The sequence below is a fragment of the Solea senegalensis genome, linkage group LG15 (genome assembly GCF_019176455.1).
Source record: "Solea senegalensis isolate Sse05_10M linkage group LG15, IFAPA_SoseM_1, whole genome shotgun sequence".
Taxonomy (NCBI): Eukaryota; Metazoa; Chordata; class Actinopteri; order Pleuronectiformes; family Soleidae; genus Solea; species Solea senegalensis.
Window position 1 is genome coordinate 14,856,522 of NC_058035.1, and position 144,179 is coordinate 15,000,700.

General features: G+C 40.3%; 7 protein-coding genes across 17 annotated transcripts in view; 4 read left to right on the top strand and 3 right to left on the bottom strand.

Annotated features, from left to right (window-relative positions):
- Nucleotides 1-2,281: 2,281 nt before the first annotated feature.
- Nucleotides 2,282-22,955, bottom strand: adss2 (adenylosuccinate synthase 2). The gene is made up of 13 exons (XM_044046192.1): nucleotides 22,684-22,955; nucleotides 14,576-14,678; nucleotides 14,059-14,127; nucleotides 13,925-13,975; nucleotides 13,707-13,773; nucleotides 9,790-9,897; nucleotides 9,201-9,282; nucleotides 8,993-9,119; nucleotides 6,091-6,245; nucleotides 4,922-5,046; nucleotides 4,628-4,725; nucleotides 4,024-4,173; nucleotides 2,282-2,808 (listed from the first exon to the last, which is right to left on the bottom strand). Exons 1-13 carry the CDS (start codon nucleotides 22,873-22,875, stop codon nucleotides 2,756-2,758), a joined length of 1,380 nt encoding a protein of 459 aa, XP_043902127.1. The 5' UTR covers nucleotides 22,876-22,955; the 3' UTR covers nucleotides 2,282-2,755.
- A 1,313-nt stretch (nucleotides 22,956-24,268) lies between these two features.
- On the top strand, nucleotides 24,269-27,671 carry LOC122781414 (zinc finger protein 3 homolog). The gene is made up of 2 exons (XM_044045043.1): nucleotides 24,269-25,344; nucleotides 26,352-27,671. Exons 1-2 carry the CDS (start codon nucleotides 25,014-25,016, stop codon nucleotides 27,338-27,340), a joined length of 1,320 nt encoding a protein of 439 aa, XP_043900978.1. The 5' UTR covers nucleotides 24,269-25,013; the 3' UTR covers nucleotides 27,341-27,671.
- Nucleotides 27,672-30,926: 3,255 nt separating this feature from the next.
- Nucleotides 30,927-66,393, top strand: LOC122781996 (equilibrative nucleoside transporter 1-like). 3 transcript variants are annotated; one of them, XM_044046158.1, is made up of 13 exons: nucleotides 30,927-31,023; nucleotides 54,679-54,771; nucleotides 55,336-55,417; nucleotides 55,993-56,174; nucleotides 56,897-57,036; nucleotides 58,088-58,222; nucleotides 59,424-59,521; nucleotides 59,727-59,808; nucleotides 59,980-60,062; nucleotides 60,170-60,278; nucleotides 61,835-61,920; nucleotides 63,333-63,532; nucleotides 64,950-66,393. In XM_044046158.1, the coding sequence occupies exons 2-13, from the start codon at nucleotides 54,743-54,745 to the stop codon at nucleotides 65,059-65,061; spliced, it is 1,338 nt and encodes a 445-aa protein (XP_043902093.1). In that variant the 5' UTR covers nucleotides 30,927-31,023; nucleotides 54,679-54,742; the 3' UTR covers nucleotides 65,062-66,393. The 3 variants fall into 3 exon arrangements, with proteins under 3 accessions (XP_043902093.1, XP_043902091.1, XP_043902092.1); XM_044046156.1 differs by lacking the exon at nucleotides 30,927-31,023 and adding an exon at nucleotides 45,167-45,421; XM_044046157.1 differs by lacking the exon at nucleotides 30,927-31,023 and adding an exon at nucleotides 53,924-54,034.
- A 2,492-nt stretch (nucleotides 66,394-68,885) lies between these two features.
- Nucleotides 68,886-86,034, bottom strand: LOC122781906 (atlastin-2-like). 9 transcript variants are annotated; one of them, XM_044045996.1, is made up of 17 exons: nucleotides 85,931-86,034; nucleotides 84,842-84,883; nucleotides 80,071-80,237; nucleotides 79,430-79,645; nucleotides 75,967-76,101; nucleotides 75,751-75,855; nucleotides 75,613-75,663; nucleotides 75,443-75,499; nucleotides 75,122-75,214; nucleotides 74,786-74,924; nucleotides 74,573-74,700; nucleotides 74,212-74,268; nucleotides 73,854-73,925; nucleotides 73,252-73,683; nucleotides 72,209-72,220; nucleotides 71,437-71,790; nucleotides 71,096-71,159 (listed from the first exon to the last, which is right to left on the bottom strand). In XM_044045996.1, the coding sequence occupies exons 1-16, from the start codon at nucleotides 86,001-86,003 to the stop codon at nucleotides 71,644-71,646; spliced, it is 1,926 nt and encodes a 641-aa protein (XP_043901931.1). In that variant the 5' UTR covers nucleotides 86,004-86,034; the 3' UTR covers nucleotides 71,096-71,159; nucleotides 71,437-71,643. The 9 variants fall into 9 exon arrangements, with proteins under 9 accessions (XP_043901934.1, XP_043901933.1, XP_043901935.1 ...); XM_044045995.1 differs by having other exon boundaries at nucleotides 72,209-72,223; XM_044045994.1 differs by having other exon boundaries at nucleotides 71,437-72,223; nucleotides 75,967-76,098.
- LOC122781907 (amine sulfotransferase-like) lies at nucleotides 85,772-106,043 on the top strand. Its single transcript, XM_044046001.1, has 7 exons — nucleotides 85,772-86,024; nucleotides 103,864-104,022; nucleotides 104,198-104,406; nucleotides 104,499-104,625; nucleotides 105,022-105,116; nucleotides 105,264-105,438; nucleotides 105,568-106,043. The coding sequence occupies exons 2-7, from the start codon at nucleotides 103,869-103,871 to the stop codon at nucleotides 105,684-105,686; spliced, it is 879 nt and encodes a 292-aa protein (XP_043901936.1). The 5' UTR covers nucleotides 85,772-86,024; nucleotides 103,864-103,868; the 3' UTR covers nucleotides 105,687-106,043.
- Nucleotides 106,044-106,656: 613 nt separating this feature from the next.
- On the top strand, nucleotides 106,657-115,446 carry LOC122782031 (amine sulfotransferase-like). Its single transcript, XM_044046212.1, has 7 exons — nucleotides 106,657-106,719; nucleotides 107,856-108,014; nucleotides 113,318-113,526; nucleotides 113,617-113,743; nucleotides 114,186-114,280; nucleotides 114,426-114,600; nucleotides 114,730-115,446. Exons 2-7 carry the CDS (start codon nucleotides 107,861-107,863, stop codon nucleotides 114,846-114,848), a joined length of 879 nt encoding a protein of 292 aa, XP_043902147.1. The 5' UTR covers nucleotides 106,657-106,719; nucleotides 107,856-107,860; the 3' UTR covers nucleotides 114,849-115,446.
- A 27,468-nt stretch (nucleotides 115,447-142,914) lies between these two features.
- The window catches only part of olig3 (oligodendrocyte transcription factor 3), a 1,886-nt gene continuing 621 nt past the window's right edge, over nucleotides 142,915-144,179 (bottom strand). Inside the window, exon 1 of the mRNA XM_044046221.1 lies at nucleotides 142,915-144,179. This exon is cut by the window's right edge and continues 621 nt beyond it. Coding sequence (XP_043902156.1) covers nucleotides 143,666-144,179 — 514 coding nt within the window. The 3' untranslated portion in view covers nucleotides 142,915-143,665.

Consider the following 144,179-nt stretch of genomic DNA (forward strand, 5'->3'; position numbering starts at 1 on the left):
AATGAAAATAGAAATTAGCTGCAGCCCCATTTAAACCAATGATTTAACTGTTGTAACCAGACAAAACGGCTGCCAATTCAGATAACTGGTTGACAATGAGGCACATCTTGAATATTGAGATAAGGCTAATTTTGAGCTAAGTTTGAGCATATAATTCAGCAAACAGAGTCACCATTAAGATAACTTGACAAAAGTTACTCACCATTCTGAACGGGCCACCAATCTGGACCAAGTCGAACACGCCACCCTGGAGCGCCTTGCTGCGTTTTTATACAGGAGTTGATGCACGCGGCCACCTTCTCGGTGTCTGACGTCACGCCGCGGTAGTTTTCTTTTTTTCTCTTCTTTTTTTTAAAGTTCCCTCCTTTTTTGAGGTTTTATCGCGGTTGGTGCATTAACGCCACAAGTTCCCTCTTCCCGGCACAGTTTCAGTAGTTAAGCAGAGACACTTTTTTCACGTCTTTTTTTTTTCGTTCGTGCTCGTGCAGCTTCTCTTCAAAGTAGCAGCGGTCATCAGCTGATTGAAAAACACCTGCGAAGACGAGCAGGTGTGTTGTCTCCACTTTATGCTTCTTCTTCTTCTTCTTTGCGGTTGGCAAACAACGATTTGGTGCATTACCGCCACCATCTGGTATGGAGTGTGGCTCGAAATGTTGATCTAACTGAACTATTACAGTAAAAATAATAAAATAAATAATAATTATATTATATATATGTATATATATATATATATGTATATGTATATATATATTTTATAATTTATATATATATATATATATAATTATTTATTATATTTATTTTATAATTTTCATACTGTACATATATATGTATATATATATATACATATATAGAAATGGCTGTTTGTACTCAATTCGATTGTAAGTCGCTTTGGATAAAAGCGTCTGCTAAATGACATGTAATGTAATAATGTAATGTACATACTACAAAACACACACACAAAAAAAACTATATATATGTATATGTATTCATACACACACATCCTTTATCCTCCCAGTCAACTTTGTGGTTTTAAGGAACTGAAGTAATATCTTGTAACACTCTCTCCAGTTCTTCCGCATCTACCAACTCCAATTCCTCATCAATGTTTTTTTAATCATTACTTCTCTCTCCCTTTGGTATTTCTGACATCGTGTTATAACATGATGAATGGAATCCTCTTGCCCACAGTGATCACATCTGTTTGTATTGTGTTGATGAGAAATAATGTGTTGTTCAATCCTGTATGGCCAAATCTGATGCTCGATATTATATTTTCATCTTTCCTGCTTCTTTCCGTGTGCCTAGCCACTCCCACTTTTCTTTGGATACTGTAAAACCATCCTCCTTTCCTCTCCTCCCATTGTTTTTGCCATCTATTCTTTAGTTTTTGTTTAATGATGCTGTTCATTTCTGTTTTGCTTAATTTTATTGCTAAATCTATATTATGTCCTGTTGCTGCTTTTGCCACATTGTATGCTATTTCGTTCATCATCTGAATTCTATATAATGTTTGTTGTATTTCTATTATGAGGTCTTGTCTGCTTTCAGAATGGCTGGACTGCAGGCTTGTGAGCAGTGTTGGGTAGTAACGCGTTATTAGTTTACGCCGTTAGGCAATGTTGTTACATTAATCAGTAACTAATAATGTAACGCATTGTTTTTTTTTAAATTCAGTAACTCCGTTTCCGTTACTGAACGCTGCATTACTCCGTTCCTTTTGGTGAGGTCTTACAACGGCACACAGTTCTCATAACATTTTAGCGATCAATACATTTTAATTGAATTGGAAAAAAAAGCACTTGTCACCCTCTAGCGTCCCACACGTAATCAAACACGCGCCCTGAAGAGGGCTGGACAGGTCAGGGCACGGCATGATGGCGAACGAGAGGGGAAGATAAGTTTCTCGTGAATAAACAGATGCTACTTTAATGATTAGATTTACTTCTTATCCCAGATTCTGTACATATGCATGGAAAAACAATAAATAAAAACACAAGCACGTGGGAAGATAAGTGTCCATGTTTTCCGTGAACAGCTCTCAGTGGAGGCACCTGCTACAAGAACTTTAAAGGCTAATTTATTTGGTAGAATGACAAGGCAACATTTGTGTGATAAAAGAATAAAAAACCCTGAACAAACACAGAAAAGACACATTTAAAATATTAGGGATCCCTTTATCAAGTCAGGAGTGTGTGTGTGTGTGTGTGTGTGTGTGTTAAACATGAAGCAGGACAATTCCAGAGCAGCTAAAGAATCAAAAGATAAAACCAACAGAAACTGATTCACACCAGATTGGCACAGTGCATTTGAACACAGTATAGATGAACAACAAAAAAAGAAAGAACATTAATTAAGTTCCACCAAGCAAACGCCTGTGGGCAGTTCCTGTGGTCAGTGTGTGTGTGAGTGTGCGTGTCCCTCATGTCCTCTCTCAGTCCTGAGGGCAGCTGGTGTCGCGTGGCTGAAATAAAAGGCTGTGGTATAAACTGGGACAAAGTAAATAGAGACTTGATCGTGGAGGTTGTTACCCTAAAGTTTACAACTGTTAAAAACGCACATGGAGCTGCTCAAGTGAGGAGGTGAGTCTGGTCTAGACACGGTAGAGTCCGACAGGTGCAGAGCGTTAAGAACAGACGTAGTGGTCGTGTCTTTAGTCGGGAGAGTTTAAGACAGGTAGATCAGTAGGCTGAAGGTCGAGGTGAGTCACTGCTGTTCATCCATCCTCTCTGCTTGAGTTTGTCCCTCCTCCCTCTGTCTAGAACCGCTGGATCATGGACTCCCGAGACTTGCCCACTCCGATCCATTTGACTGAGGAAACACAGAAGCAGAGGTGAAGAGACAACACATTTACAAGCAAAGTAACATGTAGATGTACAAAGGTTTTAGGCAGGTGTGGGAAAAATGCTGCAAAGTAAGAATGGTTTATTTTTTAGCATTTATAAAAGCATTGAGCTAACAGAAATCTAAAACAAATCAGTAGTTGGTGTGACCACACTGTGCCTTAAAAACAGGATCAATTCTAAAACCTTGGCACAGTACTGTGTCCTGGGAACATGGGTTTTCATGTTTTAACTGCACTTATGATGGAAGACACTGTGTTGGTCCTGGCTTCTATTTTGTTATACTTGTCAGTGCAGTCAGAAGTCAGAGGATAAACACATGACATTTGGCATGTGACGATATGAACATAAATTCTTGAACAGAATAATTTACCATATATTTGTGGTTATTGTTCACATATTCTTAAATGTTGTTATTAAACACAAACAAGCAGAGCTTGTAACCTACAGACCTCAGTCCACTCTGACATGCAGCCTGGGGTCTCCCCTGCACAGGGTCTCCCCTCAAAAAATGTCCACAAATACAGACTTTCATATCCACAAACTACAGCTATTATTATTACAAAAATTCAAAGTTACCATTATATCATTATGTACATTGACATTAACAAATAAAAGTTACATTGTTACATACAAGGATACATACATACATGTATTATTTTAAAATCTTAAATCAGTTCATTATAAAACATGAGGTCATAAAATGACTAAAAAGATAAATACTGCTCCTTTTGGCAGTTTGTAATAAATCTCTAGCAATAAGTTTTGCGTTAGTTCATTGTCATACGCTCTAGCTGTTATCAGCTCACAGCCATCTGACTGCAATCCATTAGTCACCCTGCAGTCACAGCCAGTGTCACACCAGGGACGACTCCTTCCTTTCTCATTTCTTGCTACACCAACGCTGCCTCACACTGCTGCTGGTAGCAAAGCTTTGCTGCCACCATTCCAGTCTCCACCTTTGTGAGAGCATATTCAAGTCACTCACATAAAATACTAAACACAGCTCTTGTGGTGCTGGCTGAGGTGAGGTGGGAGAGTGTTTCCAATGGTAATTCAGTCAGTGTCAGTGAGGGATTTTATGAGCCAAACAATTACTCACTTAACCGAGAAAACAATCAGGACATTTGTCTTCAGAAGTGGAACAAAATGATCGAAACGTGAAAATAAAGAAATGCTGTACCAGGCACTCCCACGTGCTCCTCGATGAAGCAAACGTATTTCTGGGCGTTTTCAGGCAGCTCCTCGAAGCTTCTAACAGCCGAGGTGTCGCTGTTCCAACCGGGCAGCGTCTCGTACTGGACCTCAACGCGATGCAACACCTCCTGATTGGCTGGTGGCACAGGATCAATAAGAAGACAGGTTATCAATGTGCCTAAACCTTTCAATAAAAAATAACCCCTTAACCCAGAGATCCTCAACTTTTCATTCAACATCAGTTTAGACTCATTGATTCATTGTCTTTCGCTTTATCCTACACACGAGACACGGGGTGAAAGATGGGGTCACACCCTGGACAGTCAGCATGTTTTTGGACAGTTGGAGGAAACCGGAGAACCTGGAGAAAACCCACACTCACACAGGGAGAACATGCAAACTCCAGCAAGGCACAAACCTGGGTCTTTTTGCTGCAAGGCAACCGTGCTAGCCACTATTCTACCATGTGACCCAGCAGTTTATACTCAATTTTTAGAATGAAATGACAGACTTACTGGAGAGAGGGACAACAGAGGGTATTTTCTCTAATGACAGACACCTTTTTTAACCAAAGTTAAAGACTGGCTCACCTGGAAAATGAGGTATAGTTTGGTTGTTGACTTTGTAGGCCACGCCCACTTTGATTTCCGGGCACACATCCAATATGTCGAGTTTGGTGAGTGCTAAACTGAAAGACAAGAGAGGAGGCTTTTCAACAAACCAAAGAGCAGTTTATTGTTCTCCTTTCTAAAGTTGATTTAGATGACATGTCAAAGCCAGAGCAGATAAATGTGTGTGTAATTTAGGAAAGGTTATATTAAAAATCTACCTGGAGTTGACAAATCTTATTAAAAACCACATAAATGACAACACTTTATACTCACGCTGTGAAGCCATTAATCATGTGTGCATATTTGATGAGCACCAGATCCAGCCAACCACATCGTCTCTTCCTGCCTGTGGTGACGCCCACCTCCTTTCCTCGAGTCTGGAGCAGCTCTCCGATCTCCTACAGGCGACAAAGTCAGAGGCACTTCTTAAAGAGGAAGTTCCGATTCTTTTTTTCTTGACTTAAAGTGATGACTGAGTGAATCAACGACAGAATCCAAAAACATTCAGTCAGTCTTTAAACCTTTGCCACTGTGACCAGGTGTCTCAGCAAGATTTATTGACCTTAACAAATCTACTTTACTGTGAGTGGTTAGTGGTAGTGCAGCAAACTCTCCACTGGGTGGTGCTGTCTGAAAACAAAACTACTCGACATGTCAATAGAACAGGTTTTAATCTGAAAGTTGACATGAATAACACAACTGTGCTGACTGTGTAAGGTGTGGATGAACAAATGATTCAGCCAATAGACAGAAAGTTAACTTCTTCCAGAATGTAAACATCGTTTTCATCATTTTTAACAAGAATTTACTGTTACAGGTCTGTAAAATAGTTTGCCTCATGAGAGCACATTAAATGTCTTTTGATTCTCTATCAAATGACATTTGATATGTTTGGCAATTATTTTGAAACTGTAGAGATAAAATTACAAATCAATTTGTGAAAAAAGAATCAGGAGTCATCACTTTAGAGTATATAGTGTACTGTATATAGTTTTCTGATATGTCTTCATCTCGGATGAGTTGTTATAAACATTTTTACTTTAAAAACAGGGCTAAGCTTTAAAGTTTATACAGCATGTTTACATACTGATGGCTGGTTTAAGGGTCCAGTGTGTAACATTTAGGAGCATTTATTGGTAGAAATTTGAATATACCGTTTACAAAAATGTATAATTGCTTTAAAATAGAAATAGTTTGATTTCCTTTTCCTTTAAATAAGCATTTAACGTGTATTTTAGACATGGGTTTCACTTTAAAAAGCTGTCCAGTCCTCAGACAGAGGATGTGTTTCATGCTTACAGCCCAAACAAAGGAGAACGGTGTCCTTTTGATATGCTAAGGCCACCATAGTTCCTAGATGCCTAGTTTGAAGTTTTACCATTAGATGTCACTAATTCCTACACAATGGATCTTTAAATTACTGTGTGCACACGCCCTCTTACGTTGCTCTGCTCTGAGGGGAACGCTCCGATGCCCACTCTGGTGGTGTATGCCTTGACGACGCCGTACACCTCCCCGACGTTTTGAGGCGGCATACCGAGCCCGGTGCAGACCCCGCCCACCGTGCAGTTGGATGACGTCACAAATGGGTACGTACCTGCAATGACATGAGAAGTGAAGACATGTCACACATCGGGAGATTAAACAAATCAGTGCGTCATTACAAAAATGTAAACTCATTTTTGTTTGTTTTTTTACACTTACAACTGCATGTGAGAGCCAGTCAATCAGTCCCTGAGCCCTGACTCAGTGTGGCATACTAATGCAGCTTCATCTGCCATTAGCATTTCCCTTAGGAGTCTCCCTTAGGGTTACTTTGCTCTTGGAGCATGAGTAAAGAGTTTGCCATCCACTGTAGTGTGTATATGAGGATGAGCCGAGACCAAATCAATGGGTGACGTGAAAGTGGATTACCACTTATGGCGTATTTCCACCGACTCTACTCACCTCACCATGGCACGGCACGGCACGGCACCCCCAGGACAGAAATGTTTTCACGCCCCCCCGAATGTTTTCACGCCCCCCCGAATGGAAATACTATTGAGAACCTCATCATTTATTTATCTGTATAAACCACTGTATGAGTTGTCCTGCCCTGCCTTTCACGCCCCCTCGACACCTTGCCCACTATTTAAGAAGTACTGATTTAGGGACAGCACCGCAGATCGCGAGCTGCTTCACAGACCCTGCTGTTCTAGTCTGTGTAGAAAAACTCATCAGGCGGGCCGGCTCTGTGGTAGGAATGAGGCTGGACCCTCTGGTGACAGTGGCAGAGAGAAAAACTGTGGACAAACTGCTGAGCATCCTGGACAATGCCAGCCACCCTCTGCACACTGTCATCAGCAGCCAGAGGAGCCACAGAAGCCTCAGCAACAGGCTGCTCCTCCCAAAGTACAGGACCAACAGGCTGGGGGACTCGTTTGTCCCCCGGGCCATCAAACTGTATAACTCCTCACTGGGGGGGAGGAGGGCAAACAAAACAAACAGTACGAACTAAACAAACATATGTCCATAATCACAACACAGTGAAATGTGCAATAACCACAACAATAACAACATAATAACATGTGCAATAAAACCTTATAGACAGTGCAATAAAACCCTGGGCAATACGGGGTAACTGTAGGTGTGTGTGTACCTGTGTGTGTATGTATGTGCATATATGTGTATGTATGTATGTATATATATATATATATGTGTGTGTATATATATGTATATGAGTATGTATGTATATATGTATATATATGTATGTATATGTATATGTATATATATGTGTGGTGTGTATGTATGTATACATACGTATATATATAGCATGGGTCATTTATGTTTGTATTTTTATATTTTTTATATTCTCTTAGATTTTTATTTTTATTTTAACTTTATTTTTAGCTTATTTTATTCTATTCTATATTTTATGGTGTTTGGTAACTGGGGTGTTTCTCTTTCCAGTCTCCTGAAAAGGGTGACTCTTAACAGTGCTGTGTGCTGATGTTGGAGCTGTTAATTTCCCCAAGGGAACCTCCCAAAGGGATCAATAAAGTCGTCTGTCTGTCTGTCTGTCTGTGGATTAGGAGTCTGTACTCCGGAGGTGTGTGGACAGAAATCAAGCCGAACAGTGCCGAACTGTAGATAAGATAAAACTACTTAACAACCTAAAAACGTGGGTTAATCTCCAACAACTACCAGGAGTCTGGTGTAAAGTCACTAGTCACTTGTTTGTGTGTGTGTGTGTGTAATACGCCATTACACAGTAGCTTATCATAGCCTTGCAGACAAATACCTGTTGCCTGGTTCAAAACCAGAAAGTTAACTCTACCCTCTCTATGAATCTGAGAGCATATTTGACTTAAGGCTATGCTGGTTTGAAGATAACTGGGACTCCTGAAAAGAAACAAGACTGTCTATCTGCCAGAACAAAGGCTCAGTGAAGTTGGAATCGTGTCAGTTGTCTAACAATACATGAGGACATACCCTAGGGTGACAGCAAACCTGGTGCTAAATCACCTCAGAGGTTTTAAAGAAAAGGGTGTGCTTTGGAGAATGTGTTTTAACAACTGAAAAAAAAATGCACATGCAAATCATCCCAACATTCAAAGTGACCGTTGTGCAATAACAGAACAGGTTTGGTGACTGCTACAGACCTATTGTCTTTAATCAAAGTGGCTCTTTCGTAAAACACTGAGGTCCTAAGTGTGCTCTCGAATCTTGATAAGACAGATTTTGCAGACTGTGGGCATATGCTACTGCAAGGAATTCTAATGAAGTACAGCTTCAGCCAGTCAGTAAGTGAGATTGCATTACTATCAGTGTTCAGAACACTGTGACCCCACAACACCAGAGGTTTAACTAATATGATGACTTTAATAATAAACAATGAACCGCAACTCATATTTAATCTGCTCTGTGTCGTCACTGCCCTGAGCCACAATGAGATATAAAAGACAAGTCTGTTACCTCATTAGATGAGAGGAAATGATCTGATTTTCTCTGTCTTTCTGATTGACTGGAGGACAGACGGCTGATTCACTGTGCGTTTGTGCTCATGCACAGACGGCCTGGTGGCGCTTTTGTGTTTTTACTTGTGAGCGTGTACGTCAAGCCTCGATGCAAGAGCACATCAGTAGCATTCGGCAGACTTACCGTCATTCTTAGCCTGAGCTCCAGGTTGCAAAGAGCATCACAAAACTTTAAATGTTTCAGGGTGACATCACTGGATCAGTTTATATGCTCTACACATCGAATTCCATTTATTCTTTTGGTTAGTACAGATCATTTGGCTCAGTGTCACCAGAATCATTGCAAAATGCACAGAATCAACACATGCAAACACAGTAACATACTGACCAAAGTCTATGTCCAGCAGTGCTGCGTTAGCTCCTTCTACCAGGATCTTCTTTGGAGGACCGTGAAGAGCCTCGTACATGTAGTGCACACCATCTCTTACCATGGGCTTAATCCGCTCCACATAGTCCTAAAAAAAAAATCACGCAAACGTCACCATAAATTAGACAAAAATGATGTCATGTATTACACAATACAAATGATATATTACCTTTAATTTAATCAGCTCTCCCTCGATATCAATCTCCAGAGTTGGGTACATAGACTTGTACTGCTGGGCCAATACTTTATACCTGTAACAGTCAACATTGTTCCACTTTAATTTGTTCCTCAAATGAGCTTGTGATCTTAAGGGTTTTGTTTTCACATTTCCAACACATTTGAAAACTGAAGATGAGACAAACTTCATGAATAATTGAACAAGAACAAGAAGCAGATTGTCTGATTTGCATTTGGATGCTCAGTGATGGAAAATACTATGCAAAACTGGCAGTAATGGAAAAAAGTAACTGGCAGTAATGGAAAAAAGTAAGACCAGGAATTCTGTGAAGTAGAACTTTTACAAAGGTTTTTTTAATGACTTATGTTCACTGTTAACACCTGCTGCTCTGAGGTCTTTTGATCAAAATGCAGGAAAGGCTCCTGAGCTCCTTGGTGAAAAGAAATGTTTCCTCAAACGAAGGGAACATGATAAGTACTACGCTGATCACAGACTATAACTAAACCAAACTCATGACACAAAGGTCTTTACAAAGCTTAACCTGACAGTAACCCATAAATCCTGTAGTTATGGAACTGACCTTTCAGAGAACTGAGTGAAGTCAGCCAGTAGGTCACATATTCGGAGGCCACTACGAGCTGCCTTGGCCGAGTACACTGGTCCAATCCCCTTCTTTGTTGTTCCCAGACTGTGCGGGGCCAAGAGAGGAGGGAAGGGGAAAAATAAGAAAACAGAAGCAGCATTAGCAAGCGATCTCAATCTACAACATGGCTGTTCTTCTTTATATAGCTTCAAGGTTCATCTCCCGAATTACTGTGAAAACTTTGGACTATTATAAGCAACCGTATGCAACTTCTTGATGGATGACTGACATTTAACAGGTTTTATGATGTCTCTTTTTTTGCAGCTGAACCTCTGACCTAGCATGATGTAAGAACACTGTGTAGGAACACTGTGATAAGTGTGTTACTTCAAACTGAGATAAGAAAAGATGGCCTTAAACTTGACCAAAACACTGAAGACAAAGTTGTTCGTCACCTCTTTAATGATAGTTATGGTGTATTTCCACAGGCTCTACTCGCCTAGCCTTGCCTCGCCTCGGCACGACACAGCACTGTCCGGGTTGCATCTCCACTACAATAAAAAGTCATCGCCGCACAGAGTCATTGTTTTATACGCGACACACACACACACAAACAAGTGACTAGTGACTTTACACCAGACTCCTGGTAGTTGTTGGAGATGGACCCACATTTTTAGGATTGTTAAGTAGTTTTAACTGATCTACAGTTCCTCATGTCTCATGTCCTCATGTCTCCGGAGTACAGACTCCTACTCCACAGACTACAGCGGCAGGGTCTGTGATGCCACTTGCGATTAGCGGTGCTGTCCCTAAATACACCACACTCCTCAGTTAAATATAGAGATTTCCCTGGTAGTTGTTGGAGATTAACCCACGTTTTTAGGATTGTTAAGTAGTTTTAAGTGATCTACAGTTCGGTGCTGTTCGGCTTGATTTGTGTGTGGGAAGTATCTTACTGTGATGGCACTCTGGCCAGTCAGTGGCCGACAGTCTGACCAATCATCGCATAGTACCTACTCAGCACGCTTTTGGAACCTTGCTGGAGCAGGTACTAAAAATTGTACCTGGTACCAGGTACTATGCTAGTGGAAACGCTACTTAAACCGTGCCGTGGCGAGGTGAGGCAAGTAGAGCCGGTGGAAATACGCCATTAGTGACTCCAACAGCCAGAAATAGGCCTAGTAAGACCAAGAGTAATGCTAAATTGGAGGAGAATATTTAAAAAAGACTTAGAAGTGATCAAAAATCTTTTTTTACAGTGACAACTGGTCCAAAAGAAGTTACATAGTGTTGCTTTAACGTCACCGAAATTGGCATATTTAAAAAAACATGGAAAATCAACCAGAGCTTATAGCTCTTACAGCAAAAACCTTTTACTCCCATACAGAAATTCAACACTTCATCTCTGTATCATTTGGAACTAGACTTTGTTTCCAAAGTATAGTCCCCATATGCACGGCAGAGGAAAAGAGAAGAACAAAAATACCATGTCACGGCAGTTAAGCATTTACATATGACACCCTCAACATGTTCCTCTTATAGCTCAGCCAAGGCAAGACACCGTAGAATCTCCACCCCCGTCATGTGAGGAGCGGAGGGGGAAATAACTGAAGATCTCTGGTTATTTAGTTTCATCATTAGCAGCAGCCTAAATAAAACATGCAGGATCCAATCACCTGCTGAAAGTAAAAGTGCTGCATTCAAATGATTATTTTAGTATTTTGTAGCATTTAAAACCTTTCGACTCCAAGCTCTTTCTTTGGGGAAAATACTATTTTATTTTACCATTTTTGAAAAATTGCGAGATCCTGATGGTTTACGGTATTGTGTCACCTCCTTCAGCTCTTGTACTATCAAACACACAGCTGACTCACTGCTCGCACCGAGGAGGAGACGTCATGTCCCACTGTTTGAAGCGAGTCATTAAAAACAGCCTTTGAATACCATGATGATAAGCTGATTCTGAAGGCACCAAATCAACACGTTTAGAATAAAACCTGGTACAGAATTCACATGTAAAGAATCCATTGAATACACTTATGAAACTAAGAATGCCGGTATGATATTTTTCAAGCACACCTACTGACTGATACAATAACATGTACGTCTAGACAATGTGAGTGTACTCTGCTCTGGCTTCCAGCATTAGAGCTGCAAATCCGCCAGTCTGTCTGACGATCTGCTGAAAGCTTAAAATGATTGTGCCATTAAGGTTCTGTGATGCATTCTCTCTTTTTATACACACACTTACAGTACATAACACATGCACACACAGTTACTGGCTGGGTGTTCTGGGTCTTTGGCTGTCTCTAATGAGTTGTAATGTCCTCTACAGTCCCACATACAGTACATGGTTCTGTTTTTACAAAGTTGTAGGAGTGCGTTGTGAAAACACTACTGAATATCTGGATTTACTGCATGAATCCCTGAGCGTGGGACCTCAGGGATTCATTATTGGTCTGTTGATAAAGCAGAGTCTCTCTGTCTGCTGCTCGATGGCTCACACACTGCACACATGCCTTTCTGACGACCCTGAGGACAGGACAGGACACCCCCAGGCAGAGGACTCCTTACATTACAGCCATAATGATTGTCACAGTGGACAGTGTTTAACATACTTGTAGAGGGTGAGACCACATGTCTATGCTAATTAATAATGTATGTACTATACTTCTGTATATCTTTTCCATCTTAACTTAAAGCTTTACCATAAGATTGTATCATTTATCAAGACCAGAGTTGGGTACATGTCGAGACTGTTCCATTTATAATATTTTTAAAGTATAGTGTACTATTGAATAGGTATGTGTATAAAACCCTCAGTGAATTTGATTTAGACGAACAACTGAATCAAATTTGTTACAAGTGTGTAACTCCAGACATATCGGTCGTGTTCAGACTTGGTATTATCGTCCGGTCTCGGTGTTCTGATCGCATGTGGATAGCATTAAGTACAGCTGTTGACACCTGTCATTAAAACTCATCCTGGGTGTGTCTCCCGTGACCATGTGAGATTGCAAGGACAAAATAATGTGAGTAAGAAGACTGACTGTGCAGGTGTTATCGTCATCAGTGTTTGTGTGTGTCTGTCTGTGTGTTTGTGTGTGTCTGCGCAAATGACAAGGAGAGCAAGAAAGAGAAAAAAAGATGGGAGAAGTTCGAGGGTATCAAAGCTCTACTCGTGCTGCTGTAACATTTTTGTTGGATTTTTTTACACCACAACTTGTAAGAATAAGTCAGCTGAGGAGGCGGGCTCTAACGCGTACCGAGGATGGGCGGTGTTTGTTTTTGCTCAGGAATGTGGACGCATGCGTTCCTAAAACCACCTCCGTGTGTCCGTCTGTAGACACATTCAGGACAGACTGGAAGTGTTCAGACTTGTACTTAGCGCAATATGCATGTGACGGATGTTAATACCAGCTCTCAACTGGGTCATCATCAACTTTAAAATTGTTGTGATTTTAATAAACTGTTTTTGTTTACAAGCAGTTACAGAGCAAAGTTATTGTTTACTTTGAGTCACGTTTCTGTTCACTGGTCTAATGCAATTCCAACACTCACTCCCCTTTTGGCTCAGTCTTTGTCTCGCCCAAACAGCTGAGAGAAATGGCTGCTAACTTCCCCACTAATACACTCACCGACTCGTTTCCGTGTCAGAACAAATGTCAATAACATTTGCTTATCACCCTGCAGCACATGACCATGTAGAAGGCGTCAACAGTAACGCCATGGGCTTTGCTTGTGTGCAAGGCTAAAGAATGTATCCCAGGTTGTATTGGTGATAATTCCTGGATCATCACCAATCCAGATTCCTTTCTGGATTTCAACAAAAAGACAGGGTGTGTGTGCGTGTGTGTGTGCGTGTGTGTGTTGCAGCTGTTTTTTGTTTTTTTTTAAAGCAACAGGTTCCTTACTTCTTGCCTGCTTGCTCTTGTCTCTGCTGTTCCTGAATGCCATCAACCGCTTGGTGGAAGTCAAACACTGCGGAGGAGGGAGAGAGGGGACACACACTCTCACACACCTCAGAGTATGCAGGGCTCACACATTCACATACGCGCACACGCACACACTTTTGCACGTGTCTGTTCAAACATTCACATACAGATTAATAAAAAGACCAGGGAGGACTTACCGATGTGTGCTCTGTCTGAGATGATCAGCCTTTGCTCCCAGCCTTTTAGACCTACACATACAAATGCACTTTGAGTTTTGTGTTGTCTGCTATAAACTGTGTGTGTGTTTTTAAACAAAATGTACATCACTAACTTTTTCCTTTGCGTTCATTCCTTTCTGCCTCTTCAAACAGGCCGGGAAGGTGGATCACAACACCGTTTCCTGTCATGAAAAAAAGATTGCATGCATAAGCTTTATCAGTGGGGGCAATGTTTGCCTTACAGCTCAGAAAATGTTTGTTGTTGTCATATGTGTATGAGTATGTGAGCCTGCAGAAACATGATTACGTATCGACGGATCATACAGCTGAACACATCGATATGTGAAGGCTTATGAGCCAGAGAGAAAGGGTAAGACACCATTAGCTAATGAAATTACTGCAGATGAGTGGATGTGGCAAGGCCTGCAGTCTGGCTCCAAGTCAAGATGATCACATTCACTCACTATAACAAAATATCGTCAAAATGGAGGCTGTAAGAGCGAGCAGTGACGAGTGCAAAGCTTTCAGGGGTCTGGAAGAGTTTATCAGGAAAATAGTAAGACGGCCTTGGCATTGCGAAAATGTGAAAATGTACTTCAGTGTTTTCATGCATCTGTGTACATTACACACCAATGAAGGCAGTAACCTTGGGGTTGATGATGCCGCTGGGGAGGAGGTGAAAGTCGTACTCCACTGAGTCGACGACCACCGTGTGTCCTGCGTTGTTACCGCCCTGTGGTGAAAAGAAACACAGCGAACAATGAGGGGGGAGAGAAGCAGAGGCTCTGCAACTTTGTTTGAATGAGCTGGAAGACGGGCCAAATAGTTTGGCGAGTAGCAACAAGTACATTTACAAACTTGCGGTTGCTTAGAGAGTTTCCAGTGTAAACAAACTGGCTGATGTGTCAGTGAAGCCAAAGTAAAATGGAGAGATGTTACCATGGTTTGAAAATGATACAAATAACCTTTTAAACCTAAGGACAAAAACAACCACAACTCCAAACCTGTCAAACAGTCGGTAAATACCTCATGACCTCCAAACTATAAGCTGTAATCATACATTGCATTATGTAGCTGGAAGAATAATGTGTTACCACTTAGCCAGTGACAAATGATAATTCAATATTTATGTACTTTAATATGTTAATAGTTTCGACTTTTGGTTGAACAAAATAATCTGAAGACTTCCTCTTCAGCCGTGTTTAATAAAAAAAAATGAAATCCTGAAATTCAACACACGTTCAACACATTTGCTCCAGTGTTTTCTTGTTCATAGACGTCAGTGAAGTAAGTTGATCATTTCAAAGGGGCCTGTCCTGTGACCAGGACGTGTTCTTATAGCTTTTTCCCTGTGGATATAAATGAAGCTCACCATGTGCTTTGACCACGTGGGGTTATTCCTGGCCACAGCGGACAGTGGAGAGGGGGAAACAGATGGGAGGGGCAGATGCCTCTCCTTTTAAGATATATTTCCTATGCATACCATCCCCCACATACCCTAACTCAAGTTCTCCTACAGTCTCATGATCAACTTTTTATCACGAGCAAATCAACTTCTGGTAGTCAATCGCACGCTCCTGTACTGTTTGTGCACTGCTGTAGTTATCACTGGGAGGCTGAGGTGAATATTGAATGATGGACGGTAGGTTTGTCTAATACCAGGTCAGGTATGTTTTTAGTTCATGCTCACGATTTACAAAAAAAAGGACCAGATTGAATGCATTTATCCTGGGTCTCAGAGCAGAAGGGTCACATGTTAAAAAAAGAAACGGTGTTCTGAATAGAATTTTGAGGTCAAACAGAGTTTGAGGTCTTAAGTTCAAGCCTTCAAGTTGACAACCACCTGTGCTCTTTAAATATATATGTAGTAAAAAAAACATACTGAAGTTTCACGTCATCTCCAATCGGTGGAATTTGGCAGATATTTCTGTGAAAATAATAAAATATGTACAGTATCATTATCAGCAGCTTTAAACCAGCGACACATAGAGTAAATCAGTATTGGCAGCCAATACATAAAGAGGAATTTAAATAACAGGCAGGAAATAAAACCCAAGTAATTTTATTACTTGTGTCCACAAGAGAGCTGTTCCACTCCACACTAATTCACCAAACACATCACAGCACTACAGGTCAGTATATCTTCATTCAATGATAAACAGTCAACTGATTTCTTCTTTTTTTAAATCATTCCTAGACACGCTTATTGATGAAAGTCAGGACGAAGGTTACAGCTAATAAATGAACAATTGTCCATCATATCACACATGTAAAGGTAAATAAACCTGCGACTGACATGTCAGTACTTCACTTGGTCCACTGGAAAAAATGTCTGGGATGTTCCACTTGTATAACTTCAAAAGGCCTTTGCTGTCATTGTCATATTATTTAAACCCAATTTTGGATCTCCATCAACTTTAATAATCACGCATTGTTTGGCCTTCATATTAAACCCCATAAGAACTTAAAACAGCTGACTCGTGCACAGTAAATATGTGTGTGGTGTTATTATTATGACACAGCCCATCGCAAATACAGTATATCCTGGTCATGAAATACAAAAACACTAGCTCAACTCACTGTGTAAACATTGCAAAGGATTCTTTGAAGGCTTCACCCTCAGATAGGAATTAAGACGTGAATTTGTTGCTTTGCGGCATGGCTTCAAACGTGCAACTTAGAGGTTTTGGGGTCAGGTTTTGACTTGATGAATTATTAAGATCACTGTGCATTAATATGAATTTATAATAGGGACGAGCCAATACGATACTCAGTATCAATCTAATCCTGGTCAAAATCACTGGATATCGGATATAAAATCTGATTCAATCCAAAAATCCTATGTGTTTTCCTTCACTCTGCATGGACTGTTGTAAAAAATGAAAATAAAAATCTGCAACAGCATTTTAGTGGATTCATGTTGTGGGCTGTTTATTTATTCTTTATGGGAGAGTAATATTTATAACACAGTTGGGGAGTTATGTTTTTGAAATAGCTTGAAATTAAATGAAAGATGCAAATCACAAATGAGTTGTTATGTCATAGTTAAAAAGGTCTAAATGGACTGTTCCAGACAGACTTCCAGATATCAGACTGATATCGGTATCTGCAGATACTGGAGTTTGTGATATCAGTATTGTTATCCGACACAAATAAAATGGTATCGTGCTAGGGCTGAACAATTTTTAATCAATATCTTATTACCATATACTTATTATCAACAAGCTCTTTTTTTATTACTTTTATGAACAAAACATATGTTGTATCTTTTCTTAAACATGGTGAAACATGATATGGTAACAGGATACATCACAATTACGACTACTGACTATCATGCCATCTCTCTCCTGTGAGGAGTTTCGCAGCGACACAACCTTCTTTCCCTTGAGGTCCTGGATGTAAGAAACACCAGGCAAGACTGCTGGCATAGCCAATTTTATAAAAAGATCAATGCTATCAGCTCCAGCACTTGAGGGCTCACTCACACATCAACAAGGCCCATGCTAGCGTACAAGGCGTACACACGCTCTAATCTCTGAAGGAGACACTGTGCCAGGACACTGCCTGAGACTGGAATATTATTTATATATGTGGAAACAAAAAAGCTTAGGGGCTCAGGGAAATCTACGTTATGTCCACTTGTTACCAACAGGCACTAAATAATCGGCCTGTGACTCCACTGAATGAATGAACAGGTGTTTTCTCAGGGAGGCTAATGAAGTTTATCAACTGATTATTATCATGTGGATTAATGAATTTGTTCTATGAAACTTGTTTCGTCTGACCAATGAAAACAAATTGGCACAGCTGAGGTGTGAAATTGACTTTAAAATGATTTAACTCATTTCGTACAGTCTCTAGTGCTTCCCGATTATAGTAACATCAAACTTAACCGTTAAGTCTATTATAAGCACAGCATTTCACAAGCATAGCTAATTGCTAGTCATGAGTGCAGCACGTTGCGAGTACAGTGAGTTTTATAAGACTTTTTCTGGAGTTTGAAGACGCAGTGATGAGGTAACAGCTTGATTACTGATTCATAAATTAAAAGATGGACCATTTATCAGTTCATAGCTCATTTAGCAAGTACATTACACCAAATTATCAATTTGCAAATCCCTGTCAATTACAAGTGGGTTGATTTGAATGTAATGTGTGATTCTGTTTATATTCTTTATCTGTTAAAGAGACTCCAGCTTCTGTTCCTGGTCATGAAAGTCTCCCAAACCAGACATCTTTTAACAGAGACTGGATGAACTGGAGCTGAGTCGCGCTCGTGCTTGCTGATCTTCTTCATAGCACTCTCTGGGAGCAGGGAAAGCACCAAGAAACACCTGTTTATGGCTTGCAGTGCTCTCTCTATCTGTTTTTGTTTCTTCTCTCGTTCTCGTTGAAAGCCATCTCCAAAGAGAATATGACAATAAACATCAGTCATTTTTATCCATCGGTGAATTAATCCGTTTTGAAAACTTGAATGTTTTGGTTCACTCTTGGTGTTTTTAGAGCATTGCTCACCCGACTGCAGCACAGTTAGCGTGGGGCTGGTGAGCATATACATCCCTCAGGACTGAGCAGTGACTCAACATGGTGCAAAAAGGGGAAAGAAAATATCAGGTTCAGATTCAGCAGGTGGTCAGAAACACGACTCTGAATGAATTGAAGTCCTTGCTGGATTCCTAATGAAGCAGTTGCTTGCCAACAAATTCGCAATATCAACTTAAAACTTCTATTCCTGCAAAGAAAACTTTTTTTCACACTAGAGCTGCAGCAATTAAATCATTATTTAATCTATTAATAACGGCAACTATTTCAAGTGAGTGGTTTCTCTGTTAGTGTTTGAAGAAGAAGTTTCAGAAACATTTTACAACATTTTCTGTCATTTTATAGATTAACAACTACTCAATTTATGGTGAAGTGTGCAATTCAGTCACATTTACTGGTGAAATTGCATGTTGCAGCTGAATATCACCTCACCCTTTCCTTCCCTTCCAAATGAGCTGGAGTACCTATGTAGTCTTCAGTTTTGGGCTATAGTAAATCCATGGTGGTCCAAAATGGCTACCCAACTCCTGGTTAACAAGTCATACAATCAGGTTGTAGTATAAAGTATAATTACTTTATTTTATACCAGTGTCAAATTGTACTTATACTGACAACCTCATTTGTGGATTAAAGAACATTGCAGTCGCCTGCACAGCTCAATCTTTCTTTGACAAACTGACAAACTGTTCTCAGCTGTTCTTCACGCGTTTGTTTGTCACCAAGACTTAAACTTAAGCCAAAACATCAGGTTACTCTTCTTTTAAGTCACAGTTTGAAGCATTGTAATGTAACCAGTGCTCTACAGGCTGGACTGCCTTCAGCACTGTAGGCCGTTGAGGTCATCATATCATGTGCTTTCAAAACATTTCATCTTCACAGTTCACAGTAAGAATAGAGCAGTGAAAGCCACAAGCCCAGGACAACAACTCATGACACGCAAGACTCTCTGCTCCACCTGTTTTGCAAGTGGAAACCAGAGTGTGAGCAAAATAAAACACCTGGGCTGACAAACAGAGATACAGAGAGGAAGGTCACACTACAATTACAGCTTGATAAGGTACAACAATAACAAGCACAATCAGTTTCTTGTGTAGATAACAACTTACTATCAGCTGGATTGTCTGGACAGACACTCACCTACACAACTCTGTTTGTGGGTCACAAATACACAGCTACTACAGACAACTGGTTTTAATCATTTTAAAGGAATTTCCATGGTAAATGATCATTAAATCCAGATGTTAAACTGATCTTGGCAAGAGGCTACATCTGTTAGACACACTCAGTTATCATGTTTCCCTCCTTCCACCCTCTATGTGCCGACCCCACAAAGCACAATGTTATATATAGTGTTAACTATATGGCAGTATTTAGCCAATATTTATATCTTCACTGTCAATATATAGAAACACATTAATATTTATGGTAAATAATGACATTTTATCACATTTTAGTATTCAATGTAGTTTATATTATGATAGACTATTTCAGTCTTATTATTAATTTATCTAACCTGTGGTCAATATAGATTTCAACGGTTTCATTTATTCATTTATAATCCAGTAATAAGAGTACAAAAAGAGAGAGTAAGAGTACAGTTCTGGGCTGCCAGGTTGTGGATAATCCTCCTCCATCTTTCAGGTCAGAATAAACTCATGTTAATCTTTTTTTTCCTTTGACGCAGTGAAAAAAGACAAGACAAACCACAAAGTTTGTCTATCTCGTACTGTCCTGATAACCCTGTCCTGTCTGTGTCATTCACTTTAAGAGGGACTTTAACTTTTATTGTCTGTGCCAGTAAAATACAGATTAGTTACGGTCCAAGGAAAAAATTATTTGAGTTGGTGAAGATCCAGCCATGGATCAAGATCATTTAAAAACAATTAGAATAATAATACTGTCACCATTGCATGATAGATGAGTGTATTGACATTGTGGGAAACTGATCTGCTTTGGTGGCAGTTTGCACTCCCTGACTGCCGTCTTTAGATGCTTAATTATTATAATTTATGAAATCTAAAGGTTTGCATAATACACATCACAACTTCAAAGAGATCAAAATGATGAAAACAGATGTTAAATATTTTACTGTTGACAAACGACTTGATTATTAATGCTGCTGAATGTAGGACTGACCAATCGAAAACTGCCATTATTTTTAGTTTAAAGGGCTTTACGTAAACTGATATGAAGAAGAGTTTGGAGCCAAAACATCACCTGTGTTCACTGGGTTTGGATGTATGTGCATTTGCACACTTTATGTTTAACTGGTGTCTTAACAGTCAGTCAGTGCCACTGAGTCAGCATCAGAATAACCACAATCCCTGGTAATACATAATCATTGTAGTTCATTAAGGGTAATTCTTAAGCGATATATCACATGAGAGGGAGTGTAGTATGAATATCAGTACAGCTGTGACGTGGCTGTGATATTCAGTACAACAGCACGCCGTTGAGTGTGATATTGCATTTTTATAACAGTTCTAAAAACACTATATTAGAGTTGAAAATTACAAGTTAAAAAAGGTTATGGTAATTTTTTTTATTATTATTATCATCCAACCAGTAATACGGCTCCACTAAACAAAAATAATCCCACAATCGGACCAAGTTGACTGTTGCTTAGCAACACAAACAATGAGCACATCCTGCACACTACATAGGTAATGTCCACTACTGGGATTCATGTACATGTATTTGTATGTTTCCATTAATAGTGCAACCAGGGTGAGAAAAAAAAAGGTTAGTGTTTGAGAGTTTCTTTGGTGGTTTGTATGAATCCGGTGTGTTAACAGCTTGATCTGACAGTTCACTGCTCCATCATTTCCTGCTCTGAGTAGATGGTCACCCTTAACTTTTTTTAATGAACTTTCAGATCTGCAAGACAGAGCACATCCACGTCACATTATAAGTCATCACGCTTATACTAAATCAAGCTTATACTATGTATCTCATATGGTCGGTGCCCACTCACCGCCATGATCTCACTCCCTGATGTCACATAAACACACCTGGAGGTTTGCACGGAAGAACCCTGCTCCTTCTCTTCATCCTCTCCTGACCACCATTCATAATTTAATTTGAATGTTGTTTATTAATTTTATGGTGTACTGTGTAACCCTGTGTGACTGTTGCATCTTGCGAGATATGTTGTCTTGAGAGAGAGGGAGAGGGAAGCTGCCCTGCAATGATTATAATGCACACCTGTGCACAGAGAGTCTCTCGTCCAATCAAATTACTTGATCAGCTTTAACATGACACAAAATGACATGTTAGTAGTATGGTTGTATACGTATAAAATGTATACTATATGTATATAGTTATGTTAGTGCTATCTTACGCGTACACACAGTACACAGTAAAAAACATACCATTTTATTGTCAATGTTATATCCAGGTAAAGGGTTTGTAATGAGAATCGCTCACTTTAGGCAAACAAACAAAATTTGTAATTACGATGATGAATAAAATATAATATTAAGCCTCCCTTATGTCCCACGCATTGTCCATAGTATGTTTAAAGCAGATACTAGTAGTTTCTATGTAATAAACATAATTTGCCTCCATGTTTTTATTTAGTTTCATTGTTACCACACATTAAACCAAACATATACATGTAAACGTCATGACCAGGCTCATACCTTAACTTTATGGAAATGACGTAGTATTCCTGCTCTATTACCTCCGTAATGCCTACTATTATTACTAAAATAATACCTGGGAATTACATTAAAAAAGGAGATTTAATTACCATAACATTACATCCTCATTATGAGATTATCAGCACACGATTTGCTGCTGAACAGTAATGTTAAGTGCTACCGTCGAGGTGACGGTGTGTTTCACGCAGTGGCCACAGTGACCAGGTCAGAAGTGAAGCACCGGGCGCTGCAGGTAGCAAACGTCGCCCTTATATACCTTGTCATGTGCGGACGACAGGAGTATGATTCACCTCGGCATTAAAGGTACGAGAAGCTAAACAGTTAGCAAGAATTCAAGGTGACATTAGCAAAACACAGGGGGGAACCACACGCCGAACGAGAGGGCGGTGAAGTCGACTGTGTGGTTAACTGTCCGCGTCAAACACTGCACGGTGTCTTCGCTGGACGTTACCTGCGCGGTTTCCCGGTTCACTAGCTTAACCGTTAACTAGCTTCAACGGCTGCGAGGACATGACAAGTGAATGCGGCACCAACCTGACATCTGCACACCATATCCGCATCTTGTGCCAGCAGATCCACAACTTTTCCCTTTCCTTCATCGCCCCATTGAGCCCCGAGCACCACGGTTACTTTGTTGCCGACATCCGTTCGCGGTCCCCGCTTTGTCGGGGTTCCGCTGCCGTTCGGGTCCCCGGCGGTCGCTTCCTGACTCCCACTCTCCGACATTTCAGCTGGCTCCTTGCCTCCCTGCCTTCCTGACTACACTTGTGCGCCCTTTCTCTCCCCGCACTGAGACTCAGCACTGACGAGAGATGAGAGGAGCGGAGTGCCGCTGAAGTTAGCTTATGTTTCGACAGTTAAGGGGGAATTGGGAATTGGAAGATCCCCCTTAAATGATGCTCTTATTGACACAGTCATATCTTTTGTTCTTCATGTGAATGACAAATGGAAGTAGATATTTCCAATTCTTATTTTAATATATTCCACATTAAGATATTACAGAGTATATACTCATACAATAGCAGAATAGACATTTGAGGCACACAACAAATAGAGAGAGAGAGAAATGTGGCCCAAAAGAACTGATAGAACCGGAGTTTGTCTGAAGGAATATTTGCCAATTACACTCGATTTAAACCAATTCACAAATTTATAGAAGTAAAACAATCGTGACAAAGCTGTGTTTTTCAACATAGCTAGAGTTATGTTCATTTATTCACTGGGTGCTACATGTGAGGGCACCAGCAGATTTCCTTCTTTGTTGTCTCTTTCGGACCAAAATAAGTGTTTATGGTCCATGTAAACTGAAGGCGATCGCATGGTCATCTGCATAATGAACCAATGCAGAAGTGGGTGGATGACAAAATGTACGTCACACAGACCCTTGCGACCTCTCCACACATGTAGAAAGTATGATCCAGCCCTCACACACTGGACCTTTAATAATAGTACATCTTAGTACTAGTATTATTATTTTTTTACTTTACCATTTGGAAACAGTCTAAATCATTTCAAAAGGACCACATAAAAGCTGCTGCATGTCAGGCCTAAACTAGATGGATCAAACTATTCTTTATAACTGTGAATTTGTGCAGTAAAGACTTCATTTTATCAAACAAAACTTTCACAAAAGCTCCTGTTAACGTTTTCCTTTACCGTCGAACCATAAACTAACTTCAGTATCGGAGTCGAAGGAGCTCACTCCACGGCAACGTTAGACGCGAGGAAGTAACTCACGGCTCGCACATGCGCACAAGTACCTGACATTGGAACGACTGCACAACAACCTCATAGACGTGAGCTGCTGCAGCATTATACCTCAGTTAAATACGTTACTGTTAGTCTCGTCTTTTGGGTCTTGTGTATCGCATGTAGTAAGCTAGTGTAAGATTGTGCGCGTAGATTTGTGGAATTTTAAAAGGCAGGTGAATCATCTTGATCATTACACGATCTTTGCAGACACTACCACTTACTGTGTAGCCGAAAGCTCACAGAGTGACCTGACTCAAGATTAGAACCCTAGATTGGCTATAATAACTGTATTAAAAGAATAACAATAATAATAATAATAACAATAATGATAACATTATATGTGTGTGTCATTGTCTTTGTCGTCATCATCATCGTCAGTAGATTTGACTATTCATTTTGAATATGATCTGAATATTCAAATGTATAAAATGTCACCTGTATAAAAGCACCAACATTGTTTCCTGAAACCCAGGTTTAACACATTTAAATAATTTAAGCATTAACATAACTATATACGTATAGTATACATTTTATACGTATAAAACCATTTATCATTTAAGCTGATGTTTAGTTTACAGAAACAAACCAAATAAAGAGGCAGATATTAACATGAGCAAATGTGCAGTTCTCTTGCATAGAACTTAAAATTGCTCTCAATATATTCCTATCATTCAACCGTGGACATGTTCAGCCGAGTAAAATTAAGTATTTGAAATTGTCATATCTTTTTTCCAACTACTTGCATGAACCACCACGGAATAAACCATATCCTGAACATGGACTGTAAGAACCTGAATTTGGCTCCCTCTCGTGGTGATCATATTTAGAGCACAGAACAATAGATGATGGATTATCTGAGAGCATAATATACAACACTGTTTGTTGAAGCAACATAAAGTAAAGGCTGATGAGTATAACTTTTAAAATGTTTTTTTCTTTTTGTAAATTGTCAAGTGGGTGTAGACAATATAGTTTACTGAGAGCAGTGGGTATGACATGACTTAATATTACACAAATATTATTCTGCTGAATCAGTTTCTTTGTCAGTTTAAAACATACTTACTGAATGTGTTATTGGTTTATTCTGCGGTGTATCCTCCTGAGACAATGGTATGTCCCTCTTCCGCTGTCGTGCATTGCCACTGTTGTGCTGTAGGGGGCAGCGGACTTGCGCCCTGGGGTTTGTTTATTGCTGCTTCCGTAGCTTGTCAGCTAACGCCATAGTAAAAGACGGAAAATCTCCTTCCACAGGTCGGTTGATTTTAAAAATGTCTGCTCCACTGCTTCTGAGAGCTTTTGTGAAGGAGCGACTTTCTGCTGCAGCTGAGGAAATATTTCAGTTCTTTGAAAGAACAATAGAAACATACGAAGAAGACGCTACGAGCTCTAAACAGGAGATTGAGCGACTCACGCGTCTGCTGCAGGAGTTTTCCAACCAAAGAGGTTTGTTGTTATCCAAGCGCATTCTAATCATTATCAACACCATCATCATTGTCATTTTTTAGGGCCTGAGCTCTATAAATACTATAGTTTTTCCATTTCCATTTGTCCCACCAAAGGATCGGGCTTCAACATGCATGAGAATTTATTGAACTTTGGCTAAAATTTCGCATTCTGTTCTACTTTTTCCACCACAAATCATGCCCGAAACCCATATGTCTTAGATGTACTAAAAGTGCATTCATTATGTGTGAGGTCCAGACTATCAAACATTTTCCTGCACTCACATCCTAAACACAACACAAAGTCGGCCATTTTGAATGTTGTGCTATTTTATTTTAACGATTTTTCTTGTCATACTTTCTTCATTTTCTCCCTACAGCAGCCTATTTGACTTCAAAATTGGGTCAGTGTCTACTTAAGTTGTAGACAGTTTTGTCTCTCGTGTTAGATTTTGACATTTCAGTAGGAAAGAGGAAGTGGTCAATAACTGAAAGGATTATTGTCCAAATTACACCACATTGAACATGCTTGTTCCTGACCACAAATACGTTACATTTGGGATTTTTTTTCGTCGGGCTGCAACAGTTACTCGATTCATCTATTGCTAAATTAAACGACCAGACCTCAACCCCATCAAGCACCTTTTGGATGAACTGGAGTGCCTGATCTCATAAATGCTCTACAGAATAAATAGACACAGACACTTCAAAATCTTGAGGAAAGTCTGCAAAGATGTGTAGAAGCTGTTATAGCTGCAAAAAGGGGACTAACTCCATGTTAAAGTCCTGTATATGTGTTTGAATACATCATGTTGGTGTAATGGTCAGGCATACATTGTCCAATTTGAGCCAGACTTGACACATTTGATAACATTTCCATCACACCATGAACACACATGTTAATGTATCCCACCTAGTGAAAATAGTGTCTTAAGTAAATGGCAAAAAACACACAAATAAGAACAAGATTGCAGAAGTTAATTTCTTTGCTTTGGCTTTTTCTTCTAGTCCTCTCTCAGGCATCCACCTGTAAAGAGGAAACTGAGCAGGAGCTGAGCCTCACTGACTATCGCAGAGATCCAGATGATCAAGCCATTAAAGAGGAGGATCAGGAAGTTTGGGTCAGTCAACACGGAATGCAGGCTGAAGAGTTCCAGGATGTCAATCATTCATATCAATCTCATTCAGTTGTGTATGAGACACATGAGCAGGAGGAGGACACAAAACCCAGTTTACTACCTCAGACTCAAAACAGTGAAAGTGAGAAGCAGTTTGGGGACTCACAAGAAACTAAAACTGTACTGATTGTGTTACCCTTTGCGTCATTTCAACCCTCACAATCTCCCATCCAAAATGAGATGGTCCAAGATGGCCCGGAAAATGACGAACCTACTGCCAGTTTTATGTCAAACCAAACAAAGTCAGAACAAGACCAGAGCACAATTATCAACTCCAAAGAATCCTCTGAGAGCTCTCATTTGAATTCACTCCCACCCGGGCACCACTGCCTTCTGTGCCATCAATCATTTTCCTCCAAACATTACTTGATAAATCATGCTCTTCGCATGCATTCAAAGGACGAAGGTTTTGTGTGTGCTGTGTGTGGGAAGGCGTCGGAGTCCACTGAGAGTCTCAACGTGCATCTTAAATCACACGTGAGCTTAAGATGCTGCCATGTATGCGGCAAATACTGCAACAGCGCCAACGCTCTGGCGGAACACATGACCAGCCACACCGGGGTGAAGCTGCACCGCTGCCACGTCTGCGGGAAAGAGTGCGCCCGAAAGGGAGATTTAAAGATACACATGAGGATTCACACGGGCGAGAGGCCGTACTGCTGCTCTCTGTGCAATAAAACTTTCACCCACAGCGGACATCTGAAGAAGCACTTTAGAAGCCACATGGAAGACAGACCGCACCGGTGTGACGTCTGCGGCAAAGGATATCTACAAATTGCACACCTGAAGTATCACTTATCCACTCATACACAGAACTGATTTTCAATCATGCAACAGAGCCTTTTTCTAAAACCTAGAAATGTGACTATCAGTGGAGCAGGAGCACATTCATCAGCTGCTTGTATTTACTCTTCAATTTATAAGCTACAAAGGACGCCTAAATGTGGATTCAAATGGCACCTCATATGTTTTGCTTCTGCAGCATGTTTTGCTTTCTCATTGATTATTTTATTTCTTCTGTGTTCATATATTTTCACTAAGTATATTGTAATTGTTTTACTCATTAGCTTTTTTTGGTCGTTACTGAATCACTTTGAACTGCATTGACCTGTATGATAGTGCCATATAAAATAAAGATGGGTTTATTGATTCTGGTCTGAAAGCAATATGATTTACCAGTAGGTGGCACTGTTGGATCTTTTGTAGAGTATGTTCTCTATCTAGCAAGTCAGTGAGGGCTTTCCCTGCACAAGTTATCATAAAAACAAATCTAACAAATTTATTTGTGTTTTTCTCAATAGCTCATAGCTCAATTCTCAATAGATTATATAAAAATGTCCACTTGGAAGAGTTGCTCCTTCATCTCTAATTTCTTAGGCTTCAGTTCTTTTGTTTTAAAAACATTTTCTCTCCAAGTCAAATTTTAAGTCACTTCACCAGAACTTTACGGCCTTGATGAAGGAATTCCGTGTCCTATAACATAGCCGTAAGGTGACCTCAAAAATCCCACACAGAAGCTCATTTAGAAATCTCTTGTGTTTGGGAAGCTGCTTCGGGCGATTTAGATTCCTCATTGTAAAGCAAAAGAGCTACTTGAGCCTAAAACCAATGCCCTAATCTGATTATGCAGCCACCTCCAAAGACAATCACCTGCGAACACTTCTGGATCCTCTGGGGAAAGTTTCTCACATGTGGGGGCTCACGTCCAGCCATAATCATAGTTTATGACAAAGCAATCACGCGACCATGAAATGATCCAGTCGGTATGCTTTGAACTTAAATGTATAGGCTCCTGCATCCTGACCCAGGCTAATTTTCCAACATTTTTCTGAGAAAATGGTGTAAGAGGTTAATCTTCTCTAGAGTGAAGGGAATTGGGTGGATTTTTTTATGTGGGCGAGACTGTGTTTCTTGGACAGTGTGTGTGTGTGTGCGTCCACTGTGTGGGAAATGTGACATTTTACACATACGAGCTGTTGAAGCTGAAGAATTTCGCTGGCACACGACCTTCATTAGGAATTCCGCTATAGCCCTCGGTTGCATAACTGGGTCTTTGAGTTACTCGCCAAACCTCCCAGTAGGATTTCTTATGCAGGACCACAGCCTGCTTTGAGTATACAGTAAAAGCAAAGCCAGGTGTGGATGGAGGCAGCCCAGAGACGTGTCTATTGCAAAGACGATGGATGGATTGAGGAGGAACAGATCTGACAGGATCATCCTCAGGGGCTGGGTTTGGTGTAGAGGTGGAGGCGGACAGCAAACATCTGCTACGTTTTCAACTGGGAATTGGTGAATGAAGACGCATCTTTGGATGAGCAGGGCGTTTCGAGTTATTTTCATACTGTTTTCATTCATTTCAAACATGTGTCTGTCAATCAGCAGTGTGAACATGATGATCGATTAATGACGAGGATTTCTGTTTCTACTTTGTTGTCCAGAGAAGGTGACACAGAGGATACATTTGGACTTTTAATCAAATGCTCGACCTTTCACACAAACGAGGACCGTGGCTATTAAAAGCCGAGTGAATGACTGACACTACTGTTGCTGTTGGAAGATGTCCAACACATTTTGTATCCTCACACGCGCACACACACACACCCTCTGTGTCACTTGCCCTCTAAGGTGTAACTACCAGTGATGCCTGACTTGTCACCTAACACGTTCTATTGTACAGTGTGATTCACCAAAGATTTCAACCAGGATAATGATTGACAAACAGGATGTAAGGGAACCCCGAGGGAGAAACGCCCATTTACAGTACAGGCCCCAAAGAAATATAATTCATGAAGTGCTTGTCTCTCCACTTCTTTATTATTTTTCAGTGCTCAGCAAAACTCATTTCTGCTGTTTATACAGTTGTCTTCAGACTTTCCTTGGAAATGAAAGAATGAGACCCAATCATTCTGCAACAGAGAGAAAATTGAACTTCTTCTTTATCGAGTTTGTTAATTCCCAGAAACTTCAAAGTGTAATTATGCTAATATTTGTCTGACTCACTTCTCATTAAACTATTGTCGGAGGAGCAGGGCGAGTGTCTCACAAAGTGGATCTTGTTTTATTGTGCTTTGTCCGCAATAGTTGAGGTACAGAAGCGCATTGCATTCACTTAAAAAAAAATGTTTTGGTTTGTTTTTTGGAATAATTATTTCTGTTTTTATGAGTAATTTATTTTTTGGTTTGTTTTTTTTCCGAGTAATTTCTTTTTTGCTGTTTTTCAGATCTGGGTTTAAGACACTGGGAGATAGTTCTGTCTTTAAGTCACATAGATATGGTATTACCATTAGTTTGTTGACTTTACGCAGGCACCTGAGGACTTTGCGGTTGTTCAGAAGGAAAGCCCATTCAGATCTGCTAGACATAGCAATGTTTCTCCAGGGTCAGGATTACCTTATTTGACCCAGTACAGTAGATAGTTGATTTTTTTCAGAGCACTGTCTCTGTTCTCTAGCAAACCCTAGTGTCTTTGCTCACTTTTGAAAGAGAATGAAGTCAATGAAATTGTGTTGAGTGCTGGACTTGAGTACTATAAGTATAACACTACTGATTAAGTGTTAGTTTACGCTCAGTATCTGCTCATAGTGACTTTTTAATGGTTGTGAATTTGCATTTACAGCCCCGGCGATTGAGTTAAAGAGTTGCTGAAAAAGTCAACATAAAACTGAAACCACAATGGCCTTGTTTACACTGCAGCCCAAATAGGGTTTGTAAGCATATTCAGATTGTATCTAGCTTGAGCAATTTCAATCGGAATGTCTCGGTCGGTCAGATAGGATTCCAAAGTGTCTACTGTGTCACTTGTGGTGCGACTCGAAGTCAAACATAAACAGACACAGATTACTGTTGTCAATTTAGTTTATTTTGTTTAGACTACTTGGCCTGTAACTATAGAAATCTATGTGGAAGACTAGACTATGTCAATATGGACAAACAGATCATTTGCATTAATATAATATGAACAATTGGTGCTTACAAATCCGATTTAGGCTGCAGTCTAAACGAGGCCAATGTTTCACTGACTTTTTAGCCTTTCTTTGGCAGGATACAGAGCCTCGTCGTCTGTATTATTTGTTTTATAAGCTCTGCTTTCCCACCACCTTCCCTAATCACTTTCTAATGACCCTCATGCGGGGGCACCACTGCTACCTCACAGACTGTTGGTAGTAGTGGTGTTCCAGAACCAGAGAAGGATTTGCTGTGTGAGAAAAGACTTTTTGACTTGGAAAGCATTGTCCCCTGTCTCTGACCCAGAATTGGGCTCTGGTCTCGGGTGCATAGTCCAAAGTAACCAGCTGGCTTGCTATTTGTGGGAATCTGGGCCAGTCAGAGACCCCCCCTGCCTCTCCCCCTGCAGCTCCCTCTGCGCTAACTGCACGGGTGCGCAGCGCTGATTTTGGGTTTTACTGGCGAATGAAAGGAGAGAGAGGAAAACGAAACCGGGCGAATTCCTACATGGACGTGTTTTGGCTGAAATGTGAAGACATCAGGCCGGCTGCATGAAGGTAAGTCTGCGCTTCTCGTGCGTCATTTAAAAGAAAGTGAAAAGACGTAATGTTCAGACTGACACAAAAACACCTCGCCGCCACCATGTGCATGTTGTTGTCCTGTGCTCAGCTGATGGAGCTCCAGCTGAAACGGTGACAAGGTCAAATGGTCATGGAGTCGCAGTGCGCCGTTTGGTGAGATGAGTAGACCATCACCACCCCCTGCTGCGCACTGCTAGACTGGATCATGCTATCTTTAATAGTGTGATATCAGACTGTATTTAAGTGCGTGAATGCTGCTGCTCTATTGGTCCTTGTATACGTGGAATATCCGCGTGAGAGTAATCCAGCACACAGTGTTGTGATAGCTGTGTGGAGGAAGTTAAAAGCTGACCTCGTTTCTTGGACTCAAGGTTGTTTGCTGGTCTCACACTCACACTGTGTGGACCCTCATAGACATAATACATTACCCAGCCCCTACCCCTAACCTTTAACCTAACCTAAACTAATTCTAACCGTAACCTTAAAACCAGGTCAAGACATGTACACACAAAAACAAACAAACCCACAAGTCTCTGTGAGTCTATAAGGACACTCCACAGCAGGACAGTGTGAAACAGCTCAGGCGACAGACTTAGATAGACATAAAGCATTCTCTAGCCCCTAACCCCTTTCATTTTTTCCAAACACAACAAACACTTTTATTTTGAAATTCTGTGAAATGATGTCATGGATTTTGTTCTTGTGATATCACAATGGAATGCTGTGATGTAAATTAAAAACTTGTGTTGCCCACCACTGCTGAGCAGTTGTGTTTTTCCCAAACAGTTAGACACTGTTTTTTTACACTTGAGCAGCCCTGTCCTTTTTGTCCTGTCCTGTCCTGTCCTGACCAGACTAGACTAGTTATTGTCCCCAGGTCATTTAATGTAGAGACCCCCACTGTTAAACCAATTACTGAAAACCCTGTCAAGCTGTGAAGATTTGCCAACATTTGCACAACCTAACAATTCAGACAATTCTCCACAGTGTTGGTGCATGTGTCTGATATCTCTTGAGGCTGCTTGCTTATCAGTGGCTCGTGCGTCTTTGAGAACGTTGCTATTCTCACAGTGATAAGCTGGGTTGTTGTTGCTGTCCGTTTTCCACCTGCAGTCACCAGAGAGATGTCCACGTTTAGCAGGAGGAGGTTCAAGATGCTGAGCTCAAGGACACAAAGCCGGAGTTGCAAAGTGCTCAAATAGTCGACAGTAACGCAAGAGACTTTTATTTTGTCTTAAATCATTAATTAGTGTTTCCCTGATATCAGACTGATAGTAATAATATAGGATCGGCTCATCCCTAGCTTTTTCCCAGTTGTCTTTCTTTACAAACTATAACTGAGGTAATGTTCAGTGGTTTAGTGCCTTTGCCTCGTAGCCAGATGTACTTTCACGGATTGTGTCTGCGTGCATCACCTGATCGCTAGTGTCCTGAGACAACAGGGCGACTATAATTAGAGAGTGTAAAGAGAATATCAGGCGGACGGGGGGTTTGGAGCAGCATGCTGCAGCGTAATATGATGCGGTGGTGTAAAACCAGCTGACCAAGACTGGATTGTCAAAAGGGTCATTGTGTTTTTACCCAGATGCAAAGTCATGAATACAAACTAGATGAGGAGGTTCACCGAGGGCAACGCAAGAGCAGGCTTTATTTGGTGGAAACCAGTCAATCCTTCTGCTGGTTGTTAAGCCCAGTGTTTCCCCAAACTTTTATATAGGGACTCTTTTTTTAAAGAAGGTAAAGTATTACAACCCCCATTCATATATAGAGAGAGCCAGAGCAGAAGCAGCTCCATCCTCGTGTAACATCTGTCTTTCTGTTAATCACGTGAATGTGCAAAGGTTTGCTTGACAGGGTTCAAACTGAGCAGGTGACTTACAAAGGGCACCGTGGTGGCTCCATACTGATGGCAAGGTCAAAGGTCAACATCACCTGGCCTCTGGGCCAGTGTCGCTCAAAGGATATGTCAACGTCCACAAGATTGGCCCACACACATTTGCACAAACAATATTTATTTGCTGCTGACTTGTCATAATGCCATGGTTTTACCATCAATGTACTCAATTCACCGTTATTTTACACGGAAATCACGTTGAGATTAGAATCTTTGGACTGGGGAAGGTCTGTTCTCATGTTAAGGTTGTTTGTAGTTTGATGTTGGGCGTATGAAAGATGGAATAATAAATAACAATAATAATAATAATAATAAATAATAGGGAGAGTTAGTTGAAAATAACTGAAAAATGTCCTACAGTAAAATACTTTGGTCTTTCAGAAAATGTATTACTCCAGGTCAGGAGTACTTCAAAGGCACTGGAATGTGGTCTTTTTAACTTTAAGTCAATAAGCTTCGTTTTTTGTATTTATTTATCTTATACAAAAACACGTACACATACAACATGGGTTTGTTGAGTTTAGCCTTAGATAACAAATGTCCATGCAGATTTATGTTTGTCACGCTGCTGAGATGAATGCGTTATATTTCACAACAGGCACATGTGGTTTAATTTGTCTGCATGAAAAGTGAAAGAGCAAGAAAGCCATTATTCATCACGCTATGAGCTTGTGAAAGTTATTCATTGTGGATCAGGAAATCTAATAATCAGAAACATATGTTTGCCATTTTAATATTTCAAACGCATCGTACTCAAGTCAACTGACTGCACAAAGAATTTTAGAGCTTTTTAACATGAATACAATCCCCCAGCTAGATTCTGTACTGTGTAGATTTAGTCTTAGATGAATTAAAACTGTGCAGATTATGACTTCTAGTCCTAAAGAAAACCAACCAAATAATTTCTCATCATTCTCTGTGAATGGCCAGTCGATATTCATTCATACATTTTCTGCGGCCTTATCCTCCATATGAGGGTTATGTGGGCCGGATAAGATAAGCTAAGACAAGATAGTCCTTCATTTGTCCTGCAGTGGGGACATTTACATTGTAACAGCAGCTAAGACAGTAAAGATAAATTTCATAAATAATAAATCAATCCAAAATTGTCACTGCAGTGAAAATGGTGGAAGAAAATCAGCAGACCATAGAGCTCTGATTTTTCTACTTCCTTTTGACTGTGGTTAATAAACAAGCAAACATGAATAGCCCATTAACTGCAGTTAGAATCAAACTATAAAGTCTCCTGCAATAAAATCTGACATGCTGCAAGCCCACACATGCTTTTCACTTTAATAATTCACCGTGACCTCCACACGTACTGTAATTTCTGCCTCTTCACATGAAGATCATACGAGTTCCTGATCTGCTGCTAAACATTAACGTTGCACTTGAATAACGGGAAGCATCATTCCCGGTAACTGAATCTGGTCGTGGTTGAATCAGAGATCCAGGTATTTGGAGCATTTGTTTCTGGCCAAGGTTTCATTTGTTGACAAATGTTTGTAGTGATGGATTCAAATTTGACCGCTCACAAGAAGGACATTTCTTTGAAAGGATTTGCTTTTGTTTTGAAATTTTGAAAGTGTGTATGGACTACACATATGGCACTATTCCATTGTACACCTGGAGCTAGAAACAACAAACACAATCTACAGGGCACCAACCTTTTTTTTACCCTGGGATATGACATGTATGTAGGAACACACCAGTGGCAGACACAGCAGACCTTTATTGTAACAATAATAAACACTTGATTGTTGGCGTGGAAGTGTCAAGGCTTGTTTAGGTTCATTACTATGGCTAGAGGACATGGGACAATAAAATGTCTTGAGGTTGTGTTTTTCCAGGTCGGACTGACCTGAGTCTGAATCGGAGGGAAATGTATACATGTTCTTCAGTAATTGTCTCTTTGTGCTGTCATGTACATCTGAGTATTGCGGCTGTAGGCAGACGTTTACACAGTGTTTTTGATGTTTATTATAACATCAATGTGGTGCAACTACATTCTTCTCTGAATGACCACAACCTTACGTCTGCAGGTCGTCAACTAACCTGTTTTTTTGCTGCTGCCTGCGACTCTTCAGCGATAATGAATTATAAGGCTGAGTTGGTTTAAGAGCTTAATTTCTAAAACCACATGCTCCAGCTGCTGCCATTTTCTGCCTCATTTAATGAAGCTACAAAGGAAATTACCTGGGCCATATGTGATGTTCCCCAAATGTATCATCAAACGTGAAATTAACTGTTTAAAAAAAACATTAGTGGTGCGCCTCCTAAATCCCTTTTCACTTTAATAATTCTCTTAAAAAGGGTTCCTTCTATTTAACACCACACATAATAGTTTACTTTTTCCACTCCGCTCACTTGTGGTTATCTTCAAAATTACATCAGTGTTTTTTTTTTGTGTTTGTTTTTTTTAATTCTTGGATGTTTTTCAAAAGCCGTAAAGGGACATTAATGAGTCTCTCTTGACTTGTTGTTGTCAGGCCCTCCCAGTCTGGGACTACTGTAAATTACAAGCTACAAGGTTTTTCCAAACTTGCAAAAAAAACCTCCAGAACCACAAAACATATTCTAAAAATTCCACTTCCCCATCTTCCCCTTAAAACATTTTTTTTACTTTTACTCCCACGTTTCTATGTTTTTCCGTGTACTGCTGCCTCTATTTTTGCTCATTTCAGTATAATTAAAAGACCAGATATTTAATATTCAAACGGGTTAATGTTATATGTATCCGTGTCATCACGTAGGGTTTGGCTGTACAATAATACAATAACTATGTATCACAGTATAGTTTTCTTCAACAGCAATATAACAATACGTTTGAATATAAAACAATATAATGGTCATGACATAAAGTAAAACATTTGACACATTGTTTGTCATTTTTTAAGTTAAAATAATGATTAACTGGTTTCTTCAACTTTCACTCAGGAGTAAAAATCTATTTTTAATCACATGATATTTATCATGATAATGGATCAACTGACTGTACTATTTATATAGCACATTTGAAAAAGTTTGAGAACGACTGATTTAGTGGATTTTAGTGGAAAGCTCTGCTTTACAATGTGAATCTGAGGAAAGACAATGAAACATGAAGCGATTAAAAAAAGCTTAATTCGTCGGATTTGATGCAGAGAGAAGACTTCTTCAGAAGAGCTGCTGTTACAGTAACAGTCACCTTTGACATAATTGATAAGGAAAGAAAAACTGGAAACAGGAGCTTCCTTTAAATCAGACGTTTATCTTCTTTTCCCAATCATTTCTGGGCAGGCTGTACACTTAAAGGGTGCAATGCTAGTTGTGAAGTCCCTAATCACATTCCGAGGTCTGTAGTCAGAAGTCGTCCTTCATCGACATCCTTTCCTCATTCCTTCATCCTTCACTATTAACTATGTTTTTTATTATGTATGAAAGACTTTTCCAACGAGAAACTGAATTTTTCACTCTCCCACATCAAAGTGCATAAATGTAGCTGACCTCATAATAAACACAATTTATCACAAAAATGTGCTTCACAGTGCCTCCAGTGGTCAACATTCCCACAGTGTAACTTTAATCATCTGTGACAGAGGTCACTCAAAGACACATCATGTAAACTAAACACAGGTTATCAGCTAACTTCCCCACAATAGATTAAAGAGAGAACATCCTGTTGCCCACTGTTAGCCTACACTTTGCTGCTCTGTTGATCTAAAATACCAACCACTGTCAGGTTTCCAAATGTAAACTGAGAGTTCACCTTCCATTGTGTTGCATTGTGACCCTGCAGCCATGTTAGGACAACTACAAAAACAACCCCCGACAATAAAGCCGTGTCTGAAATGCAAGCATTTGACTCTGAGAGACATCTTTATGGACAAGAACTCACATGTTGTTTGAAAGTCACATTCATTAGTTACAATTTAGTGTAATTTCACAAATCAGGGGGTTTGTGGTCTGTGGCACGTTTTCACGCACAGCCTTTAACATGCATGTGGCAGATGCTTCTCACTTGATCACATGAGTGTGACACCACAATGTCATCCGCACACAGCTGAGGAATCTGGTAACAGCCACAGGCATGTCTTTCCCTCAGCCTGCACAACACTGGCCACCTTTAAGAAAAGAAAAAAGACCTCTCATTCAGAGCTGTTTTGCAACAGTTTTGTGAAAAGAGCGTAACTAAACCCCTAAACCACTTTTGTTTTCACGTGAAAACCAGTGTATTTGGGTATCACAAGTAATGTATATTGATCCAGGTCCAACAGCGTAATTTAAAGTATTTGAACTGTATCTACTTTCTCTCTGGCCAAACCCCAGTTAATGCATTTGAACTTTGCCATTGGCTGGCATACCCTGCTATGTAACTCATATGCTCTTTTGTCACTAATCATTTCTCTTTTGGAGTCAAGGAGACTAGAGAGCGGAGACAGTCCTCGACATCTAATGACCTTTTAGTATCAGTGCAGCTGCTAATTTTATTGGAAAAAAACCCACTATCGAATTCAAAACCAGCTGTAAATGACAGCTGAAGGCACAGATATTTTGTGTGTGTGTCACCTTTATGTTGTACAGATGACCACGCCCCCTGTGGTGCTCCCTTGCCCCTTTTTCTCCACCCCTGTCACTCACAGCTCCCTGCCCACTTCTTGGCATTTTTCTGAATTGGACACAGGGTTTGCCTCGGAGGGGGTTTAGTTACGCTCCGACGCTGCTTTGCACAACCTTGGTAAGTCCACTCAGGTGCAGCTCATCTGGGGTCAGCGTTATAATAAGTCTACATCTGACATTTTTTTTTTTATTCTTAAAAGAGAAAGTCAGTATAACTTAAAAGGAACCAATATCTTTAAAAATGTCTGGAATGGAATGGAAAAATAAAATCCAAATCAAATATTTAAAAACGTTTAGTATTTTGGTGAAATATAATGAAATGTTGGTTGGTGAGACCTAAACTGTATACTGTATATATGTATGTACATATTTGTCTGTGTCTGTGTGTGTGTGTGTGTGTGTGTGTGCGCGTGCAGACATGTTGGCCTGAGTCCAGTTAGAAAATTAAGCTGATGAGTTTTGGGAAAGAGGGGCAGATGCTATAAGTTTCTTTACTCTTTCTGCTCCATTTCATTCAGAAAATAGTATCCATGTTTATGCTCCTGTTTATTTAAAACCTGAGCTATCCCTTTATGAAATCAGATCTTATACGTCCAAAAATAACTCATGCTCAACACTCTTTGTCTAACTGTGCATACGTTATGACATGTAGAAACAAAATGTATAACACAATTTAGGACACATTTCTGTAAAGCGGATGGCCACTGCACCTTCTGTAGTGTCTAGTCATGCTGATATTTTACCAGAGTAATGAGATGTGTCCTGATATGTCTTTATTTGATTTATATGAAAAAAATATTACAGAAATCATCAGTAAGAAGGTTTATTAGGAACATTGTCCTGTTCATTTTGGATATTCCAGACAACACATTGCCTGTTTTCATTTGAGTTACTCATGCAAAGAAAGTGTGGACCCTTTTCTTGTGATGTAGAAATAAACTTGAGAACAAAATACTTAACATTACTCGCTGTATTATTTTTCACCTTGTTATTAAGTCCTAACCATAATTTCCAAATAAGATCTGATGGCTTTAACAGATGGCCTCCTGCTTCCAGAGAGTCAAGTAAACATAGGGAGCAGGTTGCAAACGTTCAAGGACCAGTGGGCTGGTGTCACTAAGACTAGAAAATAAAACCGGTGCCGTCTCACGCAACAGTCAAACAACTGAGGAATGGCTTTCAAATTGGCAAACAAAATGTGAAATGGACATAAGTACAAAAAACATGACAGTGCTCCAGAGTCTAATGAAAACATAACCTTTCCTTCAGTGACTTCTGCTTGATTATGATAAAACTTGATAAGAAAAAGGAATGTGCCAGGAAGAGAGCTGATAAGGATGATCTTTTTAACAAAGTAACCAGGAGACTACAATCATGGAAAGGAAGATCCATAGATTGTCAAAATAGACACAGGAGCTGAAGTGTTTTAACAGCTGACACTGTCAACATGGAATTCAGATTTCCTGAATTGGTTGAACAGACGACGTTATGTATAGGGGAACATGCTGCACTCGCACAAACATATCTCATTGCACTCTAACGCAAGTAAACTCTCGGCCACACATATTGACTTCAGCTGTATCTGAAGGAATGAGCTGACCTCAACATCTCACATGTGTTTGTGGTGGACGCAGAGTGGACCATGATAAACACCACCTATTAGTAACCACTATGATAGACTATGTAATCACTGAATAGATAAGTGCAACAATTTACTCACAAACATAGCTGTTAAAACCCTTGTGCATAGCTTTTAAATGTCACATGTTAAGTTCACATTGTTGTCATATGAGTTCACACAAGGCTGATTAAACCAATCAGCTCCACACAACTCTCTCTGTGTTTCTTAAGATAGTGGTGTTTAGATCTTGCGTCCCTTGGCGACATTCCCCTGCACACAGAAAGTGATTTGTTTTATGTTGAGACTGAGGCAATCGTGAGATGGATGAAGTTTCAGTTTTTGCTGCTCAAAAAACCTGGTTGTTGTTCGGCAGTTTGGTGAGACAAACGCTACTTGCCCACAACCGCCTAGAGTTCTCAACGGGCCTGAAAACTACAACCCGACCCGTGGGTCTTTAAGTCCGAACCCGACGCAGCCCGACATGCCAGCATGAATTGTCCCCCTCCAATTCACGCTGAGCATCATAAAAGGGATCCAAAAATGACACTACCATGGCTAAAGTGTCGGGGGTTACGCACACAGTGGCGTCAGGTCTGCCCCGGTCCATCAAGCAGGCAGCCAGATTTACTCTTCACCATGTGCGAACAGCAATGATGCACATCAAACAACATATAATTTACAACCTGCAAGAAATGTGTTTTATGAGCGGGAAAAAGGAAGCCCGAGGCCAGACCCGACCCGTCCTCATTTGCACATTTTTCAGGCCCGAACACAGTACACAGTTCGGGCAGTATAATTGCCTCAATGTTAAAAGAAGCTGTTAAACACAAATTTTTATAGAAATCTTGTGGTTAAACAGTAAGAATGTTTACATGCGCAGTTTACTCGAGCTAAGACCTTAGTCTGACTAAGAATCCAGGTACACATGCGGAGGAGAAAATCGATTTATTGGCCAGCGAACAGCGAGATGGATTGTGAGATGGACCGTGCTGTGGTTGTTTCGTACTGTGGGTCTTCTCTGTACCTTTCACTCTGGCTAGCGCCATCGTACCACAGTACTGCAGTTTATACGTCATCTCCTTCTACTTCCGGGTAAAAGAGAGGACATTTCTTCGACTAAGCATATACATGCGCAGTAATTGGACAATAAAACACATTATGCAGGTATGTTAGTCCGACTAAGACTAGCTCTATTTTAATCAGACTAAGGTGTTTTACCGAATTACTGTCTTAGACTGACTAATATCGGGCTTTTGACATGTATGTAAACACACTGAATTAGTTTTGAGATTGTCACAAAGGTAAACATTCATAGAAGTGAACAAATACACCTGTTGTGTAGGGAGAGGTTTAGACTGCAGCAGTTTTCCGCCCACATTAGTTGCGTGTGGACTGGACACCAACTCTCTGGATTAGAACTGTGTTTCATGATATATTCAAGCATAAAACAGATGAATGCAGATAAAACAGGAATGTTTGTTGTCCTCCCCATCACAGGAGATAGGCTGGGTTGTCCTTGTGTAATATTGAAATCAGCATGATTGATGTGATCTCCCATGATCTGTTTCAGTTTCTCACGATAAACATTTCAGCAATAGGATCCTAAATCTGGAATGTTTTTGGCAAAGGCTGCTTTTTATATAAGCTGTAAAGGTTGTTGGGGGTGAAAGGAATGAATTCAAGCAATAAAATGTTGATGTTTTTTGGATGACGATGATGTTGGGACTAAGGCCAATTTAGAAGGTGCTGGAATTAAACTGAAGTGTTAAATCCTATAATGGAACATCTGTAAATGCAGCAGATTTGTGGATCAACCCTCGTGACAGGGATTTCGTAGTAGTGTGTAACCCCTGCAGGCCGCTCACACTCTGTTGGGAATTTGAAGGGGCTCCAAAGGTAAAGATGAGGGTGAGATTTTAGGCTCCCTAGCCTCCCTGAAGAGTTCTCTTTGTTTGCCCATCTCTTCAGTCCAAACTTAATCCTCTAAAATGGAGTCAGGACTCAAATGTTCTTAATCTCATTTGGGATTTACTTCACCTACTCTGTGTCTCCTAGACCATTAAGGGGTTGAAGGGGGGCCATTGAAGGCGGGGGGCATCCATTGGAATTCCTTTTTTTGTCCTCTCAAAGCTTGGGACACACCATCCTGAGAATTGGCTGTGGGGACATTGATGACCTTCCATAGCACTTCCATAATCAGGACTTGTCTTAGCATGTTTCATTCTTCACCTGCTAATTTCCTCTCATGCAGGCACAAAAGGTAGGTGCTGATTGCCCATTTCCTGTTGTTGTTGCAGCGTGTGCAAAGTGGAAATTGAATTGACCTAAAGCAGCGTTGCGGTTGTTTGTCAATCTTTGCCATCGACTGACCTTTGGGGCAATGTGTCCTGGGCTTTTGACTCAGTTTGTGGTAAAGCGGTAGCCATTTCCTGTCCAGTGTTGTGCTCTCCTGCTGAGCTTGACGTGTTTGCGGTTTGACTTCACAAGACGTTCTCGATTTAGACATGTATGATGTTTATTTGCTCATAAACATGTGCTTCTAAAAATGGCATGTGTGGGAACTGTCTGGGGTCAGCAGGAAGTGAAAGAGAGTTGAAAACACAGGTTTTCTATGTGACAATAGAAATGCAACAGAAAGATGACTGAATGTTTCCCTGGGTTCCTCCTCACATACGTGTTACATGGGTACATGGCTTCATGCACAGCTATTGTAGACTTTAAATGAGTCCAATAACAATTTAGAAACATTATCACGTGTTTCTCAGTGTTGGATTCAGACTGTGAACAATGGCTAAACCTGGAAAAAGAGTTTCATACAACCGACTGTGACAGAACAGCATACCACATAAATGTCTGATAAATGTCTACATACAAAAGGGGAAATTACAATAAAAATAAATTCAATTTACTCAAATGTATACGTCGCTTGGCGGTGATGTGACATTTGCTATGTCCACCGTTGTTGGGTGCAGTTTGGCTGACAAAATAAGTGTTTTGATTGGCTGACGCTTGCGCTGTCATTTGTCATATCCTGTGGTCTCTTGGCAAACCAACGTCATCATCTACTCATGGTTGTTTTTTTGGGGAAAAAAGTGGCTCAAAGTAGCTCTTCTGCCATATCCTCTGCCGCCTGACAGCACATAATGTCATCCAGCGTTCTTTCAACGTCAATCACATCATACAAGGCGGAAGTTCTCAAATCAGATCAAATCAAATTAGAATTTGTATAGTACAATTCATGCAAACATGCATTATCTCAATTTACACAGTAAGACAGAGACCATACAATATTATAGAGAGAGGAGAAACCCAACAGCTCATACAATAAGCAAACACTTGGTGTTATTGGAGAGAACAGATATGCAGCCATCTGCCTTGGCCAGTTGTGGTGAAAGCTTGGGGTACACATGGCCTGTTAATGAGGAGAGAATGACCTGATTTAATATGGAACTGTTGTATAGAGAGATACAGAGAAATACAGCGGCACCTACGGAGGTGGAGTCAGATGTACACTGCCAATAAATCGATTTTCTAACTCATATACTGTATACTTAGACTTGGCAAGTTGTCCCATTTCCTGACATAGTCAGACTACGGCCTCAGCTCGAGCACAGCTAAACAGTGCATGTAAACATAATGACTGACCTCTAAAGCTTTTGTACTGGACAATAAATCTGTACCACTGTTTTTGTTCCCTCTAAATGATGTTATTTTATTTACAAAGAAGTTTGTGACTCAAACCCAAAATCTCAACTGACATAGGGCAAACGGCAGAGTACGCCCTGGACAGATCACCAGTCCATCACAGGGCAACATAGAGACAAACAACCATTCACTCTTATTATACACACACCTACGGTCAATTTAGTCCAATTTACCTCGTCACGACTAGTGGAGGGCTCAGTGGAGCTGTGACTCTTGAGTCAGCCTGGCTAGACTGTGATTATTCTTGTTTTCTTCAATTAAAGATGAGTAGTTGGCAATTATGAATAAGATTAATAAGTGGCTACACATGGTCTAAAATGTCTCATTAGAAAAACATTTTAACATTCAAATGGATCATTATTTCAAAAAGAAGGGAATTTGTTTTAATGGCCAATACGTCAACGACACAAGCATCTGCAGCGCTGCAGTTGAGACTCTGTTCAAGTTTGGCTGTTTACTTTTTTTTCATCATGTTTTTCCACATTTCCTTTTTCCGAATTCATTCATTGTTCTGTACAATTGTTGAATGTGTTCCTCTGATAAAAGCGTCTTCTCCTTTCATTCTTAGTCTTGCCTCTACTTCAGAGTTCCACTCTTCCCCCTCTTATTTTCTCCCCCCCCTCTGTCCATGGAAATACTCCGTCAAGGCTTTGCCCTTTTTCACTGACACGCAGCTGACTACTTTCCGTTTTTGGCTACGCAATCTAGTAAACAAATCTGAGACCCCGAGAGTAATGACAGAGCAGCTGACATATTCAGCTACACCAAATAAAGTCACAGATGGAAATGAAGTGTAGTTTTGTGTCTTCACACCAGCAGAAAAACACAGTGGCCCCTCAGTCTACTGTGGCTCTGGCCTCTGCACGTTGGGTTTTTTGGTCAGTGAGGAAGCAGACAGACTAAAACTCCTTCACAGATGATTTGTGCCCTACACCACAGCGGGCTTTTTTTAGACAGGGGTAGACAGGGTGTGGATAACTGTGCACCTACCACGACTTTATGAGCAAACAGTAGAGACAACACTTGGTGTGTCCAGACTCACACACAGTACGAAAACAAGGCCTTGGTATGGCAGCTCAGACAGACTCACATGCTTTGCTTTGATGAAATTATACACTGGTGTCACTTCTCACAGACACTTATGAAAACAAGAGGTGCCCTAAAACTACGGAGAAGAGAAAGTTGTGTAATGTTTACTTTGTTTTTTTCAGACAGGTTTACAGGGCATTTGTATTGTATAATAGCACAAACTTTTTAATTCAGTTACACATCAAGAATTCAGTATTTGTAAAACTGTTGCTTTTTTACGAGCTATACATCTGTCAAGTGTTAAGCCATTTGATTTGCTATGGACTAAATGCCTGCATGGTTACATGTGAATAATGCAGACGTTACTGTATTCATGGGACAATCTGAAAAAAACAACCTTCCTTTAATTCAATCCACACACATAGTTTTATAAATATCCATCCAAGTCATCACACCACATAATTTTATCTTCTTGTTCTTTTAACCGTGTTTCCTATTTTGCTGTTATTTTATCTATCTATCTATGGATATGTGAAAGGATAAATGAGCAGACAGAAAGTCCAAACTACTGTAGCCACTGTTTTCTCTGTCCATATTCACCAATGAGTGTTTTTAAAATATATCAGGCCATTGTGAGTGATGCTCCCAATCATGGAAAATAATGTGATGTAGTGCCATGGATTTGTTTTCTTTGAGTGTATATGATGATCTAAAACTACATAAATCACAAGAGAGATGTATGTGTATATCACTCACAATGACAACTGCATTTAGTTGTGGATAGTTGTTACACATTCAAATATCAATGGGGAGCACATGACATTTGAATGTCTTCCCACTTCTAAATTTGATAACATTTTTCCCCCGCCTCTGTAGAGTACACGCTCGAAGATGCCTTCAGGGACGTCAGACAAATCAAACACTGTCAGACAGTAGTGATGCAATAAATGATACCTGCCATTTTAAGAGAGTAGGGACACTACTTTGATGTGGCCTGCTGAGTGCTGATATGCCTCTTTTTTTGTCTGTAAAAGAAGAAAATGAGTGCACATGGACAGAATTACGTGGTGTATTACGTAGTGGATGTCAGAGAGAAAGGGGGAGACAAGAATATTTGCTTGTGTGAAGAAGTTCTGGACTGTCAGAACAGAACAGAACATCACCTGAACATAACCTCCCTCATCGCATTTGTGACTCGGCTGTGATGTTCACTGACGCTCGTAAAATCGGCTTGCTCGCTCTCGTGTCACAGCACACTTACACATTTCCTTGTCTCTCATATTGACAGGGATACTCTGCCTTTCTCCAAGTATTGGTGGGGGACATTGGTGGGTCTCCACCGTACCGTCCATACACAAACCGACGACCCACGTGTAGTGTCCACACACACGTGAATGTGGGCGGAGTTTAGATCAGCCGCGGCACCGCGAGACGTAGCCGTTACAGCCACACACGCACTACAGCAGAACTGTGAGGACACAGACTTGTCCAGGCTCTTTCAACCTTCACCCACTCTTTCTGTTAAGGTAGGACACGTTTTCTGTCTTAATTTAAACACCGCAAACTAAACACACAGGAGCATCTGTCAAGTTTCTCTGTCCAGACTAACCCGGGAAGACGGATGTGCTTGAATAATGTCAGCGCGGGTAACCCTGGCACATGGCTTTTGCCTCCTCTGTCACCCACATGGCCCGTTGTTGTCCATTTTTAACTTTCAGCCTCGGTGTCTTTTGATTTCTCCTGAGAGATAGAACAGAAAGGACGCGGTCCCGATCTCGTTCTTTGTCACAGGACGAACGGCAACGCGTGTGTCCTCCTTTGTTCACCGTATCTGGTGGAAGTTAAATTTAGCGCCAACGTGAAGAAGCGTGATTCTTCTGCCACTGTTCCGTTACAGGTTTGATCATAGTCACGCTGTTGTCACACATTTGTGTTGGCACAAAATGACATGTGTTTTGCGTAATTTAAAAAAAAGTGTCCCTTCATTACTTGTTTAGCTCCACCAACAGTACAAAACTACAAAATATTATATGTAATGAGAGAAAACGAACAATTTCTCACTATGAAAAGCAAAATGTATTGTCGTTTTTTGCTTAATTTGCATACTTGTATCTCCACAGGATGCTTGATTACTTCCATCAGCAATACACAACTACAAACTATTCACTTACACATACGAGAAATGTAACAAAATGTTCACTTACTAAAGTTAAAAGTATTTGAGTTGCTTTGTTTTATTTCCCCAAAACACCATGAGGGAACAAAGGGCAATTTGTGGTAGGCAATGTTTGAGGAAACTCTGTTTGAATTCCATCAGTTTGTTTTGTCTCGGACAGTCACAGGAACCACAAGCATAAAGATCACCACACACAAATCAAAGGAAAAAGTCCCCAGTGACATACAGTCCCAGAAAGTGTTAGTCTTTATCCTGACTGCATTTAAGCCCAGTGCAGAGTGTGAATGGGTGTGATAGAAAATGAGCTGCATGTAAACCAGGGGTGTCAAACATACAGCCCGGGGGCCAGAACTCGCCCGCCAGAGGGTCCAATCCGGCCCATAGGATGAATTTGTTAAAATTTCACACTACGATTACAATCTAAACGTAATGTCAAATACAATGTTTTTCACTTCCAGATACCAGTGACTAAATGTTTGTGCCTTTATAGATCCAGATGTGATGTGTAAATAATAAGTTCAGGCATGATATTGTTGAAATTGCACTTATATTTCTCAAGAAATGTCATGTTTTGTAAAAATATCCTTCATTAAATGTAAAACAAAGGAGAAAAAACAAAGGAGTTCTTGTTGTTCATAGGTTATTATGCTATTATTTTACTATTTTTACTGGTACGGCCCACTTCAAATTGTCAAATTGTGCTGTATGTGGCCCCTGAACAAAAATGAGTTTGACACCCCTGATGTAAACGATGTGCTGTATGAATGTGGGAGTGAATGGCAAAACTGTAGTGTAAAGCAGCTTATTAATACAAACCATTTACCAACTCTTCTTATTCTGATTTTATATGGTGGTAACAAAGATGGTTAGGGGAAATTTGTTGGAGTAAAAGTTGCTAGAAATATAAATATCAAAATCCCAATACATTAATGCTGTACTTAAGTACGGTAAATTATTTGTACTTTAATTACAAGACTTGGTTGTGGTGAACGTGGGCACCAGAGTTCAGCAGATCACAGAGACATTGTAATATGGTGTCAACTCTGACCAGTTGGTCCACATTGTGTCGTGTTCAACCGTGTGGAACTTGTGTTGAGGACACTCCGGGGCATATGGACATTGAGTCTTTATTTAAAAAAATAAATTGACATTTTCACTATTTTACTTGAAAAATTGTCAAGTATTTATTTAATAACAGAAATAATTGATGGTTCATGTCATTGGCAATTTCAGCTGTAATATCATGTGAATGCCAGCTAGAAGATTTACTGTTAGTGAATGAAATTGTGATTAATATTTGAAAATCTACTTAATTGAAGCACCTGATTAATTGTTACAGGATTCTATTTTTTTCAGCATCTTAAATGTGATCGTTTTCTGATTTCTTTGCTCCACACAACAAAGAAATCAAATGCTTTATTTCAAGTACACCATGGTGGGAAATCATGGGACGTGTTTGTGTGTGTGTGTGTGTGTGTGTGTGCTTCTGCTGCCTTCAGAGAAAGCATGTGCGTGAGTGGCTGTAATGAAATTTGCAGTGGTAGCATGTGGTTAGTTGTTGAATCACAGGACCTGATGGCAGAAAAAGTTGCAGAAAAATGACTTGAAAGCATTTCAAGCTTGTTAGTGATGACTCAAAGCAGAAGTGTGGTGTTAATGGGCAGCTCAGACACTGCTTGTGCCATGTGGCTCACGTGTTTTTCATTTTACCTGTGTGCAGTGAATGTAGTTCACTTTGTTGTGTATACATGAAAGGTTTCTGGTATTGTTTAAAAAGATCTAGTGTGCTATGAGTGAGTCAGGGATTCCTCACATGCCAGTACTGTTTGCCACTCTCCTGACCCTGAAGAAAGATGAGTGTACCAGAGTAGTGGGTTTGTTTCCATTTAACAGCTGACGTGACAGCATCATTGGCCTCCTGCTGAGAGCATATTAGCAACTGTTGTAAAGGAGTAAGTGTCCCCGCCTGATTTTCAAAGCTATCCAGTGCTATGCTCCAATCAAGAGACATGTGTCATTTGTTAGCACCCCTTCAGGCTGATTGAAGCAAGTAACTTGAGTCCTGTCCCTGGTCTAATTCATCAGTGCTGTGCAGTCAGTGGAGTTGCTTCTGTCATGTCATTATTCAGCTCTTCATCTACACCTTTCGAAACAATTACAAACAATGGACAGCAGTGTTTCCTGCTGTCTGACCTGCATGTTGCTGTCATTAGTGCCTGGCGACTGTTTTTTCCTGTTCCCTGCTCTTATTTATACAATGATTACATCCCACGTTTGCAAAGCATGATTACCATATTTTCAGACACACATCTAAAAAAAGGGACATCTTCAGGTTTTGACATCTCTCAAAAACCATCAAGTTTTGTATTTCTATGTAAAATGTAAGGTTATTTGGCAGATATTCCCCGTACGCATTGTTGTAGTAGAGTTGTTGCAATTAATTTGCTCTGTGGAAAACCTTCAGTACGGTGTGCTGTGTTAATGAACCTTATATCCCACAAAAGAGCGGCTGTGAGGTGTTCATATTGTTGACTTTCTCGGTTGAACTGAGAGAGAGAGGAAAAAAACATCGTTTCATAGCTTAACTGCCAGACCAGTGAGTATACAGGACGTTACACCAAGATCAAAGTACATCATCAGATAAGAAGTGATTCATTTGGCACTTTTCCATTGTACAGTGCTTTAGTACCTGCTCTGCGAGGTTCCAAGCGAGTTGAGCTGATACTAAAATGTAATGTTGACAGACTGGTGTTGTATCTTTAGTTCATAGCTACAGTGGTAATGTTGAAGAATATGCAAATCAATGGTGATGTTTTTATTAAAGACGTTCAGCTATAGTTAAAAGGAAAAATACATTTTCAACATGAAAGGAACAAAGAGCCTCGAGTTAAGTATACCACCTTGTTGTTTGTTATTGTTAGTTCATTATTAACCTCTCTATGCCTAAAGCAAGAGAAGGCTTGTACACCGGTGGATTTAGCGAATTACACGTTAGTGAAATTGCACTTTCACAGGAGCCACCAAGAGCTTAACTGCTATAAAGAACTTGGAACTGTGGAGTCATCGGATGCTTGCTGAAAACTGTATGTTAACATTCTCAGAAGTATTAGTATAGTAAACTGAAAAGCCTTGGTCTGTGGACAAAATGTTTCAAGTTTTGATCATCATCAAATGTCAATCGATCATTGGCTGCAGTCTTAAGTAGTCACAAAGTTAAACTGACAACTTTCACAACAAGATGGCAGCTAGATTAGACAAAATTGCTCCTTTTCTTTTTGTCAAGTACAGTATATTTTTTTCACCTTTCATGTCACTAGACGAAACGGATTTGGATGTCACTAAGAGGAGGTTAGTGTCAGGCCGATGCCAAACCTAAGTGTGTGTGTGCGTGTTTGTGTGTGTGTGCGTGTGCGTGTGTGTGCGCCATGCCCACATCAGGCATCTTTGCCAGCTGGCTTGTGACACGTTCGGTTGAGATGGGGGCACTATACCACAATCTGGAACTAGGTGAGGATATTATACTACTTTCTATGAATTACCTTTAACTTTGTGAGGATTAAAAATTAGTAAATTAAAATCCGGTTGCATCAAGATCTGACTATGTCATGATAACAGTGGAAGAGAGAATAAAGGCAATCCCAGTTCTGTGAAAATACTAATCTGTCTTGGGGGTTTTCAGAGCTTGCCAAGTCTGAAATAATAAAGTTGTCCTAAACTGTGAGTTGAATATTGACTTTGGCATTTCGGTAAGTTTTAATGTTGTGCTGAGTTAATAGCTGGCCTTGTTACATTAAAAGTTGGATATGGTGACATTTTCAGATCTCCTCCTGGAAGATGCATAATACTGGGGTTGCGTGTTAACTGAGAATTCTCCGTCATTTAAGGGATTTTATTTCTACCATGATGGAAAAATCTGAAGGCTGTCCATTATTTTGATCTACTGTTCAAATAATTCACACACAACATCGACAATACACACTTGTAGACCACCTGTAGTAGTGGCACCGGCAGCTGTAATCCTCTCTTTTGATGTGTTTAATTATGCTGGAGCGAGCACCAAGTTTAAGTCACTGTGGGGCAGGAGGAAGGTTTGAGTTAATTCAGGGCAGCTGTACAGAAGGTCAGCTGAGTTCACTTAAATTTCTTATTTGTAGTTTGTTCACATATCTTTGCATTGTTCATATTTGCCAAGACATCATGCTTCAGTGTTTTAGAGGACGGACAGCTAAAAAAAAAACCAGAAGTAGTTAATTGGCTGAGATTTTCTATTAACATGTCAAATTTAAAACGGTAGTGTGTAACATTTAAATATAAACATTATTGACATTCAAACTAGAGATGAGCCGATATGATACTCGTTATTGGTCCGATAATGGTCAAAATCACTGGATCAGAGATCGAACAGATATAATACAAGGTCCAATATATCCATAAATCCTATATATTGATGTGCATGCTTCACTATACACATCATCTTAGCTGTTCTGTGGGAGAAGAATATATGTTACACAGTTGGAGAGTTGTCAGTGAAATAGCTGCTGCTGTCAACACACATGCTCCCCCAGGTGGGTCTGCAGAGGCCCTTTTCAGTGTGGCTCTCTAGTGGTCAAACTATGTACTGCAGATGCTTGAACCTCTAGAACCTGACCAAGACACATCAGCGATGGCTCGGCATCTTGGGCTTGCTGACTTATCATTCAGGTTCACGCAGTGTATGCGTAGTGTTGTGGTAAAAATCTGTTTAAGTAAGCACATGCTTGCTGTTTAACATATAGTATTCTATCTGTTGGACCTTTGTCCCATCTCGCATACCTAACCTTACAGACCATTCTCACAGACAGTCGTCTCTCAATCAGGCCCAGTTCATGTGGTATGGCTTAGAGGCACTTTACCTAATTGTGTGTGTGTGTGTGTGTGTGTGTGTGTGTGTGTGTGTGTGCGCGCTACATTACATTACATGTCATTTAGCAGACGCTTTTATCCAAAGCGACTTACAAAAGTGCATTTAAACTTTTGGGTACATATAAGAGCTAGAAGTAAGTAAGAGCTTCAAGTAGAACAAACTATTAAGTGCTAGTCATAAGTGCGATGTACAAGTTTTTTTTTTTGGCGTCTTAGTCGCGCTAGTTAAAGATGGAGTTTTGCTCTTGGGTGATAGTGGTTTTAAACTTCTTTGAGGACAGAAAACAACTGTTGCTTGTCAAACAAACAAATCTGAGGCAAAACATTCATAGCATGTATGTGCATTAAATGTTGTGCAGAAGATATAAAACTGTTATAGATTGAACCTCTGTTGCATTGCTATTGATGAAAATGATATTGACATTGTTATCAAATTACTGCCCAGCCCTACACAGTATAGGTTATTTGCTTGCCAAAATCTGTCAATGAAGAGGATTAAACACAAGCTGCTTTGCAAATGTTAGAAAGTTGTAACTGTCCAAGTTTAGCATGTTTACATCTATGTGGAGTTTTCCTGTTGACAGTCATAACTAGGGATGGGCGAGATGTATTCTCTGAGATAATGTCGTGACTGAAACATGTGCAAGTTGATGTTATTGAGTATTTAAATGACTTTGCAAAAAACCCACACGTGGTCACATGACCACTTGTGGACCTACGTGATCACATGACCCTTCACTAGCATCCTCTTTGTCACACAGGTTAGCCACACATGGGTATGTTAAGAGGGAGAAAACAAGGGGACACCAGCCTCTGCAATTTATTCTTTGAATTATTGTATTATTTGCTCTTGCTTGCACAGTTTAACTTGCAGTGGAGCATCTAAATGTTTTATAAAATGTTTCTACACTGTATTTCATTACTTTGATTTTTGTTTTCCTTTGTGTCCATGCTTTGGAAATACAATTCAATGTATGAGCCAGAGTTAAGGGATTTCAGGCTGTTATGACAAGGGTATCGATATTGTTTTGTATTTTGACAATTAAAGTATATTGACTTATTATCATTGTTGTCAAAATACAAAAAAATATCGATACGCTTGTCATAACTCAGCCTGAAATCCCTTAACTCTGCCTCATACATTGAATTGTATTTCCAAAGCATCAAAAACCTTTGTATTTTTTTCCCACTGTTGTCTTCCTCCCTTCCCTGAGAGAAAACATTGGAATGAAAGTGTGTCACATAACTGACCTGCATGAGAACAAGCAGACCGATAATCCAATCATAGCACTGTCGTGGTATTCAATAACTCCACAGCCTACCCGCTAAAAATGTTTTAAAGGTGACATTCCATTATTGTTTTTCCTTCAGATCCATCATGAGGGTCCATGTATCCACTGAGACAGCCTTGACTTGACTTGTGCTGTTTAGCTTGTTTTGTCGCCAAAATGGTCTGTTGTGTGTTGTTTTTAAGAGACTTTTGTCGAGTTTCTCTGTTTAGGCAAGGTGTCACACAGTCATCTGAGCGCATGTCTTCCATCAGATCCTGAGCAAATGACGCCAGGAAAAAAGGGAGCAATGGTGTGAAAAAAAACAGTGTGGGAATAATTGTAAAATAAAACCGAATAGAGAACTAGAGAAACACTCTGAGCACAAACCTCTGCCAAGGTCACTTAGTGGCAATGAACCACCACAAAACTCGTAACTATTGCTTCTTTGAATGATAACCTAAGTCCCTCCAAACATATCATTAAAAAATTGCCTTCTCCAAGTTATGCTACTTGCATACAAACAATAAGTAGATTTAATTGAAGACTTGTCTTTTTGTTACTCTGTTTTTATAGATTGTCTTTTTTTCCCCGTTTCTTTTTTTTGCCTAGGTTTTCCCTTTTTAATGTTTTGATCTCTAAATTTTAATATTTTTTAATAGCTAATGAATTTTATTTCTGTGAAAGGTGCCATCATATGAAATTGATTATGTTGATGAAGAAAACACGGGTAGGGCTGGGCCACTGATATAATTCTTCAATATAGAAGTACAACAAACGTTCAATGTATATCAATATGAATGCAAACACACATATATATTTTTTTTTATCGAGGTTTTGCCTAAAATCTGTCAGTATTTCTTAGAGCACTGAGAACCAACACAGGCTTCAGTCAACGCCTGGACCAGAGTGAGAGGGAGCCCAGTAATTGCACTGCGGTTCTGGTTCTGAAACAGAACCATGTCCCTCTGCATGCACTCATCATTAGTCATTTGACCCACAAAGAAGACGTGAATAGTTGAGACAGATCTGTTGCATCAGGCAGAGCCAGCTGGAGGCCACAGCAGTCTTTTCAGCTGGGGATTACATGAGGAGAAATAACTTGAGACAGAGTTGGGCAACAGTGTGTGACAGAGCGTGGAGGACATGATTCCTGGGCTGTTTCAGCATCTGAGAAGGTTCACGCTTGATACACTATTAGAATGATGCAGTGCTGGGCGGCATGACCAAACATTTCTGTCATGCTATTTTTCAAAATGTCAACGGCTTCAGAACAGATAAAAGTATAAAAGCCGCACACTGAAAAACAGTGGAGACAAAAACAATTTGAGATGCATCCCATCATTTTTTCTCCTCTGAATTCACACACACACACACACACACACACACACACACACACACACACACATACACACACACACACACACACACACACACACACACACACACACAAATGTTTCGTTCTCAAACGTCATTTCTTCAGGAACAGATTTGACAACTGTGGAGTGGGTGTTGATGTTTATATGTCAGAGAGCAATCGCACATAATAACTAAGGATGTGTAGAAGAGGTTTGATGGACTGTTTTGAGATAAAGGGAAGAGGGGAGGGATGGACGAGCACTGAGATGCAAAGAGGGGCGGGTTCAATGTGCTGTAGACAGTGGTATGTCAACTGACCAAATCTGTGTATGGTATAAATTGAAGCACATAGAGCTTGTTCAGTCTTTCTATCAGTTGGATCTGACCAGAGAAAAGAGGGGCCATTTTTTCCCGCTAGTTGTACTCTACTGCAAGTAAGTTTTTATACGGTCTGTTGTAACCATTGATGGCATTTTTTGTAGAACTGTAAAGACTGTGGCACAAACCTTTGGAAGTCAAGTTGTTAGTATGTCTGCAACCAGTTATTATTTTCATTGTAGATGAATTTTGTTCTCCGTTTGTTGTTTTAAAGAGAAAAGTGGAACCAAGTCAAATTCCTTGTTTGTGTGCACAGACTTGTAATTTCATTATTTGTTTTGTACATAAAACCAGACATTCAGTTTTAAGTCATAGAGGAGCAAAGAAACCTGGAAATATTCACATTTAAAAAACTGAAAGCCAACAACTTGACTTTATTACACAAATTGAATTGTCAATTATTTGCTGAAATTGTTGGAGCCCTTTATTATAAAGTTTGAGTTTTTTTTTTACCACTGTTGATATGCAGCCACCATATCTGATGCTGAATTGGTTCATTGTCATTGTTTTCAGTTCAAATTACATTATGCAGCCAATTATTAAATTGCTGTGTTCAGTCCATACATGACAGTGGTGCTTGAAAATATAATGGTAATGACGTATGATGAGTAGAGAGACAGATGGCAGACGATGATAAAAATGTCTCTTAGGCACAGACATTTGAAGAGTTGAAGACACGTTTGTTATCTGTGTATTTCAGACTCGCTGCTGCCCCCGAACCATCTCTTGACTGAACACGTGTCTTAACCTTACAAACAACAACCATGACGGCCAGCAGCGCACCGCAGGACAAGTAAGAGAATCTGTCTTTTGTTTCAGTGAAGATCTATTTTTGCTAATTCAAGTTTTCACTATCAGCTTTAGGGTGAACACAAGAGTTTTGGATACAAAAAATGCTAGTTGATGCAAAACTGTAAATAGACTTAACATGGAAACCAGGTTGAATTCTCAGCATTTGTGAACACCCTGTGCGTCTGAATCACCTGAGCGGTCAGAGGAAATTCTCCGGAAAACACAGATTTTAAAACAAAATAAAAATGTAAACCTACAGTGACTCCATACATCCTGTAGCACTTAGACCTAGAGTAAAAGCAAAGCTTTGTCGTGTGGCCAAGATGAATAAGAGATAGAATCATCAGTCTCTTAACAATGTATCTTTTAAATATACTCATGTATAGTCAGATTAAATGAGTGACCTTCCATATTCATACAAATGATAGAATATTCATGCCCATCTCTAGTTTTGGATAAATTGATAAATAGTTTATTGATTACATATAGTTGAACACATATTTCAACTATTTCAGCTTATTTGATGTCCTTTTGTGAGCATTCTTTTTCTTCTTTTCTTTCCCAGATACAATGCAGTATGGATCATTTTCTTCATCCTGGGTCTGGGAACCCTCTTACCATGGAATTTCTTCATGACTGCAACAATGGTAAACAAAGTTGTAATCCTCTGGAATGAGCCCTGTTGGTGGTCCTGTGGTCCACTCCATTTAACTTAAAAAAAAAAAAAAAAAAACAAGCAAACAAAGATTGTTTATTTACCTTTCCTTTCAAAACCACCTGGTTTCACTCAGGATGGCCGACCTGACCCCATCCAGGTGGATTCCTCTGATCCCTCACCATTCTCTTTGAGTCTTAAAGGGTTAAACCTCTTAAAAAGTGGATTTCAGTTTAATTTTCCTGGGAGAGATAATGTGGTCCTGCCCTTGGGCTGCAGTCACAACAGCTTGCAGCACTTAACTCAGTTACACAACTCAATACTTTGGTTGTATACCCAAAAGCAAGGCGATCTTACCCTAACCATGCAACATGAAATAATGCGTTTTTAGTTCATTATTTTTGTTTATTTTTTGTCACCTAGCAGAAACAAATACAGCCTAAAGCAGCTATATGACACTAACTTTTTCAATTCATATGAATTCCGTCCCATGTTAGCCGTTTCTGTTGAAACATCATCATGATGATGACGACGATGAAGAAATGTCCACCCCTTTTGTTTCTCCAGTACTTCACCAGCAGACTGAAGGACTCGCCCACCGGTCTCTCGTTCAACGAGACGGCCAACGTGACAGCGATGGGGGGAGACACTCGCAATGTCCTGGAGTCGAAGTTTAACAATGTGATGACCCTGTGTGCCATGGTGCCTCTGCTCATTTTCACCTGCCTCAACTCCTTCATACACCAGAGGTATCCACCCTGTCGTACTCTCGCATGTTCGCACAAAAGTTAAAACTTAATGACCTAGATAGATAGATAGATTGATGTCTCTATCTGTGTGTGTGTGTGTGTGTGTGTGCAACCAATGTTCAGTTTCTCAGAGAAAGAGGAGGGTTTGAAGGTTGACAAGGCAAACTCTTCACCTTATTTTTCATGCTTGTCTTTCATTTCAGTCCCCACGTACACGCCTGCTATAAATGTCATAGTCCTGTTATGTGAAGGTCTTAGAATATGTTTGCTTTAATCAGAGTTGGATTGAGACAGATCTTGGGTGGAACCCGAACACGGCCGTCTCTTCCCCTGCACAAATACACCAAGGAATGCTATTTATGTTCTCTGCTTTACTCTTTCTTTCCTTCATCTCTTTTCTGCCGCTGTCTCTCCCTATAATATATGTACTGTTTCATTTCTGCTGGCCCTTTTTTTTTCTCACAAACATCGCATAAACTTTTCTATTTTTGTTTTTTCTTTGCTTTTTCTGTTGAAATGACATCTAACTTCTCAGAATAAAACCCCTGTTTCTTGTTTCTAGTTCTATATGTTGCAAATAGTTCTGAGCTCTATCTTGCATAGAAACCACATTTACATCGCTTCTTTTTTTTTGTCACATTTCCCCAATTTGCTTCCCATGTTTTATATGTGAATTCTTGGTTATGTGCTTGGATTGGTGACATGGTGTGCGTGTGTCTCAGGATCCCTCAGAAGCTGCGGATCTCTGGCAGCCTGACGGTCATTCTCGTGGTTTTCCTGCTAACGGCTGTGTTCGTCAAAGTGGACATTGAGCCAATGCCCTTCTTTACCCTCACCATGATCAAAATCATCTGCATCAACTGTGAGTTTCACACACACAAAACATCGTCTGCCTGTGATCACGGCAGAAAGTCTTTATATCTTCTTTGAGGGAAAAGTTATAGCTTGTATCAAACGGACACATAACAGCCCTTCGGCTGTTTGAACCTCATCCGCTCTTTTTCTTGTGGTTTTTTTTGTGACAGTGCTGTAATAAGATGGACTTGGGTTTATTAATCGTCCCCCACAAACTTTGATTGTTATTCCTTCGTTGACCGTTTGTTTCTGTAACCAGAGTGAAAAGGGGTCACCTTTAATTACTCTTGTTTTTACTGTGGGTGTGGAAGGATTTCTAAGAAAGTGCAGATGTGACACAGCCTGGCAGCAGACCACATTTACACCAGCGAGGCTAGAGAAGGGGGAACACCTCGCCTTATAATCCATCGACACAGCAACACACATTGCATTCACTAAAAAACAGAAAGGAAACATCTTCTACAGTGATGTTGTGTCAATCAAATGATTTTGATGAATGACTTCCATGCGTCTTCCTCTTTTCTTGTTTTTGTTGTTGATCAAAATCATCTGCATCCACTCTGTGCTGGGAAAATCCCTCTCTCTAGTGAATGCACACACACACACACACACACACACACAGAGTCGGACGACACTGAGCTTCAGAACAGTCTGTAAACTTACTGTGCTTGTTTATTTACAAAGCCTCCACGAGCAGCAGGGATAAGCTCATCCTCCTCCTTGTTCTCTGTTGGGCCGTTCCTGACCCCCACATCTTCATAAGGAACAACCCATCGTGTTTCATTTAGAGAGGAGGACTTTGTGACCTCGAGGCTTTCATATCTGTTCTGGCACATTCCTTTTTGTGGACACTCGTTACCAGATTTCTGAAGCTAATGGATTCCCAAACATGTGTAACACATTTTTATCTACTGGCGGTGCAACAGTTACGGAAAACATTGACTTTGTTCCATGTCGTTTTCAGAAAGGTCGTCAACTTTCTCTTTGAGGTGGTACTGGATATTTAGAGGCTCTTTTTCCTGGTTCCATAACATGTTTTTATTGTTTTCTCTCCCCAGCATTCGGGGCGATTCTTCAGGGCAGCCTGTTCGGTCTGGCAGGGATACTGCCTGCATCCTACACCACACCCATCATGAGTGGACAGGGGCTGGCCGGCACCTTTGCTGCTTTCTCCATGATCTGTGCGCTGGCCAGTACGTCTCACACACACATCACTAGGAAGTCTCCTCTCATAAATACTGTCACGAAATGGTGTACAACACAACAGACTCATTTTAGGATGTAGTATGGGCCAACAGCAACATTTACTGAATTTTTTTCCTCTAAAATGGGGGTGGAGTGGCTCAGTGGTTAAGACCCTACCTTGTGTACCAAAGAATGGTCGCAAGTTCGATTCCACCCCTGGCTAATTGTACTTGATTCCATTGTAAGTCGCTTTGGATAAAAGCGTCTGCTAAATGACATGTAATGTAAAATGAATCAGGAATATGTTTTTTTTTGTGTTAGCTGCTTCAGAAAAATAAGCTGCAAAGTATTAAAAGTATTGTTCTTAAAACCACAGTGTGTAAGTTGTAAATATATCCAAATGTCCTTTATGGTCAAATCAGTTCACACAATGCTGATTAAGCTGACCAGCTCCACATGGCTCTCTGTGTTTCTCAGTATAGTCATGTGTAGATTCAGTCATTTAGCATTGTGCTCGTCAAGTGAGACGGCCGTAAATGCAAAGAAACACCCACAAAAAGTTTTGGAAGTGAATTCTACTGCTGAAAAAACCTGTTTGTCTAGCAGTTTGACGTGACCTCACCCTCCTCTGCGCTGCCTCGGTCAGATCAGATAGTTTTGCTTGGCAGGGCCTGTTTTCAATGGATTATGTAGCATACAAACGATGTTGGGGTGTTTCTGTTGATGAAGACGTAATAAATGCAGTGTGAATTAGAGATGTTAACCTCTTGAATAACTTCATAACCATCTTGTCATTGGGCGTCGACAACAAATGCCACAGTTTGCAAATATTTGAATAAACTTGAGAGGCAGTCCATGTAAGTGCCTGAGAAAACTGATGGTTCAACGTTTAAAAGAGCTAAATATACAGATTGATTTTTTATTTTTTTTAATTAAATCAGCAAAGGGAACATCACTTGCAACTATGTATATAGCAATAGTCAGACGGTGAATAATAATAATTGAAGCCTTTTTACATGCTTCTTGTTTTGATGGATTTGCCTTATTCAACAAGTATGACTTGTGTGTTTTTTTAAGTGTAGTATAATTGGTAGATTAATTGAAACTTTCAGTATTGGTAAAAAGACTGAATTCAACAAGATTAGTTTTTAAAATTGACTGATTGTTTAAATCAACATTAATGATTATATATGTGTTTGGTGTGTGTAGGTGGTTCAGCCTTGCAGGACAGTGCTTTTGGTTACTTCATCACCGCCTGTGTTGCCATTCTCCTGGCCATCTTGTCCTACTTCGTCCTGCCCAGGATGGTAAGACTGTCTCACTGAGTTAAACGACTTTGTTTTATTTATTTTCTTAGTACGTTTGTATTTGTTTTACCACCACTACTGCATTTCACTCTCATTTAGTTTGTGCCGTGCAAACTGTACGATGATGTCTCTGTAGTCTGTGACCTCCTGTCCTTTGTCTCCACGGGCTCAGAGGACTTGCCTCACTGTCGTTGTTTTGTAACAGGAGTTTTTCCAGTACTACATGGACAGTAATGGATCCAGGCCCTCTGCTGACGAGGAAAACAAGATGGACTTACTTAAAAAAGGTAGATTCAGTGTGCTCAAATATTCAGGTTTTACTTAGCAGTGGTCCGTTTGGTTCAGTCCTTCTGACCAGTGAGACCAGTCTAGCATGTGAGAAACCCTAAATAAACGGGAGATATTTGCCTTTATATGGCTACTAAAATAATGGAGAGAACTGTTCGTTTGCTTTTCAGAAACTCCAGCAGAGAAGCGACCTGCGGGTCTGATGGAGGACGAGGCCAAACCCACCATGTCTGTGTTTAACATCTTCAAACAGGTGAAAGGACGGCTTTATCACGTCACTGGTTTTCAGATCATGCCGTTATTACTGTGGATGCAGCCTGCCATCATGAAACTGATGATGATCTTTGATGCTTTAATCAGATCTGGGTGATGGCTCTGTCCGTGTGCTGCATCTTCACCGTCACCATCGGAACATTTCCTGCCGTGACCGCCGATGTCCGGTCCACAGTTGCTAATGGAAGTGCCTGGGGTGAGTATGTATGTCTTTAGGGTTGGGCAGTTTTCCGCAGCACTGTCGCTGTAAAGCCGTGCTCAGGTTGGCATCAAACAGAAAACGGTACAGCTGTGCTCTCACAGCCACACTTCAGGAGCATGTTTTTACTTGACCAAACTCTTTTATTCTAGTAGTAGTAGTAGTAGTAGTAGTAGATGACTATATTATCCCTATGGGACAGTTGGGTGTGCAGCACAATCACAAGGCATTTTGTTACACTTCACTTGAGCTGAAGCTAACGACTATATTCATAATCGATTAATCTGTTGAGTATTTTCTCGATTAATCGAGTAATCGTCTGGTTAGAGAAATATAGATCAGTGTTTGTCAAACCTGGAAATAATGATATTGTCAAATGTCTTGTTTTTGTCCACAAACCAAACATATTGTTTAAATTGTAATGATTTCTTTGTTATATGGAGCAAAGAAACCAGAAAATATTCACATTTAAGAAGCTGAGAAATCATAGAAACTACAAAATATACACTTTTAATATGCAGAAAAATCACAGAAACTAGAAAATATTTACATTGATGAAGCTGAAAAATCACAGAAACTAGCAAATATTCACATGAGAACAACAGACAACATAAGGAACACTCTTTCTACCCACACTAGCGCTCTGCACCATGGGTGTGACTGGGCCAGCTGCATGACTGGCTTATTTTAACTCATTTAGTGCTTTTATGGCTTGTGGAATAAATGTAAATTTGGATCTGTTTTTGGTCTGTGGGGGGTGCAGAAATGACGTCTAGATGACAGCAGTCCCTCCCTCCATGTCACTCATACACACACGCATGCACACAATGACAATGGACCCATCCTCAGACTCGCAATTAATGAGCATGACAACGTTAAACGTGTGCGTAAAAGCAGCTGAACACTGTGAGGAAACCACAGATTCTGTGTGTGTGTGTGGTGATGATGCAGTGAAGGATAATGTTGGAGCAGGGAACAGTCACACAGTGTGTGTGTTTTTATATCACTTTTCAATTTTTATTTATTTAGTCCACATTGGCCAGACCTAGTGAGCCAATAATTTAGACACATGAGAGGGAAAACATTCAGGGGGAAAAGTGCCACATTTTTATCCCCTTTACAAACATTTGTCATCCACAAAGCCTTTTTTATTTTCTTCTTTTTTCCCCCCAATGTGAAGATTGTTGACAGGGAGAATATTTAATCCTCACCCTAGAAAGATGGGCTTGGAAAAATAAACGTTTCAAAGCTTTAATTTCACACGTTTGCCTGATTTGGATTTAAGTTCCCACACGGAGCACAGATTCTATTCTGGGGTTTGGTTTCACACGACCTGGAGTCACAGAATGAAAATTTCAAAGCAGCGAGAGACGTAGTACATCAGGATGTTTTGATATGAATCAAGATCACAGCTGGAATCCTTACAAACAGCTGTGAACCCAAACTGACAGTAGCTTCCGTTCCTCACACTCTGCGCTCCACCTTTCATACCCACAGTGGCGATGGTCGCTAACAGCAGCACGTTTTGTTGTGCTCCATTTTTGTTTTTACAGATATGTACTTCATCCCCGTGTCATGTTTCCTCCTCTTCAATGTGATGGACTGGGCTGGCAGGAGTTTGACGGCCGTCTGTATGTGGGTCAGTTAAACGCACGATACATTGTCTATCAACATGCTCAGTAGGACTAAACTATGTAGTGTGTGTATGTGTATATACGTATATGTGTATATGTATGTGTATGTATGTATGTATGTATGTATGTATATATGTATGTATGTATATATATATATGTGTGTGTGTGTATATATATGTATGTGTATATGTGTATGTGTGTGTTTGTGTGTGTATATATCCAATTTGATCCAACTTTATTTATAAAGCACTTTAAAAACAACAGCTGAAACAAAGTGCTGTACATCAGAGATAAATAAAACAAATAAAATATAAAAACATAAGAACTAATAGACCTAAAAGCAAATAATAAAACAATAAAATACTGTAGAAAGTATAAGAACACAACACAATTAGGTCAGCATTTGTTACTGTGCCGCTGCAGGTGTAGATGGATTGACTTCTCAGCTGTGATACAGGATGAGGAACATCTTCTCAGATTGAACATTGGACATTATTAATGATCAAAATAGACATATTTCCTTGAATTATCAGTCATCGTTAACTCAGCCGTCCTCAAAACCTTATCCAGGAATGCAGAAAAGCCACAAACATGTCTAATTTCACCGTAATCCACAGCAAATGGTCCAATTGAGTGGCTCCGTACAAAGTGAGTACAGTGAGTTTAAAGTGGTCTGACCTGCACTGGAATGCAGCATTTTGGGGCCAAATTGAGGCAGATGGCAGGAGAGTCAGCTGCTCCGGGATCATGCAAGCTTATTTATCTTTGGATAACAGGAACCTGACTGTCGGGCACACACGCTCACATACACTCCACTGTAACTGGCTGGTTCAGACCCAAAAAAAGCCACAGATTTGTCAATAAATACAGTGAGTCATAATGTTTAGATGCATGTTAACTGCAGTATCTCTCATTGCAGTTGTTTAACAAGGTCTCTTATTTCTCTGCCCACCAAGTACTTGGGGTTGCTAAATGGGGATAAATATCTTCTCCACAATGTTCATCATACATGTCGATATCGTGTTAACTATCAATTTTGGATGTATTGTGCAGCCTTACTCATTTATACAGCTCAGTTGTCTCGCACAAGGCAGTTCCCACACAGAACTCTTCTGTATGTTTCAGCGCCAAATTATCCCGATTAGTCGATTTAATCGTTTCAATGATCGACGACAAGTCATCTATCAAAATACTTACTTGTTGCAGCCCTGTAGATTCATTTAAAATGATTATATTTGCCACTCATGTAATCTCTAACAGTTTAAAAAATGATGCATATTTCAAACCACAGATGAATTTGTGGCAATTTATTCGAATAAATAACATGAATCAAATAAATAGACCTTAGTTTCACAGATCAGCCCCCCCTGACGTTTTTCATTCTCTTCTCTTTGTTTCTCTCCGTCTCTCTCTGCAGCCGGGCAAAGACAGTATGTGGCTTCCCGTCCTGGTGGTTCTGCGCGTCATCTTCATCCCCCTCTTCATGCTGTGTAACGTCATGCCTCGTCACTACCTCCCTGTGCTGTTTGGCCACGACGCCTGGTACATCATCTTCATGATCTTCTTCTCCTTCTCCAACGGATACCTGGCCAGCCTCTGCATGTGTTTTGGACCCAAGTAAATGACACACACACACGCACACACGCACACGCAGAGTTTCTCGCCTCTAAACAAAACACTCGCCTCATAAAATGTACACCTGCTTCAGTCAAATTTCAAAATCATCTCACTGTAAGTCACTCACTCTCCCACACCAAAGTCCATAAAGAAAAGCAGTGATTTTACGTGGCACACAGGAGTTGTGAATCCACTGCTGCATCCATCTGTACGTTCACCTGTGTTATTTTGTGACTGGTGAATCTGAACAAGGGATTTTAAAACAACAAAGTGACACCAATGTATCAAACACAGCAGCAGTAGAACAGCATCTCCTGTGTTCCTGAAAGCTACAAATGCTGATTATTTTCTCCATGGCCATTGGACGTGGGAAAATGTTCTTAAGATAATGATAGAATTTTTTAGGCTAAAATGTTTCATATTTTCCTTTTTCCCTGCTGGCAGACTTGTTCTTAATGAGTGAGTGTCTGCTGTTCCCATGCTCAAACAGTCCTAAATAAATCTTTAGAAAAGTATTTAGAGTTGCAGCTAACGATTATTTTAATAATCGAGTAATCGTTTGGTCCATAAAATGTCAGAAAATAACGAAAAATATTGATCAGTGTTTGTCAAATGTGGAAATTATGACATTCTCAAATGTCTTGTTTTTGTCCACAAACCAAAACAAATACCAAAAAATTATTTATTGAGGGGAAAAAAAGCAGAATGTGTATATATATGTATGTATATATATGTATATATATATGTATGTATATATATATGTGTGTGTATATATATATATATATATATATATATATATATATATATTCACATCATATACAGTTTTTTCCTCCTTCCTTCTTTCGCCCCCCTCCCCATACAGTGAGTACAAACTGGAAAAGTCACTAATACATTTGCAAGGAGGTCAAAATTATTCAGTTTTTAATTATTTCTTTGTTACGTAGAGCAAAGAAACCAGAAAAGATTCACATTTAAGAAGCTGAAACAATCAGAGATCTTGTTTTAATCATGAAAAAAGCTTCAAATGAAATGAAATTAAGAATCGAGTAATCGTTTCAGCTCTAGTAATTTATTATATTTTGGTTAGTTATGTGTAAATCTTGTCCAGACAGCATCCAGTAAACAGCAGGAACAGGTGTGATTGAGCATGCAGGCCTATGTCAGGCAGTTGTTTAGAGCTGCACAAATCAAATGTGCAGCATTTCAATACTGGACGACCGTGTTCGTGAGAAGTCGAGATTATGTGCAGAGCAGGAATGTAAAGGGTGAAAAGAAAACACTGAGAAACTATTTGACCAATGGCATTTGATCATATTTAAAAGTTGGACACGTTTCATAATGTCAAGGGACACGCAGTTGATCTTCAATACAGACATCATTTAATTAAATGACTAACCCCTTTGTTGTGTCTCAACAGGAAGGTGGCTCAGCATGAAGCAGAGACAGCAGGAGCCATCATGGCCTTCTTCCTGTCCCTGGGTTTGGCGCTGGGCGCTGCAGTGTCCTTTGCTTTCCGGGCCATAATCTAAACCCTGCAGCAGAAGTAGAGTAGACCACGTCTCGCCCTCCAGGGAGAAACCTGTCAACATCTGGACTAACTGTGCAACAACTCTCTGACTGAGCGGAGGCAGCGTGGCCGAAGACCAGAGAAGCTCGGCCTGTGGCTGTGGAGATTCGTCTGGTCTGGTCTCATCACCACGGCAACAAAATGAGCTGAAAATGTTACTGAATGTTTTTGTTTTTATTTCCTGTAAACACAACAGCTTGTGTCTTTTTTTTTTATTAATGCTACTGATCAAATAGATTGTTTTTCTCTGAGTTCAAACCAAATGTGTAAAAAAAGTAAAAAGTAGTGGAGTGGTCTCCTCGTGGAGAAAGTCTTTTAGTGTATTTCAAATTGTGCCAGATATCAGACTCCTGCCAAGCCATGAGGCCCGAACAGTGACTGTAGACGAGCATGAGCACCGTCACAGAATCCTCATTCATACATAAAAACGTTCTTTTGCACACAATCATAGTCAAAATAAAAGGGTTGGATTGTATCGCGGTGGTTAAACACGTCATTAGTCTTAAACACATTTGTACATGTGAGGCTCTGTGACGCAGGTGTTGGGCTCGTCTGCGGTCGACTGTTATAAATTGAACTCCCTCTTTTAAGCGTGAGCAGTGCAATGCCACGGCTTCTAACTCCATTTAAACCAAATGACACAAAAGACGTGTGGGAAAACCGAGGAACTTTGCAGGGAGGTCCAAAAAAACCGCTTTGCTCCCTCCCGACTCTTTCAGTATTAACGCAGAGCATCTGAAAACATCCTGCATAACAAGTCGATCAGAATCTCAGTGAGTGTTAAGAATGCACTGAATCTAAAGGCGAGGTTGAAACAAATAATCTGGGCCACTTAACTCGATGGTAACCTTCTCTGTATATAATTCTTATTTTTGTTAGCGATTGTTTGTAGGCTTTCCTGTTGTTTTTAAGTGAAGTTTCTTTCATTTGAAGAAGAAAAAACCCCTGTTATTTTAAACGGAGGTCACATTATTCAGGCCTTGTTTCTTTTGTTACTGCATCTTCCTGATGAAATACAGTTATGACTTTAAATGTAAACCTACTCTCATGTAGGATAATATTTGTACCAGAAGTAGTTTTGTTTTAATACAAAATGAATGAGGAGATTAGATTCCCCATCAGCCTGTTCTTTTTGTGTTTTTGTGGCCTTTTGATGCTTTTTTTATTGAAAGTTCATAACAGCCTGTTTGTTTACAAGCACAATGTTTGTCTGCTCTTCCATATTTGAAGTTACATGTTAAGAAAATGTTTCTCATGTTGCAGCTTAAGAAAAAAATAAACCCGTATTTTTAAACATCTGGCTCCTCCTGTTGGTCATTGTTGGAAATGCACTGGTGGTGAGGGTGAGAGGAGTGAGCTAAAACATCTGGAAACAGCAGCAGCAGATGTTACAATGCAGCTTTACTCTGTTCTGACTGAAACTGAAAATGTATCACTGGTTAAACTTAACATTTCACCCATTTATCTGTTTTTATTTATTTTCCCAGACCTTTTACTCATAAAACTCGACAGAAACACAGTATAGGGCTGTGTACGTGTTTTATTTTCTATGAAGGAACTTTGACGTCGGCTTTTTGTCAATTTAATATACTGTTTTTCAATCCCAACTTCCTCTGTTGTAGGAATGTGACATGTAAAGAATCGCAGATCCACTGTTTGATCATCGAATAACACATTTGCTTCTGTAAATTAGAAAAAAGGGTGAAGTGGCACTTTAATTAGTTAACACACACACACACCACACGGCACGGGTTAGGTTGCATCTCCACTACAAAAAAGTACTTACTTAACGTGGGCGGGGTCATCATTGCATGGCTGAGTGAAACTGCGGTGACTTCCTGTTATACGCGAGACACATACACACACACACGAGTCACAAGTGACTTTACACCAGACTTCTGTAGTTGTTGGAGATTAACCCACGTTTTTAGGATTGTTAAGTAGTTTATCTACAATTCGGCACTGTTCGGCTTGATTTCTGTCCACACGTCTCCGGAGTACAGCCTCCTACTCCACAGACTACAGCGGTCTATGATGCCGCTCGCGATCAGCGGCGCTGTCCCTAAATACACCACTCCACCTTAAAAGACTCCTGTTAAATATAGAAGTTTCCCTGGTAGTTGTTGGAGATTAACACGCGTTTTTAGGAGTGTTAAGTAGTTTTAAGTGACCTACAGTTCGGCGCTGTTCGGCTTGATTTCTATGTGGGACGTCTCTTCCTGTGACGGGACTCTGGCCAGTCAGCGGCCGGCAGCCTGACCAATCATCGCATAGTACTTACTTGAGCACGCTTGGAACCTCGCCTATGCCAGTGGTAACGCTACTTAAACCGTGGCGTGGCGAGTAGAGCCGGTGGACATGCTCCAATAGAGAAAAACAAACTTTCACTCTCACATTCACACCTACGGCAAATTTAGAGTGACCAATTTAACTAATCCCCATATTGCATGTTTTTGGACTGTGGGAGGAAGCTGGAGAAAAACCAGGCACACACGGGGAGAACATGCAAACTCCATGCAGAAAGAACCTTGTTCCAACTGGGGCTCGAACCTGGGTCTTCTTGCTGTTATAAGCACATTTTTGTTTATGTTCACAGTAGAAATATATTTTCATTGCTGTTTGTTTCAGATTCTGGAATTCTTTTCTTTGCATTTAACACGTAGAGATGGCTGGATGATGTAGGGAAAGGTCAAAGCCAAATAAAGTCAACTTCACATCTGTCTTCACGGTCATATTGTGCTGCTTCACTTAAAATAAGAGGATGCTCTCTTACCTTGATGCAGCGCTGTTCGTGAAAATTGACAGCAAAGACAGATGAAGAATGTACAGCCTAAGTTACATGTTATAGCAGTGGAGCCCAAGTCAGCTCAGCCTCCCCTGAGCAGAGATTCCAACCAGTTATCATGTAATGAACACATGAGCATACACACGCTGTGAGTGAGTGCTTGGGTCAGAATGACTTATTAGTCCTCGTTATTTCTGCTAATATCACAAACAATTTCCTGGCAGCCAAACTCACTGAAACCTCCTATTGGTAAACACAGTGATTTGGGAAAGGTCATTGTACCCTTAAACATTGGCACTGTTCACTGACAACAGTTTAGTTTGTTTCCTCTAATAGTCTCACAGTTCAACTAATGTTCAAAACACTGACGCCAGAATTCTGTTCTTCAGAGCACATATGTCGCTGGTTCCAAGACCTCTGACCTTTCCCTGACATCATTTTCTTACTACATATCCCCCCTCTCATGTGGATTTATTCCCACATACAAAAAGTTACAGGCTTATACACTCAGGACTGTCATGTGATAATGACATCATTGTGATACTGTAGTAAGGTCACTGAAATCCATGACATTCGTGCTGATCAGGCTTCTCAGTGTGAACACTTTTCTCTAAACTATTTACTATTTACAGTAAAGTATTCTCATAAAATGCTACAATTAATCAATAGTTTTTATTCTCACTGGTAAAGTCAGTGCTTACAGTTTTACACATAGCTTTTCTTTATTAGAATAATAACAAAGCAGATTCATCATAATTTCCTGCAGTCAAAATGTTCAAGACTGATGAGAAATGAGACTCCTTCTGTTTCCTGTGTGATTCTTGCAGTTAGAATGTGCTCAGTGTTTGTCAGAGACAGGAGAATGTGTGTTAAAAAAATAATGACCAAAAATATAACATAAAATGTAATAACTAACCTCATCAGTTGCTTCTTGTGCCTCTCTAAACAGATCACAACGGAGCCACAAGAGTTGTTTTAATGATTTATTCTTAAGGTAAACATTTTTATTGAAAAATAAATTACCAGAGATCCTTAAAAGTCAGACACACACATCGTCTCTAACCCACTCGACACAGTCAGTTTACTCAGAATCCAAATACGTTTCCATAAACATCAAACCTTTACAGCAGCAACTTACCCTTCTCTAAAAACCAAACCAAACCAACCGCCTGTTAAATTGATCCACTATAAAACATATACAAAGTTCATTTAAATATTGAATCCAACATACATGCCTGATTGTAATCTGTGAACACTGAAAAGAGAAGTGGACGTATGAGACGGCAGCCTGAGGTTAGAGATCCATGTAAAAGACTGATGCAGATGTTAACCGTGCTCATTTAAATCATCCGTAAAGACAAAAAAGAAAATGTGGATGGATTCATCTGCCGGCAGTTAAAGGAATAGTTCAACATTTGGGGGAAACAGGTTTTTACTGACAGCTAAAATCTGTCGCTAAATACAAAGCTATAGCCAGCAGTCAGTTAGCTTAGCACTGCAGAGAGCAGGAGATGAGTGGGTGAGTGTGAATCTCAGCAGAGCAGCTGTAGCTTCATATTCATCCTTCAGAAAGATCAGTTACCATCTCATTTATCTGTCGCCTACATCAATATTTTCCAAAATGTCAAAAATATTCCTTTAAAAAGGAGTTTGATCGAAAAACAAACAAACATTGCTCCTTCCACAAAGGCAAGAATCAAATTTGCAGCTTGCACGTCTTAATATGAGAGTGGATCTGATGGAAGGCAGTGGAGAAGAGAAAATGGCTCCAGGTGAAAACCCTCCCTGAATATGTGAGTATAGTTGGGCTCTAAAAGCTCTTTAGAAAACACTCTAAAAGCTCTTAACTCGCTTAACACTACAACACAGCAGCATGCAGAGGGCACCAAAGGCACCATTTAAAACACGTCAGTCCTTAAATAAAGAGCTAAAGCTCCCCACAAAACTCATCAGTATTATATTCACTACGTATTAAAGGGTGAGGCTGGATGAATACAGAGGTTCTGTCGGGAAGCAACTGGAGCCCAGTCTGATCATACACATGTAATCTGGTTAACACGGCTTTAAAATTTAGTGTCAAAAACTGAACGAATGAAGAGTGAACTGTTGCCGTTTGTCTGAGGAAAAATAACAGTTTACAGTTTTACTTTATTTCCAGCCTCATGTGTTCATTTCAGATTTGTAGGAGACAGATTGATTTATCAGGACGGGACACACTGGAAGTTTAACAGCTTTAAAAAAACACAAAAACAAATCACTAACCAAAGATAATCTGCTTTCACTTCAGTGTAAATCAATAAAATCTACTTCCTGATGATAATAATGATGATGATGATAATAACCTCACCATTAGATGTGTTTAGTCACGTGTGCTTTGTTGGACGCGTTACTTGACAGGCTGAAGAGAGACACGAGTGAAGCTCTGAACTGTGACACACAATGATTACGTCCACAGAAATGTTTTACCTTGCACTGTTGATAACAGCTGTGTCCGTTTTTCCCTGAATTACAGCTCAATCACAGAGTGAGTGCAGTCTAGCAACAGCAAGTGTGTGTGTGTGTGTTCTTGTATGGGTAGTGTTGTGAGGACCAAAAAAACCTACAAACCACGGGGAGCGAGGACATTTTGGCTGGTCCTCACGTTCTGTCACTGCTTAAAGGGTCTTTTTGAAGGTTAAGACTTGGTTTTATGGTTATAATAAGGTTTAGGTTAAGGGGCTAGGGAATGCATTAGGTCTACGAGTGTCCTCACTACGAAACGAGACACAAACGTGCGTGTGTCAACCTGCAGGGTGCATTACATCTATAACAGCGTGGCACACAGACGACAACCTTTGTTCAGGTCCTGTTTTGGCAAAAGACGCCGCTGGCTTCTCCTCTGTGACCTCTCATTGATGTGCAGCTCCTGCTCTCAGGCACTGGGGGGCGGTGAAGAGCAGAATGAGCAGTGAGCCTTACCGGGTCAAGTTGCTCATGTCGAAACGGGGTCAGTGAAGTCATGATGGATGTTTGTGTGAGGGGGACAAACAGTAGAGGATCGGCTTTGGTGTTGAACTAGTTCCAGAGTTCTAGGACTGAACCATTGAGCAAGTGGACAGCGAGGAGGGGGAAGGAGTTGATGAACATGATGAGGAGGATGAAGGAGATGAAGATAGTCAGTGAGTCTTTAGCTTGGTGTGCTGCGGGCCCTGTTCTGTCAAGCTGGCTTTGATTGAGTTAACCACTGTCTGTCTGACGTTGTCTTCCATATAATGTTCGCTTAGTGGCTTCAAAACCTGCAGCAGAGGACAGCGGAGAGGACAGAGGACAGGGGAGATGGAGAGAGGATTTTTGTGTGAGAACAGATCAAGTGAATTCGGTCACAAAACTGTTCATGAAGAAGGAAAAAGAAACTGAAAGAAAAGGGTTGTTAATAAATAAAAATCAATGCAACAAAAAGTGGTGTCGTCCAACATGCTGATAATTGACACACAAAACCAGTCACAACACAACTGAACAAAACCTCTTTAACTGAAAAAAACCCACATTCATCAGAATAATTGGATTTAAAACCGTGTGGGCAAGCTCCACATCCGTGATGATCCTGAGAAGATTGGGAGCCTGTCAGCACTCAGAGGATTATCTGTGTCCACATCCAGAGGTCAAAACGTAAGAATCCAGCATCACCGCTCTTACAAATAAAAGTACTATAAAAGAAGCTAGCAAACTGCAGAGGTTTCAAACGTAAGACAGTCTGTGAATCCGCCAGTCAACAAGCAGCTAGTTAGCCTTCTTGTAGTTATTGTTGTTGTTGTTGAGAAGAGTTAACGCTCTGAGTCCCAGTGTTGTTCCTGATGGGAACGAAGGAAGGAGAGAGGCGGGCCATGGCAGGCGGCTCATGACCGGCTCCAAAAGTTTGGAAAACACCTGAGAAGAGTGGGAAGGACCGCGATAGTTACACAAGGAACAAGACAGACAGACAGACAGAGAGAGAGAGAGAGAGAAACAGACAGACATTTGAAAGTTTGAGCAGAGGACAAAGGGATATGAGACAGATCCAGATGTTCAGGGAGAGTAAAAGAGAAATAAAGAAGATTTAGATGCCAGTAAAGCTGAAGACATAAAATAGATGTTGTGAATAATGGGACATGTGTTTACATGACAATTACTAAAATCATTTAACACCTACATGTTGTGATTGAGTGAGTGCGAGTGGGATCTTGACGTACATAAATAAAAAGAATACTGCCGTGGTGGTAGGAGGAGGACTAACGGAGAGGAAATCAGACAGGATGGATGAGAACAGCAGGAAGAAGTTCAGAGAAACAGGAAGTTGCACTCTCACCTTGCTAAGCATCTGCTGTAAAGCATGGGAGGGTGGAGAGAAACAAAAGCAGAGGAAGGAGGGGAAACATCAGAGAGAAGAAAAGAGGAGTTTGTTACCCCTGAAGAAACTCCAGAAACAAAAACACAAATGCTATTCACACACTGGCTTTGTGTTTGAGTTTCAGTGTGAAGGCAGCGCTGACGTGTGAAAGGAAATGAGTGTTGTTTTGATTCGGTGAGATGGATGATGGGATGCATCAGACAGAAAGATAACGAATACACAAATTCCTGTTTCTCTTCTTTTCCTTACAATTAAAAGCAACAAGTGGAACTTTAAAGGTCAAATGTGTAAAAATGAGTGACATCCAACGATGAGACCACAGTCTGCCACAAACACAGGACTACTCCGTTCACTACTACCTTTCCCGAGCTCGTCTGGGATCTACATGCACCTGGTTAATGTGGGTCACTTTCTCCAGAAATTTAGTTTATAATGACCCAAAACCTGTGTTTGTTCGTACACAGGTATTTATGAGACAGCTCACTGCGAGATGCAGTTACTTGTGTCTCCATGCAACTGAGTCTCCCTCATTTACAGTAGACTTGCATGTTATCCCACTGCTGCATCATTTGATACAGTAGGAAATATACATGTGTTCTGCATGTATTCCGTTTTAACATATTATAACAATTCAAACATGAACTTTTACATGCAAATTTCGTACAAAAAGTGACAGCCCTGATGTAGGTGGAGCCATTCTACGCAGAGTAAGCTTCTGCTTCAAAACGCATAATGTATGTTGTGGCAGCTCAAGCATGAAGAAAAGAACATTTAACGCTAAATTACGTATCAAAGGTTTTTTTTAAAGACTATAAAAATCACGAGGATTTTCATTTTAAAGCCATTATACACTTAAACATACATATTGAATTTCTGCCAACAAACCCTCCTAAAAGGTTACACACTGGACCTTTAAATAAAACCTAACTTTCTAAAACAACAACAACACACACATATGTATGTATATAATATACATGTTGTTATATCTTGGACACACCCACCTGTACCCAGAGAGTCTCAGCCACCTCATCTATCATCGTTCCCACCTCCCGAAACTCTCCAGAATACTTCACGTACGCCCAGGCGCAGAGTGACAGCAGTGCGATGCCCATGACCAGGTTAGCTAGGGAGGCTAAGGTGCTCAGACCGATGAAGCCGGTCACGCCGGACACCACGTAGGTGACGAACATGACCGCAAACAGCGTGGCGGGCGTGCGCGCTGCATAGAAGATGTTTTTGCCATCGTTGTGTTTGGAGAAGTTGGTGTAGGCCTCGTCCAACTCGGATTCCAGTTGGTTCTGGTAGCGCTGGCAAAACTCGTCGCCGCCCATTTTCTTCACAGAGCGGAAGTAACGTACAGAGTGTGTGCGGAACTCTTCGTGGCAGCGCTCCAGGTCGGCCGGGGCAATGTATGGCTTATCCCCACCGCAAATCTGAGTAGAAAAGATGGTTTGTTTTAATGGATGTTTTGAAATGATTACATTTACGGGCTTTCTATTATATTTATGATTTCAATTGTTTTGTGCTTAAATTAATCTATTACTATGTGGTGCAAACACATGATGGCACATAACTGATTATGTAAATATAAACATGCCCTCACCTGCTCCATGCTCTTTCCATACATGTCTTTGGCTCCTGCCACTGCAGTCAAGTTGTTGGCTTCTGCTGTCGCCTGAAAAGATAATTAAAATTCACTTATTAACGACCACAGAAGATAAACCTAAAAGTGAGAACACAATTAAACGTCCTGTATGTAGGATTTAGAAGTTCTATTTACATAGAATAGGAATAGTAATATGTGTATTTGTAAGATTATAATTAGATCCTGTCCCGTGGAATTGGCCAGGACGCATTGGGGGTGGGAGGTAGTTGGTTAATTGCATTAACCACCAGTTGCCACTAAATCCTTCACTCTGAATCTGTTACAAAGGTCCTCCAGAGTTAATACAGACACCAACCTGCAGCATGGACTTGGGGTGAGGCAGCTCCTCACCTTGGTAGATCTTTATGTAAGCCTGCAGGAATATAGAACACAGATTATCACACGAGTGCTTCCTGTGCCATGTTGCCGTTTGGTGTGTCCACGAAAAGTAAAAATTTTTGTTTTGCAAGCTTGTGGTCCGTTCATGATTGTGCTTCCGTTTCAAAGTAAATGGAAACCTTTAAGATTACAGTTGTGTATTGCAACGATCAAATGTTCAGTCAATGGTTTTACACTGAATCTTCATCTTCAAAACTAAATGATGTACTTGCCAGACTGGGCAGCAGTTAACCCATCCATATGAAAATCAATGCATTTAAAGTGTAATCCTGCAGGACCTTAAAGTACTCCAGGAGATCTCTGCAGGTGACTTTATTTCCTCCAATCTCCTTCTCTACCAGTCTCTCTGGGTCCAGGAGGAGTGGCACTAGCTTGGCCAGCTCCCTCTTAAAATCATCATCGATGTCTGAAACATAAAACACACACTAGGATTGTCACATCGACCTTGATTATATAATCATTAGTACATGTGTTTATTCACATTATCTCACCTTTCAGCCTGCCATCAAAGTAAGGGTTGGTGGCCACCTTGAGGCCAGGATGTGGCAGCAGGAAGCAGCCGATGCTGGAGAAGCAGGAGTGGATGTGCTTCCTTACATTTTGCAACTCTTCATGTTGGTTCTGTTTTACCTGTGTCAGCAGATGATGAGGAACTCACACACTGCAAGTATATATTTGTGTTTGTCACAGACTGGCGTGACTGTGCATACACATGTTCTACTAAGCATATTTGAACAAGCAATGACATTAGATTTTAAAAACAGGTGTGGTGCCTGGAGGGGTGTGTGTGTGTGGAACTCACTCTTTTCACTCAAAAAAAAACTCACCTGCAGTCTTTTGTCTAGGAAGTTGTTGCCTCCTTTTAGGCCATAGTTATGCTCATAAGGGTAACTCCAGTCACGAATCAGGAACATCAGCGACTGAAACATGAAAAACAATATCAAAACCACACTGAAAATAATGAGACGTTACTTCATGTCAGGGAGGAAGAGCCAAGATTTGATCTGTTAATTTCAGATGTTCTGACATGATCCGGTCCAATAATATTTCACAATTAGATATTAGCTATTTGCTAACAAAACTATTGACAAAACTGTTGGCAGTACATCAGTACATGTTCAATGGTAAAAGGCAGAAGCAGCCAGTACCTGGAAAGGTTTCAGGTAGATCTCTTCCATTGCCAGGCGACCGTATTCTGTGAAAAGCTACAGAGGAGATTCATATTATAATCAGCAAACAGACAATCAGACTGGAAAAGACTTTGCTTCAGCTTTTTTCCTGTGTAGGAAAAATAACCATAATCAAAAATCACACTGACCTGCAGATGTTGTAGGTCATCCTCCTGTATATTCTGGGAGAGATTGTACACCTGAAACAAATTAAGAAAGACATCATGAGTGTAGATGTTTATTTAAGCTCATGCTGTGAACAGGAACAGCATATTTCGAGGCCTCACCTGTACAGAGCTCGTCATTGTGCTGAGGGCAAACACAGTGGCACAGTCCTTTATTGTGGACTGGCTGTCAAACGCTCCCTGAGTGTCAACGAGGAGTACAGCTACCTGTTGGAATGAAATGGAACCATCAGGGTGTTTGCTTTTAAACGTCACAATGAGACCATAAATTTGAGACAACCACATGTAGCTTGTTAGAGGACTACAATATTTGTCAACCTTGCTGCCATCTGGTTTGTCAACCACAAACACTTCGCTCCAGATCTGAATTCCTGTGGTTTCCCTCTCGCAGCCTCCTCTCCAGGTGAAGCCTGTCAGAGGCTCATCGTCACCTCCAATCCACGAGTGATTCTGCTACACAGTGAGAGGGGAGAGAAGAGCGAGACATAAGAGGAGATGAGCATTATGTGAGACGGTACGAGATGAAATTCACTGGAATACAGAGGGCAGGTGAGAAAGGGTAGTAAAAAAATATACAATATTGACATTTCTCACAAGAGCTGTTTTGTCAGATACATTGAGAAGTAAATGTAGTTTGTTCTTTCCTTCACCATTTGTTGTTTGAGAATGTCTCCAAACCCTGTGTGAAATTTCGTCACACAGAGAACTGAGAACTCAGCTTAATGGTGTTAATTAATCAAGTATGATCATCTTGTTGACCACTTAAAACCAGACAAATGAAAGCTTCAGTTAAAACACCTCACAGTGACCTCATCAGAATCCTCAGCTGACAGATGGTACAAGCTTTCGACCACATACAGGAAATGTATAAGCAAGCCACAAAGGCAAATCCCTCATTTGCAAGCAAAAACACAAGCACTGATTCATAGTGTACAAAGTTTGCATGTGCATTTTCCCTGCACAGCTGACCACAGAGTGAGATAATCATTTACCTACAGTCCAGCAATTCTGCACATAAATACAGTGGCTGTGGAAGTTGTAAATTGCACCACATGTCAATAGCATGTGTAGCTCTGGTCAGCCTTGCATGAGCTGTGTGCTCATGTTCATGCAGCACAACAGCTGTGAGACACCACAGGGTCACACCATTCCTCCGTCTATACTCCACGTCTGTGCTAGAGAGCACATTAGATCAGTGTAAGGTGATCCCTCTCTGCATCTGTGTGTCAGGCTACTCCTAGAAGACCCAAAGGACTAGTTGTTGATATCTTTGATGGACAAAGTTGCTAGGTCATGGCCCTGCACAAAAGTGTGTCTGTGTAAAAACAGTGTGGGTATGTATTGTGAAGTGTACAACTTAACGTTACGCAAAGGGCACTAACTACCATATTTGTGTTGTTATCTGCAATTTTACAGCATAGTTTATAAAATTAAAAGTACTCATTATTATGACACTAATAATAATTAAAATAATACATTTCTAACTGCATTGGTTCTATTTCCGATTATTCACACTGATAGCAGAGTTATTGAAGTGGATACTATTTAGCCCTTTCAGGGTTCCCACTCTTTTCTTGAAATCCTTTTCTACAGTTGTACCTTGCATGTTATTCAAAATCCAATTTCATCCTGCAGCGCAAAAAGCTCAATATAAAACAATGTCATTCAAATAAAAACATTCCTCAAAAAAAAAAGTTCCTCAGGTATTGTAGCTTCTTCACACTCTACTGCATGTTTTCCAGTGTTTTAATTAGAGCTTCCAGCTCTTCCCTATTCTCTGCCACACTTCTACAAAATGAATTTGATTTAGTCACTCATGTGAAGTCCAGTTTTTATTCTGCTCGACCACTGAAAGAAATTCCAAGAAATTCATCCAGCCAGTAACTGTAAACAAAATTTTGGAACTCTGCTTTATGGTTTTGATTGAACTTTGTCATGCTGAGGCAGTGCGCCATGCTGCATTGAGGAGAACCCGTAGGAGTTTTATCAAACATTGCTATTGCACTTTCAGCTTCTATCACCATGATCACAGGGTCAAGGGAGCTCATGTGCCCCACAGCTGGGTCTTCCCTGCAGAGGACTTCCCTGCATATTTTTTTTGCAGGTCACAGCGAGGAAGGAGACACATTCTTTCTTGAGCACCTGCATGTTCACTGGAGTTTCCTGGAGCTTTTCAGATGCCTTCTCTAAAAGCCTGCTTTGGGGCAAATCCGGTGTCCAGCTGTTTGAGTGGCACATGGACTGATTTGTTTTGGAGGTCCAGTTTTAGCAGCTGGACAGGTGTTTTCTCTTGCAGTTTTTCCCAGAATATTCTTTGCTTGTGCATGACCCATAAACTCTATGCATTCATCAAAATATACAACATAGCACTGTGCTATTCTTATATCTTTGACCCATTGCTCTTTGAAATAAGGATCTAGTCCAAAACATATAAGGTACGCTGATTTTGTTGCACCACATGAAATCAGTTTGGCAAGCTCTGTGTCTGGGAACATTTGACTAAAATATCTGAGAAATCAGAGCTAGAGAATGAGTAGTGTGCCTTGGACATCTTGATTGCCTCTCCTGTGTCTTTTGAAGGACTCCTCCTCATGAAAGCTGTCATTGTTTAATTTAATTGTCCAGCAGTCTATGGTCTTGCCCGCATGCATGACTCTTGAGAGCTGAGACACCCATGTCACTTATATCCAAAGACTGCCTGCAATACTTGCAATATTCCCTATGCACATCTCCTGATACCTCTCCTAGCCAGTCCCTGAACTGTGGGTCTTCTTTCCACTCAGTTTTGAATTTGGACTGTCTTCCTGACATTGTCACTTACTCCTGTAAACACAGATTTGAAACTCTCTACTACTGCCCATACTGACTGTTCACACAGCAAATTAATGTTCATACCTTAGCTTTTTCATATCTTTTATATTCTATGTATTATACATACTGTACACGCCGCATCGCACTTTACTGCTTCTTTCACACCTTTGGTTAGATGCTAATTTGCATTTTATTGTTCCAGTACAGTCATTTTAAGTTACTCTAGTACTCAAATAAAAAAACAAAACAAAACAAGATCGATGGCCAATATCTCTCGCTATCACCACAGTATCGTAACAAACCTAAAATATATTTAACAAACATTGTTTGCTAGCTATCTTTTTAGTCTGGCTTTTCTGTAGTGTCGTTTACTATTAGAAATGTATGGTTTATACTTCTATTCCATCTATTTAGTATATACCTTAATTTGCTCTGCTGTATCCATATTTAATTTTTTTTTATAAAAAAAAAATGACATTTTATAATATATAGATATATTATACATGGATTTTATTGTTTTACTATCCAATTAAATTTGTTTATTTATCATCATTGTATTAGTTTTTATCTTTTATTCTCACATTATTCTAACTGCTCATATTTTATTGGTTGGTGTGCATTGGTATAAGTATAATATGAGTTTATTTCCTATGATGTTCTGTTGTTTAATCAAGTCCTTTAGTCAAGCCCTTCGAATTGCATTTCATTTGTTTAAAAGTTGTAAAATAAAGTAGAATTGACTGATTGATTCACACAAGGATTCATTCAAATGCTAACAACATTAAGTATAAGAACTGCCAGCAGTTCAAATTAACATGTAATACTTTTCAATACATTTCTAATTTCAAGGATGCCTTAACTCATGTTTTCCATGACTGGAAAATCATTTTCCAGGTTTTCCAGCAAGCGTGGGAACCCTGCCATTCCCTTATATATCTGAGGTGCATTTTGTAACCACTCATTATCTCACCTGATTGTGCATGTACCGCAGCATGAAGTCCAACAGGAAGGACTTGCCCTTGCGGAAGGCTCCGGCCACAGACACGACCACTACATTCAGGTCCTTCACGTGATCTTGCAGCAGGATCTTCTCCAGCGCTGCAGCATCAAGCTCAAAGCTGTGCTCATCTTCATTGGCAAGGACAATCTGGATGGGATGGGCTTTTTGTTCCTCCTCTGTCACAGCCTAAAGACATGAGTTTTCAATCAGGATTGTCCATGGCAACTTTGCTGACAAGGCAGGTTTCTTAGAGGAGACAGGAACTGAAAATAACAGCAGCCAAGTCTCAGACAGAAGAGCAAGAAAAACACATTCTGTCTGAATGTGAGATGTAGCAGAACAAAGCTAGAAATCAATATACAGATTCAATATAAATAATGATATAATGCTTTAACTTTACTTTTTTATCGCATTTACAAATTTATCGCATAAATACTTCCAACAACTGATCTTGTTCATACCAAATTATTCTTACTTCTTTATTTCTTTTAGAACTGAATCATTGATTTCTAAGCAAAAATGCAAAAAGGTTGTCTAAACTAAGTTTATGTCTGGTTAAAAACACATGTGTTGACAGAACAACAGTGACAAAAAGCACATCAACACTTTACCTCATCTTCATGAATCCCTTCGTCTGGTGAGGGGGTGAGGCTGGCATTTTTGCTTAATTTTGAGGCCATGGTCCTGGGAAGCAATTCATCCTCCAGTTCTTCTGTCTTGGCTAAAGGAGGCTTCTGCTTCTGTTGGAAAATGGGGACATCTTCCACACCACTCAAGCCTTTGAATAAGAAAAACAAAGCAAGAGAGAGAAAGATAGAATTACACTTGGTTAGATAACGACATACTGCATGTGCAGACTATGGGTGTGAAGTGAGAGAAGAGAGAAGAATGCGAAGGCAGGACTATGTGGCATGATTCATTCCAAGTTTGTTTCTGTGAGAGATAGAAAATATCTAGAATTGAAGATTAAGTGAAGTGTCTTATATGGGTCAAATTCCATATCTTTCCACCAGTCTGTACTGCTCTCCACTCTGTTCTGCCCATCTGGGTCAAGCTTGAAAATAGCCTTGTTCTCAAAATCACAAAAGGGAAATAAATGACACGAGGACGTCACAAAGACAGCGTTCTCTCTTCACTAATGTGGATGTTTCTGTGGATCTTAAAACTTAACCATTCCCCTGAACCCCTTCCTCATGTCACTCAGTAGATTGATATGACTTTATTGCAACTAAATTGGACTTTAAACTGTAGGTCTGTGTGAAATCATACTAAATTGAATTTCTCAAAGTCAGACTAACACAACCAAAAAATATGATTGGGAGTTGAGCTACTACTACCTTCAGTGCACCCAGTCCAACTCAAGCTGGCCTGAGTGCACCGCACATGCACCCAGTTCCCAATCCCCAGCTAATACCCAGAAATAAACTGGTACACAGAAGACAAACGCAACAAAAAAAATGGTGAAATTCAGCCCATTAAATTTTTTTTAACCGATAAGGAGATTTAATGCTCTGCTGCTGAGAGTATTCTGGCTGGGAACATCACAACCTGGTATTGAAGCTGCTCAACTAAGCAGTTAAAATCTCCCTTTACAGGTAATAGAAAGGGCTGGTGCCATCTAAAAATGACACTCCCTAACATATAAACTCCACCATTTACCTCACACTGAACAGGTAAGACAACAAGTATTAAGCATTGCTCATTCAAATATTTAAGTGATTAGGCATTCAGCTGCAGTAAGTAGTGATACCTGCGTCTCATGACATTCACCACTGCCTAAGTAATTAATGAGAAACATGTTGTTTGGCTAATAACAAAGCTAATACCAAGTCGCCGGTTGAGCTTGCGGCTGTGATGTTAGACCCCGCACTTAAAATAGGTGGAATAATTGGGAAGCCCTAACAGGTAAAACTGTTCAGGTTTCACAAGCCCATTTAACAGGTAAGATAACATCTGTTACCACTTGTCAACTCAAATATTTCACAACTCTCACAAACTGATCTGAGTCAATGGGAAACACAGAGGTTGGCAGAATGTGGCTAATATAACAGAGTGCTCACATACACAGCCTTCTACATTCACAGGTTAAAATCCATCAAATGTGGTGATGCATTGCTCCAGTCAAGTGGTTATACTACAATTTATTCTGATGCAACCTTCATTCAACTTTATTTTCATTTTCTAAAATCAAAATCCTGCCAAACTGCAGTGGTCTTTAAATGTCATCTGACCAACACATTATGGTCCACAACACACAGACTTTGGGTTGGTCTGAATCATGCATTCCTATGAGGGAGAAGAACCAACAAACTGACATTAACACATCAGTGTAGGTGCAACTACAGTGTGTTGAATCACAAATGCAGCATATTCATGGGAGGAATGCAATGGATGGAATGAAAGGATTTTCACAATCAAATTACATTTTGTGCCTTTGGCAAATGTGAAACATAATGAGAGTCAGGTGGTTCTTCCAATCACCCAAGTATTTTTTGAAAATCCCTGCACTTTTCCAAACTGTCAAACAATCCCTTCCCTGATTATTATGTGCAACAAACAAACTGGCATGCCAGATGGATTTTGGAATGGATTGTTGAAAAAACAGGGCACTTACTTCGTATTCTTGCTAAAGCGGGCAACTACTGTACCGCAGTAACATTCAAAGGTCAGCCTGGATTTGCTACAAATTTCATAACAGATAGCCATGCTGTACTACTGTGTGAGGGGCTGCTGTGAGCACAGGGCAGTTACAGTAATTGGCACTGCAAACAAATTAGCTCTGCATATTTCCTCAATCGGTGGCAGTGTTGTTCCCAACAAAACCAAAGCAGCACTTGACAGAATGAAGTGGCACAGACTGCAGCCATAGGAGACACACAAAGACATTATTCTACTGGGACTGCAAGGAGTCTGTGCTGCAGTAGAACATGCATGTGTGTCTGTGTAAAAACGCCAACATGGAAGGATGCATAACAGACAGTGAAAAACCATATGCTTTGTACACATGTGCACTCACTATTACACTCACACTTCATGAAAAAGTGGCTGAAGCCTCCTACAAAGACCTGAGATTTTAGCAATCTTATAAGTTTACTGCAAGCCACACCATGTGACACGGATGAAATAAACTTAGGACATCAAGTTTGATATATGCAGACTGTGAGACAACTGAAGCTACAACGCATGTCAACAACATCTGTGAAGCTGCCAGAGTAAAACGTCACCAGCAAGTGCAACATCAGCGTGCGTTGTCCGTCTATGCCGATAAACGATGAAGCAAAACATGAAGCATCTCTGGCTCATACTACAGTATGAAGTAAGACTACCATTTTGGGGACGTGACCAAAGATACTGCCGCGTTTAGTTATCTTTTGCGTGAGACAGCCCAAAATCACACTGTGTGTAGTCGTCTTGATGCTCTGTCCCACTCAACTTGCAGAGAATGAGGACAAAACTATAATTAGCCACCTTACTTTTTATGTCACGGAGGAACTGAGCACATGTCCATACACAAGCACATGCGTTACCCTGAGAAGAGTGTGTAAAACATCATCATCAAAGTGTCACATGTAAACATAACTGTTTTCAGTATTGCATCTCTTCCAGTTCTGATAGGCACCTATATTTAACTATGCATTGCATAATGGCAAGAACAGTGTATGTCTGTGCAAGCCAACCTTCATTTCAACAGTGCCCCACATCAGCTCTCCCTTCATAGGACTCCTGCACTACTGAGGTCAATTTTGATAAGGCCAAAGTTCACTTTAAATAGCTCTCTAAGAACAAGAGGTTTCTCATTTTAAAAAGGTAATTTACTTGCATTTTCTGTGGCATTAGTGTAGAAATTTAGAAATTCACAAATCCCTGGGACTAAAGTTGCATCACATGCACCTGACAGGGACTGAAAGATAACAAGACTGCAGAGACTGAGTCAATGAAACAGAATTGGGCATCCACTGGAGCTAATTAAGATACAAACACAGTGTCTTCTCTGCACACCAGCACCAAAGGACAACCTGATTCTGCCTCTCTGGACTTTAATCGACAAGGGCAAATGTTGATTTTCTGCCAGCACACCAGTGAGGACAAAGTGCAGATTAAGAGCTGCTGCAGTTAGTGAATTCTGTTGCCACAGAGTCAGGTTGCTTGTATAAAAGTAGACATAAGGATTAAGATGATAAAAAGACTGCATATTAGTGATGAGACCTGGGGCTGGTTGCACCACCTCAAGTGTTTACTAACCTTAGTAACAGCATAAGTGTTTATCAGTCTATCCTAAAATAAAATGGGTTGCACCACTTTCACTAGCAATTGCATAGAGCTAAGTAATTGCTTAATAATTACATCTACTCCATTGGTGGTGTAGGTCTAGCATAACCTAGCTAGCTGCCAGCAGAACAACACCTTCATCTCTTCAAGTTTGAATTTCACTGAGATATTTTGCAGCACCATTTTGTCACGTGAGACATGACAACTTTCCTCTGGGTTCAAAATGTTTACTTAAAAACTTGAAAGTAAATTACAATGTCTGACGCATGGTAAAAAGACTGTGTTGCTTCCACAAAACGAAAATTAAACCATTGCATCAAGTATCTACTGAAGAAATGTCACTGCTGTGGCTGGTAATTATGTTTATGGGATGTTGACGAGGATTTCAATTGACCGTCACTGTTTACATTCTGCTCAGCTTGTTGTCGTCACTTCATGAGACTAGAAAATACTTGCACATTTACTAGCTAAGGGATTGCTTAAGTTGGTCTGGTGTAAACAGCTAGTAATTCCCACAGCTTTAGTAGTTGTTTAGCAATTACTAAATTCAGGATTTAGTCAAGACTTATGCCAAAGTGGCACAAGCCCACCCTGAAGTCTATCCATCTATCTTGTTTAACCTATTGTACACCACCCCTTTTTCAGGGTCCACACATTTGGTTAGTCATCACATAACATTTTAATTATCAAAGCTGTTGCCAATTGCCATAACTTTCAGTAAACTGACTACTCATTTAACTACACATTTTACTAACCATGCTTTGCATTTTAGAGATAGATAAGAGACCTGAAGGATGTTGTGTCCGCATGCTTTTACACACCGACACAGTGTGAGAGGAGGCAGTGGCTCTGATCAGCTCAGGTGGTTAATTATGGAGGGTGATCCATATGGGTATTTCTATGACCAGTGCTGATGATGCTGTGTTTTCTGTAAATTAGGGCAGCTGTTGGCTAATCTATCAAGCACCCCCACCCCGATGTTTGGTCTGTTTTCTTTTTAACTCCATCTGATAAAATATAACAGAAAATGTTAAATCGTTAAAAATAACAAGTGACTGGCAGATACAAGACTGCTTCAGTTAAAATTAATAAATACAATTAAACAACACTTACTGATTTCTCTTTCCAATCTGTGTTGTGTGTCTACACCACAAACTATTAAAAAAAACAATAAAAAAAATGCTTTATTGCACTTTAGTACACATTTTTAAAAAGGTGTAAACTTTCAGATTAATCAAATAATTCTCACACAATACTGATTTGAATTGGGCAACCTATTACCCAATCTACATCTGCACAATTCGACACACACATGCACTATTATAATGTGTCTGGTTATGGAGCTGCTGGGAAAAGTGTGCCAACCGTTTGTGTTCTGTACACTATATTGTAGTTGGTTTGTTGTGTTTTTTGTTTGTTTGTTTGTTTTTACAGTTACGCAGTAACTGACTGCAGCAACTGACACTGTGACGGGGGGACATGAGCAGCAGCCCTGGAAGAACCCCCCAATTCCCGCGCTACTGTAAATGCATCTAGTTCTACGCAGAGGACGAAATTAGTTTCGCAACTACGTTTCAACCGAACAGACTAATAATATGATATTTAAAAATACATTGGCGGGGAGAGGAGATCAACTTGTGTTGTGTGAGGACGGAGAGGCCCCAACAGGAAACATGTGCCTTACAAACGACAATTCAGAGACGTACCAGTTCACTGGTCAATGCAGAGACTTCAGGTGAAAGACCGGCCAGCTGCTGGTCCACTGTGGGCCAGGTGAAAGTGACGGCTCGGACAAATGAGCCGACAGGTGTCGCGGTCGCGTTTTGAAACCGGGTGAAAGGCGGGTTATCTTTCAGCCCGACTTAGACAGAGTAAGCGTGTTTGCACAAAGTGTCCACACACGGAACGCCACGACTTTGACTGTGTGATAACCCCTTTGGTTAATTTGTAAACGACATGGGAAACATTCATGGTGTTCGAAAGGATAATGAACTTAGTATGAACTCACTGTGGAGCCACATGAGGCAGAACACACTGCGGGTGTCCGACTGAAAACACAACACCACACTGACTAACGGAAAAGCGAGAGTTTGCCGAAAACAACGTCGACAGCAACAGAGTCACTGTGTTCTTCAGCCCTTATCTGCTTCGCTTCGCGCGTATAACAAACACATACTTGTCAAAAAAATAACAACAGTTTACCTTCGTCAACCATTCGGTTTTTGTGACTCGGCTTGAAGTGATTTCTGCTCCTCAACCGTCTCACCTCCGCCATCTTGGACGACTGGAATCTAACGTGAGTGACGTCACAGCACCTCCTTTCTTCTCACGCTGAAGTTCACGCTGAAGCGCAGCTGGCTGTACTGCGAAACACACGGTGCAAGTAATGTTTGTTTCTTTTTCTGTTCCTATATGATGTAGGTCAATATCTGTCCTCTGTTGCTGGATTCATACACCCACATAAATATGTATGGCAGGGGTAGGTGTTGTATGTAAACACAAATAATATGTGGCAATTGAAAGTATTGGAGTTTTTAAAAAAGAAAATGCATTACATTCTATCTAGATGATGATGATCATGATAATAATAAATGAAATAATACTACTAGTCATACTTCTACAACTACTATTACTACTAAGCAGTCTTATATAAAGTACCTGCATACTTGGGGAAAAAGTACAAATATTTTAGCAGATAATTACTTTGCTAAAAGTTGAAGTCACCTTTTTATTGCATTACGTAAGTAAAAGTCTTAAAGTATATGACATGTACTGTACATAAGTTTTAGAAGTAAAAGTATTAAACAATTCAGGAGTAATTATTGAGCTCAGTGTCTTTCAACGTGAAGGTTGTGGGTTCAATTCCTGGCTCTGCTAGTCTATATGTGTCCTTGAGCAAGACACTTAACTCCATGCATGCCGAAGCGTGTGAATGGGTGAATGGCAAAACTCTAGTGTAAAGCAGCTCATCAAGACTAGAAAAGCTCTATCTAAATACAGACCATTACCAACTCTTCTTCTTCTGATTTTATTTGGTAGTAATGAGTAACAAAGATAGTTAGAGGAAATAGTAGTGGAGTAAAAGTAAAACCTGCAAGAAATATAAATAACAATGCAAGATACATGAAGTACAGGAACTAAGTATGTGTACGTTTTTACATTACAGCACTACTACTAAGAAATATTAATCGTCAGCATCATCACCATAACGATAATGTTTTGCTGTCTTATTCTCTCAAAAATACTTACTAATAGGAGAGTTGTAGTATTTTATATATGATACTATTTGCTGAATATGAAACATATATTATAAAATCCCAGATGATGAAGCTGATGTCTTCAATAAAGGCATCATGAGGCTGACATTTGTGATTTTGGTGTGATTTTTCTTCTGGTTCCAGAAGTAAATTTAGAGCCCTATACACATAGAGTCAACAGCTTTTTGCCTACTTGCAAGACCATTATAATACTCCACCAATGGGCTCCTGATACAGATTAAAAACATGCAGGTTCCTTGAGTGAGCTCCTCCACCTTCTTCCATACACTATAACAGATGAGGGGAGTGAAGCTCAGCAGAGGAAAAAGGTCAAGGCACACTCAGAGAAGGAGCATGTTCATGTTTGAAGGGATGACAGTTGGAAAATAATTGGTTTTTCAAGTGAGGTGGGGGAATGGAGACCCGCCGCCGTGTTAATCTGTGTCACTGCTCTTCTATTCTTAGCTGGTCCCGTCGGATGGCAGAAATATGAGATACACATGTGATGACAAGGCCTGATAAATTTAGAGAGGGTCAGCAAACAGGAACAGAACCCCCACACCAGCACTGAGGTCCAGACATTTGGACTGTATGTATGTACATAAAGTGTATGTGTGTGTGGTATGGAGGAGCTGTTCCGGATTGCAAAGTATTTCTGGAGGAAGCATTTCCACGTGTCCTCATTCCATTGTCCTCAATAGTTTTCTCTCGCGTCAGAAGTCGTCTCACATTCAACCCCAGTTCACTGGACTTTGTGTGGCAGCCAGATGGATTTCACCTCACTTGCACTGTGCATTTATTTTAGCTCAGGAAATGTTGGAAACTTGGGAGAGGGCTCCCTCTATTGGCCACAACCTAAAAACACATTTACCAAAGAAAAAGCATGTGTATAAATGATTGAAATAATAAAATGCTAAATCCTACAAGAGCTCAAATCTAAATCCTTTTTAGGGTCACTCCACTCACTTATCCAGAAACCAGATAAAAATTGACTGAAGAAATGTTCAAAGTCTAATGTAGTTTTTATCTTTCTGAATTCTAAAAATCAGTTTATATATATATATATATATATATATATATATATATATATATATATATATATATATATATATATATATATATATATATATATATATATATACATATGAACTGATTTTTAGAATTCATATACATATATATGATTGTTCACATTTTAGCATTATACTTTACATCCGTCTGCATTGTCATTATTTTCTTCCCACAGTCCTAAAACATGTAGATTTGGGGTCTAGGCAAACTGGACACTCTAAATTGACCATAAGTGTGAGTGTGAGAATGGTTGTTTTTCTACATGTGTCTCTGCGAGGGTCTGGCCACCTGTCCAGGGTTTTATTCCAGCCTTTCGCTCTATGTCAGCTGAGATTGGCACCGTGTGACCCTCACATGGAGGATAAAGCAGTAGAAGATGAATGAATGAAAACTTTTTATCATTGTATCATAGTCCTCCACATGATGGCAGTGTAGACCAGGTGTAGTTTTGTGCCGCTGGAGGCCGATCTCAGTTCGAATCCACAATAATTACGACATTATTACGACTATGCGACAATTATGCTTTTTCATTATTGTGGCTATTTGTTAAATCTTATGTAAATGTACAGTATGTTTATTTCTCCGTTGCGCTTTCACCTTACCAGGGCCCTAAATATTAATTGTGAAAACTTTCTTTTCTTGACACTGAGGTCTATAAGCTCTATAAGACAATAACTAATTAATTAAATCAACATTTCATCAACACACGAACAAGGTCATAGATTTAGAGAAAGTCTTTCATGCTGACATTGTTACATTCTCTTGTCTTGTCACTGCCATGCATTTGCTTAAACTTTAGTTATATAGAATAGAAGCACTGATTAATTTCTGGTTTGTTTGATGATTATAAACCTAATAGGCTTCTAGGCTTTTTCTTTTGGAAGCTGTCAACTCTGTTGTCAGAATTCACAGATGCTCTAAGTGACAGCATTTCACACAGAATGAAAAAAATCCTGAAAGAAAAGGCCAAAACAACAACCTCCTTCGTCCTGTGGCCTTGGACAGAAGATAGACTTTTAATTTGTTTAGGGCAAATTCATTGCTGCATTACAATGATTGCTTTTTTTCACTATTTGCATTTAATTCATCCCATAAATTAGGTGCTGCATACTATATATCACTTAGCCTTACTTTTAAAGCTTCAAGCAGATGAAGAGTTTAACGTGTATATCAAATACTAAGGATTTATAAAAGTATTTTAATTCTGCTAAATATTTGCATTTTAACATAATAAACATTTTCTACATCAAGGATGTGTGTAGAAGGTGAATTGATTCATTTTTATTGCAATTTTCTTACCATTTAATGTAAATTAAACAACACAACGTGCATTACATTAACAATCAGAAACATAATTAATGATGATGAAGTCATTTATAATACCTGGTCCGGCTGTCTGTGGATCGTTTTGTACAAGCAAAATGCTCCAGTGATGACACAAAAATGCCCTTGAGACTGGACATAGATGTCAACTAAATAATTAATATAGATACACTAATGTTTTTTCAGTGGGAGCTAACACTGACATCATGTGTACTGTCACTGTCTTCATCCAGGATTAACAATTTATCTTCTTCTCCTCCCCCTCTGGGGTTTAACAGCAGCCGACATCTGTGTTAATCTACTTTCTCCTTCTTTAAAACCTTGATTAAAAACACTCTGAACAGAGTGAATAAGATTTTCCTTTGGAGTAAAACATACATGGACTAAAGAGACTAAAGTCATTTTTGGGGATGTTTATTTAAACATTATATTTATTGTAAAATTTCTTATGCAGCATGAACACAATTAGAATAAAGGTGGTAAATGACAAAACAGTTTCTGCATTATTAAGCATAATTACTGTGGTGAAACTTATGTAACAGCAAACTTATCAAGACTTCTTTAATTGCTCAGAGAAGAACTGGAATCCTTCCGCTCGTGCTGAAAGTTGGCACGTCGGAATATTGTTCAGGAAGAAAATAGGTTATATGAATCACACTTTCTTCTGTATTGCCTCCATTATGATGAAAAGAGATCACAAACACTGAATGAAATGTGTCTCTGAAAATCCAAAAACGTTCTAGTGCACTGATGTTGACAAAATGGAGTGGTTAATTGACTTTTAATGCCTATAAGTTTGCTATCAATGGGTCTAAAGCCCATGATACTGTGATCATCACCCAAGTATGTTCCCATTAAATTTAGGTAAGAATCCGTTGATGACATCAATATCAAGAAATCTCTATTTCTTATAATGGGCAAAACTGTAAAAGAAATAAAATGTATGTCTGTCAAAACGCATTGGCTTTGAACAAACAAAAAGATACTGTATGTGTATGTAGGATCTGACATGCTACCAACAAGTCTGGATCTAATGCAGATTATGAATTCCCATTCCCATTCTTACGCAAGCATTCCCATGCTTGCGTAAGAAGGTAAAAGCTATAAGCAGGTAAAGTTCTACACAGATACAGAGAGTCTTCTGGATCCAGTGGATCAATTTCAGGTGCCAACATGTAAAATGCAGGTGACGACTGTTGTAACACGAAGGTGCTGTACACCCTGGACAGGTGGCCAGTCCATCACAGGGACACAGAGACAACCATTCACTCTCACACTCACACCTATGGTCAATTTAAAGTGTCCAGTTTGTCTAATCCCCAAATCTGCATGTTTATGGACTGTGGGACTGTGGAAGGAAACTGGACAACCCAGAGAAAACAGAAAAATGTTTTTGTCAAAAAATTCACAAAATTACATTTCTAAGAACTTTTCTAATTAGAAGAAGTTTATATTAAGTCGAATTTTGATGACGTTAATGTGAAAATAGTTGTAGCTTCAATTATTACAAATATATATAGAGCTGTACAAGGCACATTCTTTCCTTTTGAACTGCAGTGGAGTCCAAGTGTAAACTTTCCACTACTAGAGAAGTTCACGTGGAAGTATTTTTCATCTGATAAACTTAGGCACAGCCTAATCCATCCATCACAAGTCTTTGAACATGTCACTGCGTTGCCTCTACTCACCAACAGATTTACCCCCCATGCTCCAGCAACTCCTCCATACAGTTTGGTCAGGTTGCAGGATCAACAGCATTGTTGCAAGGTTGTCATGGTGTATGATTGTTGAGCATCATGTCACGCGCCCTGTCACAGCTGGGCATCTCTCCGATCCTGCGGCACAGCCCGTGGTCGCCATGACGTTTTCCTTGGCAACCACAAGAGGCTGGCAAAGATGGGGGAGCTGGTGGTGGTGGTTTCAACTCATGTGAGAAGCATCTGCACACTCATATATCTAAAACTCATTTAACTAAAAGCGTTTACACTTACTGAATAATAGCAGTAATACTACAGAACAGTACAGTATTTTACATATAACTACACTGCATAACAGTTGGCACATTTTTTAGTGCCTGCAGCCGCAAGGCATACTAGTCAGAACTCCCTAGAGTTCTCACTAGAATGCATTGCGCTGCAAGCATCTCTTGTAATCCTACTGGCATTTATTCCGCTTCCTCTTATTCTCGCGTCCTCCCGTTTTTCGGCGCGCGATTCCTCTCGCAGGTTTGAGAAAACCCCAACACATGTTATATCAAAACGTGCTGGTGTGCTATGACTTTTCTAAGCGTTTCGAGTAACCATGGCGACTAAAATCGCAAAAAAACTGCAAAGAATTCCCACTCACACATGAATGGGAAACAGAGGGGCTCTCTCTCTTCCTCTCTTTTAAAGGGTGATTCCACCAAAATACCACTCAATCCTTTAATCCTTTACCAGCAAAATTCCTGCACCCGACGACACATGCCGCAAGAACTGCATGCATGCTCGAAATTTTGGCACGGAATTGCCGATCTAGTTTGTAGCTGTTGTTGATATTATTCTGCCACTGTTTGGTCTTTGTGAACGCAAACAGTGTAACATTATTCGTATGTTGTGTCCTTCATGTGTCACATATATCCATGCTGGTGAACAGCCCAGTTTTCTGAGCAGCAGGATTCACTTCTGAAACTTGCAGTCTTAATTAGCATAATGTTGCTGTTGCCTCCGTCTGTCTTAACATAAAACCACCAGGCGACGCAAGGTGGAATGAAGTATATCATAGTCGTTCCCAAAGACTGGGTAGAGACCCACCGGTGAGTTGTGGGAAAGAAAATATTAATGAAAATGTGCAGAAAATGAAGTAGTTATATGTTGATCAAACATTTATCACTCGAAAATGGCTGGTTTATCTATTTAAAAATGATATTTGTTTCAGAAACATTATATTATGCAATACTTGGCTCTTTAAATTGTGAAATGGATCATCATGTTTTTTGTCATCTGAAAAGCGGCTCCCCAAAACATACTGTATGTGATTATGTAATATATCAACCTGTAGATAGTAAGTGTCACATTGTTTACTGTCAAACTTCAGATTTACATTTCACATACAGTTGCATGAACATGTATAGCATCGAAAAGAGTTGGTAAACTAGGACCCAGGCCCCTCCAGGATGGCGGCATCTCCAGGGCCTCGCGCTCTAAGGAGCAGGAAAAAAGCCATGAGAGGAGAGTTTGCTAACACACCAGCAGGGAGTGTCATCACTCTCTCCACACTTCTGCTGTCAGCGCTATTGTTTCAGCGACATTACTCACTCAAAAGGTCCTGGGGGGAGAGACAGGACAGCGAGCGGACTCTACACAGCCTTTAAAGAATGTGGTCCCGACCAGATGAACAGACATAGTAAAGCAATTAAAGCAAACTGAAAAAAACAAATACTGAGATGTGAATTGATGTGATTATCTGAGCACTGTATTATCCCCCCCGAAGTGAAATGTGTGAAAGTAAATTAAGTCTATTAGTAGTTAGTTGGCTCTCACTAATTTATGATCAGTAGGTTGGATAATGTGACATTGTTTACTGTCCAACAGTCAATAACACCACCCAAACAATAAAAAACCTGACTGAAACCTGACTGAGAGTCAACAATGCATTGTTCCAAGGCCGTTTTTTTCATCACTTACTCCAGTTGCCTGCAGCTAAGAGTAAGCTAAGAGAGAGAGAGAGAGAGAGAGAGAGAGAGAGAGAGAGGAAGAGCTGTCTGCTCACGGCAGTACAGCTCCACCACCTTGCCCTCTTTCTGGCTGCAGCTTTGTGCACCATCAAAGGCCCTGAGCAAAGAGACATGAGCCTTAATTGTTGTGCTTTATCAGGGGAATAAAGGCAGGATGGGCATCAATTTAGAACGCCTTTATTAGACTACAAAGTGTGACAGACTGACGGAGAGATAATTGGCAGAGAGGGGAAAGGAAGATGGGACGGAAAAGGAGAAAGACAGAGCAATGCGAAGGAGATAGGGATGTGAATGGAAGTGTGTTTGATCAGGCAGTTATGCAGCAGAGAGGAGCACAAGACTCATAGGACAATGAAGTAACAATAAACCAGATGAGTTCAAGCCATGCAGCCTTTTTTGCATGAAAACATTAACAGTCTCTTCAGTCAGAGTAAAAAACAAAAACAACAGCAAATACACCAAAGAACAAATAAAACAAACAAAAAAATAAAAAAAATTCAGTTTTTAAAATTGTTGCATGCAGTAAGTCTTTTACTGCCTGTTTCTGCAATGTCATCCAACACGTGACGTAACATAAAGTTTCAGTGTTGAGTCAAGCATATGTATGTCAGTATGAACTGTTAGTCAACCTTCTCACATGCCACAGCTTGTTAATGTGACAGGATAATGTTGGCCTTCTTCTGTCACATCTAAAATAATGTGTTTGTCTGATTGTACTGAGGCAAAATGAGGACTGTAAAACTAAAGCTGAGCCTAATTCCCAATCTGTCCTCGGCACAACATGCAAATGACATAATTGTTTGTTTTTTTCCCTGTCCTGTACAGACGTAGGATGGGATCACAGAAAGAAAACTGTCAAATATCGATTTTATTCTTCTCTATTCTGTCCTGCTTCCGAAGATCATGTTTTTATTGTCAGGTTCACTCTCTATGTAACACTGTCATTCCCGCAAATCGCACACACTCATCATTTCTGAGTTCACACACTGATGGTGCAGCCCGAGCCCCCGTTCCTCTCCTCTGCTCTCCATCGCTGACATGAATATATGAGTGTTTTTATGTGCTCACTGAAAAGGCATTGCTGAGTTAAGTGGCCTTGTTGTATTCTGCCTGGGCTCTAACGGCTTCCAGGGGGTGTGTAGATGTGAGGGGTGCTGATAGTGGTGGTGGTGGGGGTGGATGAAGGAGAGGCCTGCAGCACCATGCCTAATCAGGCTTTCTCACCAGGGTCAAGACTTTCTGTCTGGGTCCACGGTGCTCCCTGCCACCGTGGACTCGTCCATTCAGGCGCACAATGTCCCTGTCAGTCCCGACAACACTTCCTGCCTCTGCTGGCTCCAGCCCTTGCAGGGATACACAATATTTCACAGCTCCCAACAATGGCCTGTCTGCCTGCACCCACCATATGGTTACTATGGGCCACAATATTGACACACATCACTAATTATTCAAAGAGCTCAGAGAGTGTGAGAGGGAGCCGAGGAGGAGGCTGAGTGAGGTGTCTGCCTGTCCATTTCCCCTCGGTAATATAACGTCACATTACACTCTGAATAAAATTTGACAATATAAAGCAAAAATTTACTCTTTTTTTTTGCATACTTACTCAGCATATTCCACCAGATCATACATTATAGGTTAAAAAAAACACACAAGACAAGTTTCAACATGATTTGCGTAAGAGGATGTGATTCATATTGACATTGCTCTGTGTGAAGCGGAGGACATCTGGCTGCAGTCTGAGGGCATCTCACTCACCTCTGTCAAACATATGTCTGTAATATTCCCACAGGAGCTTCCTCATGGGACATCAAATAATGTAACACAGTAAAAAGACATGATCTTTGACCACTGCAGATAGAGCTTCCTGTTGCTATAGGGAATTGCACTGGGACAATATTGTCTGTATCATAATAGTTTTTAAACTATAAAATATGTATCTTGATGAGTCCGACCCACTGTATGTCCCGTCCTGTATGTTCCAACAGGCGGTAAAACCCAAATACAATTTAGTTTGCTGCATCCTCTTCCCTAGAAAGTTTGCTAATTATCTGATGTCTGATCTACTGTGAAATTGTTTTCTGATTGTTTAATTGAGCTTCAGTTGCTGTTCCAGTGTGTTATTATGGTTTACCTAATGTTGAATATTATCTTTGAAACACACTACATTAAATCCCTTTTCCCCATCACGGCCTTGGCAGGAGGGAAACTTATTTTGACAATCATCAAACTGAATGTTGTTTTTTCTAATCTTTAAATAAGTCCTTGATCCAGCTGACAATCTCTGCATTTCTCCATTTTGCGGTCATCAAGCAGCATTGTTAAATAATAATGATTATTACTGAAGTGTGCAATAACGAAGGCTTTGCTAAACACTAATGCCAGCTTTAGCACAGAATGTTTTGTAAAACGATGCAATAGATGTGAAATTATTTCAACAAATAAATCAAAACTGCTATTACAAAATTTCTCAAAAATCATCCGATTGACATGATTGTGATATCAACACAAAATATTTACTACAATATAAAGCAATTTTCCAAAAATAGACTTAGAATGACTACAACTCTATATTTTTCCCTTTTACGGTGTTAAAATGAAAGGTGTATTAAATGGTACTGAAGGTGTTGCACTGGGATGGTTTTGTTCTTACTTGACTGACAGAAGCTTCTCTGTTAGTATTGGTGATGCTGTGTCTTCTACGGCACCTCTCCTCTGTGGAGTGCCACAGGGTATGATCCTCAGGCCCCTTCTGTTCTTGCAGTATTTGCTGTTTTTCTATTTCTTGGAAATATGGCATGTCATTCCTTTTTTATGCAGACTGAATGATGCTGCTCTGTCCAACCTCCATTGAAGTATCTCAACAACATCACAGCATGGATGGCTTTAAATTTTCTGAGTTTTAATGACAAGAAGACTGAAAATATACTGTTTTGGCCCAGGCAGTGACTCTGTCAGCCCCCCTGGTGACTTCGGTTCTTGAGCTCCATACAGGAAAACCATGGTTACTAAGCTGGGGGTAATAATGGACTCTGATTAGCTCTGTTAATTAAAAAAATAACACAAGTTAAGGCAAATAGCAAAGGTCAAATTCCTTTTATTGTGCATGCTTTTATTATTATTAGACTTAATTACTGTAAAGATATTCAAGGTGGAGTTGTACAGGCTTCCATCAGCTTGTTCAGAATGTCCCAGCACTACACGATCCATTGTAAGGTGTTATTGTTGTTTATATGTGTCTTTGTGGCCTTGCTCTGCCTTATCTCTTTGACTTGCTTCAGTTGTATACGCTCCATCGCGGCCCCTTTAAGATCAGCTGATCGGCTACGCTAGATCGTCCCAAAAAATGCCTTTGACACAGTGTAAGTTGTGCGTGTCTTACGTTTTATTGTCGCCCTTGGAATGTGAGATGTTCTCTCTTTGTGTTTAATGTTGTTTAAAATTGTCATCCATAACTAAGAATATATACAAAATAAAATGAACACTGTCAGTGTTCTTTGTATTACTTTTATAGATGGAGAATACAGTCAGGATTTAATGTTTCAATATCATCAGTGGAGCCCCATTGAGCTTTGAGAATACACACATTTCACATCACATAGGCTGGTTTAAAAGTCCAACATCTAAGGGGACAAATGATCTTAGATCTCTATTGGTCTCTTGGAGAAATTAACCCCCCCCCCCACCCCCTAATGGGAGCACCTATACATTATACACAGAATTACCTACTATGATTTCTTTTTTTAAATGGTTAAAATCTTATTTCATGTAACAGCAGCTTAAGTAGTGCTTTGATTCACTCAGCTCCTCCCAACCCCTTTTTCCTCTCCCTGTCCCTGTCATTCATGAAGAAACACACAGACACATCTGTACACTCAGACTCGTTACAAACATCACTTTATGAACAGACATGACATCACCTGTTTTGGATTAAAGGGGTGGGGGAAGCCTGATCCAATCACACAGGGCTACAAGAGACGTATCTAGGACTCATTTTAATGCCAGGTGCCTGCGTGTGATCAGATCTCTCAGGAAAAAAGAGGTCCTATTTACAACCTTCTGTCCTCTGTCCCCATCATTCTCATCTCTGGACAACTCCAGCCCACCTCTCACCTCCCCCAGCCCTTGCAGAAGCCCCAGTCTGCCCCTGCCTGGCTGCCCCCTGAGTGGTGGGAATATACTCCTGTGCAACAGGCCATGACAGGCCCATGTTGGGACAGGCCCCTGCGCTTCACTCCACAGAGCAATTGATTGACAGCGCTCACTGAGGGAGGTGGGATTCCTCATCTGTCTGTCAAAATGCCACTGGAGATGAAGATGCGATGCAAGGGTTCGCAGGGACTTGTGACATGGTTCCTCCTCTCTCTCCTCTCCATTCCTCCTCTGCACTTGGGTCCCTTGCAGGTAGGTAAAGTTAGCTTGTTGGCTGAGAGTGAAGGTTGCCACAGGTCCAGATGTTCCCGAGGTTTCTGATCCCTCTCGTGGCTCGCTGTGATGTGCTGTGCCACATCTGTCTGGGCAGAGGTGTGCCATATTGCTTCCCATCTGCCACATAGCACACCCGCTCTCACACACAGAAACAGAGGCACACATGTACAGTGTGCCCAGAAACTGCCCATTTTAACCAGGGCCATAAATAGTGTAATTCATGGGTGTGAAACAGCGGGTTTTTAAGAGCGCTCAGAGGAACGGAGTGGAGCTGGAACCTTTGGCAGCTGATGGACAGATTTTCTGTTCCTGGTAGCCACATGAAACTCTGTGAACTGCATACTGAACACACTGAGACAGTGAGGCAATGAAGACCTTCTGGTGCATGAAAATTACAGTTAAACCATCTTTATCTTTCCCTTTTTCTGAATTTCTCTGTCCTTTTGCATCGTACCATCTGTCTCCTTACGCCCTGCAGCTTGGTCTCAGTCTCACTTTCTGCCTCTCCTCTGTCTTCTTTTTGAGCCAGGGGGGCAGTATGAAAGCGAATGTCACCCCTGTCCCAATGTTACTTAGGGGAAATTGACTCCTTAGCCTCAGTGCTGTCGGCAGCCATATGCTGATGTTTTCATATTCCAGAGAAATGAGTAGAGGGAGTCATAAAGACTGCTAAAGTCAGAATTACAACCCTGGCTATCGGTGATGAGGAGAGGGAGAGGCCCCTTCTGTCACACCACAAGCCCTCAATCCCTCAATCCTGGAAACTATCATGGGTTCTCAAGCACCACATTAACGCTGGATTTTCACTGAAACCTAGACTTCTTTTTTTTTACATTGCTCCATTGGCAGGTGATTCAGCCTTATTCATGGCTCCACTTTCTTATCAAACATTCACAGCGTAGGCCGAGGCACAGTTTAGTTGCTCTGCTGATTGTGGCTTTAGGAGACATCACTGTGCTCCTCTGAACAGACCATGAAGCTATAGGCAACATTTCCAGCTTATCTATATTTCATGCTTTTATTTGCACTCAGCGTTTAATTAGGCAGTTAGCAGCTCGTTAAATTCTGTTGAGAGCAAACTTTTGCCTCGTTGCAAAGTTGTGCTGATGTTGAGCTTTTCCAGGCAAGGATTTTGATTACCTTGCATCTAGAGTGTCATAAGTTATTATTGAGTTATGTCGTCTTTGTGGTTAAGCACCTCATCTTTTCAGGGAGAATATTCTCTTCTCACATTTTTATTCTTCTTATTGAGACAGATGGAGGAATAAATAGCCTCCTTAAACTAACAATTGCAGTAGTTTGAAGGACTTCTAATTTTGTTTAGCTTCATTGCCGTGTAAATGTTTAGATAAGCCGCAAATTTTATATTTACACACCGTACCATACCACCAAAGCATATTCACGCAGAACAGCTTCCTTGTGCGACAACAATTGAAAAGAACTCAGATGAGAACAGCGAGTAAATCCCTTTTTTCCTGATCATTAAAAGAAAGATGTTATAATACTTTATAGAGATGAGAGTAGGTAAAGTTATGGATTCATAAATTTTGCAATTAACAGTAAATTCGCTAAATGATTTCTGACCATTTTTACTAATTATTTAACCGACAACTTCTGGACCTGCCTCATATGTATTTATATTGGTTTTATGTGATTAAAATTACCTGGACTCCTCTCCTGACCTCGGGACAAGTTGTGACTGAGGGTGTGGTTTTCTTTCTTTGCTTCAGGCCACTGTTGTGGAAACAAACCAAACGTCTAACGTGCCGCAAACGTGTTGACCTCTGGTACACAACAGACAGCTCTGCTTCTCTCCACGTCTCTGATTGGAATCATTTTCTGACGTGAAGCCTGTCAGTGGACCTTTAGGTCCCATGTGAGCCAATCAAGGCTGTTATGTAAGTGCAAGGTGTTTGAAAATGGCGGCCGCCGGCCACTCAGTTATGGCTTGTTGCTGATAATCGGTGGCGTGGCGTGGTGCGGCGTGCGGCTGACAGATGCCTGCTCCAGCTGGTATAGGGGGGGTTTATCGCCTGGTTGGAACGCGGGTCCTCACACCCCTCCACTGTGCTGGCCACCGTCGCCGTGTTTAATGAGTCACGAATTGCCTGTTTGTCTTCTGCTCCCTGCTGTTTCTGCGCTCCCCCTTCCAGAACAATCCCTGAAACACATGCTGCTGCGGTCCACAGAGCAGCCAGACAGCCAGGCTCAGCCAAACTGTTGTAAAGAACAAAGTTGTCATTTTTTATCTCTTCCCCTTTTTTTTTTGTCATTTTTTTCCCTTCTTGGGTGTTCATCTAAGAGAGGGATGGGTTGTTCTGTAATAAAGCTGCCTTTTCAGATGCTGTGCCTGACCTCGCCAATATGGCTACCCTGAGAAACCAGTGCCCATTTGAAGCCCCTGACAAACACATAAATGGCTCTATAATTGGGCTGCTTTGTTGTGCGAGGCGCTGGCTCATCTGAAAGTGCCGTTCAACACTTTGTGGTAAACGGAGTTGCATTATGACAACACATGGCAGTTGCTAAAGGAGCAGTGACTGGCACACTGATAAGACATAAGCAGGTGGCCTTGACACAGAAATGGTTTGTTTTAAGTCACCCAAAAAGTAGATGGAGATTTGAAAAGAAAGAAAGTTTCCTGCTACAAATAAGCAGATTCATCTCCGGGCCAGCGACAGAACGGTTCAATTCAACAAGAGAGTTAGGATCTGCCTCGCAGTCCAAGTAAACACACGGAGCTGCTTGGATGGTCATCAAATGGACCATTCACACACACACAGACATGCACAGAAGGGGTGTTTGTAGCCCGTGTTAGGGGATGTTGTTCAAGCTGCAAAGTGTTTTGCCATAATCTCACCTGTTTAATTTGCAAGGTAGGGCAACCAGTTTTGTAACAGGAACAGGTGGCTCAAGCATCTGTTTCAGAAGAAACTAAAGAAGAGTAAGAACTGATAAAAGTGTCAGATTTTTTTGTTGTTTTTGAAATTATTAGTTGTTCAATATTTTGGGAGTAAGTACTGCGATAGAGAAGAAACTTTTCAGACTTCTAACACAGTGTTTTTCAAGGAAGTTTGTTTCCCATTTTTTATCATTTGTTGATCTTACCGGTGTTACCAGACATATGAGAACGTCAGGTCAGTATACATGTGCATGCCCCCACACCCACACACCCACACACCGATACACATATGTGTCTGATGATGAGAAGAAGCTCGTATCTTGGTAGAATCTTGGCAGTATCCAGTTTCAGCCCAGTGCCGTGAAATCCACATTCTGCAGGGCTGCTCTTTGTGGTTGGCTCTGGGTTCTCAGAGTGGCATTCTTCTCATTGTACAGGTCACCGAGACAGAGGCGGTTGGCCTGAAAAGATCCTCGATGGGGGGAAACAATGGCTTAAGGCAGCCCATAAATGTCTCCTGTTCAGCTTCGGCCCATTGACTCTTTGCATCCCTGCCAAGCAGGGCCCTGTCAGACCAGCCCCTTTCTCTAACAGCTTAATTAGCAGAAAGAACAACATTGTCCAAGTCTGTTTTGACGAAAGTAAAAACAAGGGAAGACCCCTTTAAGCTGTTCTCTCTGCCTCTCATTGTCCCAGTGCAGCCTGAATTTGCAGAGCCCTGACTTTTCTGTTCAGCTCACTACAAATAAAACAACATTCCAACCCTATTCCATGAGGAGCATGACGACTGGCTGTGGACCATCAATGGGGGAGTTCTCCTCTCTGATCATTTGGGCCTCAGCTTAAAAAATAAAAAGAAAAGACTTCTGATTTATTACTCTGCTCTAATGCAAGTTTTACAACTTCTACCTTTGACAGTGTGTTTCTGTGTGTTTTCTCTGAATTTATAACTCTTGATATGTGGAGATGATGCAGCCTCTCCACTGCAGAATCCGCCCCCGATTGAAGGCTTTGCTTTAAACTTAATATGATTGTAATGTTTCATGATGATGGTGGTGGCGATGATGATAATGCAGTTTGCATTGTAATTAATGTTAGTTCCTGGTGTCATGAGATGATTGTTCAAGAAGACACCACACTGGTGTCCACCATGCTGGCTTTGAACCTTCTGTTGCCTTTCGATGTCTCACTGACTGATGGACCGTGTCTGTGTGACTGAAAGACTGTCTGTCTTTCAATATGTCCTCCCACTTACATGTTTCAATCAGTTGGTTTGATTTGTTTTGTCGTTCACGTCTTAAGACTTCCTCGTCTCATCTCGCACCATATCCATGTCCAGCTATGGTAAATGTAGTGCTATGGCATCGCTTTGCATTTTTTTTATATCTGCGTGTCCCATCAATCTCCCTGTCTGTTTGTGCCCCATCTTTCCGTATCCCCGCTGTCATTTTTTGTTTCGCTCCTTTTATCTGAGGTTCACATCAAACACTGGCACCAGATTGATTCTCATGTGAACAAGGCTGCAGTAGGGGGCCAGGGACCTCTTCCCTGGGCTTTGAAGCTTCTTCCCATCCCGTTCACAGCTTCTTGGGCCCCCCTGCCCAATCTCACACACAAAAACACACACTCTCGTTCCACTTCCCACTGCCCTGTTCCCTGTAGAAAATTTCAAAACAGACAGATGTTTACCTTTTTGACAGTTTTTCTTTTTATAATCATAAATAATTGGTGAACACTGATCTGACTTGCATATTAGAGCAGGGCCCAGGTGTGCTCGGGTCAGGTTTGGACAATCCAGAGATGATGTGAAGGAGAGGATGTAGGCCAAAATGCAGACAAGGGTAAATGAGGATTTGAGGGACTGGTAGGTGCAGCAGCTCCTCGCTCCAACTCCAGAGTCCACAAATGCATGGCTTGCACTTCTAACTCTTTTCATAAAGGTGGCTTTTGAACTCCTTTATGCACAGAAATAACAGCAGCTCCTCTGCATTTCTACCATTACAGTAGCACACTCCCGAGTCCGGTTTAGGTCTAGGGAGTGTGGCAATACCAAGCTAATCAGCCATCTCAGTTCCAGCTGCCCCTTTTCTAATCTCATCACTCAACTTCATGTTTATCCTTGAATACTTGTTTACAGGGATTAATTGGTACATCTAACTCAAAAAAGTTAGCAGTGCTAAATCAGCTTTCTATCTATTTAGTTTGTCTAATGTTGATTGAAAATCAAATTCTTCTCCATTTAGCCACCTTCTCAAAGAAAAAATTGCCAACCTGACAAGATGAGATTTCAAATCAAAACTAAACAAATTTACCAGACGAGATAACAAATCATGTTACAACCCTAGCCTAGGGAAACCAGGGGTAACGTGTGTGTGTGTACTCTTTCAGTATGGGCTTGATATTTACAACAAAGATAGAACATGGGAAAGTATATACTGTAGGTATATAGGGGGAATGAGTAGCCTTGTTGCTTGTTTTACAGTCTAACAGCTGCAGGGAAATAACTTTCGAAACATAACTTGCCTTACAGGTTTTAGCATTTCCTAACAAACCATCCATCAACTTCTGCTGTAAGTGCACGTATGGCGGCCTATTGAGACGCCACCTATTGAGACAAATTGTGAAAATGTGTTTTTTTATGTTTTTTTTAATGTTTTTTTCATTTCTATCCACATATATCCAAGCTTCTTTCGTATATAACTATTCATTTGATGATCACACACAGAGTAAATTTCGCAGTGTTAAATATGCAGTGTCAAAGTTCAATGACTATTTCAGAGTTATTACAACCTTCTTACACCAAACCTAGTACAGCTTCTAACCCTAAAAACTGCTAGATATTTTCCATATCTCCCAATCCCTCTACCTATCATAGCCGTCAAAGATATCAAAGTGTCCACGGTACCTTTTTATCTAACTAAAATAACATGAATGGTCCACAAAGCCACGTTCCTTTCCTTACAAGAATATTTAATCAAAGGCTTATGGCCCACAGTTAACTACTTCACAATTTACACTGTAACAAGTAATCCTGCACTAATCATTTAAACTAACCCTAAACTAAATTAAATTGACTCAATACTGGCTCCTACGGTGAGATGAATAAATAAATAAATAAATAAAGTCACATTCATCACATTTTGGTGATTTGAGTTTGGAGTTGAGATTCTTTGGCTGGTATCAATGCAGAAGGAGTGAAGTGTTTTGAAAACACGGCGACTGTAACGGCCTGCAATTTGTGTAGCTCCCTTTTAGTTTAGTTCACCAAACTGAACCAAACTGTCATTCATTGTGGAAATGGAGCTAAACAGACATGACAGCATACGAGTTACATGAGCATAGAGATAGACATGTTCACTTATATCAGTCACCATGATAGCTGTCGAAGTATGTGGTCTAGGTTCTGATATGTACCTCTTATTCTAATAAAACTGTTTGATTTCAGCAACCATGGAGTCATTGGATTTAGTCAGCCCTTATCTTTACAAGTACAAAAAGAGGAGCTTTCTGGTCAATGACAAAATGCGACCCAAGGACCTCGATGATCTTCTTGATTTTGAGCTCCGTCCAACTGATGTCTTCCTTGTCACGTACCCCAAGTCAGGTAATTTGCTTTCAAAGATTTTTCCAATTACTTTTTCCAAGAGAAGTATTACAATTCAGTGATGTTTGTATAGTGCCAAGTTACAACCTACATCATCTTAAGGCACTGTACATCAGTGACATGCGGTTTGGGTCTTTTCACATTGTACTCCCTTCTTTATTTTATTTCCATATAGGCACAGTGTGGATGCAACAGATCCTGGTTCAGATTATGGACACTGCTCACCCTGAACAGGCAGAGGGGTTAAACAATAGAGATCGAGTCCCTTGGCTGGAGGAGAGATCTGCAGACAACCCTTTCAGAGACAGACCAGATCCTCGGATGTTTGGCTCACATCTTCCCTTTGAAATGTTGCCCCTGGACATAAAAGCCAAGCAAGTCAAGGTGATTTACACTTTCCAGTTTTGAAACGACAACAAACACCAACTGCAATCAAATTAGACCATGCACACAAATATGTATGTTTTTACTTCCAGGTTGTCTATGTTTGGAGAAACCCAAAGGATATTGTAGTGTCTTCATATCACTTTGCTCATAGTTGGGTCTTGCTAGAGACACCCAAGAGCTTTGAGGATTTCTTTGAGCAATTTCTGGATGGTGATGGTGAGTGATCAGTCATATTTTAGTACCTACATAGTTTTAACATAACAAGTTAAACATGACCACTTGTGATGTCACTTCACTGACAGTGAGTGCAAATACTCAGGGACTCATGAGTGTGTTCTTAGTGGCTCAGTGAACCACTGAACTACACAAAATGTGATTTTAACCATTCAATTAAATCTGTATTAATATTAACACATGGGCCTTCAGATGTGGGAAATGTGTAAAATACAGTTCATTGTCAGTTGAGGAAGTGGTCTTTAATATGTCCTTAGAACATTCTAACATTATAACATTCACACATGCAAAACAATGTAGTCTCTTTCATGACACGAGCAGACACAGGCTAAAAAGCAGCAGTTTTCACTGATTGTCTGATTATTTTATCTTCAACAGTTTACATGGGATCATGGTTTGATCATGTGAAGGAGTACTACGCACAACAGGACCAAGTGAATATCCATTTTGTCCAGTATGAGAACTTGTTGAAGGTCGGAAATCTTTTTTTTTTTTTATTGCATGTTAAGCCAATGATGTGCTGTTTATCAACAAGATTTAATTTGAATTAGTGAATGTTAGTGGTTAAAAGATTTACAAAGGCAGCAAATAATGACATTTAAATGCCCTGCAATTGACAGGACCTCAGAGGCGAAGTTGTGAAGCTTTGTGCTTTCCTTGGAAAAGACCTGACAGATGAAGCGATCGATCGTATTGTTGACATGTCCACCTTCAAAAGCATGAAGAACAACACCACAGCAAACTACAAGGATTTGATTGAAAAAGGCCGCTACAAGAAAGAAACCATGCGTAAAGGTTTGTTTCCACTTGGATTTCAGTCAGGATATTCAACATTTTAGTTTGAAAGGAAATCACATACTTCAAATGTTCTGAAATAAGTCAAAGAATAAGTAGAGATCATTTATTTTCTCTGCGTCTGACCAGGTGTGGCAGGAGATTGGAAGAATCACTTCACAGTGGCCCAGAATGAGCGTTTTGACCGTGTCTTCAAAGAGAAGATGAGCAACGTTCCTATAACCTGCACCTGGGAGATCAGTCAGTAGATTCTCTACAAATTCAGAGGCTGATGTTCATCTCAATAGCTTTGACTGCCAGTCCAGCAAATATTGTATGAATATAATTAAATGTATGGTTTTGGGTTAGTATTAAGCAATCACAAATAATATTCCAAGCAAAAACAAAACATATAAGTCACTACTAGACTGATTTATTTACTTTTTACGTATTACAAGAATGTTTTAAAAGATATTTTAAAGGTTACACAATGGTTTCTTTTTGTTTGTGTATTTCTTGAGACTTTGCAATTTGCCTCTACCGCTGCTGTGACATTCACATATCATTGATGGGAGTAGAGAATCTCAAAAATGGCCATGGCAATAACATTAAACTGTAAAACAACACATGAAATGTTTGCCAGTAAATTGTGTGTGTGTGTCCTCTTTCCAAAAAAAAATATCAAAAGTCCAAATATATAAATGTTTGAATAATTTTGGAGAGGAACAATGCCAAAATAACAAACCAAAACTCTTTTTAAACCTAATCTTTAATCAGGGTAAGGAGGGTTTTTGTAGTCCAGGCCCCATCTCATCAACCACTCATGGTGAGCCAATCTCCTTCAAATGAACCATTCATAGTGTGACACCTGGTTGCTGACGTCCACCTGAGAGACTGAGAGACTGACAGTCACACGGTCACACCCACGCACCCACACACCACACTCTCAAAGGAGGAGAGAAACTACAAATAAAAGTTGCCAAACAAACCCAGAACAGCAACTCAAAATAAACAATGATGGTTGTATTATATGTATGTTATTATATGTAAAAAGATGCTAGCCTCTTATTTTATTTCCTGGTTTAAGCCTGGGGTGGGCACATAATACATATATGTATATGTGTATATATATGTAGGTAGTGATGTGCCTTATGGGCTGTTAGGCCACTCCCCCAGGACAGTGCAGGTGTATATACGCTTCCTCATTCTGTCCTGTGCACATGTTTCCTTATCTCCGCCTCCTAACATCAGGCAGACAGTTCTGAGGAAGGTGGAAGATACACACCAAAGCTGGTTAACAAGGTAAAGGAAAATTTCCTTCCTTCTTGGTGGAGGGTCCTCTCCTTGGTGAAAGAGTATTTAAACGCTCTCTACTCTGTTTGCCTCTCTGTTCTGGCCATGCAGGGGTCAGTATGGGCTTGATATTTACAACAAAGATAGAACATGGGAAAGTATATACTGTAGGTATATAGGGGGAATGAGTAGCCTTGTTGCTTGTTTTACAGTCTAACAGCTGCAGGGGAATAACTTTCGAAATATAACTTGCCTTACAGGTTTTAGCATTTCCTAACAAACCATCAACTTCTACTGTAAGTGCACGTATTGCGGCCTCTGAGAAAGCGCCACCTATTGAGAGCAAATTGTGAAAATATGTTTTTTATGTTGTTTTTTTATGTTTTTTTCATTTCTATCCACATATATCCAAGCTTATTTCGCATGTAACTATTCATTTGATGTTCACACACAGAGTAAATTTCGCAGTGTTAAATATGCAGTGTCAAAGTTCAATGACTATTTCAGAGTTATTACAACCTTTTTACACCAAACCTAGTACAGCTTCTAACCCTAAAAACTGCTAGATATTTTCCATATCTCCCAATCCCTCTACCTATCATAGCCGTCAAAGATATCAAAGTGTCCACGGTACCTTTTTATCTAACTAAAATAACATGAATGGTCCACAATTAACTACTTTAACTGTTCACAATTTACACTGTAACAAGTAATCCTGCACTAATCATTTAAACTAACCCTAAATTAAATTAAATTGACTCAATACTGGCTCCTACGGTGAGATGAATAAATAAATAAATAAATAAATAAATCTTATTTTCAGTCACATTCATCACATTTTGGTGATTTGAGTTTTGGAGTTGAGATTCTTTGGCTGGTATCAATGCAGAAGGAGTGAAGTGTTTTGAAAACACGGCGACTGTAACGGCCTGCAATTTGTGTAGCTCCCTTTTAGTTTAGTTCACCAAACTGAACCAAACTGTCATTCATTGTGGAAATGGAGCTAAACAGACATGACAGCATACGAGTTACATGAGCATAGAGATAGACATGTTCACTTATATCAGTCACCATGATAGCTGTCGAAGTATGTGGTCTAGGTTCTGATATGTACCTCTTATTCTAATAAAACTGTTTGATTTCAGCAACCATGGAGTCATTGGATTTAGTCAGCCCTTATCTTTACAAGTACAAAAAGAGGAGCTTTCTGGTCAATGACAAAATGCGACCCAAGGACCTCGATGATCTTCTTGATTTTGAGCTCCGTCCAACTGATGTCTTCCTTGTCACGTACCCCAAGTCAGGTAATTTGCTTACAAAATTTTCCAATGACTTTTTCCAAGAGAAGTATTACAATTCAGTGATGTTTGTATAGTGCCAAGTTACAACCTACATTATCTTAAGGCACTGTACATCAGTGACATGCGGTCAGGGGAGGCAGTGCCTCACCTGTCGTCATGACAAGTAAAATACTAACAATGACAACTAAGAGAAAATCAACTAGACTGTTCTATAAATTTGTTTTCTATATGATTTCAACATATCTATGGTCAAAATCGATGAATTTACGCATTTCCTGTTCCTGCCTCTCTTTATATTGCGTGTTTGATTACACATTTACTACACATGCTGACGTTCCACAGTCTGTCTAATATTTTTAATGAATGCGTGTGACCTATTTAGTCTTTCAGATCGGCCGTAAATGCAAAATGAAAAAGCACAGGGTGCGGCAGAAGGTACCATGCCGCACTGATGGGGGCAGTGTTGAGCACCATAGGCACAATGGGTAATAGGTGCATGGAGATATTCTTGGAGAAGGATAGGCGCATAGACTTCATATACAAATAAAGACCATACACGATTTTCAGCCAAAAAAAACCCATTTAAATTTAAAATAATTTCATATCATTTTATAATTTTAAATATTCTTTAGTTTTTCTTGCTATCGTATTGTTGAACAGTATGGAATTGATTAAAACTTAATTAGAAGCTTTTAAAACAACTAAGTGTTTCAATTAAGGTCAACATTGTTATATTAGCTTCTGTTATATGAATTATATTCAAATATTTGTACATCTGACTCCAGAGGAGACTGGTGAGTCAGTGCCTCACCAGTCATGAACCTCACCGCACGTCACCACCGCACAAAATAAGACACAACGCTTTACAATATTATAGAGAGCAGCGAAACCCAAAAATTCACATAATGAGCAAACACTAGGCATCGGTAGAGAGGAAAAAAAACTCCCCTTTAACAGAAGAAGAATTCTCTGACAGAACCACACTAACAATGCGCAACCGGTTGGAGTGAAAAGAAAAATGGGGGACAGAGGTGGGGGAGATAATGAGAAAGAGGGAGGCAGAGACAAAAGAGACCAGGAGCCGATATATAACAGCTGTATCAAGTTAAAGGTTTAGACAGGACAACTCTGAATCAGTTCTGAATCCGTTCAGGTGACTACAATGTCATTTAGCATTAATCATAGCATAATAAACTAAATCTGGATCCTGCAGCCTGAAATATGAGGACACAGAGAGGGAAGAACAAGGTTAATGACTAATAATAAAGTCATATTCATACCATGAGTGTGAGGGAGTGAGTGTGAGTGCATCACAGAGTTTCCCCAGCAGCAGCAGCATAACTAAGAGAGGGTTCATGTTTCCCTGAGCCAGCTCTAACTAGCTTTATCAAAAAGGAAGGTTTTAAGTCTAAGTCTTTAAATAAAGAGAAAGTGTTTGCCTCCCCAACCAACACTGGGAGCTGGTTCCACAGGAGAGGAGTCTGGTAACTGAAGGCTCTGCCTCTCATTCTCTTCTTATAGACTCTGGGAACCACAAGTAACCCTGCATTTTGGGACCAAAGTGATTTGTTGGGAATGTACAGTAACTAGCATCACTGTTTAAAGTAACATCTCGTTTCAGTCACAGATAAGTCTGTATTTCAGCACAATATTAACTGTGAATGTAAATGCATTCAATGAAGTTGTCCCTCCCCCAGCTCTAAAAAAATCTCCCCATCAGGATGTATAACAGCACAATTGACCAACTGAATAAAGTACTTTGCTGAGATTCTCAGGTTCTGAATTCTCTTTGTTTGTCTTTTCCTTATCTTTTAAATAATAGTTCCACTGTGAAGACACAACAAACTGGAATAAAGATGATTGTGATTTGCTTTAACTTGCTGCAGCAACTTTAGTCTTTTGAGCTCAGCGGATATATGTGGAGACCTCATGATTTAGGATATTTACAGAGTAACGCAACATAAATAATAACAATTCAATTCAATTCAATTCAATTCAATTCAATTCAATTCAATTCAATTCAATTCAATTTTATTTGTATAGCGCCAAATCATAACATACATTATCTCAATGCACTGTACATAGACAACATCAAGGAGAGCAGGTGAGAGGGGTGGAGTGGCTCAGTGGTTAAGACCCTACCTTGTGTACCAAAGACATCGTGGTCGCAAGTTCGAATCCACCCCTGGCTAATTGTACTTGATTCCATTGTAAGTCGCTTTGGATAAAAGCGTCTGCTAAATGACATGTAATGTAATGTAATGTAATGAGAGCAGAAAAACCCAACAGTTCACACAATGAGCAAGCACTAGGCATCAGTGGAGAGAAAAAACTCCCTCTTAACAGGAAGAAATCTCTGACAGAACCAGGCTCAGAGATGTGCGGTCATCTGCCTCGACCGGTCGGGGTGAAAGGAAAATGGGGGACAGCGGAGAGGTGGGGGACAGAAAGGGGGAAGAGAAAGGACAAGATGGAGATGAGGTAGAGACAGAAGAGAGAGTTAGACCAGGAGCAGATACAAAACAACTGTATCAGGTCACAAGTTTATACAGTCAAGGATATTGACTTTTAATTATAGCACAATAATAATGGTGATGATATGTATGATTATGGATATCCTCGAAAACTGGATCTTGATCCTGCAACCTACAAGATGAGAATACAGAGAGAGAGAGAGGGAAGGAAGGAAAGACACAAACTAGGGAGAGAAAGAGACAAGGTTAATGACATATAAAAAGTCACATTCATATCCTGAGTGTGAGAGAGTGAATGTGCGTGCACCACAGGAAAATCCCCCAGCAGTTTAGTTCTATAGCAGCATAATTAAGAGATGGTCCAGGTTTCCCTGAACCAGCTCTAACTATAAGCTTTATCAAAAAGGATAGTTTTAAGTCTAACTTTAAATACAGAGAGAGGCTCCGCCTCCCGAACTGTCATTGGAAGCTGGTTCCACAGGTGAGCAGCCTGGTAACTGAAGGCTCTGCCTCCCATTCTGCTCTTACAGACTCTGGGGACCACAAGTAAACCTGTATTTTGTGACCAAAGTGGTCTGTTAGGGTGATAAGGTAAGACTAGGTCTTTCAGGTATGAAGGGCCTGACCATAAAGTGCTTTGTACGTGAGGAGGAGGATTTTAAATTTAATTCTAAACTGTACGGGGAGCCAGTGTACAGAAGCTAACACTGGAGTTATGTGGTCTCTCTTCTAGTTCCTGTCAGAACTTGTTCTGCAGCATTTTGAATAACCGACTTGTTGGAACATCCTGATAATAAGGAGTTACAGTAATCTAATCTAGATGTAACAAAAGCATGGACTAGTTTTTCAGCATCCTGTGAAGACAGAATGTTTCTAATTTTCATAATGTTCCGCAGGTGGAAGAAGGCTGTTCTGGAAATTAGTTTTATGTGTGAATCAAATGACATTTCCTGGTCAAAAGTAACTCCAAGATTCCTCACAGTGGAACTGGAAGCCAAGGTGATGTCATCTAAAGTGACAATGTGATCGGAAAGTTTTTCTCTGAGGTGTTTAGGGCCGAGTATAATGACCTCAGTTTTTTCTGAGTTTAAAAGTAGAAAGTTACAGGTCATCCAGGACTTAATGTCTCTGAGACATTCCTGGAGTCGAGCAACCTGATTTATTTCATCCGGCCTCATTGATAAATGTAGCTTTGTGTCATCTGCATAACAAGTGGGTGATACCAAGAGTCTGCTCCAATCTCTGCAGTAGAATATTATGATCAATGGTGTCAAATGCAGCACTAAGATCTAACAGGACAAGTAAAGAAACTAGACTATTTCTAAGATTTTAAAAACAAAGGGAAGATAAGATATAGGTCGGTAATTAGCTAAAATATCTGGGTCAAGGCTCGCTTTTTTAAGAAGGGGTTTAATAACTGCTATTTTAAACGTTTGGGGCACATATCCAGTTAATAAGGATAGATTAATTTGAGTTAATATAGAGCTGTTAATTAAAGGAAACACATCTTTAAACAGTTTGGTGGGGATAGGATCGAACTGACAGGTTGATGGCTTAGATGATGAAACTAATGATGTTAACTCAGGGAGATCTGGAGAAACTGTCTAACTGTGTATCTGGTGCTTCTAAAGCTCTTGTGCTAAAAGATGAGTCAGTCCCAATATGAGGGAGATGATCATTTTTTTCTCTAATTGATGTTATTTTATTCACAAAGAAGTTCATAAAGTCATCACTGCTCAGTGTTTAAGGAGTAGGTGGTTCAGTGGAGCTGTGGCTCTGTGTCAGCCTGGCTACAGTGCTGAAAAGAAATCTATGATTATTCTTATTTTCTTCAATTAAAGAAGAATAATAGGCAACTCTAGCTTTGTGTAGGGCTTTTTTGTAAGCTACAAAACCATCTTTCCAGGCTATATAAAATTCCTCTACGTTATTGGAACGCCATTTTCTTTCTAATCCACATAATGTCTGTTTAAGAGCACGAGTATTGGAGTTGAACCATGGTGCTCGTCTCATCTGATTCACCACTTTCTTTTTCAGAGGGGCAACGCAATCTAATGTAGTACACAGTGAGGCTGCTGTACTATCAACAAGGTTATCTATGAGGGCGCAAGTAAAATCACAAAAGGTACCTTCAGATGTACTGACATATGGCACAGAGTTAAATAAAGGTTGCACTGTCTCTTTGAATGTATCAATATTATTATCAGACAGGCACCGGCTGTAGCTGTATTTCTTATTTATGTTATTGTAGTTCATTATTGTACAATTAAATGTGAGTAAATAATGATCAGTAAGGAGAGGGTTTTGAGGAACTATGTTTAAGTTATCAATATCAATACCATAAGTTAAAACAAGGTTGAGGGTGTGATTAAGGCAATGAGTTGGTTTATTAACGTGTTGAATAAAACCAATTGATTCCAACAGCGAGTTAAATGCGCAGCTAAGACTATCACGGTCAACATCTACATGGATGTTGAAATCCCCTACAATTATGATTTGATCTGTCTTAAGTACTAACTTACAGATACAAACTCAGAGAACTCTGATAGGAACTCTGAATAATGTGCAGGTGGACAATAAACTGTGACTATCACAATTGGTTTTCTGTGATTTCCAACGAGGATGAGATAGATTAAGAATAAGGCTTTCAAACGATGAATATCCTGGTTTGGGCTTGGGATTGATTAATAATATAGTATTAAAAATGGCTGCTACACCTCCTTCTAAGTGGTTAATCTTTTGTCCTCATGACCATGATTAATAACACAAAATGTCTCATGACATTTGGGTCTTTTCACATTGTACTCCCTACTTTATTTTATTTCCATATAGGCACAGTGTGGATGCAACAGATCCTGGTTCAGATTATGGACACTGCTCACCCTGAACAGGCAGAGGGGTTAAGCAATAGAGATCGAGTCCCTTGGCTGGAGGAGAGATCTGCAGACAACCCTTTCAGAGACAGACCAGATCCTCGGATGTTTGGCTCACATCTTCCCTTTGAAATGTTGCCCCTGGACATAAAAGCCAAGCAAGTCAAGGTGATTTACACTTTCCAGTTTTGAAACGACAACAAACACCAACTGCAATCAAATTAGACCATGCACACAAATATGTGTTTTTACTTCCAGGTTGTCTATGTTTGGAGAAACCCAAAGGATATTGTAGTGTCTTCATATCACTTTGCTCATAGTTGGGTCTTGCTAGAGACACCCAAGAGCTTTGAGGATTTCTTTGATCAATTTCTCAATGGTGATGGTGAGTGATCAGTCATATTTTAGTACCAACATAGTTTTAACATATGTTCTGTGAGATCTGATCTCAGGTTAACATTAACCTGTCTCTTGTGGTTGTCACCTGTGACCACTTGTGATGTCACTTCACTGACAGTGAGTGCAAATACTCAGGGACTCATGAGTGTGTTCTTAGTGGCTCAGTGAACCACTGAACTACACGAAATGTGATTTTAACCATTCAAATAAATCAGTATTAATATTAACACATGGGCCTTCAGATGTGGGAAATGTGTAAAATACAGTTCATTGTCAGTTGAGGAAGTGGTCTTTAATATGTCCTTAGAACATTCTAACATTATAACATTCACACATGCAAAACAATGTAGTCTCTTTCATGACACGAGCAGACACAGCCTAAAAAGCAGCAGTTGTCACTGATTGTCTGATTATTTTATCTTCAACAGTTTACATGGGATCATGGTTTGATCATGTGAAGGAGTACTACGCACAACAGGACCAAGTGAATATCCATTTTGTCCAGTATGAGAACTTGTTGAAGGTCGGAAATCTTTTTTTTTTTATTGCATGTTAAGCCAATGATGTGCTGTTTATCAACAAGATTTAATTTGAATTAGTGAATGTTAGTGGTTAAAAGATTTACAAAGGCAGCAAATAATGACATTTAAATGCCCTGCAATTGACAGGACCTCAGAGGCGAAGTTGTGAAGCTTTGTGCTTTCCTTGGAAAAGACCTGACAGATGAAGCGATCGATCGTATTGTTGACATGTCCACCTTCAAAAGCATGAAGAACAACACCACAGCAAACTACAAGGATTTGATTGAAAAAGGTCGCTACAAGGAAGAAACCATGCGTAAAGGTTTGTTTCCACTTGGATTTCAGTCAGGATATTCAACATTTTAGTTTGAAAGGAAATCACATACTTCAAATGTTCTGAAATAAGTCAAAGAATAAGTAGAGATCATTTATTTTCTCTGCGTCTGACCAGGTGTGGCAGGAGATTGGAAGAATCACTTCACAGTGGCCCAGAATGAGCGTTTTGACCGTGTCTTCAAAGAGAAGATGAGCAACGTTCCTATAACCTGCACCTGGGAGATCAGTCAGTAGATTCTCTACAAATTCAGAGGCTGATGTTCATCTCAATAGCTTTGACTGCCAGTCCAGCAAATATTGTATGAATATAACTAAATGTATGGTTTTGGGTCAGTATTAAGCAATCACAAATAATGTTCCAAGCAAAAACAAAACAAATAAGTCACTACTAGACTGATTTATTACACAAATGTTTTAAAAGCTATTTTAAGGGTTACACAATGGTTTCTTTTTGTTTGTGTATTTCTTGAGACTTTGCAATTTGCCTCTACCGCTGCTTTGTCATTCACATATCATTGATATTGCCATGGCAATAAAATTAAACTGCAAAACAACACATGATATGTTTGCCAGTAAAGTTGGTGGTGTAAATGAGTGGATGTGTGTGTGTGTGTGTGTTTTTCAACAATTTCATTTTGTTACTGCTCCATATTTTGTTTTAACTTCCATCTCTGCTGTCAGTGAAAAATTCAGGTTTATCACCAACTATTGAGAGTACAAAGAAATCCAGTGAATATGACTATTATACACACACATGGTCACTGCGGAGATTTTACACCTCTCGTCTAGCCGGGGCTTTGATGATCTGTCAATAAATCCACCGGAAACAAGAGTTGTTGTGACTCGTTTTTTCAATTGGACGGTCAACCATGAAGTTCAGCCCTGGGACAGTCTTGTGCCTCACTGCGCCAGTATTGTCAATTTTCTGACTGTGTGAAGACTTACAACCCACATAACTTATTTTTTTAACAGCGAGGCCCTTTGAGAGTGTCCATGGCTGAACCATATTTAACCTTTCGGTGTCAGACCACCCGCTAGTGACTGGGCCTCTAGCAGCTCATTCACCACCGCAGTGGCACCGACAAGCTAGCTGAATATGATATAGTGCTGGGCCGCAGACGAACCACACGATTTATTCCCTACAAAAACCCAAACATCTTTTGAAGATGTGTTGTGCGCTGCCTGACAAAGGCTCCGTGGGCCACAATGCCACAGCAGCAGCATAAATTACCTTCAGTTTGAGCTGGTGGGTTTTATGTAGAGAACATGCACACTCTGCTCTTCCCATGATAAAAAAGCACTCATTCCCAGGTTGTGTCACACACAGGGGGTCGAGCTGAGTGAAGTGGGGGAAGAAGAAGAACCATATAACTGTTTCTCAGCAGTGTCACACAATCTGAAAGTGATGCTTTTAAATGGTATGGTTACAAGCAAACTTAGGAAAAAAAACAAATGCATCAACATTTTGATTGATTGGCAGAACCTTTTCTCAACTAATCAATTCATTGTTTGGTCTATAAATCACTCTCAGTTTGCCCAAACTTTATTGCCGCTCCTGACGCAGTAACATGTCCTGCAGCCTATACACTTCCTTCTCTGTTTTATTTAGAACCCATCTTGGTTACATCATTTTACTGCTTGGTCAAAAACTTATTTTCAGACTCAGCAGATAGACGGGAAAAACTAATTGTTGGGCAACAGCAATGCATTTTTCGCAATGTCAATTGTCAACCGTCTTTCAAGAACTCCAAAACCTTCTAATCTCCTGATGTTTTGAATGTGTTCACTGACTGTCAATAAGTAACTTAAGGTGCTGTTCAGATGGACTTCAGCCTTGCATGAAGAAGAAAACAAAAGTAGCTTCCTTAAGAATTTGAGTGGCACCAGGTCACACACTGCAAAACCATGCAGGGTCATCACACAATACAACTGTGAAACTGTGTGAAACAGTCCTGGTGTGTTACCTTGTAAAGTTAAAACTCCTGTCTGTGAGTTCTACTAACTGCCAGGCTGCAGTTTGGCACCTGATAAACCTTTAAACTAGGGATGGGACGATACCACTTTTTTGGGCCCGATACCGATATCAAAAACTTGAGTAGCTACCGATACTCCAATACAGTCAATTTAGGCCATTTATGAACTATGAAGCTGTTAAAAACATTTCTGCTGAGTAATTTCAAAGACATAATTCTCCAACTGTGTGACAAATATTGTTCTCCCAAAAAGAAGAAACAAACAGCCCAAACATGACTCAGCTAAAATGCTTTTGCTGATTTTTATTTGCATTTTTACAGTCTGTGCATAGTGAAACATGCACAGCTATATATAGGATTTTTGGACTGTATTAGATTCTACATTTGTATCTGTCCGATATCGGATGCAGTGATTTTGACCAGCATCGGACCAATACCCATATTGATCGATACCGATTCCCATCCCTACTTTAAACACATTAATCTGTTACTAAGTGAACGTCTTGGATCCTAATTGACGATCTTACTGGTACATTAAACACCTGACCTCCCACCAGTGCAGCCATCTGTGCAGTTAAAGGAATACTTCACCGATTTGCATTTAGCTTTGTATTACTAGAATTTGAAAAATTGTGCTTCCTAACTTCATCTTCCCCTGAGTTGAGAAATATCTTTATTCTTTTTTTGTTACGTGCCCACCAGTGACACACAAGGCTTGAAACTGCAACGCTAATTCTGCACTTTTTAGAGCCACTCATAGGGGGACGGGACCTCTTTCCTAGAATGTAAACAGTGTCTGCCATCTTTACGAACAGTTACACTAACAGGACCAAGTGTCACTGGTGAGCATGTATGAAGAAAAAAAATGAAGATATTTCTCAACTCAGGGAAAACTGAGGTTTGGAAGCACATTTCTTCCAAAATACTAGCCCTATTCTAGTAATACAAAGCTAAATGCAAATCAGTGAAGTATTCCTTTAAGAGTGTCATTCTGTCCTCACAGTAATGTGCAAATGACATTTTTGTAATGTTTTGTTTGTTTTTGATGGAATTATACTCTTTGTGAACCGAAACCATCTAACCAGTATATGCTGCATCTCCATCAGTACCATATGAGACCAGGCTGATTATACACTGGCTGTGCAGAAGCAGGTGAGCAGCCGTTTCACTTCTGAAACTATTTGTGTTTTCAGTCATACTCCCGCCTGTTTGCAGCCGTCTCGTTTTACCAATGCTGTGTAGCTGTTGCCTCCATCTGTCTTAGCATAAAACAAATCACTTCCTGTGTGCAGGATGGGAATGTTGCCAGGCAACGTGGGATTGAAACAATGCCATACTGAGAAACGCTGAGAGAGTCATGTGATCGGCTTAATCAGCAGTGTGTGAACTCATTTGACAATGGTTTGAATGTAGCAGACACTTGTTTATATTTGGATTTACTCTGCAAATGTCTATTATTTTCATGGGACAACAAATATATTTAACAAGAAGGTGTCCTTTAAATCTCAGAGAAAAGAAGTGTGTCATTCATGATCTACGGCTCTTGTTGCGAAAGTGGTCTAATTTTCCACTTTGATTTTAATTCATCAGTCAATCCCTGTCTCCTCCTTTTATGTTTTTTTAAAGTCTTTAGCTCCATCCCTACTTCATCTTCTTTATCTCTGTCTTGCCTTGTCGTGACCTCTGACACTCAGCAGTCCCAGATGACCAGAGGATTGCTGGACAATCCCAGTGGGTTAATAATTACTCCAAGCTCACAGTGAAGGAAGCCTGACCCCAGGCACGGCACAGCAAGGCATGGGCAGCCCACGGTACCACTGATAAATGAACTTCCCTCGCTTGCTTGTGTGTGCAAGGAGTGCGAGAAGAGTGGGTGACATGGCTTCAAAGTGTTCCCGACTTCGGGAATGAGTGGGGACGTCTTAGAACACGTTTGAAGCAAAGGCACATAGAGAAGTAATTACATTGTAAGAGTAGATTATTAGAGTTTGATCAGCTCTGGCTCCACTGGGCGGTGATGGAAACACCAATGTGCTGTTTTCCTCCTACTACTTTAAGGGGGACATATCTTAAAAATGACAAGTTAATGCAATAAATTATTTAAGTAGTGTACTTACACTAGCTAATGCATTTCCAGACATGTGCATTTAATATTTAAGATAACAACCATTACTTGTTTTTGGTGACCTTTTAATGATGACATCAGCTTTAGCCGTAATGTAAATCCAGTGTATTACAAAGTGCGAACTGCATGACTTCTGTTTACTTCCATGTCTACAGTGAAGCACATGACATTTCTATATTACCATAAATTAAAATTTAAAGCTTTCTTTCAGTTTTATTGTGTGTGTTTTTCACTACAAAGCTGTTCCCGGGCAATAATTCCCATGATTCCATGCTTATTCATGATGTCATCATCTACGTCTTCTATTATTGTTTTGACTGAGAGACCCCTAAGAGTAGAAATGACACTGTGCGTTTAAAATGTGTACTGCTGCCTGCCTTTCCCAGGACACCTTTAATCTCGATGGGTTTAATTCCTGGTTAAATAAAGGTTACATAGAAATAGAAATGTTGCTCATGTGCATGTAATGTTTTCCTGTCTCACTGTAAGAAACAAATTCTCAGCACACAACTATCGGTGTTTAGCAGGCTGGTTTTAAGTTTCTCTGTAAATGCATCCCAACGTCGAATTCAGCTCAGTAGAAAAGAATGGTTACATTTACAGTGCCGCAGAGGCACATTAATACCACTGATAGATGTGGCTCGGGGGGAAAGAAGCGGCATTTTTCTAACAGAACTGACCATGACTATGAAATCAGGACAGTGTCTTAAATTCCCCGTGGCTCTTTGTGTTATTTTGTTTCAGGCAGAGGGGACACAGCGCAGACGTGCCTGAGCCGCTGCGTAGAGATAAAGTACAACAGAGAGAAAGTCCAGCAGAGAGAAAACTACAGAGCGATGCAGGAGCGGCGAGGCAGAGGCCGTGGCTTTTCTCAGAGATGAACATTAATAATATGACCAGCCACAATAGAGGCACTGAGATCAGAGAGATCACCTCCATTGTGCCGCCATCTCCTACTGACACCCAACGCTCTGCTGAAGGAAGAATAAGAAGAATAGAGGAGCATAACCTGGCTGCTCATTATGCCCCCCTTTTTTAAAATACATAATGGCCTATGGTCCTCTGCTATGCCTTTTAAGTGTGTGTGTGTGTTGAGTTGTGATGTGCAGAGATGTAGCAGTAAAAGCCATGTGTGGACTCATAGACAGCACTGAGTTATTGTGAGCTCTGCAGAGCAGGAGTCACTCAAACAGCCTGAGGGAGTTGTTCTCTCAATTACATTTAATTTTTTTTATTTTATGTTTTACTTGTGGATTCTGTTTTGTATTGTGTAAAGTCAATTTGCACATGCATATCAATAATCCACAACTGTGCGAATCATATTTTGTCAGGGCTGCTTTCATTTTCAACTTCCGTCGTGATTCCCTTCTGAACCCTTTAACACTGAGCATATTGCAGGCGACACATTTGTGCACTTTGCATTACCGTAGTTATGCGACGGTTCGTGCTACCGGAAAAAAAATCCAACACTAAAAGCTGAGAAGTTGCAAGTCAAAGTCAACATGTGGTTATTACGGTAATTTCACTCGAGCTGTTGCAGGAAGCCGGCGAATCAGTGTCTTTGTTGCCAGAAAAAAAGAAAACGCCTGTACATAGTTTCCATTTGTGTCCTGTATTTGCACATTGAGACAAAGACTCAAACAAATGTTATTTTAAGTGTGTTAAGTGTTAATATACTATGTTTCTATTAATTATACTATTTTCACATGCAGTAAATTGTAAAAAACTGCCAGATATTGAAGGTTATTCTGGAAAAATGGACAAAAGCACTGTGGTGTAAACATTTTAAACTGTTGCTATGCCATGTATGTCAAATGCAGTGTATTATAGGATTATTATAATGACTGTTTATAGATGATTTGACTGATCTCATGAAGATTTTCCATCCCTAAAAACACACAGTATTTCTTCTGCTTGGAGTCTCTCAATTGTGGTCTGATGACTCTGGGAGGCAGCATGGGATCATGGGAATTCTTATATTGTTGTCTCGTTTGGTTTCCCTGTGTGTTTGTACTGACGGGAAGAACAATGCTCAGCAAATGGCAATGATTAGTCGTGATCCATTAGTGATGAATATACACAATAAACTGAAACACACACACACACACACACTGGCTAACTAGTAGAACACAATATTAACTTGTGCACTCAGACATTGTAAATGGGTTTGCCCCAGAAGTTATGGTAAAGTGGTTAAATGATGCCATTTAATGATGACCAAAATCAAACGGTCCATTACTTTGACTATAAAATTCTCATTTTGGCTATAAGGTAACTAAAAAATTCAATAAAATATAAAACATGTCATATTTTATGCAGAAATGTTACATATTATATTTTTAAAAGGCATGATTTTGTTGTGCGGTTTAGGTATTTTTGGCTTGTTTTTAATTTGAAAGTTTTTAAGTTTGAATTAGTGTGTGTATGTATCTTTGAATAAAACAGTGGTGGTATAGGATTAAAACAGCATAACTTGCATTGATAAATGTACTGCATTGTTTCAAATGAAGAACTCATAATTACCATCACAATACAGCATTTTCACTTCACTCTTAAGGAAAACTTGACTTTAAACTGACTATAACAACCATTGTAAGGACTCAACTCCATGTGGATTTTTTTTCTGCCTTGTGTTTTAGTATGTGTTTGAGCCCAATTAAGTACACATGTATAATGGAATGGAATTATGGAAGTACTGTATAAAGCAAAGTCATTGAAGCAACAATAATTTTACAAACGTAGAGCAGTAATTACCAAGTCAGTTTCTAGCACATAACAGAACATGACAAAACAGTAGCACTAACATGATTAACACTAACATAATCACTTATTTGATTGTGACGGCTCAACAAGGCCCTGAGGGGCTGCAGAATATCACTGGTGAAAGGTGGACCAGCATCAATAGAGCCGAGGCTCAGTGGCTGACCAGTGGAATCCCTCTGGTCATTAATCATAGGAGTGGACAGCCACAGACATGCCACTCTGAGGCGGACAGGTCTGTGGCACTGGACCACAGCATGTCCTTGACCTTATCTATGTTTTTTAATGCACTTTATTTAATCTAATTTTATCTTTTATATATATATACATATAAAGTATCTTTGTTTTTTCACACACTCTGCATCATTTCTCTCTGCTCATGTTTCCACGTCATCATAACTTGGGTGCATGGATTTTGATTGATTGATTAACTGTTGAAAGAAGACAGCTCTTTCTGTAGCTGATGGGACCCCATGTAGCAGAGGGCAGTGTCCCAATTTAAGTTTTGTAGTTGTTATTGGCCCCTAAATCAGAGTGAGCCCTACAGCAATGGTGTCTGATGATTAGGTCATGACCTCAGAGTGGGTCAGGTGGGACGATTAATATGGATTATTTTTATCTGCTGTGCGAAAGTCACAACTAAGAAGAATAAGCAAACAAACAAATAGTGATTAGAGGCAGGGGTGTCAAACATATGGCCAACGGAACAGAACCGGCCCACCAGAGGGTCCAATCCGGCCCGCATGATGAATTTGATAAAGTTTCACATTATGATTAGATTCTAATCATAAAAATACTGAAATACTGTATTTTTCTATTCCAAATATCATTGACTAAATGGTGTGTGCCACTGGACTATTTTTCTCAAGAAATGTCAGGTTGTTCATGCATGTTTTGTAAAAAAACATGCATGGTTGTTAATAGGTTAATATGATATTATTTTACTGGTCCTGGATTAGAGAATACTGGGATTGAAAGTGTAGTTTGTCAGCACTGTGCAGCAGTGGTGTTTTGATTGCATGTCATCCAGTGACATTTCGGCTTTGTGCACATGTAAAAGATTTAATGTCGAGACAGATGGAGGCAACAGCAACATAGTGCTTGTGGAGCCTGATTGTTCAGCAGCCCCCTGCACTGCTGGTGGAAACACACAAACGTTCCCTTAGTCAAGTCTTGTGATTTTGCTTATCCTTTTTCAAATGGATGCAGCAGCACACACCAAACAGAGGCAACAATCATATCAATAGCAAAAATCACCAGGATGAAGCTTTAAAAGAGGCAAGAACATATTGTCCCACTTTCTGTTCACCTGTATCTTGTATTCCGTCTGTGTTTTTCTCTTTGCTTTCCTGTTTTCGTCGACTTCACCAGTGTTTTTTCAAAGCCTGATGGAGCTGAAGGTCCCCACTCTCTAAGTGTTAAACTCTGCCTTTCCACCACTTTGGCAAATAAAGAAGATGAATGTGTACAAATCTGAAAGCAAACAGCCGAGATTGTCAGCACCATGGGAACATTATAGCAGCCACATGAATGATGATATCGCTTAGTTCGCTGACAGATCACTTAGTAGGCTTGAGGTGGCTGCTCTCCCATCTCCTCTCTTCTCCTCTTCCTCTTCCTCTCCTCTCCTGGGACAAAGCTTTCATCCAGAGCCATTTTTCAGCCAATTTATTTTTTGATGTGGTCTAACCTGGGGCATCTCCCGCTGGGAAGGCTTTATGTGGTGATTAATGACGGGTATTTAGCCCGGGTACCTGGGGGAGCTGTAGCCCATCTGCACAACACTGACAGGTACAGCACTGCACTCCAGGAGCAGACAGGACAGGACAGGCCTTCAGCAGACTGGAGAGTGGTGGACAGGTGTGATCACAGTCACTGTGCCACCACCGACCACCGATACATTCACGTTGTCAATATTGCCAAGTAGTTTCTCTCTTGTTCAATCGTCTTGAAATAAAACTTCACTTATTCTAGGAGCAGGGTCTGTTTGTCTTTATCAGCCTTATCTGGTGAGTTTCATACAGTTTCCTCTCCATACTTTCAGACTGTAAAAGATCAAGAGGACCTGCTGGCTGAGGCTAGATGATTTAGACATCTATTATACGCTTCATCGCTCTGTCTTCTTCGCTCCATCATGGACCGTCCCTGAGCAGAACAGGCCCAGATGCCACAGGGACCGTAATGAGATTAGGCTGCAGACAGGTTGGTGGCCAGTAGCTGTCACAACTACTCTGTCTCTGTGTGGAGAGATTTATAGGTGTGCGTGCGTTTGCATGGAGGCATACTTGTGTGAGCTCTCATGACTGTATGTGTTACACAAGTCTGTGTGCGAGTGAGCAGGCGCACGCTGCCACTCTGATGGTGATTAATGAGCGAGGTAATCCATAGTCTCGTTCTGTCAGTGATAGACACATCAGCAGACCCCCAGAGCCTGATGAACAGACTGTGCAGCTCCATCAGTCAGGACACACACACACACACACACAGGCAAAGACAAATAAGGAAGGAAAACTGCTGTCTACTATGTGACAGACCCCTGGGTGCATTCCAGTTAATTATCGGATCAGAAAAAAAAATCTAATTATGCCTCGGTAATTGATGATATATTTTAGACATTTGGCTTTACTTTTCCCCTAAATCATCAATTGTCCTCAAGCCTCTGCATACATCTTTGTGGACTTACACCTCAAGACTCGGGGCTCAGACCATTGTAATACAATGCAAATGATAGGCTGTCCATAAAGAAGCAGTCTGCCTGCACAATACTTGAAACCATGTGGCCCCAGACCTCTTTGAAGCCCACTGAGATCAAAAAGCAATGCTCCATGGAGCACAGACTAGGTGAGGAGTAGGAGCAGAACAAGAGACGAATGGTTGGAAGCAAGAAGGGAGGGACTCAGGACAATGGCTGCAGGACAGGGCCGCTGACTTCCAAAGATAAAATCATATTTTGAGGGCAGGCATCCAAAACACCCCGTCTGTCTTCGTCTCCCCTCCTGCCTTCCTTCCTTTCTTCTCTGAATATGGACAATGACTGTTTGCATTTACAGAACCATAAATCAGAGGTGCCCATTGCCACAGAGCAGCTGGCACGTTTGCCAATAATTATAATTATTAATCATGCTGATTTCACGGTCTTCAGCAGGACGGCAGGAGACTGCAAGAGACAGGGTGCGGCTGGCGCCTCCAGGACCGCAAAGCAGGCTGGGAAGGGAAGGGAAGGGTGGCCTGCAGAAGAGTGGGCGAGGAGGAGGAGGAGGGTGGCTGTATAGAGGAGAGGAAGAGGAGCAGGAAAGGAGAATCACAGAGCAGGAGCAAAGAGTTCTCAAACAACATCTATAATTAATGGTTTTCTCCTCAACAAGGGACAAACAGAGGGATGTGTCATTATGAGCCCCGAAACAACGTATGTTTACATTCAAATGTCAACTCCCCTTTACATCTCAGCTAATAATGAAGGGAGCAAAGGAGGAAGTCAGGTGACAATAAAGTGACAAAGGTTTTACCATGCATTCATCGACACAGCCCATTTCTGCCCATCTCTGTCAAACATTTAAATAGAACACAATCACATATCACACAATTCTGAATAAGCCTATCAGGACTCTCTCTGTATCAGTATCTCAGGATGGCAGAGTTTTTTTGTGTCTGTGGGTGAGAGTGAGGAGCTTTAATTTTGGAAGGAAAGCAGAAGAATAACAGCTAAAGGGGAGACAACGAGACGGCAGAAAATAGTTGGAATATGGTCCTTTCACAAAGTTCTGCAGGTTCACCTGAGGAGTGGGGAGAGTTTGCTATCACTGCCTGTTTTTTGGGCTGAAAATGCCAAGAAGCACCCATGAAAAGTGCTCATAGTTGTAGAACTGTCCCTCTGTAGGGCTGCAGCAGGAGAATGTTTGTCTTTCTTGCATCAGCGTCTCTGTCGCTCACTGCAGAAGCTTGTTCATGCCTGCTGTGACGACCCTAAGTGGGCGGGGTTGTGTAGGTGTGCCTCTCTCCCTTTCTCTCTGTTTTACACAGGTAGGCAATCAAGCCTATGCATCGCAGGTGTGTGCAGTTACCAAGGAGGCGGGGCTGTGCCTTTAAAGACCAACAGTCCAGCCGTGCTCTCGTCTCTCTCACCATTTTCAGCCTGCAGCTCACATTGTTTTGTTCTTAGTTTCACATACAACGCTCACACACATCCATGCACCTGCATTTACAACTGATTCACCTGATTACAGATATAGGTTATATTTGGTTTAGATTATTATTTTGATTATGAATAAATGTTAAATTGCCGGCGTCTCTCTTGTACCTGTCATTTGACCCAGTCTTGACACAGTTTAAACTTCCAGCAGCTGAGCTGGAAGAGCTGTAGAGTGTTACAGTTGGGTAAACTATCTGGAAAAATACCTAAGCCAGTACAGCTGGCAGTGTTAAATTCCCTCAATCCCTTCAACATTCATAATAAGGTTAATTTACCACAAAACACAATATTTCCCCCCAAAAAGCAAAGAACTCTGAAACAGGAATGACACAATACTGTACATACTTTTTCAGTGCCACTGTGAACCAACATAAAAAGAATTGCTTAGAGGTTTCTTTGTCACCTCGAGTGCCCCCGACACTTGCAATGAAACAACTAATTCTGCTGTTGTTATTAGGACAGTTTCCACGTCAACGTGTGGTCCCAGAGGGCAGATAAACAAGGATGTTATCTGCTGCTAACTGTAATTTGGAGGACTTGTTTTTATAGAAATAGTTTTGTCTCTCCCACAACTCTCATTTTTGTTTCATTTTCTTCATCGTGCTGGAATATAAAGCTTCAGGTGATCATCTCAAACACTGAGCCCCTGGAGAACTTGGTGTTTAACTACTCGCATTCATTCCAACAGCTGTTGCCAGTTCCCTCCTCCTACTCAGGCCCTCTGCTAACCAGCTGCCTTGCAGAGCCCAGTAAAGCATAGGGACGAAGTGCCAGCTTGTGTCATCTGCCTTTTACTTCTGCAATACTGTAAATAAGAGGGTGTGTGTATAATTAGATGAATAACTGTTGTAATATGGAGTTTTTCTTGTTAAAATGTGTGCGCCTTGGGAGGCTGGCCATGTGTGTACTCTCGCTAAACTAGCGCACAAACATACACACTGTGTTCCTTTGTCTGCACGTGTCTGTTTGCTGAATGTATTCGCCAGTGTTTTCACATGTACAATACGTATTATCTGCCGGACAGATGGGAGCTACATGCGTGTGAACAGCTAGGGACTTGCTCCCTGTCTTCTTGGTTTGCCAGCACAGACTGAACCAATACCTCGAGACTTGCAGGGTCCAGCTTCGGTCTGAGGTCAACACATGTCGGCGCTGGCGCACATTCACAGATGTGTTGTACAAATTTAAGAACAAATGGCAGCTATTTTTATTATTATCATTTAATCTTTTTTCTAATTTTAAAGTGCAGTGCTTGTAATTCAATTATTGAATGCATTAAACCCTCTCCGTACTTTTGTAGACGTAAACATGAACTCATGCGAGTGCTCATTTTACGTAGAAGACAGAAGATGAGGTGTCAGTTTCTGTGAACACACATTCATGTCAAAACTCTGATACGGGTCCGGTGTCCCACTCACAGTGCTTGTTATTTACATTGATTTAAAATGTAAAGACAATTAACTTAAATTTGCATTAAATATGGGTATATGCAACAGATCATTGGAAGTTTTGGTCTTTCATTTTTTAGTGTTTTGTAAAATGAGGGACCTGCTCCTCGTCTATAGGCTCTGCTTACATCCATGGGGAAATTTGATGTGCGACAGGAGACTTTGACCAATCAGAGGGCAGCTCGGAGAAGGAGGACACTCCTAATGGCTGTCCTGCTAAGCAGCTGCATACAGTATATGTACCAGATTGGTTACTCTTCTTGCATTGGCCACAACTGCATACAATGCAAAGCAGTTAAAGTAACTCTATGTGGTACAACAGCACCACTGACCTCTGAAGCAGGACTTCTAATTTATAAATTTACTTCTAATAAACAAATCAAAATCATCTTGGAGCCATTATTTGAAGGTTGAAATCCACTGAAAGACATTGCATTGCTTTAAAAAGTGAAAGAGTCTAAAAGCAAGTTGGAAAATAGATGATAAAACAGAATATGTGTATCACTATCAGCTAGGCCTTCAAGGCTTTTACAGAGATGGATAGATTGCTTTGGGTTATTTATATATATATGTATGACCGATGTTGGGGAAAATTACTTTTAAACTTTTAAAGTAACTACTTACATTTCAAAATCAATGAATTTAAGAAAACTAGCTACTGGTACCTGTGAACTTGTAATGCTTAATTTCAAAACACATCACTTACCTTCCAGCTTTCATCTACTGTAGTGGAAGGATCAATCCAGTGCACTGTCATGCCCATTAATCTCTTCTCCAAAGGTTTTTCAAGCCCTAAAATGCCCTTTTCAGGTCTTTGTCAGTGGCTGGGCAAGCTTCTGTCAACAGTAGCTACTCCTCCACCACCACCGTAACTTGCTCCAATTCTGTTAATCTCCATCATGTTGCCAGCATTCACAAGGTCAAAATGATTTGTTGTTTTGGGGTTATATGGCACCACTGCTGCTGGCATCAGCATCCTCCAACCATTGATGTGGAGTTTCTTGCTTTCATCGTCAAGTTCAAGATAATGTGAAGACTTCCAAGTTAACGCTGTCTGTTTTAGTTTTCCATGTACATCCATGGTTCAGTCCTCTCAACGGCCAAGTTACTGCACACAAGCGCAGTGATACATCCACAGCACGCAGCCAGGTGTCTACTGTACTTACTTATCTGCCATAAGGTAGTGGAGAAACTGAAACATTATTTTCTTGTGGTAAAAAAAAAGCCAGTTCCATGTGACGATAAAAAATAACCTAAGCTAATTCTCCTGAACAGATTTTCATGTGTGAAAAAAGCACATCAGCTTCATCAGTACAAATACATCAAATGCTAAATGGTTTGTATTTATATAGTTCTTTTTTATTCTTGACCACTCAAAGATGTTATACACTACAGTTTTTATCCTCTATCACTCATCTTTCATACCCCTTCACACGCTGTCGGCACATGTGTCAGGAATAACATGGGATTAAGTGCCCATCGGACACTATCGACTATGTAGACTACCGGAGCCGAGAATCAAACTTTCCAGTTGAAGGATGACTTGCTCTACCACTCATCCATCGTTTCTGATTATCTCTTTGTATAGTTTTTTTTATTATGAAGTCCAAAAACATTCGGGGGATTGGATACCACCATCAAACATACAAAGCCACGTAAGCAGAGCATGTGTTTGATTTGAATCTTCTTATAGCTAAAGGCCCACATAATCCGTTTCCCACGCCACATTACTGATGATAAAGAGGCTCCATTGCTGTGTCATTGTGACTTTGAAACATTTGTTCCCTTTACGGATGCTTCCATGTTTTTGTCGTGGAAGCTCATTCGGCTACGTGGCGTCGGCTGAACGAACACAACAGTAATATCACAATAAAGTCTTCCTAAAGGAGCAAATGTCTTATACTGCTAATGTGGAAGCCTTCATTTTAAATTGCAATACATTTGTTTCATGTTGTTTCAACACCTGCTGAGTCACTGGAAGCTCTCTCTCTCTCTCTCTCTCTCTCAGTGCTGTGTTCACTCTTTCCTTCATGGGTCAATTTGTAGTGATAACAAATAAACCGACAGTGAAAAACCAAATGATAGCAAGTAGCAGCAGAAAATACACAGATTAAAACAGGTTGTATACGTAGATTATTATAGAGAACACATTTAATATTTATTGTTTTGGTCGAGTTGTTTTTTCTTTTTATTCCTCTCCCTTTCTCTGAGTCTCCGTAGGGGGTGAGTAAATTGACAGCAGTTGTGATGGATGACCTCCAGTTCACTCTCCTTCTCCTCCAACATCCCTCTTCATCCTTCCTTCTCCTCCTCTCGCCATCCCTCTCCTCTGGCTCTCCTTATCCACCCCATGCATAACACAGCATCTCCTGGTCAGGCCTGAACAGGGGGCCGGTCTGGGAGGCCAGACCCAGAAACAAAGCACTCTCTGCCATTTGAATGTCCTCCCCCCCGGGCTGCTGTCCTCCAGGGAGAGTGCTATCTGCTGGGCCAGGGCTGTTAATAAGCTGCTAATGAGGAAACAGACCTCTATTCTGAGCAAACATCAAGACAGATGGACGCACACGACATGTTTGTTTTAAACTTCCTACTGGTATGACGGATTAGAATGAAGAAGGGCTGTGATTGGTCTGGAGGCTCGTCATTGGTAGCGACTTTTATGCCCCAACCAATAAATAAAATAACACCAGTTTTGTAAAATTAAAGATACTATATTTGTGCATTGGCAGAGGCAGGGAAGGCATTTCACCTGTAAAATATTCCAGTGGTGACTTTGGGTCATCATGTTTTACCTTTTCAATGTGAGCCACAATCAGGAATAACTGGAAAATACCTTTTTTGTGAGTTATAGCTTTAGCTGAAGAATTATAATAGTGGGATGTTGGAAGTGTGAACATGTTACTATTACTCTAGATGTGACCACCTCTAATTACATGTGCAAAAAACCTCCCTTCATACTCCAGCAGCCTTTCTATAATGTTTTAAATCAATATCAATTCAAAAAAATACAGAAAGGGCTATACAATTTTTTTTAATTAATTACTTTCTGGGTTGTTGGAGATCACATAGTAAGTTCAAAAGCTCTTGAACTCAATCAAACTTGTAAATTAAATTGTTTTGTTTTGTTTTGTTTGAATATGTTCAAATAATAGGTGAAGTGAGCTCCAGTCTGCCCAAAACTTTTCAGGGTGACAGTAAAATCAAATCAAGGTGAGGGTGCAGAAAGAGAGAAAATGTGGTGAAAGCGTAACATTACAAATTCCGATTATCACTGTTTGTTTTTGCAGAGTTTTGTGCCACTTTCTCCTCTGTTCTGCAGCCTCCTGTCTCCCAGCTTGTCATAGGAAGTCTCATGCTGTAGAGTCTGCAGGCCAGATGTGATCCAAAGAGCCAAAGAGACAACTTGATGGCATTAAAGACACCAACAGCACTAGGAAGTGTGCCTTTTCAAACTCTGCATTGTCAACTTACTCCAGGTCCATCAGTGCAACAGGAGGACTGACAGAAGATCCACACTCGAGGGTTGCACTGAAAGCCTGTCATCACTGAGACTCAATGGGAGGCCCATGCAGTGCTGACTGTGCCGGGGAGGCAGCCTGGCTGTGTCTATCTGTGGGAGGCATGACAGTCAGGTATTGATATGGATTTCCCTCCAGTAGGCCCCAGTGGAGAGCCTGGCGACTGGTAATAGGCCTCTAATGGGATGACCAGCCCATGGACGGCCTCCTCCGACCCCCCAGCACTCATGGAGAAGAGGAGATGATAACAGATGGAGAAGAGAAAATGCGCTCTTCCTGTTTGATGGACAGACAGAGAAAGGTGGGGATGCTCCACAGGGGGTGGGGTGGGAGTGAGTGACAGTTCTTGGTGGGGCATCAGAAAGTGACATTGCGCTTGGTGCATTTGCTGAGGGCATCACTGACTCTTCACAGTTTAGTTAGGATGAACTCTGCTCAGGACACACCTGCCGTCCACATTACGACAGCAGTGTGGAGCTGAAAATGCTTTTCTGTGTGCTCTGTTTTGGTTTGAACACTCTGAGGCAATGTTTTACACTGGGCCTTTGAAAATGATGACATAGTTGCCCACATTTGTGTCCTGACTGGTTCTTATTATCTATTACACCTGAATAAACCATCACTGACAAAATGTATTATGACAAATTTCACTGCACACATGTTAGAAACATATATATTTAAGATTTTATCCTAGTATATGGGAATAGTGGTTAATATTAGCAATATTTATCTGTATCACACTGAACAATGAAATGAAATTATCATACTGCAAATCAAATTGCAGAAGCAATCGCACATCTGGGAAAAAACATTTTACCCAAATCCTTCAGCCATAGTCCCTATTTGATTATCAGCTATGAGCAACACGCTCCATTAACGCTAATGTTCAGTTTATTTCCAGCTCATTATTGGTTTAACTATACTTCATTTTGTCACACTTAAGCTTCAGCTTCCTGTTTCCAACACCACGCACATACCCAATGTACCTGGATGGTCACATGATATGCATTTTCAGGTGTGTGGGAGCGCCTCAAACTCATTTAAACAGAACCTCTGAATATTAACTGAATACAAACCCTGTTTTCACCATAAAAACTAACTTTCTCTTTAGCAGTGCTGAAACCCCCGTTCAACAGTTTGGCTCCCCAAGTATAAATAAGGGATGATGTTGTGTAACAATACAGAGAGGAAACTGTGATGGAGTGTTGTGTACTATATACTCGACTGCAACAGGGTTGTGGATATCTTGGCTTTCCTCCCTGGTGGTAGTTAGTGTCATGGTTACCAGCTGCTGGAATCCAGTGCAGCATCCAGTGGCTATTAGCGCAACATCTGCTGCAGCCGACACATTCAATATAGCAAATCAGAGCACTGCTGCTTTTATGACATCATGCACTAAAGAGAAACATTATCAAAAAAACAAAAGAAAAAAAACCCTTTCACCTTTTTAATCTACAGAGCAGAGCAATGTGAGCATGTTTGTGTGCATGCTTTATCAGCTCTTCATAGTTACGTCAATGTTCACAAGTGTTTTTGTTTTTTTATCCACATACAGATGTTTACCATAAACTTCAAAACTGTTCCGTGCACAGGGAGAAAACAAAACGGCATTTGGGAGCTACTATTCAGGCTCCTTTCAACCATCAACACCACACCATAAAATAGTAAATATAGTAAACCACAGCCATAATGATTAATTTATGGCCTACTGCTTATCCTGAGAGGATCACATGGGGAAACTAACGCCAATCCATGCTGACATCAAGCAAGAGGCAGGGAAGACCCAAGACAGAACAACGGCAACAGAATAGACACTATTTTCTTCCGCTCTCAGTGTGTTTCAGCTTCTTCTTTTATTTCCCGGTCAAAGCCTCTACTGTAGGTGGGAACTGCGGGACATGCACAGGGCACCTCTGCCAGTTTGAGTCCAATTTAACTCATACATGCAATAGTAATTCAACTCCCAATTGCATTTTCTGGCTGTTTTAGTCTGACTTTGAGAAATTCTATTTAAATGGTTTGTATTTATAGTCTTGGTGGCCACTCAAAGCTGCTTTACACCAGTAAAAGTATGCCAGTTTTCACCCATTCACCACCATTCACTCACTCTTTCACAAAGTGCATCTATGTGTGGCACATTTTTCTATTACTCATCTTTCATTGTATTTTTTATTTTCATTTTATTTCTCCTTTATTTAAGCAAGAAGGGTCCCATTGAGATACAATATCTCCTCTACCAGGAAGTCCTGGTCAATATAGCAGCATCAATAGTACAAATAGTTACAGAGACAAGACAATTTAAGATATAAAACTCACAACAGAATATGAAAGTTAAAAGGAGGTAATTAAAGGAGAGTTAAACAGAAGAGTATACAGGCCACAAGAGTATACAGGCCACACACAACAAGATCCTTAATCTGAACCCCTCAAAAAGGTTATTTAAAACAACATGTTTCTTTCATGACGGTCCATAAAAACGCCTTTGAATGTGTTTAAAGAAGCCAGTCATGAAATTATGTTTTCTAGCATTAATTCATTCATTCCATGGTGCATAGAAGGAGAAAGCAATTTTTTAGAGTTCATTCTAGGAACAAGTCCAGTGGTAGACCTGGTGCTGTAGTTGCTGATGTGATATCATAAAAGGCTAGAAATATAGTTTAAGGCCGTGATAGTAAAAAAGCAGCATATGCATTTTAATTTTTCCACAAAGTGTATTGCAGTGTGATATACTGAGTAAGATAACAACAGATAAGAACAAACACTACAATTATCTTCCTTGCGATAGAAGAAACCTAGCTTTGGTTTGTCAACATGTACATTAAAAGCCAATATGCCTATTTATTTGTAGGAGGTGACTCTTTTTATACACGAGCCATCCAGTGTTAAAAAAGATAAATTAGCTGTATTGGAGCGAGTGAAGGTCATGTACTTTTTTATCAGTTAGTGCTGCAGTGTTTTAAATAGCCATTCACACACTGCCAACACAGCCATCAGGGGTATCAAACCCCACAACCTTTGTTGAAAGATGCATGTTAGATCAGTTTGATAAATATAGAAAGAGAAAACTATTACAAAGCCATACAACCTATTAGTGTCAATCATTCACTTTCCAAAAGAATGCAACCAAAACTAATGGAAATAAATACACACAAAAATCATAATAATTACATAATAACCACAGTATTACAACATGTCTTCTGCAATACCTTTTATTACTTTAATTATTGTAGAGTAGACCTGTTAATGTCCGGAAGTGTCTGTCTTAATCAATTTTGACTTATGCTGTGATACACAAAAACCAGTGTAGCTATGAGCATGAGATGATTCTCTGGTAGTGGAAAGATAACCCTAACCCAGATAATAATTTTATTAATAATTTAACTGAAACACATAAGACTTAAACATTACAAATATTCAGCAAGGTTGATGAATGGATCATTATATTCACCTACTCTCACTCTCTCTCTCTCTCTCACACACACACACACACACACACGTCCCCCGGCAGATCACTGTGTCCTGTCTGACTGGGTGAGGTCTCAGGGGAGTCATTAAATACAAAGCGTTAACATCTGCCAGACATTACTGTGCCAGAGCAGTTGTGATTTGTCCATATGATGACTCTGGCCCATACAGACGTTGTTTGTATATGCGCACGTGTTTGTGTGTGTGCGCGTGTGTGTGTCCACTGCTGCTGTCACTTCTGGTTTCACACCCGTGATAATGCCTATTTATAATGAGAGCTGTGCTTTCCTCTTGCAATTCTGTCTCTTCACAGTAGCTGCGTTCACACCGAGGAGACATGCAGTTTTCATATTTGTGTTAGGAACCTAAAAACTGTAGTGCATTACATTAAAACATAAACAAATGTCTGTGACAATTTACATAATAAGACAGAGACCTTATGATCTTAAAGGGAGAAGGGAAATCCAACAGTTCACATGAATACTACTACTACTACTAATAGCCTCACAACTGGATCTGGATCCTGCAGCCCAGGGATCACAAGTACCTGCAGACTGAGGACACATGTAAAGAGTGAAAGAGAGGACAGGGAGGGAAAAGCTCAAACTAGGGGAGAGAAAGTGTGTTAGTGTCAAGTAATAATGTGATATTCATGCTCTGAGTGTGAGGGAGTAAGTGTGAGTGCTTCACAGGAGTTCGCCCAGCAGTCTAGTCCTATAGTGGCATAACAAAAGGAAAGTTTATGTTTTTCCCTGAGCCACCACTTACTATATGCTTTATCAAAAAGGAAGTCTGACTTCAAATACAAAGACGTGGTTTGCCTCACGAACCAACAATGGAGCTGGTTCCACTGAAGAGGAGCCCGGTAAACGAAGGCTGTGCCTCCCACTCGACTCTTACAAGAAGTGCCCACTAAACATTTACTCTGACTTGTGTAGTGCGTGCACGCGTGCATGTGTGACAGAACTGACTATAAAATGTTTTTCCTGTAGGTTAAGCTTTAGGTCGTAACACCATAACACCATCCCAATGCAATTCAGTTTGTCTGAGGACATGCAACAAGGTATAAAAGTCTCAAACCAGCTGTCACTCATGGACAGATTTACACTACCCTGTATTTATAAAGCCCACAATGCAAATATTATGCAATGATGTCACGAATATGCAACATTGACTGTATTGAAACCCCTTGGCACCAAGTTGTGGACCGTCATCAATGTATTCATAGTGTCCGGAATGGGAGTGTTTGAAGAGAAAATACTCTTATTTGCACTTTTAAGAAGATCCGTACCAATTGTACTCAAAGGTTCTCAAATTATGGTCTATGGATTGGGGGTTAGTGACAAGTCTCTACATATTATATATTAGACAGCTAAGGAGCTTTAGATGTACCAACACACTTTCCTTCGAGTGTCATTATTAAATGGTTGTGGGCCAAAATACCACCCTTTTTATTGTAATAAGGTGAAGTATTTGGATCCCGGGTTCCTCAATTAAAAGTCCTTTTAGATTCAACATAGTTAAATACAGCTTAATTGGATGTTTCTGTCACAAACCTTTATTTTGAGGGGGCATCCATTACATTACATATCAGCCATTTAGGAGTTTAAAACAATCAGAATATGAACTATGCATGGAAAATCAAATTACACATTTCTTACTTTCCACCAAATGGCCCATTTTAATATCAGTGACCATGAGTGACCTCCTGTGTAGCATTGGTCTGCTTTTACACTCATTAAAAAAATAATAATCAAGGAGCATTTCTTTCTCACAAAATAGATCAGCATAAACAGAGATTTTACTCAGATTTGTTTGGTATATACATTTGGTGGGTCCCACTTTAGGTAGTTCCTGCTTTAGAGTTTCATTCAGGCCACACACACACACACACACACACCATCTCTGAGGTGATAAAAAGTGTATCTTTTTCCGTGCCCCCTCCCCACCAGCAGCCACCCACATCCAGAGCGTCAAAAACATGTTATTACGCATTATTACACGTTTGTTTGTTCTCCAACAAGCTGCCTGGGTGTTGTTACCGTAGATTTTGATCAAAACCACCAACTGTGACGGAGTCCGCCTGGCAGCGCCATCAATGAGGTCCGAACATGCCAGCTGAATCGTGGCCAGAGGGAGGAGGCTAATGTCTGCTTGAGCACAAGCGCCAGCTCACGAAGAGGGTTAGCTCGCAGACTAACGCCTGGGTTAAGAGCAGTGCCAGATCGCATGCTCAGAGTCAGACCTGAGGAGATGTAATGAGAAAGTTAAAAATCCTCAGAGGAATCTTAAACGTGACTGACTTACTTTGTTGGGAACCTTTTTTTAGATCCGTCCCTGTCAGATCATCTGGTTCTGTCAGAGTGAAGGAACATCTGGACAAAGTGAACGAGAGTGGAGAGGTCTGGTGTCTGTGTTGCTTCTGCTGCCAACTGATGGATGATGGACAAAGGTTAGATGAGCTGCAGGGTGTAACTGTGGGCTCATGCCAAGCCACGTACCTCCAGTTGGAAGGGTGTCATGTCTGTTTTTACACTGCTGCTAACTGCTTTTAGTGATATTCCCCAAGGCCCATTTGAATCCATCTTATCGTGTTCAATTACAGAAGAGGGACAAGCTGCAGAAAACTCACTTTTAATACAGCGTCTGTCTCTCCCTCGCTCTCTGTTCTGTTTTAGTGTCACCACTCGGGGCAGTATGGTTAAGCACTGGTTCTAAGTTCAATCCCCAGTTGAACTAGGACCCTCCCTCTGATAGGCCGGTGACCTCTCTAACGTGTAATCCAGCCCGTCGCCAAGTGTTAGCAGGGATTGGCTCCAGTTCACCCAAGCGCCCCTCAAAGGATACGTGCTTTAAATAATGGATAAATGGATGTCAACGCATGTAACACAAAAATCTGTACATAAGCAGCCCCTTTCTTTTTATTATGCTCCATCTGGTAACACTTAACACCACAGTGTAGTAACAACATGGTAGCACTTTGTAATTGGGAGGTAATATTACAGTACTAACCTATTTCTAAACATGTAAAAATAACAATGTGGTTATGAGGAGATCATTTTACAGTAATACCATGTAACTTCAAAAGCAACCACCTTTACATGAAAATGTTTGGTGAGCAACATTAATCACATGTATCTACTGTTATTGCCAATGTATTACTACAGAAATGAAACAGTACTGTACTACAGTACTGCACTGTTACTGTACTACAATGTGAACACAGTTTGCAGCTTTTACTGTGAGCTTCTACACAATATACAGTATGTGCATCAATAATGCTACACCACGATACAATATGAAATGATGCGATACACATTATTGTGCCTGTGGGAAACTTTGTTTTACATCACAATCAATAAATAAATACACATATCACAGTTAGTAATTAAATAAATAGAATACAAAGAATATAAAAAGTCTTGATTTGTTTCATCTTTATACCAAAGATGAAAACAGAGCAAAGGGATGTCACTTAACTCTAAGAAGATATATTGTAATTTATATGATTAATGTTGTAATTATCCATGTATTCATGTGTTAAAATAATATAAATAATTACCCTGATACACAGAACGATCGACTAAACTTCTCTGTTCTGCAGTGAAAGTGAGTTTACTGTTTTAATGACCATAAATCATTTAATGGCATTCATGTTGCCTTCAAAGCCCCTGTCCAAAAAAAGAAAAAAGAAAACTTGGTCCACATTCAAACTCCCTTCATTTCAAAAAAATGTGTCCCTTCTTTTCATTTAGTTTTTACTGAAGAAACATAATCAAACACTTAAAAAACAACAAAAAAAAAATTGGACCAAACCACACAAAGACGTGGTCTGATCTCTCTATTTGTGTTTGTGTTGTCTGTTCTTGGCTTCAGTCGAGGCGCGGCCTCCGCACGACCATGTTTCACTTTGTTGACCGACTCCTCCTGCTGAGATGGGACTGTGACCCAGCACTGTGCCAGACCCAGCGCTGACACACACTTCAACACACACATATACACGACATTTCCTATATGTAACAAATAGCCAGAATATATATATATATATGATTATGCTCTCTTTTGTTCACTTTTCCCTGTGGCATCGTGATGAGAGAGAGTCATATTTAAAGCATGTGGTAGCCAGAGATTCAGACAGATACATTCTCACTAACATCTGCTCCCATGGTCTGCTCGACTTCCACGTATGCATGTACAATATAGACCCACACACACACACACACTGTGGTTCATCTATAGTGGACAATCAAGGACAGTTGGTTTTGAGCAGTGTCAGGACAGTTAGACTCTCACGGGGAGTCTCCAAACTGCAGGCGACTGGCACGCAGACAAACACTCAGAGAGCACATTTACGGCCAAACATTGAACGCCATCTGTCAGTCACTGTAGGAGGATATTACTGCTGATATACACACACACACACACACACACAGACACACAGGCACGTGCATTGCTCTGTGGCTTAATCTGTATTTATTACACAAAACTCACATCAAAATGGGTTTTGTATGTGGACTAAACAAAGTGTGTTCTGTGTGCAAAGATGTCTGTGTGTGCACACTTTAAACCTGTCCGTTCTGTCAGGAAGGTTGTTGTGAGAGTGCTGCACGGTTGACAAATGTACATGACGTGTATTTAATGCTCCGTAATTAGCCAGATGCCTTGATTTATTTGAGTCCAAATTACATCGTATAAAATTTACAAAAATATATTTAAAAAAAAACACAGAGGAGAAGAGAAACAAGTGAAACCTTTGTATTTTATGAAAACTATTGTGGATATTTAAGTCAAGTGACTTGATAAATAATCATTGTATTACAGGATAATTATGTTAATAACATAAGAGTAATATTGTGACAAAGCTACAAATGTAGACATGTGTTAATGCATCACAGTGATAATGAGATATGATGACGTAAGAGGAACATTTCATTCACTTAAGTAAACTTTTGTTTTAATGATGATTTTTATTTAAAATCTAGTGTTATAGAAATGTCTATGTTTCCATTGTTTCATGATATAAAATCATAAGATCAGCCTGAAACAAGAACAAATAGTCATTCTGCGGCTCCATCTTCTCACAATATGATACAATATGATACACATTACAAAGGAAGGCTCAGTGTTGCTACATATGTCAAAATTCATCCATCGATATACAATACGATGCGATACAATACAATACTATATACGATATACGATATACGATATACAATATGATACCATACAATACGATGCGATATCACAAGTAATGATTAAACAAATTGAAAAAGAATCAAGAGAAAAATAAATATCCTCGTGTTTTGGTCTTTGAGTATTTCACCAGTGTACTTTGATTTAAGTGAACTTTTTTGATGATGAGAGCTTCATTCAAAATCTGTGTGTTTCCATTGTCTCATGACAACAGATGACACTACCAGCCTGAAACAATAACACACATGGATGTCATTCTGCGGCCCCATCCTCTCACTTACCGCGACCCTGCATGGACAAAGGAAAGTGTCAACAGCACCTCTCTAACTGCACAATTAACATGCAAATGAGCTCCGGCGCTAATGGCAATGGCAAAGCGCTCTTATGATGGAAATATGCTTTCTGTTTTGGCAGTATGGGTTAAACATTAGTCTGTGGCATCAGCTGAGGATAGGAGGGCCGAGGGCCCCGGGGCCTCCCTGAGGGCACAGAGAGAGAGAGAGAGAGATAAAGAGAGGTAGACTAAGAAGGGGAATGGCCTCTGCACCTGCTTTACTGACATGACTATTACAGAGAGAGAGCGAGAGAGAGAGAGAGAGAGAGAGAGAGAGAGAAAGCATGACCAGGCGGTTATAATCAGCCTCGTTCAGGCTGTCAGCTCGGTCAATAACTTATCCCCTCAACTGCTTTTGTTCTAGTAGCAGCTCCACTGATGCAGCCCCTTATTCAACTGAAATTTATTTTCAATTGCTGCCCTCAGGCATCGGCCCCGCAACAGCACACTGAGCGAGAGAGTAAACAAACCAGCACAACACTTCACTACACACACACACACACACATACACACAGGCAGGCAGGACTCTTCTGACTCGATGCGACATCTCATCTGCAGCAGTTGCCAAATGAGATGTTTATACAAACCCTGGAGTTATGAAAGCCTTAAATGCAGCTACTGTTTGTACATATCTGACTAAAAGGCCTTATAGCTGCGGCGCTGTAAACTCATATCTGTGCTAGAGCTGGCAAGCATCTGCTATTGTGTTTTAACTGATGCTGCTTTAGAGGCAATGGTGATTTTGGGGGCTGATGTTTTGGAAAAAGGCAGCTCTGTCACAGTGTGTGTGTGTGTGTGTGTGTGTAGGGGGTGAAGAAGAGTTGATCAAGTGTGTCCAGTAACAGGTGTGTGTGTGTGTGTGCTCTGAAAGAAGACCAGACATTTTTCAAGAGGGTTCATTCAGTGACTCTACTCCAGATTTATGTAGGATTTATATCTGTGTTGTTACTTTTTGTTATATTATAACAGGCATTGTAGACAATTGTGTTTAAATCGAGGCACAGTCCCTGAGGCTTCTCAACTTTGCACATTTCCTTCACAATTATGCATAATTACTTGACTCTCACTTTCACACCTTTGCATTTATTGGCTTATCTTTTATATGTATGCAAATTTATGGATCTCAATATGTTCTTCTACAGCAAGGACAGTTATATGATGCTCGGAATGGGTGTCCCTTCTGTCCTGTTGCACTGTATGAGCTCCAAGTTTCCTTACAGTGATTTGACAACTTGTTTATTTTGGCTCATTTATTCTTCAGTTCACACATGAGCCTACTCTTGTTTTCTTTGTATTGTGTGTGTGTTTTTTTGCCTGCTGTAGATTTTTAGTGAAGAGACTCTGTGGAAAGGAAAAGTGGAAATAAAAGGCTTTTACATTTACATGTGAAACAAACATTTCTTTTTACTTGGTGGTGCTGCTATCTATCTATCTATCTATCTATCTATCTAGTGATAGCAAACAAGTAGTCTTTTTATTGTTAATATCTTTCTATATTGTACTGGAAATGTATGTTTTTTATTTATTATCTTTACTGTCCAATCTTATCTCATCTGTCTTATGAGTCCTATATGTTTTATGGGAGTGAAAAGATTATACACTTCCAGCATAAAGCAGCAAACATGATTCATGATAGAGCATGATTTGCATTTGTCTTGTGCTCATTATTTACATGTGCCTGTCTGTTTTTTTGTGGATTACTTACAAATGATCCCCTGCATGAATGTAGGAGAGCTTGATGGCAGCAGCAGCAGCAGCGTCAGTGGCGGCAGCAGCAGTTGTCTCTGCTTCACTCGGCTCCTAATTAGCCAGAATTAAGAAGTATTTCTCGGCCCATTGAAGAGTCCATTTCCTTTGAAACCAGAGCATAATAAACCTTAAGTAATTACCCCAACTCATGACTATTAACTCGCAAACCGCCAGCTTCCCTTGACAACATCCTCCTCAGTGTTGTGTGGTTAAAAGGCCATTGCAGCTACCCAGCTATTTACATCCCATCTGGCAGCCTGCGAGCGACAGACTCATTCCTAAAGACAAAAAGAAATGTAAAATGAACTCTTTTCACTCAGCTCTCAACTGAGCCACAGCACAACTTGTGATTCTTTCCCCCAAATAAGTTACAAAAGGGGGTTTCTTCTCCATTTCTTTATTTCTTTTTTTTTTTTAATCCAGGCACTCATTTGCATGCGCTGAGGCCGAGGAGGGAGCTCTGAATGTATAATCTTCTGCGTTTAGTAGCCTGTAATCCCAGCGCCTTTCTGTGATGGGGTTTTCTCCTCGTGGTCCCCCATGAACAATTAACTTGTAATCTCCACAAACATACATTCTGTCGCTGCAGAGATGAGACGCACAAACACCCAAGGGACGCGGCGGACAAACTGCTCTGCGCTCCCCACAGCGGATTCACTTTCTCTCTGCTACAGAGAAACAATTCAGCCGGGCTCCATTAGGCTGCGGCCCAGTCCTTCATTACATTTCATTTCATTTCATTTCATCCTCGTACGTTCCCCCTTTTTCCAAAAAAGAAAAAGAAAAAAAAAAGACTCTTCTCTGTTCGGAAATGTTGTCTGACCATCGCTATGTTGTGAAACGTGGAGCCTTTTTACGCACAGGCTAAAATATTGGAAAAAAGAAATTACCTGCTCATAAAATATCAGGTTTGATTTTTTCATTTTCATAATTGTTTTTAAATAGTTTGTAGTTGCAGAATAAATGACCTACAGCCCTCAGCTTTTCTCTCCACTTATTTTAACTGTGTTTTGAAAAATGTTTGTACTGATTTAAAAAAATTAAATCAGTAAATAATTGCTGTTATTTCTCATGTAGTTTATATGAACATGTCATTTTAATTATTTACACAAAATGTCAGTTATCCGAGTGATTTTCTTTCACTCACTTTTAAAGTGAACAACATATTTGACAATGTCATGTTAAAATCAACTTGTTTTTTTTTTCGAATCTAACCATATTCTTTTATTTCCATATAATGTGATGAAATAAAGGGAATTAGTGACTAAATAAAAACAGGTATTGACGTTTTTTATTATAGTTTATGTTGCACAACTCTAAAATATGATTCAATATGGGAAAAAAATATTGTGAATGAAATCAGAAGAAAGATTGACCTTAATCTGATTTCTGTTTGTGCCGTTATTAACTATAATATCCATCTACGTAATAATAAAACAATTAACCCAGACCTTAGGAAGTGTGATGCAGATAGTGAAACTGATTTATTTAGTGATCAGATATAGGTTTGTTTGTTTTTTTAAAAGGAAAGACAAAAGTGCGGGTGTGATCGATAATTTCAGTTTTATTGAAACTCCATCCAGGGACGCTGGGCGATAATAAATATTTCATTAGTCATCAACAATGTACAAAAATAAAGACACGGGGTCTCTGAGCATAACAAATTCAATTCAGCAAAAAACAACCATGCTGTGACAACCATGCACAAATAAAATACAGAATTAAAACCTGAAAAGAAGAGCACGAGTGAACAAATAATGACTTACAAAATAAAACAATCATAAAAGAAATACATCTAAAACTTAGATTTCAATACAAATGTCTTGCCGTGGCAGAAACTTTTAGCCCACACATTTATTTTCATACAGAGAACTCAAGTTTAAAAACAAACAAAAAATCCTTGGTACAAGGCACAGTGAGCATTCTTCGTTTTCACAAAATGACGATACAAAGAAAGAGTCAAATGAAATGAAAATGTTCATGCAACAGCCTCCGTCATCTGTCACACTGTGGCGCGTGACACACACACACACACAGGAGGCTCGTGGAACCTTGTTGCATTAAACACAGAACTTTGTTTCACCATAAACTGGTGAAACAAAGTCATCAGTCGTCATAGAAGTCCTTGTTACAAGGTAGAAAATAACATTGTCTATTTCTCATTTACACCACACAAGAAAACAGACTATTACAGCATGCAGCAGTGAGGCTGAATCCCCATCATCATGCCCTCAGTCAGGTGTCTATTTACAAACATGTCAGTCCATGCGCGTCTGTCACAGCAGACAGTCCGGGCATCATTTCATCCCGTCCTTGCCCTCCCCCGTGAGTCTCGTGAGGCCGGTGGAGGTGATGGGGATGTGCGTGGGAGGGGGAACCTGACAGATGGTGCAAGGACACGGCAGTCCGGCCCAGTGCTGGAAGCCGGAACCCAGCTGTAAGGCCGGGGGCGCAGCCGGGGAACCTTTCATCAGGGAGTGTGGTGCCCGGATAGAAGTGAGCCCCGGGAGCGCGCTCGACAGAGTGGAGGATGTGGAGGTGGACAGCGCGCTCCCGAGGAGAGGATGCACCTGGTGCGCTGCTGCTGCTGCGGCAGCGGCGGCGGCGGCTGCAGCGGCAGGGCCCCCGGAGTGTCCACCGGCGCTGGCGGGGTGCGCCACGGTGCCGCAGTGGAAGGCCGAGTGTTGGCCGCCGTAAATCTCCCCCACCAGCCGCTTCATCTCGTCCAAGGAGCTGGTAAGCATCAGTATGTAGTTCCTGGCGAGAAGCAGCGTGGCGATCTTGGACAACTTCCGCACCGAGGGCCCGTGC

Excerpts from the sequence above, each read along its gene's own strand:
- LOC122782031 (XM_044046212.1), top strand. The coding sequence starts at position 107,861 with ATGGAGTCATTGGATTTAGTCAGCCCTTATCTTTACAAGTACAAAAAG. Across the intron at positions 108,015-113,317 it reads TGTCACGTACCCCAAGTCAG|GCACAGTGTGGATGCAACAG; the intron begins GTAATTTGCTTA and ends ATTTCCATATAG. Across the intron at positions 114,601-114,729 it reads GGAAGAAACCATGCGTAAAG|GTGTGGCAGGAGATTGGAAG; the intron begins GTTTGTTTCCAC and ends GCGTCTGACCAG.
- LOC122781906 (XM_044045992.1), bottom strand. The coding sequence starts at position 86,003 with ATGGCGGAGGTGAGACGGTTGAGGAGCAGAAATCACTTCAAGCCGAGT. Across the intron at positions 76,102-79,429 it reads TGCGGTACATGCACAATCAG|CAGAATCACTCGTGGATTGG; the intron begins GTGAGATAATGA and ends CTCACTGTGTAG. Across the intron at positions 74,269-74,572 it reads ATCTCCTGGAGTACTTTAAG|GCTTACATAAAGATCTACCA; the intron begins GTCCTGCAGGAT and ends ATATTCCTGCAG.
- adss2 (XM_044046192.1), bottom strand. The coding sequence starts at position 22,875 with ATGTCGGAGAGTGGGAGTCAGGAAGCGACCGCCGGGGACCCGAACGGC. Across the intron at positions 5,047-6,090 it reads TCCCCTCAGAGCAGAGCAAC|GAGATCGGAGAGCTGCTCCA; the intron begins GTAAGAGGGCGT and ends TGTCGCCTGTAG. Across the intron at positions 4,174-4,627 it reads AACTATACCTCATTTTCCAG|CCAATCAGGAGGTGTTGCAT; the intron begins GTGAGCCAGTCT and ends CTGTGCCACCAG.
- LOC122781907 (XM_044046001.1), top strand. The coding sequence starts at position 103,869 with ATGGAGTCATTGGATTTAGTCAGCCCTTATCTTTACAAGTACAAAAAG. Across the intron at positions 104,023-104,197 it reads TGTCACGTACCCCAAGTCAG|GCACAGTGTGGATGCAACAG; the intron begins GTAATTTGCTTT and ends ATTTCCATATAG. Across the intron at positions 105,117-105,263 it reads AGTATGAGAACTTGTTGAAG|GACCTCAGAGGCGAAGTTGT; the intron begins GTCGGAAATCTT and ends TGCAATTGACAG.
- LOC122781414 (XM_044045043.1), top strand. The coding sequence starts at position 25,014 with ATGTCCCTCTTCCGCTGTCGTGCATTGCCACTGTTGTGCTGTAGGGGG. Across the intron at positions 25,345-26,351 it reads GGAGTTTTCCAACCAAAGAG|TCCTCTCTCAGGCATCCACC; the intron begins GTTTGTTGTTAT and ends TTTTTCTTCTAG.
- LOC122781996 (XM_044046158.1), top strand. The coding sequence starts at position 54,743 with ATGACGGCCAGCAGCGCACCGCAGGACAA. Across the intron at positions 57,037-58,087 it reads CAAAATCATCTGCATCAACT|CATTCGGGGCGATTCTTCAG; the intron begins GTGAGTTTCACA and ends TTCTCTCCCCAG. Across the intron at positions 59,809-59,979 it reads GATGGACTTACTTAAAAAAG|AAACTCCAGCAGAGAAGCGA; the intron begins GTAGATTCAGTG and ends TTTGCTTTTCAG.